General features: G+C 47.2%; 2 protein-coding genes across 2 annotated transcripts; one reads left to right on the top strand and one right to left on the bottom strand.

The window, feature by feature from the left end:
* Window positions 1-28368: 28368 nt before the first annotated feature.
* Window positions 28369-34230, bottom strand: LOC142570328 (uncharacterized). The gene is made up of 4 exons (XM_075678718.1): window positions 34207-34230; window positions 33955-34081; window positions 29397-29782; window positions 28369-29265 (listed from the first exon to the last, which is right to left on the bottom strand). The coding sequence occupies exons 1-4, from the start codon at window positions 34228-34230 to the stop codon at window positions 28369-28371; spliced, it is 1434 nt and encodes a 477-aa protein (XP_075534833.1).
* A 4304-nt stretch (window positions 34231-38534) lies between these two features.
* LOC142571936 (uncharacterized) lies at window positions 38535-83460 on the top strand. Its single transcript, XM_075680667.1, has 5 exons — window positions 38535-38812; window positions 60689-61194; window positions 79777-80091; window positions 81661-81906; window positions 83119-83460. Exons 2-5 carry the CDS (start codon window positions 60691-60693, stop codon window positions 83206-83208), a joined length of 1155 nt encoding a protein of 384 aa, XP_075536782.1. The 5' UTR covers window positions 38535-38812; window positions 60689-60690; the 3' UTR covers window positions 83209-83460.
* The last annotated feature ends 60719 nt before the right edge of the window (window positions 83461-144179 follow it).

Genomic DNA, 144179 nt, shown 5'->3' with positions numbered 1-144179 from the left:
CTGTTCGCCACACAAGCATTGCGGATTAAACAAAGTCTCACTGTTTCGTGCAATGCGTTTGTCATTGGCTGACCACAGAGACGCCGAACAAGTGTACTGGCAGGCATTCAGAGCTATTTCGCATGCAGTTGTAGTGATCTGAGCCCTTGTTTCGCCCACATAGAGCGCCCCGTATATGAGCTAGACATTGTAACAGCCGGGATTATTAACTAGCCAACATCAGTGTTACTGCACAGCTTTCACAAAGGTCTACTGCTATGAAATTGCATGACGACCACTTTTCTTTTGCATACATTTCTTCCGTATTCATCCGCAGGGCGTAGTGTTTTGCCAGTGTGGCTATACAGCTCTCGCAACGATCTACGGCTCAGATTGCATGACGACGCAAGTTTTATACTTACACATACAGAGTACAAGATTTCCATTCCCACGAACCTCCAAGTGTGCTGTATTCTCAGTTACATTAAGAACTAATGCATCGGCACGGCAGTTAATTCATAAACTGTTTCCGTTCCCGCGATTCCCCTGAAGTGTGTGGTATGCTGACCTTGATCAACGACACTAATGAACAATGCATCGGCACGACGTAATGCTTTGCCACTAAAGTCATCCGAGAAGACACCTCACTTCCAAACGTATCCCCTTGCGACTATAAAATTTAATATGCTACCGTCGCAACAAAATAGAAACAAACTCGCCTCGGTCGTGGCTTTTCCCGCCTTGCCGGCCACGCATCCTGTCGATTCTGCGCTGCAAGCTCGGCTAGGGACAAACGGAGCAAACGGTTTTCTTCCCCGTAGTACCTAAACGACGAGAAATCTTGAGCACCAAAAGTCCCCACATTTCTCTCTCGCAGCTACTGCTCCTCGCGCGTGCGCAGAAACAGCGGTGAAATCCATTTTCGATGTGCTCGTCACGAACTCCGTGGCATGAAGAATCCCGGAAGTTGATTTCTTTAAAAGCCGTGTACTTCCGGTAAAGGAAGTAGACGAAAAACTAGCGTAGCATCTTATTGGCATTGACTAATACTCATACTAGGCGTTAAAAATAGCATAAATAGTTTACTACTTTTTGAAGATTATGGTCAGTTACAACAAGCCGAAGTGGCACCATGCATGGCGAGCAGCCAGTCGTAGCATCATCACCATCACAAGCGTATGCGCGCGCAGTTTGAATAGCATAAGTAGCGCCTCGTATAAATTATAAGTTTACAAGATTTTTTGTGGCGCCTACACTATACTTAAAAGTCATTTCTTTCCTTAACTGCCCAGGCTCTACGGCTATACGATGTTGAACTTTCGCAATGTGGTCGGCTGCAGGAATGCTTCTCCCCTGCCATTCATGAAGATGGACGCGACGCGCACAGCGGCTGAACGTTGTCGTTCTCTCTGCGACTAGTGCCCTGACTAGCAGAAGCAGGCACTGCGGATACGTAACCGGTAACCCGAAGACATCGGGCAAGCCAGCGAAGCCCGGCCTTCTACCGGCATTGTGAATGGACAGGCCGGACAGGAATGGATATTTCCCTCGTCTTACGAGCGATTGAGGCACACACGGGGGATGACGACTATCCATGCATAGATACCATAGAAACATAAAATAACATAAAATAACACAGAAACTATTGAGGATATATTTTATTTGCATATCGCAGCACTCAGTCAGATGTAAATGAGGACGAAGTTACTGGGCTTTAAATATATTGTAGAGAAGCTGAATGACTCTGCGGTGGAAAATATTAAAAGATGGATCAAATATTGGTGTCTGGTGGCATAAAGGTAAAGGGCCGGAACACACAGAATTAAAAGACATTACAATTTAGAGCAATAAATTGCCTAATGATTCTATAGTTTCTCAACACGAAAAAAGGTAAATATAACTAGCTTGGTGGCACCCGCCACCACACCATTTCAAACGAGGTACCGGCTCATAAAATCCATTTATCCATCGCATGCAAGAACGCGTATGACTGCATGTTCTTTATTCTGTGCTTATATGTCGTGCTCCGAGAGTGTGCTTGAAAATTAGAGAGACAAAATCTGAAGAAATGCAATTACTTTGTTCAAATAGCTAAGGTAATAAACACTGATTCCTTTGTATGCGAATACGACAATTTCGTGCGTGTACGCTCTTCTTTAGCGCTCGCATGAATGTGGGTTTGTGGCAGGAGTACACACAGTGATGGTTGTAAACTATTACCGTGCCGATTTCCCTCGTCTTACGAGCGATATTGACGAAATCAAGTGTTCAGAGCAAATTTTTGCACAAAATCAATAATAATAATAATACCTGCTTTCAGAGGCCCCCTTCTTCCTAGGTAGGCAGGGGGGGGGGGGGTGAAGGGGTTGACCCGTACGTTGTCGCCTTGGAAAGGGGTAACGTAGGGCTGACAGGACGGGCTCAGACGCTGGCCATCGTGCTTGTGTCTCCCGGCGTCACGTGTCAGCCGCTGACAGTCTCTTCGGGAGAAATGAAGATTATCGAAGTAGTTGACCACCTGGCCAGATCGAAGTTAACCGATGGGAGCTATAGTAAACCGCTGAAGGGAGGTTACGGTTTCGGACTTGCTGTTCTTGCCAATTGCTAGCCAAGAAATGCAGTCAGTAGTGATCCAGAGCAAGCAAACAATGTAAAATGGCTGTGAAGTATTTAAGCAAGGTTTTTTACAAACTTCAGAAAGACTTGCTGATGGATGTATGTAGGTTATATATTAATGAAATACCAGGGCAAGCCCCCCTGAATTCTGCTGCGTGACAAGATTACAGCAATATACATGTCCACAACAAAATGCGGCGGGTAATTGGGGCTGTCTAAGGTTTTCCGGCCCGGAGAGGAGAGGGGGGGAGGAGGCCGGCGATCTCGTGAAATTCTACCAGACATGACACGCTTTATAACCGGGCTGGCGACTTGCTGGTCGCGCGGCATTTTCGGGGGGCTCACGGGCTCTCGGGAGGCAAGGGTAGGCAGTATGAAGAAGGTCCCCTAGGGGAACCTCACACTAACATCACGGTTAATAACAGAAGAAAGGAAGAAGAAAGAAGAGAGCTGGCCGTGCAACAGACTACACAAACATGCAGGACGGTAGAACAAAGGAAAAGTGGTCCGAGATTAAGGATAAGTTAGATAGAGAACAAATAGGTGTGTATGCGGTTACAGAAAAGCACCTTAGAAACTGCGAAGAGCCACCAGTGATGGATAATTACGTTTGGGAAGAGTGCGACAGAACTAAATCGGAAAGGAGGGGGAGTCGGATTGCTTATATATCAGCGAGCCAGATGAGAAAGAGTAAATTCAAAGTGTGAAGAACATCTTTAGTTATATATCAGGCGCAGTGAGTGGAAAGAAAACTTGGCTGAGCGTAACGTATTTGTGGACCGGAAAAATTGCAAAGAGAAGAATCAAGAGTTAGTGGAATGTGTAATTGCTGAAATTAAGGTTTTCGGGAATGATGCCGAAATGATCCTGCTAGGTGGCATGAATGCCTCATACAGGATCTAGATCGTTATGCCGACAACAACGGGGAGTTAATGTTAGATCTCTGGGAGCAACACAACCTCGTTATAACGAACACGGGACCAAGGTGTTATGGCCAGATCACGTGGGAAGTAGTACATAGGCAATCGACCATGGATTACTGTCTGATGACAGAAGGAACTTACGATAAGTTGAGAGAAATGGTCATTGACGAAGAACGGCATAGCAGCATCATAAGTGACAATAAACGCATCACTTCACAATGGGATATGTAGTTGGGAAAGAGAGCGAGGAACGAATAATGGCCAGTAGGAGTTTGAACGCTGAACAAATAACAAATATAGTCTGAAGAGCCGAAAAAGAACTTGGCAAATAGCAAAGCAAGGAGTGGGAATATAGCGAGCTTCTAAGTACAATGACGAGAGAAATAAGGAAAGAGAAGCAACATGCTTGTTGCAAAAAAACAAAAAACAAAAACAAAATGAAACTGAAAAGCTGGTGGAACAGAGAGATACGGGAAGCGATCGATGAACAACAGAAAACATCATGAGAGCATAGGCAGGCAAAAAAGAAAAGAAGAAACGCAGTTGCTGCAAGTTGGAGTAAACAGAACATAGAAAATATACCGGGAAAGAAATATGTGGTTCAAATACTAGTTCAAGCAAAGATGACAGGTGAAAGTGAAATTTGGACGTTAGAAATACGAGTAAGTGAGAAAAGGAAGGCCGCACCTAGGATATTTTGGAACCACGTAGGCTTATTAGCCAGAAATTCTGGAACAATACGACAACATATCCTAGACGAATATGGGAACAAACTGGAAGGGGACGCGGCATTAAAGTACATCTGAATAATAACATCCGAATCATTTGCCAAGACAATGACGAGGTGGTTTTGATAAAAATAGAGAGCTTGAACGAGAACCAGATGGCAAAGAAGCTGGTGATGAGAAACTTCAACTGGAAGAAAGCAGAAGAGAACTCCTAAGCGCACAGCCACAGGGTTAGATCAGGTCCCCGTTAGTCTGATTAATGAATTAGGACCAAGAAAGTAAGGAAGCTCTGTTGAAAGTAGCAGAAAAAATGAAACACCGCCCAAGTACTTTGTACAGATGGTTAACCAGCGACGCTGAAACGTGCGGCCCCAGTGTTTATCATTGGGTCAATCCCGAACGGTTCATTAGACTACGGCTTGGTAGGCTGCCGGATCCTCCGTGCGCAGTTTCTGCTTGCGCTCGGCTGCACGAGCCTGTTCTTGTGCCTGGGCTGCAGCATCGGCACGGCGTAGACGAGCTCGTTCGCGGTTCTGCTCGCGGCGTTGCTGATCGAAAGCTGCCTGCTTTCCAGGAGTACGTGTGACGCGTGGCCTACCCATTTCAGAGCCGGAGAGGAACTGCTGTGCGCACGCTCGGCTGCGACGGAGAGCAACGACGTCACTACTAGCGCAGCCAATCGCGCGCCTCTCTTTTTTTTCCCGCATGCGCATGGGGCTGCGCAGGAGGAGTTTTCGGCGTACAGGCGACAGACTGACGGACGGATCGGCTAGCCATATACAGCTTCGCTGTAAAAGCTTACAAGATAGGCGAATACCAGACAATTGGCGGCAAAGTAGAATGAATTTAATTTACAGAGGTAAAGGGGACAAAGTAGAATTCACTCATATAGACCATTGAACATTACATCAGTAATATACAGGTTAGCAATGCAGGTGATAAAATGAAAGCTGCAAACATGGACAGAGAATAATGGCGTATTTGGAGAACTTCCGAATGGCTTCCGAATCGGTTGGCGTCTGGATGATTACTTTTAACAGCGGAGCTGTTTAAGCTTTTAGTTCCGCCGTGGAGCGTTACCAGAAAGCTCAGCCCAGCTGTGCACCGCCTCGCGTTGCCTAGCAACCACCCGCAAAGGCGTCGAACCACGTAACCTCCTCGCACCCCACGAGCGTAGGGCGGAGTCATGACGTCACAGCCGAGTAAAAGCTCGCAACAGCCGGCGCGGCGACACACCTCTCGAGTCCTCTACTCTGTGCGCACGTGCTGTTGCCATGGGAAGACCGAATAAAGTCCGGACGCCTGAAGAAGAAGCGGCTTACCAGGAAGAGCGCCGTACTGCCAAGCGGGAAGCGATGCGTTGCCGCCGAGCTGATCTGCAAGCTGAAGCTGCGACTGAGAAGAGGCGACGTCGAGTCGAGGATCCCGAGTTTCAGTACAGGGAACGCGAGAGTCGGCGCAGCGCCACACTAATGGCGCAGCGTGAACGGCTAAATACGACACCTCAGCGACGCTCGGTGTTACAGACTTCACTATCCGCTCACACCACAATGTTGCGGCGACGAGACAATACCACTGCCATCTGAAATACGAGAGAGGATCCACGTGACAGCAATCCCCCGTCACATGCACCCAGTCCAACATGCGGCACGGAGACGTGCGTGGGCAGTCAGCTTACTGAGTCGGCGAAGCGATCCGGATACTTACTTTACAGACGCGAGTTCTTATCACAGGAACACAGGCACCCTCAATACATTTGCAGCAGTCGTGACTAGCCAAGGACGAGCAACCACAGGAGCATCCATACACACGAAATCAGTTGCAACGACCGAAGCTGTGGCCATAGCCCTGGCCATACGCACTGTTACGTTTCGCCTACGACGCGCGGTTTAGCCGGCGCGACTGCAACAAAGCGGCAGACATTTTGGCCCGTTCGGCGTCGCCGCTACGCCTCCCCGCCAAACGCGTCCAGGCATGTTCCGATGCCACGTGTCTTCATGTGCGTGTGTGAGTGTATGTGCCATTGTGCCCGACCGGCGGCGACACGACAGTGTGAGCCACCTTCTCCTCCCCATTGTGCCCGACCGGCGGCGACACGACAGTAGGAGTCACCTTCTCCTCCCCATTGTGCCCGACCGGCGGCGACACGACAGTAGGAGTCACCTTCTCCTCCCCATTGTGCCCGACCGGCGGCGACACGACAGTATGCGTCACCTTATCCCATTGTACAGTCACGTGCTCGTCTATAGAGGGGTTCCTTCTTGCCCTCAACTGCGAGAGTATAAAAACAGCTGCCCCCGGACGCCAAAGAGAGGGCTCCGATTTCTTCTGTTGAGTAACGTGCTCTCCCGTCTCTCTACTTCGGTCAACCTGACCGCCAACTCTTTGCGATGTTAGAATAAACAAGTTGTTTTGTTGTTACCAGTCGACTCATGCTTTGCCGGGACCTTCGGATGCTTCCAGTTGTACCCCAGGCCGCCAGGCCAACGCTACCCTTGGGGCTTGCGACCCAGGTGCAACAACGGGCGTCAGCGCCGAGTTCCCAACAACTCGTGCCAGCGGCGCGACCACAACAACTGTCTGCCAGCGGTGGGATCGCGACAACGGAGGCCAGGAGCGAAGATATGCAGTTGACTGTATGCTGAGCAGCTCAACGACGATCCGGGAGCAGTGCAACGAGCCCTGTGTGATGACTGGTTGCCTGCAGCGGAACGACTGCGCTGAACTCTTGGCTGCGAGGTTTGGTGAGTGCGGGACTTTCTTCTTCTGAGCTTTGCCAGGCTTTTGTTAGTGTCAGAAACAGAGCTGGTAATTGTGGTTGTCGTTGCTGCCGGGTTAGTTTGCGGCAAGACAATAGTAGGCAGTAGAGAAAGCAGCATTCAGAGCAGCCATGGATTTGAAGTCGTTGCGCAAACCGAAATTGCTGGAGCTTGCAAGAGAGTTGGGTCTGGATGTCTCGGACAAACTCAGAAAACCAGAACTGCTAAAGGCTATTCTTGAGTTAGAAGCTGAGGATGACGAGCTGTCGGAATGCCTTGAGACCATTGAGGAAAGGGAGACGGCAAAAAGACAGGAGCGCGAAATTAAAGAACAGAAAGAAAAAGAAGAGCGTGAACGTAAAGAACAGAAAGAGCGAGAGCAACAAGAGAAAAAAGAAGAGCGTGACCGTCAACACGCTTTGGAAATGAAGCGTCTCGAGATAGAGATGGAACGCGCTCGTAATGGAAGTCAGGCACACGGTGCAGGAGAACGAGTGTTGTTCAAAATGACTGACCTGATGCGGCCGTTTAAGCTTGGAGAGGACATTGGTTTGTTCCTGGTTAACTTTGAGCGAACGTGCGAGAAGCAGGGGTTCTCTCGGGAAACGTGGCCACAGCGCTTGCTCACTTTGTTACCCGGCGAGGCGGCCGACGTAGTCGCTCGCTTGGATAGAGAGGAGGCAGAGGATTTCGACAAAGTGAAATCGAGTCTGCTAAAAAAGTACAGGCTGTCAGCGGAGGCGTTCCGTCGGAAGTTTCGGGAAAATGAGAAAGGCAAAAGTGAGTCATACACAGAGTTTGCGTACAGGCTAATGTCAAACATGCAGGAGTGGCTCAAAGAAGAGAAAGCGTTCGGTGACCACGATAAAGTTCTGCAGTGTTTCGGGCTAGAACAGTTTTATAGTCGGTTACCTGAGAACGTGCGGTACTGGGTCTTGGATAGGCCAGACGTTTGTACGGTGGCTAAAGCCGCTGAGCTAGCCGAGGAGTTTGTGACGCGTCGGGCTCGCGGAGCTAAGGACGGTCAAAAGGGTGAATTTGGCTCGAAGTTTGAGAGGCCGAAGTTCACACCCATGAGAGCAAAGGGGAACACACGTAGTGCGGATGCGAGTGAAAGCAGTGCGACCGAACCTAAGGAGACGGCGGCAGCCGAAGCCGAACGCAGAAAGCGGTTCGAGATGAGGCAAGCGCGCGTTTGTTATACGTGCCAGAAGCCGGGTCACTTTTCGGCGCAGTGTCCGGAAACAACACCAAAAGTTGTGTTTTTTTTCATTATGCAGCACTGACGAGAACATGAAGCTTCTCGAGCCTTACATGCGAGACCTCCTCGTGAACGGGAAAGAGTGCCGAGTGCTTCGCGATTCCGCAGCTACGATGGATGTAGTTCACCCCTCTTACGTAGAACCCCATATGTTCACGGGCGAGTGCGCATGGATCAAGCAAGCCGTGGAAGCTCATAGCGTGTGTCTGCCGGTAGCAAAAGTGCTTATTGAAGGACCTTTCGGAGCGCTTGAGACGGAGGCGGCAGTGTCATCTATGCTGCCCCCCCAGTACCCGTACCTATTTTCAAACAGGTCCGATCACCTCCTGCGCGAGAAGGGGCTTTTGTTTGGTGAGGCTAGCGTTCAGGCCTTAACCAGATCGAAGGTTCGGGAGCTCGCTGCGAAGGCGGTAGTTGCGGGGCCGACGTTATCAAACAATGAGAAAGGGTCAGAGGCGCAGCAAGCCGATATTCAGAGCACGCCCGAACTGAATAAACTTGAGTCTGTAACGTTAAAGGCACCAGATACCGGAGAGGAAAATCCCGATGCGGGAAAGTTAGAAAAGCTATCTGCAGATTTGCTCATCGCGCCTACGTCAGACGGACTTGATAGGTTGCTAAAAGTCAGCCGGTCGGCTTTGATAGCCGAGCAAAAGAAGGATGGTAGCCTAGAAAACATACGCTGCAATGTCAAGGAAGGTATCGCCAGGAAAAATGCGCGTTTTGTGGAAAGAGGTGGAGTCCTGTACCGGAAGTATCTAGACCGCAGAGGAGTGGAGTTCGATCAGCTGATCGTTCCTCAATGCTATCGTCAGGATCTGTTGCGCTTGACGCATGGGGGTTCGTGGTCCGGACACCTTGGAGTTAAGAAAACTAAGGACCGTCTCTTGCAAGAGTACTATTGGCCAGGGTGTTTTCGGGACGCAGACCATTTCGTGAGGACATGTGACACCTGTCAGCGGGTGGGCAAACCAGGGGACAAATCGAGGGCGCCGTTGAAGTTGGTACCTATCATTACGGAGCCTTTTAGACGGCTCGTTATTGATACAGTGGGACCTCTGCCGGTAACAGCCACGGGGTACAGACACATTTTGACTGTGATCTGCCCAGCGACTAAGTTCCCTGAAGCAGTGCCGCTTAAAGAACTCAGCTCAGTTGAGATAGTCAGTGCACTACTGTCAATATTTGCGCGAGTTGGTTTTCCTGCGGAAATCCAATCAGATCAGGGCACAGTGTTTACTAGCGCTTTGACGACAACTTTTCTCGAAAGGTGTGGGGTAAAGCTGCTACACAGCTCAGTGTACCACCCACAGTCGAATTCCGTTGAGAAGCTCCACTCCGTCATGAAGCGCGTGTTGAGAGCATTGTGTTTTGAACATCGAACTGACTGGGAGCTGTGTCTGCCTGGGGTGATGTTTGCATTAAGGACCGCGCCGCATGCAGCTACGGGGTTTTCGCCAGCTGAGCTGGTGTACGGTCGCTCGCTTCGGTCTCCGCTTCGCATGCTTCGAGAATCGTGGGAAGGCAGGGGCGACGACCCAGTCGTGGTGGAGTACGTGCTTAAACTCCTCGAACGCTTAAGAAGGGCACAGGAGTTGTCAGGTGAAGCAATGGCAAAGGCCCAGCAGAGGGCCAAGGTTTATTATGATCGGACAGCCAGGGCCCGTCGTTTTGAGGTGGGCGATGAGGTCATGATATTGCGCACATCGCTAAACAACAAACTAGACGTGCAGTGGGAGGGCCCAGCACGAATTGTTCAGAAACTGTCGGACGTTAACTACGTGGTAAGTCTGCCAGGAAAGCGGAAAGCACAGCAAGTTTACCACTGTAATCTGCTCAAACCTTATAGACAAAGGGAAGCAGTGGTGTGCATGATGGTAAACGTTCCTGAAGAGCTTCCGGTCGAGCTTCCGGGACTAGGCTCAGTGACGAACAGGGAAGACACCGGTCAAGTCATTAGTGACTTAGTCAGTGGAGCATCGCTGTCGCGTGAGCAGAAAACCGAACTACACCAGCTCTTACAAGAGTTTCAAGGTCTGTTCTCTGAGAGGCCTGGTAGGACTTCTGTCCTTACTCATGACATAGAACTTACCTCCCCAGAGCCAGTACGATCCAAGGCGTACCGGGTGTCACCCCGCCAGAGCGATATTATGGAGGCTGAGGTAAAGAAAATGCTACAGCTCGGTGTTATTGAGGCAGGTGAGAGTGATTATACCTCCCCTTTGATTTAGTTGAGGTACCGGGCAAGGAACCTCGTCCTTGCGTCGACTACCGCAGGCTTAATTCCATCACTAAGGATCAAATTTATCCGATCCCTAACATCGAGGAGCGCCTTGAGAAAGTTAGTAGCGCTCAGTTTATTTCCACCCTAGATCTTGTCAGGGGTTATTGGCAGGTTCCACTTACAGAAGAGGCTAGTAGGTATGCGGCGTTCATTTCACCAATGGGAACATTCCGTCCTAAAGTGTTGAGTTTTGGTTTGAAGAACGCGCCATACTGTTTTTCAAGCCTCATGGATAAAGTGTTGCGGGGACAGCAAGAATTCGCTTTACCGTATCTAGACGACGTAGCGATATTCTCCGCATCCTGGTCTGAGCATATGGCACACTTACGGGCAGTGCTAACCCGCCTGCGCGAAGCGGGCTTGACAGTAAAGGCTCCTAAGTGCCAGTTAGCACAGGCCGAGGTTGTCTACCTCGGTCACGTGATTGGTCAGGGTCGTCGCCGCCCCTCTGAAATAAAGGTGGCCGCTGTGCGAGACTTCCCGCAACCGCGCACGAAGACCGATATTCGGTCGTTCTTAGGTGTCGCCGGCTACTATCAGAGGTACATCCCCAGGTACTCTGATATCGCGGCTCCCCTGACGGATGCTCTAAGAAAAACAGAGCCTCAAACAGTCGTCTGGGACGAGACAAAGGAAAGAGCTTTTAGCGCCCTAAAGAGTGCCCTAACAAGCCAGCCTGTGCTACGATCGCCAGACTATACAAAAGGGTTCGTTGTTCAGTGCGATGCTAGTGAGCGAGGCATGGGCGTTGTACTGTGCCAACGGGAAAATGGAGAAGTAGAACACCCCGTCCTGTATGCTAGTCGTAAGCTGACCAGTCGTGAGCAGGCGTATAGCGCCACCGAGAAAGAGTGTGCATGTCTCGTGTGGGCCGTTCAGAAATTGTCATGCTATCTAGCCGGCTCGAGGTTTATCATTGAGACGGATCACTGCCCTCTCCAATGGCTGCAGACCATCTCTCCCAAAAATGGCCGCCTCCTGCGCTGGAGCCTCGCTTTGCAACAATATTCCTTTGAGGTGCGTTACAAAAAGGGGAGTCTCAACGGTAACGCCGATGGCTTAAGTCGAAGCCCCTAACGTAGGAATCAGCCTCAAAATTGTTTGTTACTGATGTTTTTCTTCCTGAGGCAGGATTTTTAACATATTGCTTTTGTTTAGTGTTTCAAAGTGATGACATGCTTTCTAGTGCAATTTTCCAATTTGTGGACGCGTTCTAAGTGCTGCTAGACTACTGTAAGGAACTAGGCAGTGGTATAGAAGGGGAAAGAGCCTGGCAGGGCTTAGTGAGGGTTGTGCCGTGCTTGCTGACTGAGCGGTTGAGTTTCAGCGTAGTTCTAACGCTTGCCGGGAACGAGAACAAAAATGTGAACTCTCCCGAAGTCACTTTGCAGTGTCCTGTGCGAACCTGAACGAGAGAACGAGGCCTTCTCTGTGCGCTGCGCTCAAGAAACGTCGAGGGACGCCCGACTTCGGTTATGAGCATCATCGAGCGACATCCCTCCGGACAGCGGATGCAGTCCCCTGTCCATCGGGATCTCCTTCCCCCGGCGGGGCGGTCTGTTACGTTTCGCCTACGACGCGCGGTTCAGCCGGCGCGACTGCAACAAAGCGGCAGACATTTTGGCCCGTTCGGCGTCGCCGCTACGCCTCCCCGCCAAGCGCGTCCAGGCATGTTCCGATGCCACGTGTCTTCATGTGCGTGTGTGAGTGTATGTGCCATTGTGCCCGACCGGCAGCGACACGACAGTGTGAGCCACCTTCTCCTCCCCATTGTGCCCGACCGGCGGCGACACGACAGTAGGAGTCACCTTCTCCTCCCCATTGTGCCCGACCGGCGGCGACACGACAGTAGGAGTCACCTTCTCCTCCCCATTGTGCCCGACCGGCGGCGACACGACAGTATGCGTCACCTTATCCCATTGTACAGTCACGTGCTCGTCTATAGAGGGGTTCCTTCTTGCCCTCAACTGCGAGAGTATAAAAACAGCTGCCCCCGGACGCCAAAGAGAGGGCTCCGATTTCTTCTGTTGAGTAACGTGCTCTCCCGTCTCTCTACTTCGGTCAACCTGACCGCCAACTCTTTGCGATGTTAGAATAAACAAGTTGTTTTGTTGTTACCAGTCGACTCATGCTTTGCCGGGACCTTCGGATGCTTCCAGTTGTACCCCAGGCCGCCAGGCCAACGCTACCCTTGGGGCTTGCGACCCAGGTGCAACAACGGGCGTCAGCGCCGAGTTCCCAACAACTCGTGCCAGCGGCGCGACCACAACAGCACCGCGGAAGCTAAGGGCCAATCGGCCTACGTGCTGACGGACTCGCAGGACGCCTGCCGCCTCTTCCTTGAGGAGGCTTTACCGGGCTGAGTCTTTCGCATCCTATAGGAACGGAACTCACTATGAATCATTGCGCGACCTGGGGCCCGGCGCACACAGGGATAGCGGGGAACGGACGGGCGGACTCCTTGGCTCGAGGCACGATAGGCCGAGCCGCGGGCCACACCGCCCAAGAGAAATCCTAGAATTACAGCGACTAAGTAGGCGAACCAAAGCGCCTCCTCACCCAGACCTAAACAGGAGGCAAGCACGGGACTGGGGCCGCCTCCAAACGAACACTTTCCCACATTTATACAGGCTACACAAAATGTACCCAGACAAATACAGCAACAAATGCCCGTGGTGCGAAGGAACGCCGACATTGGAACACATAACATTCCAGTGCACGTTACGCCCGGTGGCTAACATCTCACCACTGCTAGACAACACTCAACATAACTGGTCATGGGAGGCACGACTCGCGGAAGTGGAATTGGGAAGCCAACTGGCGACCCTTGACCAGGCCCAGCGAGCCGCTGTAACCAGTGGAGCCCTGAAAGGGTGGCTCCACCTACCATAACCAAACAACCTCTACTACAATAAACGTTTATTCTTTCTCTCGGCGCCTGAATGCTCGATGCCGCCAATAAAGCGATCCCGGCTAGCGGCAAGCCACCCCAGCCTCTCCGCGAGAAGGGACTCACGAGACGAGAACAGGTAGTACTCCTGCTCCTCAGGACAGGCAGCGTTTGGCCTGCTGCCGGGAAATTCAGCGTAGGGAGAATCGCATCACCTGCCTGTAGGAGATGCGGCTCGCCTGAAATCCTGGAGCACATACTGTGCCACTGTACAGGACTGGCCTGTCAACGACAGGAGACGACAGCCGCATACCACCGCCTCGGCCTTCCAGCCAACACAGTAGAAGACCTTCTCTTCCCCCGCCAACCCCCGGTCGCAGCACTGCAGGCTTTTCTCGAGTTTGTTGCTGCGGCCGGACTAGCCGCCTTGTAGTCGATCCCCCGGCCACCTGCTCCTTGCGGTGTCCTGCCATGACACGTTGCGACAGCTGACCCTTCCCACAACCTACTTTCTTCCCTTCCTAACTTCTCTTTTTGTCCCACTCACCTCCTCCTCCCTGATCCTGAGCCGTGCTCCATCACGGGTAGCCGAAAATAGCATAATTTTTCTCCTTCCTCCAAATCACTACATACATACATACATACATACATACATACATACCCCCCCCCCCCCACACACACACACATATATATATATATATATATATATATATATATATATATATATATATTGCTCGAAAACTTCCAGCACCAAGCCCGCCGAGACAAATTAGCAAAACCTAGCATAACCTTGCACAACCTAGAAACGATTTAGTCAAGCCTACCAACAACTTAGCAAAACCTTGCATAACCTGGCACTTCAGCCTTGCACCACTCTGCAGGCTCCGCTCGTTTTTGTTTTTACTCATTGTATTGAAATATCCAGAGAAAAAAGAAGACCGTTATATGTGTCTTTTCTTAGACATTACTGGAGTTTATGACATCGTAGACCGCAACATGTTGTGGGACATTCGGGAACGAGAAAGCTTAGGCAACTTGTGTAAACAGCTTTTGAGGGAGATTTACCTAGAAAATACCGTTTGCATTGAATGGGGATTGATGAGGAGCAAGGAGAAAGTTCATATCACCAAGGCACTAAGACTTAGGTGCCCTTTATCCCTTATGCTATTTATGATGGACATGGTGAGGATGGAAAGGGCGCTACAAGGATGCCAATATGGGGCTTATCCTCTCATACAAACGGGTGGGCACAATGGCAGATCAGCAGCTTCCAGGTTTGTTTTACGCGGACGACATTGTGTTGCTTGCTGTAGACAGGAAGTCTGTAGACAAGAAGACTTCTGTAGGCAAAAATATTTATGTTAACTCAAAGGGAAGCTCTTTATTTTTCGAGGCGAGATCAGGATGCCTTAGAAAGCTTACTTATAAAGCGAGGTAGACTAAAGAAGACGAAGCATGTGCTTGCTGCGGTAAAGCTAGGGAAACGATGGAACATGTTTTATTCGAATGTGAAGATACCTGCCCAGCAGTCTATTTAGGCAGCTCTGACCTCCTTGAAGCCCTTGGGCTAAGCGAGCGCAGGGGGAAAGTAAACATGTCCGCAATAAAGATTAGTAAGAGGCGATTAGAAGTTTGGCGGCAGAAAAGTAGCGAGACTACAAACAACAGATGCGTACACCAAGTTCCCAATTGTGGTTCAGAAAATTTGGTGCTGGGAATCCTTTGTGTGCGTGTTTTTTCTTCTTCTAAGGATAGGTAGGACATTAGGCAAAATAATAAGAAGAGCTTGGTGGCGCAAACCAACACCCCGTTTCAAACGGGGCTTCCGTCCATCCATCCATCCATCCATCCATCCATCCATCCATCCATCCATCCATCCATCCATCCATCCATCCATCCATCCATCCATCCATCCGTCCGTCCATCCGTCCGTCCGTCCGTCCGTCCGTGCGCTGAAGCTCGAGGGCGCGGGATCAAATCTCGGTCGCGGCAGCATTTCTACGGGGCCGAAGTGCAAAAACGCTTGTGTACCATGCATTGGGTGCTTGTTAAATAATCTCAGCTGGTCAAGATAATCCGGAATCCCCCCTACGTGGTGCCTCATAATCATATTGCGATTTTGATCCATAGAATCCCAGTATTTAATCAATTTAAATTTAATTAATTAACATAAATGATTGTGGAAGCGCGACAAGCAAGTCTTCTGCTTCTGGCCAGATATAGAAACAGCCTCCGCATGCCGGCAGCAAATTTATGACGTATGCATCGGTACCGCTTTCTTTTCCGCATCAACACGTGCCTCAGCACAAACGTCGCTTCAGAAAAGGTGTTGATTGACAGTTACCCAAGCGCTAATAATAATTCGATTCATTATGACGCTTTTCATGATAGCGGAGCTCTACACATTGTGGCGAAGACTTTATTGCATCACTCACTGTCACTTAGTAACGACGGTCACAATGGCTGTGTGGTCGCTATGATATACACTGATTGGCATACTTGCAACTGTAAACGCGTTCTTTGATAATGTCAAATTGATGCACCTACGCCGCTGGGTTGTCGGTTGGGCCGGATTAGTGTCAGGCGATATGTCTGCAACACGAAACGCGAGAACCACTCCCTTTAGGGTCCCAACTCACGCACACTGAGATAACCGACAATACCAGCGCTTCCGGGAGGTGGACGTTTGCTACGGGTCCTGCTCGAAGAATATCTTGGCATTCCATTACGATGGTCTCAGTCGTTTCCGGACTCTTGCTGCAGCAAACACCTGCCTCACCCTGTTGAGATTGTTTGCTGGGCATGTTTCTGTCCTCAGACAGCCACACCGGGACTTAAATAGCAACGCACCACCCTCTGTGTTATCGTACCGATTTTTCCTTCTCATTTCTTTCTTGCTGTTTTTGTAAATCTCCATGGCCTTTTTTCCTTCCCATCATTTGCATCAAATTTACCGTCTCTGTTTCTGTCCCTTTCCTATTCACGACTCCGGGATCTCTGTTTACCCTTTCCGTTACCTTGTATTCGGTTGCAAGCTTTCATGATTTCTTCCTCCTTTCCGTGTCCATGCTTTTGAGGTACAGACATTTTGTTACAGATAATTTTGAGCTCTACAGAATTTTCTGTGGCTGGATCTGCTTGAATCTCGACCGCATTTTCTTGCACTGGCGAAGGCAGCGCTGATAACGCCCTTCGTGCACCGCAGAATGTCGTCTGCCTCAAAGATGTTACTGCCGCAGCATCATGTCGTCGAGTTTGGGCGGAATGCTAAGTGAAATTAGTTAGCTTTTCTTGTGCGGTCGTGGCGGCGTGTTTGTGGGCCAACCAACGGATTAAGCTATAGGGAGCCTCCTTCATACGTGCCTGCCGCGCTTGCCCCGATGGCTCTCCACGGGCTTTTCGCACCTCCTTGCTTCTCGTTGTGGTCTCTCCGCTTCTATGCTTCCCGCGCCTTCGCCACAGCTGCCTCTTCTGCCGTCAGTTCAGTCTTGCTTGCTGGCCTTTTCTTGCTCTTGCATGTAGTCGCCCTTCTACATTTCTCGCTCGTCGTTTCCGCTTCTACGCTTTTGCTCTGCATGCCCACTGCTTTGCTTGTTCTTCTGATGTTCCATTTTCTTCTCGCATTTCTTCCACCGTGTCCTGGCTTGTTCGTGAAGCCTTATTAATTTCCCTTCATCACTCCGCTCTTACAGATTTCCGAAGATGATCAGCTTCACATTTCTTGCGGCGACTTACCTATAGGTAGATAATGTTCATTCAAATAGGGGTGGCTGTTTAGCTTGCTTTGGGCCATTGGCGGAGCCGACGGGAGGAATGACACCAGAAACTATATGAAGACGGTTTCCGACACACTCTCTGGGTCGATGAGGAGGATGAGAAGCAGCAGTAGCAAAATAAACAGCAGCTGAGGGGAAGGGGGCGTGGAGGGGGGTATCTTGCAAGTGTCCGCTAAGTAAACTGTCCATCTAAGCGTGCGCTGAATGGATAGAGCTTGAGAGAGGGCGGTCACGACTGGGGCCTGTCTTACCGGCTTCGAGCTCTATCCAGTCAGTGCACGCTGAAATGGACAGTACACTTAGTGAACGCTTGCAGAATAACCCATCTTCTTGGTCCAATTTATTGCAAACTTATCATCTCCAATGGTAAAAAAGCATGTTTAGAACGTCCAACTTCGCTTTCATCTTTTTTCGTTCTTAGGCGCTTTTCCTTTCTTTTTTTTTACTGCTTGAGCATAAAGATTCTTGTATGTAATGTGACTCAATCTCAGCCAAATTTTGCATGCTCATCCACAAGGATGTGTGGAATGCAACTGCTTAGGTCTTACTTTAATTTTCAACAATTTTGGTTGTGTGCTTTTTAGCAAGCTACTCATTCATGTTTTCAATAATAACAGTGGTGAATAATTGTTTCTTTAAATGTCAAAGCAAAAATAAAATTATCCTTTAGTGAATTTGTCGTTATAGTTGTCCATAAGGAGCAAGATATGCTATATTATAACACTCTTTTACGTCTGATGTGAAGGCCAAAATTTTCACAAGAGTCCGTTATTTTCCTACCTTCAAGGTTCGCAGGAAAATAATCACAAAGGATATAGAAATAGAAAAGACAAATTCAGGTATACGAGACTGCACTCTATATTTTGCGTCAATTTCACTCAGTTAGCCTTAATATTAACGAAAGAGGATCTACGAGGCGCACCTTCATTTGACGGTCAAATGCAGTGAGAAATAGCGAAGAAAAAAAAATAATTCAAATTGTGAAAAAAAAAAAACTCGTGTTGGGTGTATTTATGCTCTTAATACGGCCGAAAGTTAGACCGAAGGAGGAAGGAAAACAAGCGACTTGGGCTTTAAACTATACGGTATGAATATACGTTAACTCCTGCGAGCAGCTTAATTCCCACACGCGCACTGCTAGAGTGAAAGGTCACCAGACGCGCACATTATTTATGTAGCAACGGGGAACACGCTATTGCTGCTGCCTGGATAATGCTACAGTGTTGTTCCAGCTCGAGCAGTGCCAGTGCGCACCGTTCGTTTACTCAGCGACGAACGCCGACCGGCGTGTGCGCGTTGTCATTCTTCCAAGTCTGTCTGGGTAAACAGCTGCTTCTCGGCAATTACGCCGAGCAACATTTTCTTCGCGAAAATAAATGTTGCCTTGTTTGCTGCGACAGGTGCCGAAGAGCGAGTACTAATCCAGTGCACAAATGCAATATGCGAATCGGGGAGAAACAGCGAAGAACGACAGACACACGGCGGCTGCCGTTTGCGCGTATACGAAGTCTCGCGGTCCGATACGGATCGATAGACCACCTTAGTTTTAGTCGACGCGTCTCCGTACGAAACTTTATGGGTTGGTGGATGCCACCGGGTCATAAAATTAACCCTGGGCTGCTAATGGAACAGAACTTTGTTACAAGCTGATCGGTTCACTTTCGACAGTATAACCTGCATTTCTTTATTATTAATTTTTTGCATTTGTTTACAGCCACATGTTTCGCGGTATCAAACATTTGGGCTGCGTTTGCGCAGGACAAGTTGCCAAAAGTTCTTAGCTGAATCCCTGCCTACTTCCGAGTGCAATCTGTTGCATATAAAAATTTATCTTGTGGGGATGCGCGACTCTCACGCGTCTCCTGATGTGTTGTTTTACCGCATAGCTCCCGTCTCCTGTAATCCGGCTTCGCCGCGTGGCTTGGTGCCAGCGGCAGTCGGTCTGCTGCGAGACCGTCTCGCGAAGCCTACTCCGGAATGGACGAACACGATCGTTCGAACGCGCCACCGTTCGCGTGACCGTACGCGCGAACGACCAGGCGTTAGTGTCCAGCATGGGGCGAACCTATTCGCTCGTTATCCGGTCTCGGTGAGTCGGACTTCCGCGATTTGTCGCGCGCCCATCGGCATGTTTTGTGGATAGCAACTCGGCTAGCAGGCATTAGTCTATGAAAGGTGCAATAAATGTCCTTGTGATTGTTTGCACTACTGTGTTGTCGTTCCTTTGTCCCAAGAGCACGGGCGAGAACCCCACAATCTATAGCCAGGAACAGAAGCCCTCAATGTCCGCGACGTTGCTCGGAAATGATGAGAGAATTTCAAGCTATAGCGTTGTCACACGTATTTCGCTTATTTAGCCCTTTCTGGCTTACCAAGCGTCAGCCGAAGGTTATACTGGCCTGCTTGGTCGCTGTCATTGTTGTTGCCATTTGATAATTGCCGATAAATATGATTTTGTACCACATACATGGGATTTACTAATCTCGGTAAACTCGATAATTCTCGTTAGTGATCTGCGACATTTTATCGTTTTTCCTCCAAGCCTGAAAGGAAGAGGTTACATAATTAGGTGCCGGTTCTCGCAGCCGAACACGTGCACCTATTTATTTCGGAATGCACCTACGCGTCAGCTGCGAAGAAACCGAATGTTTCACGGCTATTACGGCCCGTAAACTCGTTCTGGTTATAGTAGTACATACATACAACATACATACACAAGCCATATCTGGTATACTCTCATCCGAATGGGATTCATCCGAACAGCCAGAAGAGAGCGAAAGAGGTTGGCTTCAGTGAAAACTGAAGAGCTCAGCTCGGCTATTTGAAACGCTTGCTACGCCAAATGAAGTATATATGCCGGGTTTCCCAGTTAACTTGGAACAAGATAAAAAAAAAGAAGGAAACCAAGAGCTCTAGAGAAATCGTACCGACTGCATAGTAGCGGCAGTCGTGTGTACTTACAGCCAGTATTTCTTCATTACGTATGATTAATTACTCATTAGTGAACATTTTAATTATTGCTTCAATCGCAAACGTGTCAATTACAAATTTGTAGGGCACCTTAAATAACTTCCGAATCGGACATTTATTTCGTGCTGAAATGTGTCTGGTTGTTTTCTTCAAGAAAAAAAAAAAAAAAGCCCGCGAAATACGCGAAATATGAAATAGATGCGCGCTCGCGCACCGTTACTCAAGCGCCTCCAAGCGACCTTTCAAAGATGCCCTCTTAAGCAAAATTACACCCTTTTGCCACACAACGATAATCGCCATCTGTCTTGTCCGCATTTCCTTTCTTTAACGCGGCGAGCCCAGTACTTCCAAGTCACGAACGGCATGTCCGTCATCAGCATGACAGAGCATTCTAGACAGGAAAGTAGCGAGCGCAGCGTTTTCAAGTAAGGAAACGCAAGCAAGACAGATGACGATTGTCGTTGTGTGGCAAATATACACCCCGAAGGGTGTAGTACACTTGTTTAAGAGTGTATACGGAAGCATCCGTTTATCGCCGCATCGTATAAGGCTTCCTCATGCAGGATGGCTCGAGAGGTTTCGCGACCAAACTAGCGTGGTGCGATAAGCGTCAGCATCTGCGGACGCAGGAATGTTTTGCTTGATCATGAGGCACTCGGGATAGCTTTAACCTTCGCATGTATCATGAAACAAAGCTGCAAAATAAACTCAACTAACGTTAAAAAAGAACAGCGCGCAAAATAACACGAAAAGAAAAGGCAGCTCTCGGAAGAACAGAAAAGAGCTACTCAGGAGTTTATTAAAAAATAAAAAAAGAACCAAAAGCACGTAAGGCGTCTCAGCCGCCCACAAACATCCAATGGTGCTACTGGTTTAGCCCTTTACCCTTTCTGTCTCTTGAACTCCGGAAGAAAAGCAAAACAAAGCAGTTTTTTGCCTATTTCTATCTTTGCCGCAAACTTTATTTATTTAAGGATAGGGTGGCATCATGAAGGTGCGTTAAACAGTCACGTTTTACGCCAGTTTTCAGCGGTTATGTTCCAGTGCCACTTATAGCACGCGCTCAAAGAGGTCACCATCTGAAGCAATACAGTACTTGCTTTGTTCCAACACTTGTACTGTTGCAGCTTTGACCAGCGACGTTGGAATCTCGCGGCAGACTGTTTATGTTTGCCTTAAGGGGCTTCCAGTGTGGTACTTTCGCTGCTATACACGCGATCTTTCACATAGCCCCGCAATAATAAGTCCAGCGGTGTCATGTCCGGCGACCTAGCAGGCCAGGGTACAGGTCCGTGTCGGCCAATACATTGTCCAGGAAAAAGCTTGTCGAGCCACGCTGGAGACTGACTACTACTATGCCCAGGAACACTATCGTGTTGAAACCAGATGTTCCGAAGGTGCGCAAGTGGAATGTTGCGACAGACATCGTGCATGGGGCCCTCGAGGATGCCGTTGATTTAGCGCTGCGTCGTTAGTCTGTTGTCAAAAAAGATGGGCCCGATCACGTTGCCATCAAAAGTACCGCACCACACTTTAAACGACCACTGGTATTGGTGTCGTTTTTGTGCAAGCCAGTGGGGATTCTTATCACTCCCGCAGTGTGATTTGTTGAGATTAACTTGTGCGTTTTTGGAGAAATTAGCTTCATCCGTCCAAAGCACGCGAGTGAGAAAGTCCGGTTCTTCTTCACATTTCGTGAAAATTGAATTGGCAAAGTCTGTTTTCAAAATCTGTCTTCAAGTTTTTGATCAAGATGTACATGGTACGGGTGCATATGCCCTTTTCTTTAAATCCTTCACACTGATGACCTTGAAGTTCCGGCCTACGCACTGGCGTCGCGCACACTACCGTGAGGTTTAGCAGAAAAGAGTGCCAAAGATTCGTTTCCCCTTCTTGAACTGCCGTCGCAGTCCTGTGTCGCTTTCTTGTGGAGCTACCCGTCTCGCAAAGGACTTCGTACGTTCTAGTTGACGAACTAGGGCGTCCTCCACAATGCCACATCCGGAATAGCGTTGCTGCCTTCCTCTTGTCACCGTGCGCCAACCCCAGAGTCAGCATAATTTTAGCCTTCTCATCATTCATGAAGGACATGACTATCTTCTTGAAGAGCAGGTCACTGCCGTGGCACCGTTGATATCTCCCGTTATTATCTACGCACTGACACGTCAAGCACAAATGATTTACGTAATCGACAAGAGCATATGCTGGCCGCACAGATCCGCCAGCACGCATTAGATGGGCATAGCCTGCACAAGGTTTGTTTCTATTGCTAAATGGAACAAAAATGTTCCGGGCGTGCCTATTTACAGAACAAGATGAGTGCGCAAAATTACAGTTCTAAGTGCGCCGTCACGGCTTCCCGGCGTTGAAATCCCCCCTCCCTGCCTACGGCTCCGCTGCGCTTATCAATGCGTCAGCGGCTATTCAGTGGCTATTCAGTGGCTATTCAGTGGCGGGTATCAATGGTTATTCGCTTGGGAGCGCTTGAGTAGCGGCGCGCGTGCGCGTATCTATTTCGTATTTTGGGTGTTTTGCGCGCTTTTGTTTTTTCTAGGAAAAAAATAAACGAGGCAAAGCTGAGCACGAAATAAATGCTCGATTCGGAGGTTATTTAAAGCACCGTACAACTTTTGTAATTGACATGTTTGTGAATCGAACAATAATCAGAAAGTCCACTAACTAAAATTAATTAATTAACTAATGAATACTTCCTTATGAAGGAAGCACTGGCTCTAAGTACGTACGACTGCCGCTACTATGCAGTCGGTATGATTTCTCTAGAGCTCTACCTTGGTCCTAGTTAACTGGGACACCCGTTTTATAATATATATATATATATAGAAATACACGAAACTAACAAAAGGTCGAGCAGTCATCAATACGAGACAAAGAACGTGCAGGAACCCGGAATGCACTAAGGGCAAGAGCAGGGATTCAGCGCCTGCACTATCCTGGTTGCAGAGGAAGACAAAGTCAGGTCGCGCCCATCACATCATTCCCCCATTGTGTGCACGTACGATGTTCTAAAGGCTCATCATCATCTTCATGTCATCGCGCAACAATGAAAACGTGCGGAGACAACGCAGGTCATTCAGAGCGGTCGCATTTTATCCCAGTGATATGAATGCTATCACATAAAGAGCTTGTGCGGCGTTAAAGAAAAAAAAAAGAATGAGGTGCTAACCTGTCCCTTGACAGCTCCGGGTCTTTGATCCGATGTGAGATGACGAGTTAATAAACGGCATCCGCCGACTACGGCGGGGGGTGGGGTGTCTCCGGGGATTTACTCGAAATCAGAATCAACAGCAGTAATGCGCAGCAGCGCATATACTTGGACTCAAAGAAAAGAGAGAGAGAGAGAGAGAGAGAGAGAGAGAGAGAGAGAGAGAGAGAGAGAGAGAGAGAGAGAGAGAGAGAGAGAGAGAGAGAGAGACTGCAGTTTCGCTGGAAAGGCGAAGCAGTTTAGTGATAGTCAAGTATGCGACAATTACACGAAGGAAGTTTACACCACCGAGAGGATGCAGGCTGGGAAATTGAACTGACGCCTATTATGAGGTCTTGTATATACTCATATAGCGCCATATAGCGCTCGTGATCAATTCTTACAGGTCACACGAAGTTTCTTCAAGCGCACGACATATATATATATATATATATATATATATATATATATATATATATATATATATTGTCACGTGGTAGTGACGGTGAAGAAAGCAAAGCAGTGAATTGCGAAACTTGCGTTTCATTGCATTGGGCGAACTTGTGCCCACAAGAGCAAGTTATGCTATGTTCAGACTACGTTCGTAAGGCACCGATTTTTCGTAACATGCGTAAGCGGAAGCCCAACAAGCGTATGCGTCTAGTTCAGGCTGCGAACGTAAAGGTACCAACGTGCGCAATTCAGGCGAAAATCGTGGGTGAGAGTGCTAAAGGGTCGGCAACATTTACGACTGTGATATTACAACCATTGCGACACAGCCAATGACCGATAAGATTTCGGTTTTCAACAACCGGTGACGACACTTCCGTCCTCCCGTCTGCAGACAGCTCCGGGCGCGGGAAGTGCCATTCCGCCATTCCGTGCGCACGATTAGGTTGGATGTGTTCGTGAAAATTTGTGCATTGTGCCTAGCGAGAATGTTTTCAGTTAATGTGGTTTATCCGCCGAGGAAATCGATGGCCGCAGATGCGTGCTCTGAACTTCGATGAATGGTCTCACTAGGTTTTCAAGGAAGCGGAACTGCTGGCGCGACATGCGCATGAAGTTACGAAACATCGCAGCGTCACCAACTCTCTAGAATAGCAGCTTGGGCTTGTTGGTTTTCCATCCTGCTAGTAACAGCGCAAAATGTAGACAAGAGACGAGACAAGAAGACACCACAATCGCTGACTTTCAACAACGTTTATTCCGAAAGAAACACCAACTCGGAGCTTGGCGAAAAGGTTGTGAAAATCGCCGTCCACGGCCCTGTCTAGAAATACTTGCCGCACCCAAACTCTTCTGCCTCGCCTTCGTCGTCTTTGGGCGATTGAATACATGACTATAAGTTTGTTTTGATTGTGAATTTCTTCGATCTCGGCCAGCGCTCGCATGTTGACAGGAGCCATATTGGACCGCTGGTGACGTCGTTTCTTCAGCTCCAAATTTGATTGGCCTGTTGTAAAAGCCGTAATTTACGCAGCAGTAAATGTGAACAAAGGTGCCGCCTTAACTGCCGTAACGTTTTTTACAGCCGTTACGTTCGATACGCCGAAAGAGCTGTTACGCGCGTTACGACCGTAGTGTGAACACAGCTTTACACTAAAAGGACAGCAATAGCGGCGAACACGATCGGCGGTCGTCGAAATCTGATCAGCGGGCCAAGGTCGTCGGCTTTTATACATCAGTCGTAGAATGTTCCAGAGTAATCGCTGGGACCCGCGTGTCTACCACAAAATTCTACACTATTCGCGTCGAGCATACATGCAATCAGATTACACAAGGTTCGGTGACAGAAAGCGGACTGAACCATTGATAACATTCCAGAAACTGCCGTTACATGCAGGCGCGTCCTGCGACACGCGTCTCTCTCTCTCTCTCTCTCTCTCTCTCTCTCTCTCTCTCTCTCTCTCTATATATATATATATATATATATATATATATATATATATATATATATATATATATATATATATATATATATATATATATAAACGGGAAGAAAGGGGGTTAACCGAGGGGCCCGATTTTTATTAGTCATATCATAAGAAGCCAACCAACACCGACACCAAGGACAACATAGGGGAAATTACTTGTGCTTAATAAATGAAATAATGAAACGATAAATTAATGGAAATGAAAGTGGATGAAAAAACAACTTGCCGCGGGTGGGGAACGATCCCACAACCTTCGCATTTCGCGTGCGATGCTCTACCAATTAAGCTACCGCGGCACCGTTTCGCCATCCACTTTCTTGGGTATTCATGTTTCCAAATAGAACCCTGGGAGTGTTAGCCAGCGGCTCCCCCCCCCCCCCCCCCCTTTGGCGGTGGATGTGGAACATCCTTTCTGCCGCAGGCATCACGAGAACGTTATCTTTGTGGGTGAAGCATTCGAGAAGAAAGGGTGAAACCCCCTTATTATTTCTCGTATATATATATATATATATATATATATATATATGGCGCTCGGAAATCTGGTCGCCTCCCAACCCCACCCCCTTCTCGGAAAAATGAAAGCTCTCCGCCTATGCCTGGTGGTGTCACTGGAGGTCGCATATTCTATTACAGATAATGACAGGTGCGTCTGCGTTTGCCTGTACGCGAGACTTAAGTGCACGAGACATGATATTTAGAAAGACTGGGTCCTTACATGGCGGCGCCAATATGATGACAGCGAGAAGCGCGCTGGATGACAGCTGTGCATTACAATTTATGTCGAGTTCATACAAACGTGGCTTACAAGTTTAAGGCTGCAGTGTGTGGGTTAGTGTAATGTTACATTTATTAACCAAATATATATACATAAGTTTAGCAAGATAGATAATTAAATAGAAAGATACGTAGTCAAGTATCTCTGGCTTTTATATAAGACATACATACATACATACATACATACATACATACATACATACATACATACATACATACATACATACATACATACATACATACATACATACATACATACATACATACATGACATGATTATATGCTACGCGAGATGGATATTTGGTAGTATTACTTTAGAAATGAAGATTAGGAACGACTGGCTCAAATAGAGGCTATCTTCTAGAACTTTGATACAGAAGCGATCTGAGTTGAACGGAAGTATCGTTTTTCGCTTTTTTCGTACAAACAGTTATTCGTGTCGAGACGTTCCGTTGGTTATACGGCAAGCTAATCGAACGCGCAGTAAGTGCAGCTGGTAGCACGAGACACCACTCCTAAGTGCAGCGTTCCAAAAGCCCCTTTTATTTCGCAACCTGTCCCCATATTCCTATGAAGGCACCACTGATCATTCATATAATTTCTATGTTGCTTCTACATCTTGGTTTACGTGAATGCGCACTTAGAGCACTGTCATTCATGGATCAGTCAGCAAATGAGAACATCCGTCTACGAGGAGGTTTTTAGACATCTTTCATAACATGGATGTCGAGCACATGGAGACCTAGGAAATCACACATTCTCGTTACGGCTACTGTCCGTCGTAGCTAGACTGGCTAGTTTGTAGCTCAGGGCTGTTGCCACCGAAAACGGGGGTACCAAACAGAAGGCAATAATGTTCAGAAGGAGCTTCCTGCGAATTAGCCAAGTCTCTCGAGTGTTGCATGGGTGAAGGTGTGTTGTGCGGGTCATTCATACATTCAGGAGTAAGTGAAGTTGGTGGGGAATTGGCTCCTGGGACAAGGTGTCGACGATTCATTACAAGGACACTGTTGGGCGCCTAAACCCCATAAAAGCGTGGCCTTTGAGAAGGCCACTCAGAACTGCAATCCACACCTTAGCGTCCTGCCCCATACTACCTCCCCTTCTTCAAGGGCACGAATATATTTTTGGGGCGTGGAGGGTATTGTGGTCCTTTGCCTGAGACTGACGTTGTCTTCAACCACGGCTAGCCCGGAATGAGCTTCGTTGGAGTAACTGAGATTCACGTCCGAAGGGAGCGAATGCTTTGAAATAACAATGCGGCAATCACTTAACAGCTGACATCAATTTCCTTGTTTTCACGCTGTCTGATTACAGAAATAAATATGAACACGCCGCGCGTGGTCTTCGTGCAATTGGTGGTTTATAAAGAAAAAAAGAAAAAAGAGACCTCGACAAAAGACCCTGCTGCAATAAAAACTGGCCCATGTCAGTGCGGAGGCATGCTTACGGCCCTCCGGTTGTCGCGACAGCGACAATTTTTGCTGGAATAAAGCGAAGCAACATTAAGCGACGCGTCTTACCAAACTGCATGCTTCACGCTTATTAAAAAATGGAAACAGACTTCGCTCGTGCTTCTCGATCAGTTTCACTAAGACGCGTCAACGGAAGATATGTGTCAGATGTGTCGCAACCATGTTAAAGTAAGATTAGGAGAAGCCCGCCTACAGAACCGGTGTGAAGTGGCCGTATGCAGATTATTGCGAGGACGAGAAACCGAAGCTGCTGGTTGGCGTCTTATCGTGCGACTTTGCTCGCTTCCAGATCTAGGTTGCAGAGCAAAGGCTAAGATAGCATCCTGTTGAGGCAATTGCTAATTAAATTTTCGGTCGCAATTAAACTCTTCGGTCGCGATCGCGCCCGAAGAGGGCACGATCGCGACCTCTTCGGCAGTGGTGGAGGAGTGTGTGCGCACTGTAGCGGCGCTGATGAGAGTGGTGGTTGACGTCGCTACGCAGGCTACGTATGTGTTAGAGTCGCATTTCGCCGCGTCTACGTACACGGCATGTTCGTCGGCGGAGTAGGTGACGTCTAAGGCTTGTGCCTTCAGTTGGCGGCGCCTATCGTGGCGGCCGGGTAGCATATATCCTTGGCCATGGGTTTGATGACCAGCTGACTGCAGACTCCAGTCGGGAGTGGAGCAGTGGGGTGGATATCACCTAGTAGGGTTGATGTTAAGACGGTTAAGAATGTAACGACCGTGTTCGGTGCGAGAAAGATGGTGTATCTGTACAGTCATGTGTGCCTCTATCAGCTCTGTGTGGGTGTTCTATACTCCAAGCTGGAGGAGACGCTGTGTGCTGGCGGACTGGGGCAGTCCCATTGCCGCCTTGTACGCCGAGTGGATGATGCTATTTACCGCCTCTTTGTCATTGCGGCGGAGGTGGTAATAAGGGCATGTGTAGACAATCCTACTAATGAGGTAGGCTTGTGTGAAGCGGCAGAGGTCGGTCTCCCGCACTGCCCCGCGGCAAGTGGCAATGCGGCGGATTAGGCCGTTGATTTGGTGGGCTGTGGTTCGGAGGCGTTGGATGGCTTCCGAGTTCTGCGTATTGTTCTCCACCAGCACGCCTAACACGCGCATGGTCTGTACGGGGGGTATGGGGTGGGCGGCAATGTTGAGCGTGATCGGTTCTTGAAGGTCGGGGACGGGTCGGTGAACACGTCTGTCTCGTATAACTAACAGTTCAGACTTGGTCGGCAAATAAACGAGACTGTTTGCCTGCACGCAAGTGTGGACGGTGTCGATTGCCTGTTGACGTGAATCTTGTATCTCCCCGTCCGAGCCAGAGTTTGTCCAGAGGGTGATATCGTTGGCGTATATTGAGTGCTTAATGTGGGGTATGGTGTCGAGAAGTGTGGGAAGGCCTCGAATAGTAATGTTGAATAGGAACGGGGACAAAGCTCCCTGTAGTGTTTCCCGGGTGCCCATGGTGACTTTGTCACTGCAGAGGTCTCCAATGTGGAGTTCAGCAGTGCGGTCGTTCAGAAAGTTGGCAATACAGTTGTAGGTGTGAGTGCCTACATCCATCTGCGAGAGGTTGGTCAGTATAGAAGCGTGCGACACGATGTCGAACGCTTTACTGACGTCGAGGCCGATAATGGTGCGTGTCGTCCGGATTGGACCCGGGTCGAGCATGTCGTCTTGTATCTGCCACATGATGTCCTAGGTCTGCGTGAGTGTGGAGTCTGTTTAGAACTACGTGCTCCATAACCTTCCCCAGGCACGACGTGAGCGAGGTGGGCCGGAGGTTGCCCAGATCGAGTCGTTTGCCATGGTTTGGTTATGGAGATTACGTTGGCATGCTTCCAGGAGTCTGGAAGGCGACCTTCATGCCAGTGGTGGTTGAAAATGTCCGCAAGTGCTGCGACCGACTGGTCGTCGAGGTTGCGGAGCATTTTGTTGGTGATACGGTCATCGCCGACGGCCGCGGTAGTCTTGATGCGGTTGAGAACGGCGCGGACTTCCGACGCCATGATGTCTCTTTCCATGTCCATGTCTCTGTCCATGTCCATGTCCACCCCAACTGGGACGCTTTCCGGTACGTACGAGCTCAGAGTCCGCAAAGCCCCATAGACGACCTCGACACATGGACAGATACTCTGCTCCGCGACGCAGCCAACGCCACCTTCACAGTCACCCAGGAGGAGGGTGGCCCCACTCCAGATGCTGGCCCAGGGGCCTGCGTGCCCCGAACACCTTTGTTTGAATAAAGTTTTTAACAACAACATCGAGATGCTAAACTCATGCAAATGTGGGAGGCCCAGCGCAGCCTCCACGCTCGCTGGCTCCGACGCTAACACAACCGCCCTCTCAGCTTCGCCTCGCTCGCCTCGAACGAGAGATCGAAGCCTACTCAACCAAACTTTGTCAGGAACAATGGCATCAGACTTGCGACCGACTAAACGGGCAGTTGCGATGCAAGAACACAAGGTTTCTGCTCAAGCACTTGCTTCATCCGACCCACAGCAAGTCTGCATCACACAAGAATCTCAACCACGTTATACACGCGTTTCCAGGCACGAACCAGGAACTCCTCGTTGCCTTGAAAGACAAATACATCAACACCTCTACAGACATTCCCACACCCTTAAATTACAAAGGCTCTCAGAACCCAGACACTCCGGCTTAGCAGCGCAACGCCAAAGCTAGAACGCCACCATGGCGGGTCATGTAAAAAAGATGGCTCGAGGTTTATTTTGGGATGGGGTTTGATAGAGCTAAGTATGGCTGACTATGCAAGCCTTGCATGCAGATAACCGCAGTGTATTGAATGTAGTTTTAGTGTAAGTCGATAGAGTGAACCAATCAATGCGTCAAAAAAAGAAAAAAAGAAGATGCGAGGGATTGATAGACTGATCGACAAAGAAGATCAAAGCCTCCTGACCGCACGCTAGCTGTCTAGCGCGCGGCTGCATGCATGCGCAGAAGAGAAATAAAGTGTAGTAATGGGCAATAAAATTCCACAATAATGTATCGTCGTGTATTATGAAACACTAGTCAAGAACAACGGCAAGACTTTGTTTTTGGAGCCGCTCATCGATTTCATCAAAGCAGCGAAAAGGCTGATTGCATCGGCGTAGAAAAACAAGCGTTGTGCAGGGGCCGCTATACAAGTTTCACGCGTTCGGCTCATTGGAGCGCGACTATATGGTTTCGAAACAAGCGTAATTCACGTCGCCCCACAATTACGTTCACCTTGGTCGTTCGTGTTTGTAGGGAGGGAGCTTGCACATGAAAGCGGCTTCGCTTACACACGCAATGTTAGTGGATGACCATATCGCAGGTGGGCAATTCTCTGCGCGCGAGAAAAGAGCTCGTTAAGGTGCATGCATGGACCGGTACGCGGACGCATTTGCATATAAATGGGCTCGATGCGAGCAGCGGAATTCAGGTTCGCGCGCAGTGGTTCAAGACAGCCAGGATGCTTCCCCGTGCCCAGATTAGTTTAGCTCGCCGAAGCCGCAAACAGTTTCAGTCAGGTCGGGAGAAGTACTTTCGACGGAATGCCTTAGATTGGGAAGCGGCCGGGTACGTTGTCGACTCGTTTGAGGAGGCCCTTATCATTTGAGGTCGCTGCCCTCTGAACTATCAGCGCTCTTATCGGCGCTCCATAAACTATGACTTCCTCAATCATTTCCTTTAGTGATCAGCCACCTGGAACGCCGGCTCTTCCCAACTGACTCATTAGTTGTTTTTCAGTCTAGGGATTTCTGCCGTTTCCACCGCAACCACGAGAGTGGAGCCTGTGCACTAGCTACTCACGCGGACGCGTTGACGCGCAGATAGCACTGGCACAAGAGTTTCCGCCCGCCCTGGAAGGACCAGCCTGTACGCTATCGCGGGAGCGCTAATCGGGCAAACAGGGACAACAAATACACACGCGCCACCAGGCAGCACAGGAAGCTAGTTTACCCTACGTTTGCATGCGGAGGAACCTGTCGCAGAAATGCAAATATTTTCAGTTAAATAAGCGTTTCCTTTTGCTAAGTAAAGTAAGTGAATAAAGAATGAATGAATGAATGAATGAAGGAAGGAAGGAAGGAAGGAAGGAAGGAAGGAAGGAACGAACGAACGAACGAACGAACGAACGAACGAACGAACGAACGAACGAACGAACGAACGAACGAACGAACGAACGAACGAACGAACGAACGAACGAAGCTGACAGACGGATGGACTCGAGGCTTTTTGATGAGTGAAATTTTGCAGGGGACGACTGGTGAAATATATTTTATGTACGCAACGCTAAGGAGCAAAGCAAGTGTTCCACATAGGGGAGACAGAGAGAGAGAGAGAAAGAGAGAAAAGAAGGAAAGGCGGAAGGTCGAAAAGGGAAACGACGCCAGAAAATGCGTTCTCGTTTCATTATTATTCTCCGGGTTGCGCTGGTACTCCCAGAGTCCGCCCTGTTTACCTCGACACTCGACTCTCGCAGGGCGTGTTTGCGCCGCCACTTTGTTGTCCACACGCGTCGCACATTCGAGAGGCCGTCCTTATTTTCTGTCTGCTCTCTCGTCCGTGGTTTGCCTTTCATTCTTTTTCTCTGCGTTTCCTACCAAGCAGGTAGGCCAAGTGTCCTATCTGTGGATACAGTTGGCGCAACATTGCACAGCGCTATCTATATTTCTAGCTGCGCTGCCAGCTCGCACGTTTCTTGCGCACCCACGGAACCGCGTCCAAGAGCACTCATGCACGTGGAGATCAGCGCCACTTCCTCAATTTGATGCGAAGCCTCTGTCTTGCGATATGTTGAACAGTAGAACATGCAAGCACACTGGCGAATAGTTTTCTCTTAAACGAGCGCACACATGGCGCAAGTAGCCCATGAAGGTGCTATAGGAATTGAGCAATCAAAAGTGTGGCCACATCCTAACCGCCCACGTGACTACGTGCACAGTCTGCGGATATATGACCTATACCGTAAATCCCTGCTTAATTTCATTGAACAGAAGAAATTATTTATGCGAAATTGAAGAAGCTTCACCCTTTTAGTGCCACATGGCACATGGTAAACATATGAATTAAAAGAAATAATTAGGAGCACTCTGAAACATTCCGAAAAAGAACATTGCAGAACGAAGAAATGAGTTGAACATTTCAACATGTGCAAAATAAGTAAAAACAAAAACATTTTCCCATCGTACTTTCGCAAGGGCAAACAGCTGGCAAGAACACAGTAATGTGATTAGTTTAGAATCCAAGCACGTTTAAAGCATAATTGTTAAACGTGCTATAGTACATAGTACTGGCGCCTTTCTTTTTTCCAGATTTTGTCGAATAACGATGTTAGATTCGTCGGTCTTAGTTCCCGATCAGGCTTCTAGAAGAATGTGACTGCACAAAAAATTTAAAACACAGATATTGTATCAACAGAGGAATATAATTTGGTAACAACAGCGTTTTGTGTAAATTAGCGTAATAGTCGGTATTTATATTGTAAACAATATCATTTCAGAAAGAGCGGGAAATCAAGTATACCTTGTGGTTCTTACCCGTGAGCAAAAGTACATGGACCACCGAGTCGCTGAAAAAACTAAATTTCTTTGTAACTAACATGCATAAACTGAAATTGTCGAGCACACTGGAAAGTTCACAATGCCAAGTTTGTACTGCAGTGCTCAATTTGAAGTTGCATTCATAGGCAAAGGAAGAAATTGGCTTTATCGGGCAATCCCTGGTCCATATACTTTTGCTCACGGGTGTATATTGAGGCCTACCGTCAAAGGGAACATTCCTGTATGCATGTTCCCTTTGACGGAAGACCTATGTGCAGGTGGATGCGCAATTACAGCAGACAGCAGCCTTGACATCGGTATACCTTCAAACACAAGGCTTGACTGTGTCGACCGAGTAATGTCCATTGATTGCGTTTACGTGTCAACCAATGACGCCATAACCAGTCTCCATTAATGGACCCGCTATAAACTGGGGAAGACCTATCGATTCTTGGGTGTAATAATAGACCGAAATCTTTGCTGGAGCTCTGATTACGCGCACAGTGAAGGAAAAACTGTGGTTGATTACCCATGTGCCGAGATTCATGCGCGGGAGAACATGGGGCACATCTGTACGCTCCATGCTTCGCTTGTACAGAGCTCTATTTCTAGGATTTCTACGCTACATCCTTCTAGTGTTGTCCAGTACGTGCAAGTCAAATGTTTGCTCATTGGAGAGCTTACAGCTAAGGCCGAGCATTGCGCACATGTTTAGGAGCTCGTCCCTGTGCGTCGACAACTGCAACAATTCTACTCGCCAAAGATAATGCCATCCAAACATATGTTGCTGTTGATCGTCTCAGGGCGCATATTCGTCATCTTTCCCACGTTCCCGATCACCAATTGGCGCTCTTGCCCTCGCACAGGCCCTGTGCCACGCTTTCTGAAGCGCCGATATTGTCTTCCATCAGGATACACACCAGCAGCAAGGCCTTCGTTCCCCTTGTGGAATCTACAACAGCCTCAGGTGCGTCTAAGTATTCCTGGTGTAAAGAAGGAGACCAATCACCCCAAAAATAGCATTGAAACAGATGACGCTGCTATTAATGAATGAGACACACGGGGACCGAATGCACATCTACGTCGATGATCGTTCTGTCTCACCTACCAGCTCTTCACGTGCCGTTGTCATTCCGGCCACGAAAAGCCCAATCAAATTCAAACTCTCACACATGACAGCATCAACGGCGGCAGAGCTTGCTGCCCTGTGCGCTGCTGTAAAATACCTCCTGCAGGAGACACCGCGGAAATGGGTCGTCTTTTGCGACTCTAAGGCAGCACTTCAGAATCTGTATTTGCCCTATATCACAGGACTCATGAGCAGCTGGAATATGAGTTAAGAGGGGGCCATAATCAAGCTGTCGGCAACGGGCACGAAATCAAATTACAATGGCTGCCCGGACATACCAGCATTACCGGCAATGATCTCGCCGACGAAACCTCCCGGTACGCCTATGCAGAAACCCGACCAGTTTCGGTGCACTTTTCCAGAACCGACGCTGCAAGAAAGCTTCCTTTCATGGCAAAAGCCATGAACCATAAACAGTGGTCTTCTCCCAACCTCCTGAAGTGTCATCTTCATACACTTGATTCATTCCTAAAGCTACAAGTGCCTTCAAAAGCTTGTCGTTCTGAGGGAACAGTGTTGCGCCACCTCTGGCTGGAGGTGGCTTCTACGAAGGCCTGCTCGTTCCGTATCGGCATAGGGGATACGCCCATGTGCGGTTCTTGTGGAACCACAGAAACGATTGAACACATCTTATATCTCTGTCCCCGGTATGACGTCGAGCGTGAACCTCTCCGGGCAGCATGAACCGGCTGCGACCATTTTGAGAAATGAAAATCCCTGAACCATGACTGCATGCATCGATGGCACAGAAACCTACGAAATCGTTACTGCAGTACCTTGCAGCGGCACGACTATCGCCTCCAGAGCCGGCGAAGAAGAAAACGGCTCATGTGCATGTATTGCGAGAAAACACGCTGGCGCTCGACTGAGTGACCGTTCTCTAGATCGCGCGGCCCCATGGCTGACAGGCCTCAATAAATCGTGGCTACGGTGGCTAAATCTTCGCGCCGACTCGAAGAAATTGGTGACCCGGACTTGACCCGGACCCGGATCTTAAGCCGACGGGTCTTGGCGACCGTTTGCAGACCCGGTACGTATCTTCAAATGTGCGCAAGACTGTGCTCAATCTCTCTCGCTTTCTTTTAATCACTATATCTGCTTCCCCCATTGTAAGGTAGCAAACCGGACGTACGTTTGGTTAACCCCCCTGCCTTTCCTCTCTCTTTCTCTCCGTACTATGCGCAGCTCACTTTTCTGGCGCGCCACAGACATGCGCTTCAGAGTCATCGATCAAGATCAAATGAAGGCACGATCAAAAAAATATTTCACCCATTTTCTTACACAGCACAGAGGCACTAGTGTTTCAATCGCTGATTAGATTCGCACAGTCTTTCTGGCGCGCTAGCTGCAACTGCCGACTCAAGTTAAGTTGTATGGGGTGGCGTTAGTAGACAAGGACTTAGACACAAAGACACATACGGGAGCGCTCCATGTGCCTCACTCAGTTCTTTTCTTTTAGCACATTTTCGCACAGTGTATTAATTTATTAATTACCAACATGCTCAAGAAGCTGCACTCCTGAATTTACGTCATTGCACGTCACTGCAAAGGGGTATAGAAGAGTCACCAATAATAAAACCCAATTTGTCCGCAGTAAAGCCGGACAATTGCACACTTTCCATAGAAAGCTTTCGCGCATTTTCTCTATACTCATGCGTTCCGTTTAACATTGAGCCCCACTATACACTGGCCGTGCAGAGTTATGCCGTATCTCGCGACATTGTGTAGCTTCGCTCATAATATCCCGCTGCGAGTGCATATGAACCGAGAGGTAACGATAAAACATATACGGCGGTGAGCTTATTTATCAGCGAAAAACAGAATACCGATGGCTTTGCGAGTTTTGTCAGGAATTGACAAATTGTTTTACCAACGGTAATCTCCTGCTTGTCCGATTGGCAACATACATGTCGGAAAGTGCATACATAAATAATGGCGGGCAAGACCGTCCATAAAGTAGCCAATGCGAGAGAACTCGAGAAAGACATGCTCTTCACAGCCGTCGATTCAGATCAAATGAAGGCGCGATCAAAAAATACATCACCTATTTTCTTACACAGCTCAAAAGCTCTAGTATTTCTATGACTGATTAGATTTGCTCAGTATTTATCGAGATCGAAGCGCTACAAGTGCGTTTTGGCATCAGTTGCGCCGTCGCCTCACCATCTACGCGCGGGTGTAATTTTGGTTATAATACTCGATGAGCTCATCCTGTATACCGTAAACGATTTTTCACTTTGCGTTGGTAAGGCTCATTACATTGTCCTATTATGCCTTATCTCCTACGAAGGCATATCAATGTGTGTATATTGCGATCCATAAAAAACTAGCTTTCTGTGGCCCTTTTTACTGACCGGGGGCTGCTCATATCCTGTGACTTTGGTCGTTTCCAAGTACGAGAGTTTGAGTCCACTGGAAATCCTTTAGGTATAGGTCGGCTCAGGGATCAAATCGCTGTCATCCGTCTACGATTAGCACGAAACTATAGAGAAAACCGATATGGGCCTGTCTTCAGGAAGGCTTCACCGTTAAAGAAAATTTTAGCATTTCACCGTTGGTGGATGGGCGAGCTTTCGTTTTCATAGTTCTTTTCGCGGGGTGACACCATCATTTTGGGAGCCGGTTTTCCGACGAGCACACTTACGTTCCGTGTGGCATAGAGACAAATTTTATAGAAATGTTGCAGAAGCGACTTGGAAAATACCTTATCTATAAGAAATGGCTCATAGCCGTCATGAAGGAGCGTGTAGTATGCGCGGGGGAGAGGGGGGGTGTAGAGGAAAAGGAAACGCGCTCAAAGCAGGTGCTACGCACCCATTGCAGTACAGCAGCAGAACACTTCGGACGTTACGCATGGTATTCAGATAACGGACACTAGGTAAAACAGGACAAGAGACAATGGACGGCAGATGGTTGGGGCGTTGCCGTGCGATTTCGAAGTTCTCTCTGCGCACGCCTCTTTCTGCAGGAAGGAATTCACGTTGGCTGTGTGATTTGAATCTCGTGAATTATTGAGCACGTGAAAATAAATATGATACCGGCAAACGAAAACTTAAGGAGAGTATCTTAGATTACAAGCCTCCTCTGCCAAGTTGCGAGGGAAGTAAGAATTTGCGCAAGTACTCTGCGTAAACAACGCGTCTATATTTAGTATACTTTGGCGGCGACTGCAGGACACCAAAGGGGCAACAAGACAGCAAATTGGAACTCGGATTGAACTGTGAGTTGGAGGCTCACCGAGGCCTCCGCCTGCCAGAGGTGTATAAGATCGCCTGTTGTTCTATGCGACCCCGCCCCATAAATGTAGCTGCCGTAGCTGTATGTACGTAAGTTGTCATAGCGGTATACTACTGCTACGGGTACGGTGTTATACGGTATAGCTCCCGTGCGTATCAACGGTGAGGAACACTGTAGCGGTGCGAATAGCGTGAAATAGAACCGTGTCCAGTGTTTTCCATATAATCCAGGTGCGGCGTTTCCAATTTACTGCGGTCGCTTCAATATCGGCACCGAAGCGAACGCACCACCACGACGCGACAACTAATGTGTCAGTGCGCGCTTAAAGCCGCGGTGCAAGATAGCGAGCACCGAGGCCACGTCAGCGGCTTCGTGAATTGTGCACGTAGACTGGGATGCACGAGACCATCGCGCACGTTCTCCGTCGCCTCCTTTTTTTAGCCTTGCGCCAAGGACGACGTGGAGGCAGAGGACGACACGAAGCCTCAAAACATTCCAAAAGTTATTCCTAGACCGAGATAAGAGCGATGGCCGGACGGCTTTATCGTCTCGTTCGCCTCCGAGGCAACTTATCGCTATCGCTCTCGCACTCCATGCCAGACGAAAAATAAAGCAGAAAAGGAAGAGAGCGAAGAGAAAGGTAAAAAGAAAGATGCCATCTGTTTCTTTAATACTGTGCAGCACTGGTGAAGCATCGCGGGGGGGTGGAGTACGTTGCTTGTACTATTTGCTTGCGCGATGCAGAAATTAGGGGTGTTTAGACGGCAGCCATGCGCTTTACATAAAGCATGAACGAAGCAAGTAGCATTACTCGTTTCCGCATGTGGAGGAACGACTTTTTTAAAATTTCGTTTTTATAACCTCAATTAAGCGAATTGTACATAACGTGGCCTCACGACGCTTGTTTCGCAGCGCCCGCTCGCCAGCAGAGGGCGCGGACGCGAATACTTACAATCGGTCCCTAATCACACAGGCGTTTGCGCAATGGACTTCAAACGTTGTTTTTGAAAACGCTGTCCTCTATTAGTGAGGCACCGCGTATGCAAGGCGCAGCAAACCGAGAGCAGACTTAAGCTGCTTCGAGCCACCGCTAGGGGACTCTCGGTGGAGACGCGACGCCGGAGTTCTCCGATAGCAGACCCAGTGCAAACCCAGTGCCGCCCCCTTTCCCTGTGTTCATCATCCCGGTACTCGCAGAGAGGGCATCTCGTGCCTCGCAGCGTGGGCGGCGCTTAGAGCTTGGATTTATACAAGTCTCGCGCCGGTCCGATAAGAGCGCACAAGTTGTTCCCGCGTCTCCGCGTCTGGGAGCTGCTTCTGTTTGTTGGATCAAGCTACGATCTCTGCAGTAAGTGCATTGCTTTAGACGTTTGCATAGTGATGGACCGTCGCGTACGTGCACCGAACTCTTCTCACTGGAGTGTGTCCTGGATAAAAAGACGGAGGGAAAATTGAGCAATATGCACTTTAATATCTCAGCTATGATGTTGCTGGCCGACCCTAAATACAGCACTCAAAAGTAATTGTCAAAAGTTCTTATTATTATTATGATTAGTTTTAATTATTCTTATTAATTTATAATTTTGTTTGATCTAAAGTGTTGTGATAGACTCGGCGTATCTTTCCTTAAAATGTTTTGAACGTCTAAAGGAGGCCCGTATGAGTCTGATTTCTGCCGCGACATCAGCCCCTTGATGGAATAATGCTAAAATGTGTTCTTGAGTTCAGTACGTTTTTTGTGTGTACAGTTAGTTCCAGGAATAGTTGATAGCAGAAATAATTAAGCTCTATTATCACTTGAAATAAAGAGGCCGCGAATTCATCTTTCAGTGGTTGCCTGGCCGACCGGAGTTGTTGAGTGGCAACTCCGGAGTTGGAATGATTCCGTTATGATTCCACATTATCAGTCACTTGGAACAGAATGGGACTGAAATGATAGCATCAGTCTTGTAGATGGAATGGAACTGGCACATATTCTCGGAGCGCTAAATGTTGATTTTAAGAAAGATTAGCAAGAAAGCCGGCAAACTGCCGATTAGAATAATCTATATTTCACCAATTCATGGCATTTCTCGATTTCTCGATGAATTCAGTATCTACCGTTTAGGCAACCCCATGTGGCGTGGTAATTATAAACAACATCGTACCTTGCACATTCTACGCTTCTGAAGACCCGGAAGCCTCTCTTCGTTACAATGTTGAAGTGCATTTAAAGGCGGCAACATTAAGTTGGAGACACCGCCTTCACTTTTAGTGAAGAAGTTTAGTTGGGTAACTCCTTACCTTTACTTAGCTAATTCCTTATCATTTATGCAAGGCATTCAGTTGTCAAGAATTACTTATTTAGCGAGGACGTGGTCGACCTAAAGGGAACGTGCCAAAGATGGCGACATCTCATAAGGTTGCACCCTGCGAGAGTCTATACGGTGATTTGGAACGCGCGCCATATTTTTTCACACACTGCCGACTATCCAGAAGGCGAGGTAACAGGCTGTCAAAGGGATGTGCTGGAATGTGATGCGCATTAATAATTATGCAAAACAACAAAACAATATGAAACAGAAAAAAAGCACTGCAGGCTTCAACCATTCCTTAAGCTATGAACTCATTTACTCCGAGAGGAGGACGATGAAGTGCTTTTTCTGTGGAACACAATCTGCCCGTCTCCATGATTTTTTGGATTTTTCACTGTTGTTGTGGGGTCTGCCGCCCCACAAACCGCGGTGATGGACGTGCAACGTCCCGAGGCTCCATCCGGCTCCTGTTCACCAGCGGGAATCGCCTCGAGGAAGCGAGGAAATACATCTAGCGACAGCGACGACACTGAGCTGTACTCCGCATCAGCTGACGAGTCATCGCAAGACGGTTTTGAAGCCGTCTTGCACCGCAAGGACGAGCGAACGATCGTCAATGCATCCTCGGTGTCACGTTCATTCATCTTAAAAAATTCGACTCAACGATGGCCTCATACCATCCTGTTTGTGCCCCAGAACTCGACTGACAATCTGCGCGTCCTGAACAGGCAAGCACTGTCCTTGTTTCTTGAGAACACCGTTCCAAACGAGAACAAGGACGTGAGGCTAAACGCACGGAAAAGTATCTTGGCCATCGACGTGATGACCCCGACTGCGCTGAGCCCTTTGCACCGTGTAACGCAGCTGGGAAACACAAGGGTTCGATCCATTGTCCCAGCGGATGGCACCAGCATTGCACGAGTCATTTATGACATTGACATTGAGATCCCCATTGCAGACCTTCCAGTGTTCATAAAACAAGCGAGGGAAAACAATGTTATTGTGGGCACCGGTCGTCTTGGTAATAAACGTTGTGTAATATTAACAATCAAGGTGACTGCCTTCCCTCCAACGTGAAGGTTGGAGGGAAGGCAGTCACCTCCAACGTGAAGAGCAACAGCAGGTGCCGCATCTAGTACAGCAAACTGCAATATCGGAGGAGGTACGACATGCAGGTCAGCAAGTGGTATAGCTATTAATGAATGCCATTCGCGTTTTGCTGAACATCATGAACATAACGTCATTCAGAAGTGCACTGCAGGTACTGGACACTAAGTCCGGTGCTGGCAGCCCTTGAATAAACCATGCCTCAGCAACTATCTTTTCGGGAGGAGGTCCGAAAAGCAGCAATTTTTCAGTGGAATGCCCGGGCACTCCAATCGCGCATCGCCGATTTCCGACGATTCGTGTACGCCAACAAGTTTCCCATCATCATCTACGAGCCGAACTTATTGAACTCAATCAGGCCACCCGGTTACGAATCATTTATGTCACCAACTATTGGTGAAAACAGCAAGGTTATGTTGTTTATTCTCCGTGATCTCACTTACATGCTTCACCCTGTACCGCCTCATGACGATAACCAGTACGTGTGCTTAACAGTAAAGAAGAGAAGACTTACCGTTACCGTTGTGGGTACCTGCATACTTATCGCCACCAAGTAGATTTGATTATAAAAGATCACGAGACATCCTGTCAACATCTCCTGCTCCATGGATTATGATCGGGGATTTCAACGCTGATCATACACTCTGGGGAAGTACGAAAATCAACGCGAAAGGCAGAGACTTGTACTCTTTCGCCTGCGACAGCGAACTCTGGTTTTTAAATGACAGCAGTCGTACATTTCTGCGTGGCTCCACATACAGCAGCTGTCTTGACATGGCCTTCGTCTTACGAAGTCTCGTCAGGCGTGCTGTATGGTTTACGGACATTCAAATGCATGGGAGTAACTATATTCCCACGTATGACAAGATCAGAGGACTTTCCTCTTCCAACTCAAATGATACAATGCAAAGAGTGGACTGCTCCAAATTAAAGTCTGTAACGAAAGATCTTTGTTGTCAGGGTAATTTACTACATAATCTGGAAGACACAATCAATAGCATAGTCAAAGACAATACGCGTAATCTAATGGGCTCTTCGAAATTCACTGAATTTTATATAGGATTAGAGCAACTTCGAGCAATCTGGAGACGTTCCGAACCTAGATACCGACGCACGAAGTCAATGGATGATCTACGGGCTGCTAGGCGCCTACAAAAGAAGATCCAGCGCCGGTTAGATAAACTGGAGTCACAACGCTGGACTGCTTTCCGTGAATCGCTAGACTCTCGTAAGCCACTATCGCACTTATGGAGGACGGTGCGAGGACGTAGGACCCCACCCGTACAATGGTCTCCATTCAAGACTGACCCTCTTCCAACAGCGACCAGATATTGATGACGCAGAAGACGTCTGTGCCAGATTATTCGGGCAACTCACAGCTTCAAACAACTTATCACATTACATCAGCTTCCCGCCACTACGTGACCCCCTTATGGATCTACCACTTTCCATCCATGAACTCAAGGCGGCGCTAGCTTTGTGCAGACGTAGGCCTTCACTAGGGCCTGACGGAATTTCTTACAGAGCTCTTTGTCATCTGGGTGAGGGGGTGAGGAGTGTTCTGCTTGAAATGTATAATGAATTCTGACTAACTGGCACACTTCCACCAAGCTGGAAGACAAGTCGCGTAGTTCCACTACTGAAGCCTGGCAAGCCTCCGATGGAGCTTTCATCGTATCGCCCAATTGCATTGGCGAGCTGTGTGGGCAAACTGATAGAGAGGATGATCCTGGGACGCCTGGAGTGGTACTTCGAAAACCACAACGTCTCTCCCGATGTCATGGCAGGTTTCCGACGTGGTCGCTCATTGAATGATAACGTCATTGACCTAGTTACCTACGTTCAGCACCAAAAAGGATGTAAACATTTCTGCGCTTCTTTGTTCCTCGACGTCAAAGGGGCGTACGACAACGTTACACTGAAGCCATCCTCGCCGCTCTCGAAGAGGTAGGCCTCGGTGGTCGTATGTTTAGATGGATATCTAGCTATCTCTTTATGCGATTTTTCTTTGCGAGCACCGAGGACGGCCACACTCCTATACATTACATCTACTGTGGCATTCCCCAGGGCGGCTTGCTGAGCCCCACGTTGTTTAACCTCGCTCTGACTGGTCTCCTTGATCACCTTCCAAACACAGTTAAATTATCAATGTACGCGGACGACATATGCGTTTGGGCGTCCGGAGTGGCACGTTTACAGCTGCTCGCAAGGCTCCAAAAAGCTGCCACTCAGACTATACTCCGCCTTCGCAATCAAGGCCCAGAGATTTCATCGGATAAATGTGCACCATTTACGCGTAAGCCCATGACGTACTGCAGTGTATTAATCAATGGGCAAATGATACCATTTGTGCGGTCTTACAAATTCTTGGATGTCACAGTTGACAGAGATATCTCATGGAACCCCCATATCTTGTACATGAAGAAGCGGTTGACAAGCACCTGTCACCTTCTTAAGTTCTGCACTAGAAAGACCTGGGGAATGTCCACAAGCCCTATGTTGCAACTGCATAGGGTACTTTTTCTCGGTTGTTTGCGGTACAGCTTGCCAGCATTGACTAACGCAAGTAAAACAAGCCTACGTACTATTCAAAGCGTTCAGACTGAGGCGCTTAGGATTTGTCTAGGTCTTCCTTGAAGTGCCTCATTGGCGGCAACTATTGCAATTGCCAGAGGCTTCCTCATCAAGACCCAAATCACAGTTGAAGCACTAAGAGTGAACGTAAGGCACCTTACGCTATGCAAAGGGGGAAGGCAGCTGGGGAGGATCACGTAACAGCATATTTGTTCAGAGATGGTGGACGGATTGTTCTAGAGAAACTGCCCACCCTGTATACGCAATGCCTCATGACCTCGAGCGTACCGTAATCTTGGAAGAACGCTAACATAATCCTAATCCATAAGAAAGGGGACGCCAAAGACTTGAAAAATTATAGACCGATCAGCTTACTGTCCGTTGCATACAAACTATTTACTAAGGTAATCGCAAATAGAATCAGGAACACCTTAGACTTCTGTCAAGCAAAGGACCAGGCAGGATTCTGTAAATGCTACTCAAAGATCGACCATATTCACACTATCAATCAGGGGATAGAAAATGTGCGGAATATAACCAACCCTTATATATAGCTTTCATTGATTACGAGAAAGCGTTTGATTCTGTCGAAACCTCAGCAGTCATGGAGACATTACAGAATCAGGGTGTAGAGCTGTACTTAAGAATACTGAAAGATATCTATAGCGGCTCCACAGCCACCGTAGTCCTCCATAAAGAAAGCAACAAAATCCCAATAAAGGAAGGCGTCAGGCAGGGAGATACGATCTCTCCAATGCTATTCACAGCGTGTTTACAGGAGGTATTCAGAGACCTGGACTGGGAAGAATTGGAGATAAGAGTTAATGGAAAATACCTTAGTAACTTGCGATTCGCGAATCGCAAGTTACTAATCGCAATAATCATAATCGCAATATCGCAATATCGTAATCGCAATATCATCAGCGCGCTGATGATATTGCCTTGCTTAGTAACTCAGGGCACCAATTGCAATGCATGCTAACTGACCTGGAGAGGCAAAGCAGAAGAGTGGGTCTGCAGAAAACTAAAGTGATGTATAACAGTATCGGAAGTGTACAGCAATTTACAATGGGTAGCGAGGCACTGGAAGTGCTAAGGGAATACATCTACTTAGGGCAGGTAGTGACCGCTGATCCGGATCATGAAACGGAAATAATCAGAAGAATAAGAATGGGCTGGGGTGCGTTTGGCAGGCATTCTCAGATGATGAACATCAGGTTGCCATTATCCCTCAAGAGAAAAGTGTATAATAGCTGTGTCTTACCAGTACTCACCTACGGGGCAGAAACCTGGAGGCTTACGAAAAGGGTTGTACTTAAATTGAGGACGACTCAACGAGCTATGGAAAGAAGAATGATGGATGTAACGTTAAGGGATAAGAAAAGAAGAGATTTGGTGAGGGAACAAACGCGAGTTAATGACATCTTTGTTGAAATCAAGAAAAAGAAATGGGCATGGGCAGGACATGCAATGAGGAGGAAAGATAACCGATGGTCATTAAGGGTTACGAACTGGATTCCAAGGGAAGGGAAGCGTAGCAGGGGGCGGCAGAAAGTTAGGTGGGCGGTTGAGATTAAGAAGTTTGTAGGGACGACATGGCCACAATTAGTACATGACCGGGGCAGTTGGAGAAGTATGGGAGAGGCCTTTGCCCTGCGGTGGGCGTAACCAGGATGATGATGAACATGATGAAGGCACCTGCCCGCACTCCTTGCAACCATCTAGCCTCTCTACCTGCGGACAGACCACGTGCCTCGTTCTTCCGAACAGTATCCGCACATCGTGAGCCTATACCATCTTGCTTCACACCTGGCGCGAGATCTTCGACTCCTCCTTGGTGCTTCATTCAACAAAATATCAACCTGACAATACCTGGCGTCCGGAAAAAAACAGATATCTCATCACCTGCTCTTAAACCGCTAACCTTTCTGCTATTAAATGAGAAGTACCGGTGTTGCACCCACATATACACCGACGGCTCCATCCTGCGGAAGTGCTCTACCGCAGCTGTCGCCATTCCAGCAAAAGCCACCACTATCAAGTTGAAAACATCGGACTTGACAACATCGACGGCTGCAGAACTCGCAGCGCTTTGAGTCGCACTACGCTTTATTAATGACGAACCAACACAAAAATGGTCAATTTTCTGCGACTAGAAGACGGCACTACAGTGTTAATTGTCAGCCTTAAAGCGCGATCCGCATGAACAGTTGCTACTTGAAATCACAGAAGACATGCACCACTTGACTGAGGAAGGACATGAGATAATTTTTCAGTGGCTACCAAGTCACTGCCGAGGTAACGCTTACGGAGGAGTACCTGGGTCTCATGGGGCTCAAGTGCTCCACTAAAAAGTCGGAGTTGTTGATCTTCAAATCTAAGAAGCTAGGTCGTAGGCCGAGGGGTTGGGTACCGGAAGTTGAGCCTTGCATTAGAATTCATACTAGGGAAGGGTCGGTGATACCCAAAGTTGAAGCAATCAGGGTCCTGGGTTTTGTACTTGAAGCGAACGGATCGAACATTAGAACCATTCAGCGTATTACCAAGAAAACGGAGGAGGCCATAAGACTTATAAGACGGATCTCTAATAGGCATAGGGGTTTAGGAGAAGAAGGTGCGATGCGCTTAGTTCACGCATTTATTATGTGTCATTTCTCGTATGTGGCAGCTATGCTAAATTGGAATAGGGGGGAGAAAAATAAATTGGAAGCATTAATCAGAAAAGCCATCAAGGCTGCGCTTGGTCTGCCTATGACTACGTCAAACGATATGTTGTTACGACTGGGTTTGCATAATACTTTAGATGAAATTGCTGAGGCTCAACGTACCGCACAGAGGGAGCGGTTGCTAGGTACACCAGCGGGTAGGTATATATTACAGTCAATTGAAGAATCGGTGGCTGTGTCGCACGATAGGGCGCCTCTACACGAGTTGAACGTGAACCTTAGGGCAAATATCATGGTTCGTCCATTTCCGCGGAATGTGCACCCCGTGCACAATGTAGGGAGGCGGGTCGCGAGAGCTAGGGCTTTGTTGCGAGAGGCAAAGGATCAGGAGGAGGAGTCTGCGTTTGTTGACGCCGCATGGATTAATGGTAAAAATGCTTATTCGGTGGTGGTAGTAGATGGCAAAGGGAGCGTTAGAAATGCTGCTTCCATTTATACCAAAGACCCGGGGGTTGCTGAACAGGTGGCTATTGCTCTAGCACTACTTGATTCTAGAAGAGTTTTGGTGTTTAGCGACTCGCGATCTGCGATTACAGCCTTCTCGAGAGGACTTGTTGCGGAACCGGCTAACAGACTGCTGCAGGGTAGGGATATCACTTCGCATACCGTTACTTGGTTCCCGGCGCACATGGGGACAGTGGAGGGAGCCCCGCGTAACCTCAACGAGGTGGCGCACAGGGAGGCACGAGGATTAGTGTGCCGTGTACTCCCTGAAGGGGCTGGATCTCCCGCTCCTGAGTACAGGGACCAACTGTTAACCTACAACGAAATCACCAAGCACTATTACTTAGGGCGCAGGGCATTCCCGTTGCCACATCCTAAATTAAGTAGGCCGCAGGCGGTTACATTAAGGCTTCTGCAGACACGGACGTACCCTAACCCGGTCATCATGAATAAAATTAATCCGGACTGCGGGGTTTCAGTCTATTGTAGTAAGTGTGGGGGTTTGCTCGATTTACAACACATGCTGTGGCGCTGCTTGGCGTTGGCCGGTGATGGTTCTCGAGGTGAACAGTGGTGGCAGCGAATGCTGCACAGTGAAGTGCTAGCGGACCAACTCAGGGCTGTCCAGAGGGCCCGTGTGATGGCAGAGGGGCTCGGCCTCTCTGTACCGACGTGGGAGCGGCCCGCATCAGTCCCAGACTGATCCCTCAGGACCTCAATAAAGTTCTTCATACCATACCATACCAAGTCACTGTGGTATCAGCGGCAATGAACGTGCCGATCAAGGTTCTCGTTCAGCTCATGCAGAAGACAACCGCCTATCGATCCTGCTGTCTAGGACAGATGCTGCAAGGATGCCCCGTCTACTTGCACGCCAATGCACTGCATCAGAGTGGAACGAACCACATTTTATGCACGCCCGTTTATACACCCTGAATCCAATCTTAAGCTTCCGAATTCCACCAAGACTTCCCCGAAGAGACGCGACCCTTTTGTGTAGGCTATGGTTGGGCGTTGCGTTTACGAATGCCTACGCGTTCCACATAGGTATGGCCGACACCGTAGCATGTGGCGATTGCGGCGACGCGGAGACATTCGTCATGTTCTATTGCGGTGCCCGCAGCACAGTGTGCAGAGACAATCGCTTTCCCTCCTGCTTAACCAGTTGGACGACCAGCCTCTGTCGGAAGAAAGTATTTTACAACATCGACGCGACTTAGCATCGCATCAGAAGACCGTGCAAGCGCTACTGCGATTTTTGAGATCGACCGGCCTGTGTGAACGCCTGTGATTGGAGCGCCTTTTCTGTTACCCGGTCTCTTTTTTCCCCTTTCCCCCCCCTTTCTTTTACTATTTGTTTCTTTTTCTTGTTCCTTTTTTTCTTCTCTCGCTTTTTGTCGTCTTAGAACCCCTATATACCCCACCCAAGTGCAGGGTAGCTAACCGGAAACTGACCTCTGGTTAACCTCCCCGCCTTCCCTCTCTCTCTCTCTCTACTGCCTGCCAGAGTAGCATTCTCCTACAGTGAAGACCAGAATCTTAATTTTGCTTGTTTGCTTCTTCTTCAAGTAATTGCGCTCGCCCTCTATGGCGGACGCGGTGTAAGATTACTTCGTACTCTGATTTGCTCTAATGGTATTAGAGAGATACTGGCAGCCACACCATCAAGAGATAAGAGGTGAAAAAATAGTACGTAAAATTTATAGTAATACCGAAAGTATATTACGTAACATGGTATATTACGTTGTTAAGACACCAAAATTTCTTTTTTGACACAGGCATTTTTTGTTACATATGCATTGTTTAATTTACTGGAATCGGGTAAATGGAATGGACCAGCTCAGCCACTCTCGGGAATAGCGCCGCAATGGAATGAAAGGTTTTACTCCGCAACTCTGATGCCCACTGGGGCGTACGTGGCAATGATCGAACGGATCAGGCCACACGAACATCACACGAAGAGAGTCACTGTACCGATGTCCAAATTTCAAAAACTGGGCAATCGGCCACTTTCTGTGCCGGCGCTGCTAGGACACCGCCCCCATCGCTCGTCGACCCATAAAGCGGTGAAGGCGCTTTTGTGCTTCTTAAGGACGACGGGCTTGTGTGAACGTCTGTGACTAGTAATGCAATTTCTATTAGACTTCACGCGTCAGTGAACTCACCGCTAGTTTCCTTCTTTCCTTCCCTCCTCTCTCTCCCTGTCATCTTTGTTTCCCCTTTCCCATTTCCCCTTTGTAGGGTAGCCAACCGCACGTTATTCTGGTTAACCTCCATGCCTTCTACTTTTCTCTTTCCTCCTCCTCCAACGAAGGACGCTGCTAGGCTACTGCGTTGGCTTGCTCATTCGTTAATCTTAGGGGAGTATAAGTACAACAAGCACCAGACAGCCCACACTGAATCCTTCGCTATACCGCCGACCTATAAATAACCGGACTCTCTCGAGGCGAGGCACCTCTCCTATGTTGCTCTGGCAGGCTGCGTTTACGAATGCCTGTACTCCGCCCTTAGTTGAATGTCTGACAGCTGCTGCGGTTGCGCCGAGGCCATCGGTCACTTATTGTGTGATTGTCCTCAACTTGATACACAGAGACAATCGCTCTAAATCACCTGAGCACTTTTCAACGACCGGCATTTTTCTGAGCTCAAGATACTAGAAATTCGCCGTTCGTCGTTCACCGGCTGGCAAGGCGCTGTTGCGTTTTTGGGGATCGACCGGGCCATATGATTCTCTTCAACTACACGACTTTTCCTTGTGTGCGCAGGTGTACAGGAAGCGATATACTTATTGTTTGTCTCTCTCACGTTTATATTCCATGCTCCTCTTTCCTCTCAGTAGGGCTGCCAACCGGAGACGTCTCTGATTAGTCTTCTTATCTTACTACCTTCATATCGTATCTCTGTGGTTTCATAAAGAAAGCGCTATATATGAAGTCGGAACAGATACAAAAAAAAAAAACACTAGTGTGTGCCGCTACCAAATATTAGCAGGGAAGTTGAAGAAAACCATATGCACCCACTATCATTACATTGTTAAAGTAAGGGCACCAAGGTAATTGCAACGTAAACACGTTCGAGACGCATACATAAAACGAGATTAAAAGCAGTAATTCTATCACCCGCCGCCTCGGAGCTCAGAAAACAGAAGGATAATACTGAGAACGCTGTTTTCTCTAGAGACCGCGTGAAAGTAGCGCTTTTTGAACTCATTGTTCGTAAGCAGCACCCGTTTTACAAGCGAAAAAAATTAGAGGACGCTTAAGCTTCGCCTTCAAGAGTGAAACGCGAAAGCGTTATCGCACCCCGTTCGCACCGCCCACTCATTCGCTCGGCATGCTCTGGAGTCACACAAAGACGAAAGGTGCGCCTGGGCAAGCGGAACGAACCAAAGAACTCGGTGTCTCGGAGGGAGAAACGGTCTACGCGAGCCAAACGTCGTGATCGGCACGGACAGCCGGGCCGCGACGCGCTATGAAGGCGGACGCGATCATGGGGCTGACGCCTCGATGGGATCGTCCTCTATCTCGCTTGGGAGCACCACGCAGACGCATGACTCCTCGCCAGCAGCACGGCACATATCGCAGGGATCGTTTTCACACCAGACGCGCTACGGCGCAGCGATCATGTCAGAGGCGTCCCGCATCGGACGCTGCACCTAGGAATCGCGCTGTGAGCGGAAATAGGAGCCGCGTCGCGCTGGCGAGTGGCGCGCCACCTGTCCGAGCAGCGCCGAACATTGCGACGAGGGGGTCTTCTGTGTTTGCCGCAAGATGGCTGTGCGTGTGCGCAGAGCGCAGAAGAAATGTAGTGGAAACGTACTTCGCTACTCGTGTAACTGCAACTTTGGTAATTTACATGCTCATAATTACCGATATACATCGCAGTATAACTTTCTACGGCACGTTCCTAAGGCAACACCGCATTCAATAGAGGCGCTTTTGTCCCGCTTTCACTAGAGGCGCTTATATCGTGACTGAGTGGTAGCTTCTCCGTCTCACACTCCGGAGACCCTGGTTTGATTCCCACCCAGCCCGTCTTGCAAGTTGTTTTTTATTTATGAAGTGCCTTCCGGAAATTATCGCTCACGGCCAACGCCGCCGACGACACCAGCTTTTCTGCGACACGGGCTCCTTAACGCTGTCGCTTTAAAATACGGCAGGTGCGTTTTCAGTTGCCCTGGTTTAGCGTGAGTTAGTCCCACTTTTTACACTATTGCGTTGTTTTCTCGTTATTGCATAGTGCCCGGGATAACAGAGGCTACAGTTTCGTATGAACTCTCCGATGGGCACAAAGAAGGACACGTTTTTAATGTTTTAAGGCGTAAGCTTTTAGTGGCTCATGAGTGTCCGTGCACAGTCCATGGTGGACGCAGGAAAGCGGTGATTAATCACAGCCGGTGACAGCTGTCACAGCGCTTGATGGATGACCCTAGAAGCAACAGAGGCAGTCATAGATAGGCTTTCGCCTATCGCAGTTTAGCTCAGCAAAGTGCCCAGAGTTTTGGAAAATAAAGATAAAGAAATTTAAGTTCTGGTATTTTACGTGTCAAAACAATGATCTGATTATGGGGCACGCTGGAGTGGGAGAGACTCGATTAATTTTGACCACCTGTGGATCTGTAACGGGCACCTAGGCTGACTGACTGTGATTCTGTGTAATACCAGGGTCCTTCAATACTGTTGTTAAGAAGAATACCGGTTATACCGAAAGACTGAACTACAGAAATAGCGGAAAAGGCCATCTTACTAGCGCCTTAAGTCAATCGGGAAAAAAGAAATAAAGCGCTTCTAAACGTTTCACCGGTCTCTTTTCAGACGTCCTCACCTCCAGGCGACTATGCTGTCCCTGCTGTAAAGCGATACAAAACTATTACTTTGTCGAGAATAGGGCTCAAGGGAGTTCCTTTATCGGTGATTCTCGTCCCGGCATTATCGTCGAGAATGAAATTACGTTTGGAGCTTCCAGAAATCTCCTTCGTCTTCCGCTTGTTTACCAATTTGCAGTGTGCTGCTACATTAGATTTGGAGAAACCTAAACGTTGTCGCCTAGAGGAGACGCCTCGATGTATACGTTAAACAAACGTGACAGCGCTTCTACAAACTCTTCCCGCGATCCCTTAAGAAGGAGAGCTCATTGCTGTACACGATAGTGAAAACTGTACTTGAGCGAGCGGCCTTGTCCTCAGTGATCTAAAAAAAAAAAAAACCGAAAGAGTGTAAGTTAAACAACCTCTTCAGCGGTTTCCGAGCAAACGTAAACTTTTGTTGTTCGTTTCTTCCCATATCGGAAATGCCAGCCTTCCAACGTACCTCCCCGCATCCTCCTCTCAATCTCGATATTTTTTAACTTTTGTTCGAAATAGGACCTCGATCAACCTGCGGGTTAGGTTGTCGGGACTCGCAGCTTCATTCTTTAATGCATCGTAGCGGCACTTTCGTGCTGCTAGAGTGTTAGAACGCCAACTCCATTAACTCCAGAAGAAGTAGACAACGGATGAAGGGTTGCCCCAGGTATGGGAGAGCACGCTGTACCTAAAGCAAGATAAAAAAAATGGTTCCTGTGAGCTTGTTAGGAGATCTCATAGAACAGAGGCATCATTACCGCTCACGAAACTATAAATTACACTTTTCGGCAAGAAGCTAACGAAGCTGCAGTGATGGACATCAACGAAACTTGAGCCTGCCCCATGGGAGTGAACCTTCCTTTTTTGTTATTTTTGTCATATATAGGAGATACTGAGTTCCCTAGCTTCCCTTTTTTTTCAGTTCTACATGAAATGGTTAAATATCTTCTTGCGTTGTGCATTAGGTGTCCAGCTGTGGGTCGGCGCAGTGGAAAACGCAAAGGAAATTTCCACTTTTCGAAGCAACAGCGTGGTGATACTGTGAGAAGTGGAGGACAATTGCAAGACTTGTGCTTCAGTGAAAAACAGGGCAAAAAAGTAACAAAAATGCGAGTAAAGAAAAAAGCAGTGTAAACGTTGTCTCGGCGTTCCGGTATCGTCAAGTGGGTCTTGCTGAGGTGCCTCTTGAAAGGCTATTCCAGCTTAACGGGAAATGTTGCTGCAGACTATAGCGGCGATACGAGTTATCGATGGGAGCGCCGATGGCAGTAACACCTTTTAGCTTGAGCAGTGTGCCTCCAAGCCACACTGCTCCGGCTTTTATATTTGAGCGAGCAGTTCTTTTCACAGTGCGTCTTTATTGAGTCAATAGAGTCAGCGCGACAATTTCCGCACTGATATGGTGCCACACGCACTCATGTTTTCGCTCAAGGACACCGCGTTTTATGTCATGCCCCATGTCCCAATGAGCGTTGCGCGCGCTTACATAGCTAGTCGCCTTTCATAGGAGAGAGAGGGGAAAACACAATGATTTGTTCAAGTCGAGGAAGCACCTATAGAACTCAAAGAACAATTCGTTATCGGCTGCCATAGACTGCTAACGAACCGTTTCTAACAGGTTACGGCTGCTTTGTGAATACGGACTGCGGTTCATACAAAGGGGTTTTGACAAATCATGCTAGCGGACATTATTAGCGAAGGCGGTAATCTTGCGGATAAAACATTTATTTTTTAAAATCCTAATCCACTTTCTTATTCGGGAGAATCAGCCCGTACTCGAAAAACAAGTTCTTCCGCCAGAACCGTTCGCAAAGCGTATGTGCGCAGGCCAATGGGGATGTTGGACATATTAGTGGACGCAGCCGGCCAATGGAAAACAGCTGTTAGAACGAACACTGTTGTAAATTTGTCCCTTCTCAGCGTGCAACGTCTCTGGGCATGCATGCTTGTATGTATGAGTGAGTGTGTCCGCATTACCTGTTCTTGCATCTAAGCACCGACTAGACCCTCTAATGAACGTCTTTCTCAATGTATTCTGGTTGGAAGCAACGCTTAGTGTCTGACGTTGGCATGTGCATAAATTTATACATAGTTGTTTTAATAAGAAGAGAGGAACAGAGGCGTTCTGAACAGCGTGTCTCGAGCCTGTTATACTTCTCATCGTGGTAAGGTGGACAGACAGCGAAAGAGAGCGGTAGATGGCAGTTACGCGTGACGATACAGTAATATAGTAGAGTGTGATCACGTTCAAGTTTACGGAATTTTCCAAAATCGCCTGTGACCGAAAGATAGCATAATTCTTGTTCTTGACCTGAATTATTCGAGCAGGCAGACAATACTAGCCCGAGAAATCGAAACACATTTTCAACTAATTAACAAAAAATAACTAATTAACTTCCTTATTAACCACTTTACGCACATATATTGAATTTTACGAATTGTAGCCATTGAGCTTGTAAGACGAATCATCTTGAAATAAAATTCAAAGATGACACCAATTTCGAGGTATTTCCCAAAGTATGAAGCGAAATACATGGACGTTCCAGTTACCTTTGTGCCTCAACGGGGGAAAAAAAAAGAGCGTTTTATTAAAAAAAATTAGTGGAACAACACTGTACTGTTAGGCCAAGCTTGACGGCGCATATCTCCAGGCTGGCGTCATTCTGGAAATTCATTTTAAATTGCTACGCCTTGCGCACTCACCGGCTACAATTCTTAAATGGCAATATGTGCCGTAATGTAATTAATTCAATATATAATTAGTGAATTTTTGTTAATTAGTTGAATATGCGTTAAATTTCTCGTGCATGTCCGTCGCTCTGAACAATCCAGCTCAGGGATTAGAATTGTGTTATCTGCGACAGGCTATTTTTAAAAAAAACCATAAGACCTAAAAATGATCATCCTGTATACTCGTTCAGTACGCCGTATTGGCCCTGTACGCGCATTGTACACAGAAGCAATGCATCTGCACAGAATGTTCTCGGACAAACACATCTTGAACTTCTGTTGTCCATGTGTCTTAGCGCAGTAACCCCGGTATTACAAGATGACATTTTGAACATTCCCCTTCATAGCCGCACATCTTCTAAAAAACAAGCGCATAAGCGAACGTCTCACATAGAAAACCGCAAAGTTATTTTACGCAACGTTGGCCACGGTCAACCTGTCTTCACGCGCCCAATATCACCTGTGCAGAGCAGCGAGAGTCCAGACGGCGCCCCGCAGGGGCGTCTGCGCAAGCAGGCGTTTGGTGTGTTGCGACACCACGGACCCGAGCACACGAGGGTTGGACCCTCCCGCGTGTAGCCGTGCGCGGCTTAGCCGTGTCCGGGGAAAGGGGGATCCTGGGGGTTGAGCCGATGCCGGGTGTTCGGACCTTTAAGGCCCCCCGGCGGAGGCAACACGCCTCTTTGGCCTCTGCTTCACGTAGACGGCACCCCCGGACTGACCCACCCGGGGGAAATCGGTAGTCGCCTTTTCCTGTCTCTCTCTTCTCAAACCTTCGTCTTTATCTCTCACTTTACATCTTTCCTGTCTTCTTCTCTCTTCCATTTACTTCCTTTCTCCACGGCGGCAAGGGTTAACCTTGTGTGGATATCCTACCTTGGGTACACCATATTGGGTTATAGTGATGGCGTACGGCTGGCGTCGTGCAGGCTTGTACACAAGCTCTGCCGCGTCCCCTCGTTGGGCTCCGTGGTGGGCGGTCGGCGCTGTTGCCGAATCTTATATATTCTCATGGAAACTCCCTTCCCCAAACTTCCTGATCGCCCTCCGAAACGAGGGCGCACCGAAGATGTTTTTCAGTTTTTCGGACACCAAATCCAGAATTTTCCCCGGTTCCACGTCATTCACTCTGAAAATCCAAACAAAGCAGTGCGAAACATATCACCATTCCTTGTCTCAAAGTCCTTGACTGATGTTTTTGGACCAGGTTACAAGGTGTCCAGGATGGCAAGCGGTGACCTCCTCTTGGAGCTCCGCGACCAGAAGCAATATGAGCAACTACAGAAACTAGTGTCATTCGGGGAGACCCACATAACAGTAACGCCACACCGTACAATGAACACCACCCGCGGTGTTGTTTCCGATGATGATCTGCTTGAGCTGACTGAGGCGGAGCTCCTGGAGGGCTTCAGTGAGCAAAATGTTATCAATGTTAGAAGAATAAAGATAAGGCGAGATGGTAAAGAGATTCAAACGAAGCACTTAATAATCACCTTTGCTTCAAGTGTGCTGCCCGAGTCAATCGAGGCCGGGTACATCAAGCTCCGCGTTAGGCCGTACGTGCCCAACCCACTCCGCTGTTTCAAGTGCCAGCGCTTCGGCCACAGTTCGCAGAGTTGCCGAGGCCGCCAAACTTGTGCTAAATGTAGTGCCCAAGAACACACCACTGAAACGTGTGAGAACGCTCCCCACTGTGTAAACTGTGATGGGGAGCACGCCGCGTACTCGCGGTCGTGCCCCTCCTGGAAGAAGGAAAAGGAAATAGTAACGATCAAAGTGAAAGAGAATATATCGTTCAAAGAGGCACGAAGGCGGGTAGCATACCTGCCAAACAAAACCTTTGCCGAAGTGGCGCGTCAGGGGGCAGCGTCACAACGGCCTCCGGCGGCTGTCCGACCCACAAACAGTGAGTCGGCAGTTACGCCATCTGCCCCCGCGGCGGTTGCAGCTAGCGCTGCTCCGCCACCCCAGCAGACGGGGCCATCGAACCCGAAGGTGGGCGCAGCCGAGGCTGCCCCAACCTCCGAAGCCCCCTCTAGCGCTGGCAACGGCCGGCGCAGCCAAATCCCTCAGGGAGCCCCATCGACTTCCGGGCTGGGGGGCGCAGGGGTTTTGCCTTCCGGGGCAGGACTCTCGCAGAAAACATCTCGCTCGCAAGAGCGCTTGTCCGGCGTCTCACAGGAGGCAATGGACACTACACCTGTCCTCAAGGCGCACCAAACGCCTAAGGAGCGCCGAGGTTCGCTCGAACGCTTCAGAAAGAGCAAAACCCCTATTACAGGGCCTCGAAAGGGTTCTGTAATCTAAGACATCCCTTCCCTTTCCGTAAACACAGCACTAATTTAATTTAAAATATGGATACACAAATCATTCAATGGAATGTCAGAGGTCTACTTAGGAATCTTGATGATGTTCAAGAACTCATCCATAAACACAATCCAAAAGTGCTGTGTTTACAGGAAACACACTTGAAATCAAAATACACAAACTTTCTTCAACAGTATGTCACATTTCGCAAAGATCGCGATGATGCTGTCGCATCATCGGGTGGTGTTGCAATTATAATTAAAAAAAGCATAGCCTGTCAACGTGTACAGCTACGAACGGCCCTTGAGGCAGTGGCGGTTCGGGCTATTCTGCTGAAGAAACTTATCACTATTTCCTCGCTTTATATTCCCCCACATTATAAACTAAGCAAACATGAATTTCAGTCCTTTATAGATGAATTGCCAGAACCCTATGTTGTTCTTGGCGATTTCAATGCGCATAACTACCTGTGGGGCGACCCTCATATAGATGCGCGAGGACGTCTTGTCGAACAATTCCTTTTTTCTTCTGGTGCGTGTCTGTTGAATAAGAAGCAACACACATATTACTCTCTAGCAAACAGAACCTATTCTTCCATAGGTCTTAGCATAGTCTCCCCGTCTGTACTGCCTGAACTTGAATGGGAAGTTGCCGACAACCCTTACGGCAGCGACCACTTCCCTATACTGCTAAGATCACCTAAAGAAAATGAATATCCACCACACGCTCCTAGGTGGAATATTGACACAGCAGACTGGGAGAGGTTCCGAAACTTAACTAGTATGTCATGGGACGACATGTCTTCTTTAGAAATCGATGCGGCTGTGGAGTACTTCACAGCCTTTATAATAGATGCCGCATCTAAATGCATACGTGAATTAAGCGGCTCGGCATGCAAACGGCATGTCCCGTGGTGGAACAATGAATGCAGAATCGCACGTAGGAATCAGAACAAAGCGTGGGAGATGCTACGCGCTTCGCCCACTGCAGAAAATCTTGTCAACTTTAAAAAAGTAAAATCCCAAGGTAGGAGAACCCGCCGACAGGCCAGAAGAGAAAGCTGGCAAAAGTATCTATCGAGTATAAACTCGTTTAGGGATGAGGCCAAAGCCTGGAACAGAGTTAATAGGATTAGAGGTAGGCAAACATACTCAGTCCCCCTGGTAAACACACAGGGCGATACACTGCAAGACCAGGCCAACTCACTTGGGGAGCACTTTGAGAGTGTATCAAGCTCAAATCATTATTCGCAGTCCTTCCTAAAATATAAACAAATAGAAGAATGCAAGCCACTTATCAATAAATGCCGACAGAATGAACCGTACAATTGCCCTTTTAGTGCTGCCGAGTTGAAAGCTGCCTTGAGCGCATGCAAGAGTTCCGCACCAGGATCTGATAGAATCATGTATGAAATGCTCAAAAACTTACACAATGACACGCAACTTACACTACTCACACTTTTCAACACCATCTGGGATGCAGGGTACCTTCCAACCGCGTGGAAGGAAGCCATTGTAGTCCCTGTTTTGAAACAAGGCAAAGACCCTTCCTCAGTGGCAAGTTACCGCCCGATAGCCCTCACAAGTTGCATTTGTAAGGTGTTCGAAAAAATGATAAATCGGCGACTCATTCATTTCCTTGAACAGAGCAAAATGCTTGATCCTTATCAGTGCGGCTTCCGAGAAGGGCGCTCCACAACCGATCATCTCGTGCGTGTTGAAGGGAATATCCGGGACGCATTTATACATAAACAGTTCTTCCTATCGATATTTCTCGATATGGAAAAGGCGTATGACACAACGTGGCGTTACGGAATCTTAAGAGACCTGTCAGAAATGGGCATCCACGGTAATATGTTTAATATAATAAAAAGCTATCTGTCAAACCGTACCTTCCGGGTAAAAGTCTGCAATGCACTTTCACGTCCCTTTACGCAAGAAACGGGTGTATCCCAAGGAGGCGTGCTCAGCTGCACGCTATTTATCGTGAAGATGAACACGCTTCGTGCTTCACTACCACCCGCCATCTTTTACTCTGTCTACGTGGACGACATTCAAATAGCTTTCAAATCTTGTAACCTCGCAGTCTGCGAGAGACAGGTACAGCATGGCCTGAACAAAGTGTCAATGTGGGCAGACAAGAATGGGTTTAAGATCAATCCTAACAAAAGCTCTTGTGTTCTTTTTACAAGAAAAAGAGGACTTATCCCAGATCCTTGCATAGAACTGCGTGGACAACAGATACCTGTAAACAAAGAACACAAATTTCTAGGTGTCATACTTGACTACAGACTCACCTTCGTCCCCCACATTAAACATCTCAAAGAAAAGTGTATAAAAACAATGAACATAATCAAACTTCTATCCCAGACTACGTGGGGTAGTGACAGGAAGTGCTTAATGAATCTCTATAAAAGCCTCATTCGATCACGACTAGACTATGGCGCCGTGATTTACCACTCTGCCGCCCCGAGCGCACTAAGGATGCTAGACCCAGTCCACCATCTAGGAATCCGACTGGCCACTGGCGCTTTCAGAACGAGTCCCATACAAAGTTTATATGTAGAATCAAATGAGTGGTCACTTCATCTGCAGAGAACATACATCAGCCATACATATTTTCTGAAAGTCCACTCAAACCCCCAACATCCCTGTTTTAGTAGCATTAATGACATGACATGTGCTACACTCTTTCGCAATCGTCCGTCCGTAAGACAGCCTTTCTCGCTGCGTGTGAGGGAGCTTAGCGAAGAAATGCACGTTCCACTCCTCGAGCTTCGCCTAATGCATCCAGCCAAGCTGCTACCTCCTTGGGAGTGGCAGCTCATACAATGTGATATATCGTTCGTGGAAGTCACAAAGCATGCCCCAGAGATTGAAATCAAGATGCATTTCCGGGAACTCCAGCACAAATACTCCTGCACGGAGTTCTACACAGACGCATCAAAGTCACACGACGGGGTATCCTATGCAGCCGTCGGTCCATCCTTCTCGGAATCCGACGTACTGCACCCGGAAACTAGTATCTTTACGGCTGAGGCCTACGCACTGCTGTCGGCTGTAAAGTATATAAAGAAATCAAAACTCGAGAAATCAGTTATATATACGGACTCCCTAAGTGCTGTGAAGGCCTTAATGTCATTTTCTAAGCACAAAAACCCAGTCATCAACGAACTCTATTCCGTCCTATGTAAAACGTATATATGTAACCAGCATGTCATCATATGCTGGGTGCCCGGTCATAGGGGCATCGAAGGCAATGTTCTGGCGGACCAGATGGCCACATCAATTGCATCGTACTCTGTAAATCCTACTGCAGCAGTCCCTGTCACAGATCTGAGGCCCTACTTGCGCAGAAAACTGCGGAACTACTGGCAACGCTCGTGGGACATGGAAACAAATAATAAACTGCATGTAATAAAGCCACAATTAGCTTTCTGGCCTCCTGTAACAAAATCCCGCCGGACAGATGTCCTATTCTGCCGTCTAAGAATAGGACACACTTTTGGCACACATAACTTCTTACTCACGGGAAACGAGCCTCCAACCTGTGGTAAATGCGGGGAGAGGCTGACCGTCCTCCACGTCCTACTGGAGTGTCGGGAAGCCGAACCCGAAAGAAAAAAACATTTTCCCTTAGCATACAGGCACCACATCCCCTTTCATCCTGGTATGTTACTTGGTCCAGAACCACTCTTTGACACCAACGCCATCTTAGCTTTTTTGAAAGATGTTGTGTTGCATGTTATTAGCCCCACACGTTCGTAGCGCTTCCTCTCTTCAGAGGATGCCGCTGCGATAATTATTTTGAATAGCACATGCCTCTAGGCCCTTGTGGTTCAAGGGCTCGGGCGAGGCAGTAGTGCTTTAAGCAATTTAACGTCTCGAATATTTTAAACAATGCATCATTCTTTTACGATGGATTTTAATCTTCACAGTCTTCGTCATTAGTCATTGCCATAATTTTATAGCACGTAGATTTTACGCACTTTACAGCGACTATTTTTAGGCCACTTTACAGCCAAGTCACATCTTCCATACTACATCGTTAACACCACCATTTGTCATGGCGCTCTTTGGCCAAATCTGGCCCTTGCGCCACAAAACACCACACATCATCATCATCCAGACGGCGCCAAATGTATTGTTCCATACTAATAATACCCGCCCCCCCATCCCACCCCCTCCCCATGACTGCAGCCATGCCCGAGACAACGAGCCAGCCGATGATCCGCAGCCACTTCGTGAGCCGCGTGACCAGCCTGCCGGTCGTGTCGACCGCTCTGGACACGGCCAAGCAGTCCTACAACCACGTCAAGGATAGCAGCGGCCTGCTGGGCTACACGCTCAGCACCGCCGAGAAGTCGGCCGCGTACGCCGTGGGCCACTCGCTGCCTCTGCTGGAGAAGTTCGCCCGCCCCATCAACTACGTGGACAGCCTGGCCTGCAAGGGCCTCGACCGCATCGAGCAGAGCTACCCGGCCGTGAAGCAGAACTCGCCGCAGGACATCATCAAGGACGCGGCCACGTTCGGCCTCCAGAAGTACGCGGACGCCCGCGACTACGGCGTCAGCCTCGCCTCGCACGCGATGCACGCCGTGGTCCACCCGCGCGAGACGGTGGCCAGCGCGTACCAGGCCTGGAGCGAGCAGGCCCGCAGGCAGACCGTCGTCGCGCTGGCCGCGGCCGAGGATTCGTTGGACAAGGTATGCGCGGCACGTGACCCCCGAGGGAACAGGGTCACCACATCTCTTTACCAAAGCCGACGCTTCTCTTCGAAGTGTCTGTAACGTCACGTTGTTACGTCATGCTCCTATAGTGCGCACTTTAAACCGTCGTGGGCAGGCTAACAGAGATACGGAGATAGGATTTGACTTAAAATCGAAATACTGGAGGCAAGGTTTGACAAATTACATGTTAGTGAGGTAATCAGTGTAGTCATAATTATGGACGCCGAAAAGAAAAAGAAATAATGTGGAGGACGCTTAAGCTTCGCCTGTAAGAGTGGAACGCGATAGCATTCAAAGACCCCTGAACGGTTTTCACGCTTCCCGGCAATTGCACCTTATGAAACCGTAATGTTTACCGGGAAGCACTGGCGGCGAACGCTATGGACGAAGGCAAGCTTCCTGGTAGAAACGCGGCCTCTGGCGTGGGTCGATCTCCTGGCTACTGTTTCGCACATTTAATATTACGCTATGAGAAGGGCTAACATAAAAGATATGCGCCGTCGGTGTTTTTTCCATTACATTTGTTTGTGGGCTGCCGGTCTCAGAATTTCGAGGAATAACTTCGTAAGGAATGAAATACAAGGTATGAGCACCTTTGGTGGTAGAAGAGTGGATGCGTACGGGTGGTTCGGAATTGCGTTTCAAATTCTTTCTGTCTGAGCGATGTCGGATGCCGGACGTGGGACGCCGACGTAAAATTTTCTGCGACACGGGGCCTCTAACGATATCGCGTAACAAAAAAAAGAAAAAAAAAAAGAAAAAAAAGAACGTGGTGCTGAGCAGCTGGTGGGGCGGAGGCTCTAAAAAAAGGCCGCATGACTTTTTGAGCAGAATGTACATGGTGCTTGCGATGAATGCGCTTTTTACTTTAGTAGAAGTAACTCTCATAGTAACTCTTACAGTAACTCTAATAGGCTAGGCTTTAGTTCAAAATATCTTCGTAGCTTCCTGAAAGAGTTGATGAAGAGCAGGCGTCTTTTCCCCTACATTACTTTTGCTGCCTTCTGCACTCAACTCCCTTGGCACCCATGCAGTCCTTTGCGATACCTGCAGAGTGGCTTGCTCTGGAACGCATTTATGTAGATTTGTCGCTAGGATAGCGACAAATTAAATACTAAGCGCTTCATGTAGTTTCTGTATGCGATATCGAAAAAGAAAAATGAAATAAAGGAAGGGAAAAAATATACGGGCGCACCTTGCCGGTGCGAGCTTCGACGCACCCGCTTGCCTGTCACACAAACCTTCAATTGGGAACCGCCCCTTGAAAACACGTGCTTCGCTGTGTCACGGCATGACAATCTCAGTAGTAATGAAACTGGACACGTGTTTCGATTACGCTTTCATCAAAGCAAAAGATGATGTAACCTACAGCAAATGCCCTTCATGAGGGCTTGGAATCAACCGCTGGCGGCGTGTGATACTTACTATCTTTACGTGATAACGTCCACTATCTTTGTCCTTGCAACGAACGCCATAAATATTCGCCTACAAATCGGCGCGTCGCAAAAGCATTTTCGAGTGTTACTATATCGGTTGCGATAACGAGATGCCAAATTGCCACTTATGATATCTGCGCTTTGTCGTTCGACATGCATACCTAACGCCCCACGTTGTGGCGCCATTCTGCCCACTCGCGTCTCCAAACATACGTCAGACATCACCTCCTTCGTTCACCCTTTCTCTCGCCCCCCCCCCTCTCTCTCTTGTTAGACGAAGTCTGACAGTGCAATGGACTGCAACTTTCCAGTCAAAGGATTTCGGATTCGCAGAAAGGTCACCTTTAATATATCTTTACAGCTGGGCAGCAGTGAATTCACATACGATTGAGCTACAGCTATAGTTTGACACAGGCACGTACCCAAGGGGGGGCCCGGCCCCCCCCCCCCCCCCCCCGAAATTATGACGCGTACCCCCCTCCCCCACTCCCCGCCCACGCCACCACTTCTCACACACATCCCTAAAGCACCGCCAAATCAATGTTGAGATTTGACAGCTATTCGATGGTAAACAATTTGCTGCCTTTTTCACTCCTTTCGGATGGCGGTAGTTATCGGCGTCTCCTGGGATGTGAAGGCCAGTTTTCTCATCAATTCGGTGCCCACGCGATTAACTCGATATGCATTCAGTTGTCACCATCTATTCAATGGTCACGCGCATCGTTGTTGCTTCGTTAGTTCAACCTTCTTCGTTTAGACTGATCCAGGGACACCCGCCGTGATTGCTTAGTGGCTATGGTGTTAGGCTGCTGAGCACGAGGTCACGGGATCTAATCCCGGCCACAGCGGCTGCATTTCGATGGGGGCGAAATGCGAAAACACCCTTGTACTTAGATTTAGGTGCACGTTAAAGAACCCCAGGTGGTCGAAATTTCCGGAGTCCCCTAGTACAGCGTGCCTCATAATCGGAAAGTGGTTTTGGCACGTAAAGCCCTGTAATTTAATTTAATTTTTGATCCAGGGACCAGGAAATGGATTCAGTTCGCGGTCAGGTGGTCTGTACGCAGGTGGAACGAGTTGCGGCCAGAGAACATGCCAACTGCGTTTAACTTTTCTTTTTGTTTCATTATTTCCTCGAGTGACGGCTCGCTGCGACGCTGACAGATCCTCGGAACCATATACCCGTGATATGGGTTAGATAAGGTGGAAAATAAAATAATGCGAGATAGCATTCATCATCAATCCCTGCAATAACCTTGAAACTGATAGGCAATATGACTGTCACCTGTTAACTAGTCTGGTTTTTCCTTAACTGTACAGCTCTCTTCGTGCAAAATTGCCAACTGGAAACAAGAGTCGCAACGATTTGAGAAATTAAGCAATCTATTAAGGGAGAGAGCCAGGACAACAGCCAAACAGGAAGGAAAAGCGAAAATTAACAAATATAACCGTTGTTTAGGGAAATATTTATGGATCAACATTTTTTTATTCAAAAAGAAAGTAGAGAGAACGCCGCCGGAAGTGGAGGACAATTCCTTGTGTTCTGAATGACGCTTCTACAGTTATTACAGCTGCCTAACGTAGCCACTTCTCTGCTGTGCTTATGTAGATGCTTTTCTAACCTGCCGCGGTGGGCGCAGTACGTCTACAATCGCAGCTTCTTGCGCCATACGCGGTTGTACGCGACTGGCGGCCACGCATCGTTACTGAACTTCCCAAATAACAATACGAGTCGGCTGTGGCACTTGTTAGAGCAGTAAACGAGGGACCCAAAGGACTGTGGTTGCCCTGCCAATACATATTTCTGTATAATTCTTCCAGAGTTAGCTAAAAAAACGCTACTATAGGCAGATACAACTTAAGTCTGCAATGAAGCCCCGCCCACGCCCTCATAACCGCAGGCCACTGTTCCTCCGCGAGGCTGCAAATAATTCGTACTTCAGACTTCTTCTGTTACCCAAATAAGACGTTAAGTACAAAAATAAAATTATTAGTGAGTAATTTTATACCTTCTCCCTCGCATATTATAGTGGTATGGCGAATGCTTAATTCTTTATTGAACTGAAATAACATGCTTGCTTCGCTACAACTATTTGTTGTGAACTTTCACTTCAGTTGGCAGTGAAGTTTCATGAGTAAAACGGGTACAACAGTGAAATGAACTGCACCGCAGACTTTTGAAGACTCCATACATTGTGTCCATGTCTGTTGCACACCTCATTGCTTCCGCCGATGAAAAGACTCTTCAAGAACAGCAGACGCTCCGGAGGTATCAAGCACGACGCCATTTTGAAAAGGCCGCATGACGATTTTGTTTGCTTCTGTAATTGGCTGGCGGAGTAACCTATCTCTGCGCGGTCCATGTGCCTTTGTTGCTAACTGCTATTTTTTAAAGTTCTGTTCTACTAAAGTAATCTTTATTTTACACTTTCGCTTCTTTGCTTGTTCTTGGGAGTTCTTTCTGCGCTTCTTTCCTGCGCGAGTCCATTTGACGTCGTTGTTTGTTTGCCGAGTAAAGAAGAGCTGTATCGTACAGACGTAACTGTAAAATACACCTTATTTCATTTCTCTTTTGGGCGTTTACACGTTTTTATGGCGAATGGTGGGCGTTATTCACATTTGCGCTAGTAAATGTAACCCCCCCCCCTCATTTGCATAGAAAAGTTATCCCATATTCTTGCCAAACCAGGTCTCTGAATACCTCCTGTAAACACGCTGTGAATAGCATTGGAGAGATCGTATCTCCCTGCCTGACACCCTTCTCTATTGAGATTTTGTTGCTTTCTTTATGGAGGACTACGGTGGCTGTGGAACCACTATATATATGTTTCAGTATTTTTACATACGGCTCGTCTACACCCTCATTCGGTAATGCCTCCATAACTGCTGAAGTTTCGACTGAATCAAACGTTTTCTCATAATCAATGAAAGCTATATATAAGGGTAGGTTATATTCCGCACATTTCTCTATCACTTGATTGACAGTGTGAATATGGTCTATTGTTGAGTAGCCTTTACGGAATCCTGCCTGGTCCTTTGGTTGACAGAAGTCTAAGGTGTTCCTGATTCTATTTGCGATTACCTTAGTAAATACTTTGTAGGCAACGAACAGTAAGCTGATCGGTCTATAATTTTTTCAAGTTTTTTGGCGTCCCCTTTCTTATGGATTAAGATTATGTTGGCGTTCTTCGAAGATTGCGGTACGCTCGAGATCATGAGGCATTGCGTATACAGGGTGGCAAGTTTTTCTACAACAATCTGCCCACCATGCTTCAAGTCTGCTGTTACCTGATCCTCCCCAGCTGCCTTCTCCCTTTGCATATCTCCAAAGGCTTTCTTTACTTCTTCCAGCGTTACTTATGGGATGTCAAATTCCTCTAGACTATTGCCTCTTCCATTATCGTCTTGGGTACCGCTGGTACTGTATAAATCTGTATAAAACTCTTCAGCCGCTTGAACGATCTTATCCATATTAGTAATGACACTGCCTGCTTTGTCCCTTAACGCATACATCAGATTCTTGCCTATTCCTAGTTTCTTCTTGAATGCTTTTAGGCTTCCTCCGTTTCTGTGAGCATGTTCAATTCTATCCATATTATACTTCCTTATGTCAGCTATCTTACGCTTGTTGATTAACTTGGAAAGTTCTGCCATTTCTATTCTAGCTCTAGGGTTAGAGGCTTGCCTACATTGGCGTATCTTGATCAGATCTTTCGTCTCCTGCGATAGCTTACCGGTATCCTATCTAACGAAGTTACCGCCGACTTCTATTGCATTCTCCTTAATGATACCCATAAGATTGTCGTTCATTGCTTCAACACTAAGGTCCTCTTCCTGAGTTAAAGCCGAATACCTGTTGTGTAGCTTGATCCAGAATTTCTCTATTTTCCCTCTTACCGCTAACTCATTGATCGGCTTCTTATGTACCAGTTTCTTCCGTTCCCTCCTCAAGTCTAGGCTAATTCGAGTTTTTACCATCCTATGGTCACTGCAGCGTACCTTGCCGAGCACGTCCACATCTTGTATGATGCCATGATTAGCGCAAAGTATGAAGTCTATTTCATTTCTAGTCTTGTCATTCGGGCTCTTCCACGTCCACTTTCGATGCCGCTTGCGGAAGAAGGTATTCATTATCCGCAAATTATTCCGTTCTGCAAACTCTACTAATAACTCTCCCCTGCTATTCCTAGAACCTACGCCATATTACCCCACTGACTTGTATCCAGCCTGCTTCTTGCCTACCCTGGCATTGAAGTCGCCCATCAGTATATAGTGTATATTGTTTTGACTTTACCAATCGCCGATTCCACGTCTTCATATAAGCTTTCGACTTCCTGGTCATCATGACTGGATGTAGGGGCGTAGACCTGTACGACCTTCAATTTGTACCTCTGATCAAATTTCACAACAAGACCTGCCACCTTCCCGTTACTGCTATAGAACTCCTGTATGTTACCAGCTACATCCGTATTAATCAGGAATCCGACTCTTAGATCTCCTCTCTCCCCAACTATATATATATATATATATATGCACGTTTACTCGACTCGCGTGTTTTCTGAAACGACAGGTTCTTCACACCATGCATGCGGCCGACCGACGCGTGCTGAGAGACAACGTTCCGGAAAAAACCGGGCGCTCCTCATTTATCGCAAAATTCAACGCGCGCAGCGGCGGCGGCACTCTCGAGAGTTAATCACTCTGCGCGAAGGGAAAGCAGAGCCAGGGTTTTACGATGTCTTAAGCGCCTCGCCTTTCGCCGAGGAGCCATCAATTACGCTGCTCCCATGGGATCAAGGAGTCAGTTAAGGCTGAGCCACCACTTCTCCTTATAGTGCGTAGCACAGCTTTGTCCCGCTGAGTCCCGTCTGTCTCAGCCGCCGCCAGCGCTGTTCCTTCGGTAATACTGCCGTGGGTAATACCATGCAGCGATCTGGAAGCTCTCGAGAAAAAGAAGTTGAGACAGACTGTGTGTTGTCTATAAATTTCGAACAGTTTGCTTTGTTTTCTTGTAAGACTTAATTCGAACACCATATGATATATATATATATATATATATATATATATATATATATATATATATATATGTGTGTGTGTGTGTGTGTGTGTGTGTGTGTGTGTGTGTGTGTGTGTGTGTGTGTGTGTGTGTGTGGAAATCAACCAGGCATGCTTCCGGTTTACTAATCTACACAGGGTTAAGGGATTTAAGGGACGAAAAGAAAGAAAGGCAGAAAGAAAGAAACTCATAGAGGGTGGTTCATCCGGAGGTGCGCATACTATACCCAGCACCTCCACCAGATAGCACGTAGTAGTGACGGTAAAGAACACAGCAGCAACACTGTGAATGACGAAACTAACTTTTATTGAGAGAACCCGTTCCCACAAGAACAGGGGACGCTTTAAGCACAACGATAGCGACGAACACAGTCGGCGATCGTCGAAATCTGATCAGTGGGTCAAGCGCGTCGGCTTTTATACATTAGTCATCGAAGGTTTCAGAGTAATCGCTGGTGCCCGCGTGTCTTCCAGAAAGTTGCTTATAGAATCCTGCATTCGGCTCCCGATTAGCTGATGCTAAATCGCTAGCTTTCACAGCGCTGCGCGTAACAAGTGAGACACGGTGTGGAACCCAGTTGCTGGAGGGCAGCGGCGAGGCCGATCTGCTTATATAGACTGGCATTTTCCTTCGAGCTTTATTAACGAAAAAAAATTATTTTGCGTTAACTGTGTTGGCTTTAGACTCGTGTCCTCACCACTCACCATGCACACACTCTCTTGAGCGAACTCCCTCTTCACGAAGCCGGAAGTTCCTGCCAGCCGAAACTTGATTAATGCGTCCCTTTTCGCGTAATGGAAAGTAGTATTCACACGCAAATTATGCGAGTAAGGAAGGTCATACTGGCTATACTAAGTGATATTTCTATTCGTGCGCTTTCTGCATCGTATAGGCCACACTCATTAATGACCCCGTGCACACGAGCCGTGGGCGATTCACTGCGGCTGCAACGCGCAGTGTTTTTGCAACACGTTCTATTATATTCCAGCTGCCCAGGTGGCGAGAATTCGTGGAGGCAGAGTGCATGGAATGATCGCGTGTGTCATGGGAGTCCATTACGCACTTTTCAACGACGTGTGGTAGTCATTAATGGAGAGGCTTTCGTTGTAGACGATGTATGTTTCAATGCGCGCCGGGTTTCCGAGGGAGCGTGGAAATTAACGTTACTTCCTTTTTTTTTCCTTTTCATTTTCGTTGCTTTGCAATGCGCATACCAATATTTTGCAACAACAATCACGCTTTCGAAAGGTGCATAGCCAATTCTGGAACCGAGAATTCGAGAACCACAGAGTGAAACACGGAGTTCTAGAAATTTCGCGACGCGCTCGTGCATACGCGGTTTGTAATGTCCTGGGTGCTGTTGCAAAAAAACCGGGAACGCTGCCAGAAGGCGCGATTTGCGAGAGTGGGGGCGGCGAGGCAAGCTGACTTGACGGGCAACTCGCAGTGATTTATTGCGTTTGCCCTCGGGCACAATGCCACGTGCTGTAACGCATCTGCAACGTATATCATTCTATACGCAGCCGCGCCGTTTCGGCCGCGTCTGAACGCGTATCGCTTAACGCTTCCCCTAAACAAGTGGAAGCAAGCACAGCCAGTGGCGGAATAAGATTGAGGAGCTGCACGATTGGTAACGCTACCACCATGCGCTGTGTGTGGCAGCGTGCATACATATACCGGGACCGTGCGTGCAAGCCAATTAAGCTAGCGTGGCCTCTCCTCATTTAACCTGACCCACCGAGACAGCGAAGAACGCTGCTTTCGTCATAACGAAAACAAATCGAGGCAATAACTTTAACGAAGACTTGTATACCGGCGAACCTAACGGCAGCTCGCAGTGTAATGAATATTTAATATGGAACCTTTATTAGACTGCTAAAGCTGTGCTTTGCGATTACCCGGAGAAATACAAGAATGCGACCGAGCTTGAAGCAATTACTGCGCTAGTTGATTTTCTGATAATCGAGAGAATTTCTCAGTTTCTTGCACGTTTCGAGCCCATAGGTGTTCCGCGCTTGACTTGAAAAGAAAAAGAAGAATGAAGAAAGAAGGAAAAGAAGACTAATAAGGCACACGGGAGGAACAACCTCGTAATCAGCTGCCGCGAAAAGACAAATAAATTGTATCGGTCGCTTTGCGCGGAAAGAGCCTGCCCTATGATTAGCGTCCTCGTCTCTTCAGGAACGGATGTAGGGCTGGAGTGGAGGCGACACAAAGGACGTCTCAGAGGAACCGGCTCTCTGTGAGACAGGCGCTGCTGCGAGACAAAAGAGAACTGTAATTGGATGGCGTTGTTCATTGTCGGGGTTGAAATTAGCTGGTAGCTGCGTGATATCCTGTGAGCCTCCGTCCTTGTGCAATGGGAATTCGTTGACCAGATTAATCGAGACCGCAGCTATGCGTAGTCGATCGTAGCGCGATACAATACAGCCCGACGCAATCCCGGTGCAACGCGATACGGTAGACAATGCGACTGTAATAGTTCATATTGCAGTACATCGAGGACGGTATTATAGGGAGCGCGTAATTTATATTTAAGGATATAATGGTCGCCATTCGCTTGGCAAAAACGTTGGTCCGCTGCGCACGCTCCTCTGGTGAGAGGATATGAGAGAGCGAGAGACGCGCCCCGTAAAGACGCTGGCCGCTCCAGCATACCGCACATGCGCAGTGGCGTCTACGCTGGCCCGGGGCCATGGAGGAAAAAAAAAGATATAGGAGAGAGCTTTACGTCACGCAGTAAGCCTTGGCAAGCGAATGCTCCGCGAAGCCACAGGGGTGGCCCAACACGTGACCTCTTGCGTCGAGATCACGGAGCAAGAATCGAGATTTGCTGAGGCGTTTGATTCCCAGTAGCTGCGCCAGTAGCTTTTGTTTGTTGCGCACTTGTTCAGCTGCCCTGCCATGGCTCTGCCTGCAGAGCGGGAAGATCACAAAACCAACCGCGCACTTAGACGTGGGATCGCGTGTTGGACCACCAAGGTTGAATTCAATCGCGTTGCTGTGTGCTCCCTCCTATCTTTTTCCTTCCTCCATGCCCGGGGTTCTATCATGAAGAAAGGAAGACGAGGAGGGTAACGAAGTGTTCGCTTGCCAAGGCTGCCTGTGTGACGTAATCCTCCCTCCTATTATTAACGCGATAGCGTTAGAGGGCCCCATGTCGCAGAAAATCCGGCGTCAGCGTCGGCGTCCGTCGTACAGCATCGGGCGTCGTTCCAGCAAAAACAGTTTCGAACCACGCATACCCAACCACGCAAGCCCTCCATGTGGCGCAAGGAAGTTACTGAATTAATTTAATTTCTCAAGGTAATATACATAGAAAAGTAAAGTACGATTTACACACAACCTACAGACGTGATAGCATTTGATTGTAATTTCAATACATGAGAATACATAATTATGTTACAGGAAATTTAAGAAGGAAACTACAAACCCCTTTTCCGGCGTTCATACCATTCATAGAGCGGCCATGGCCTCCCAGATTTGCGCGCGCAAATCTCGAAGGCCATAAGGCGCGCCCGCTTCCTTGCAACAGCTCCAGATGGCGCTCGCCTCCACCGCATCGTGGCCCACGCAAGAGGCCGCGTTTCCAGTAGAAAGCTCGCCTTCGTGCATAGCATTCGCCGCCAGTGTTTCCCGGTAAACATTACGGTTACATAAGCTGAAGTTGCCGGGAAGTATGGGAAGGAGTGAGGGATCTTTGAATGCTATCGCGTCCCACTCTTACAAGCAAAGCTTAAGCGTCCTCCAAAACTTTTTCTCGTCCATGGACTTTATTGCGGACATTTCACCATATTCTTAGAGGCGTGACGCAGGCGTGACGCGTACAAAATGGCGCTTATGCCCCCCCCCCCCCCCGTTTTGCTTTCGTAACGTGACGAATGCTTGACGTTTTGATTTAGAAACTGAAATGAAGGCACTGGCAGTGGTGGTCTAGCCAGTTTCGGCTATGGAGCAGTTTTTGGAGCAGAAAAATTTCATTCTGGAGCAGGTTAGGAGCAGCAACACGAGCATTTTGGAGCAGTTTCGGAGTAGAAAATTGGTAGTAGTACAGCAGTAATCTGTAGCCATTTCGCGAAGCCTGTTATTACTGTGCAGTCAGCAAGTGCTGCTCAACAGTGAAGGAAGACACAAAGACAATAGTAACCAATTAAACTTGTCTTCCCACGGACGGTATACCATGCACACTATGTTGCAAACCTTATTAGGGTGGACAAGGAACTTAATTGGCAAACAATAAAATAAAAGTTTATAGGCTAGCGAGAAGAAAGATATGCACCTAAAGCTTTAAATAGTTCTAAAGGCCCGCCGGTAGACTTATTAGGCGCATAGGTGCTCGTACTGTGATAGGAGATGGCGGGTGCACGCGTGTATAATAAGGGGAACATACCCTGTCCCCTGAAAATTGCACCTTCCGACACCGCAATGCTTTTGTATGCTTCACTGCGTACCATTATTGTATTAAGGCGAAGCTGACTTTTGAGGCCGGTATTATGCAACGCGCCGTACTTGGTATATTGAAGCCATTGGCGAGGATTGCAAAGGCGGCGTCGGCGCCATTGCTAATAGAGGCAAATTGTTTCAATGAAAAATACGGCGCCGAACGGCAAGCTTGGTAGCTAACGTCGAAGTAGCTAGGCCTAGCGTTGCCGCGGTGGTAGCTACGGCTGCAAGTGGATATGCGTGCGAGGGCACCGTTTCGAGGCGGCGAGATAATATGGCCGCGGTGGCGGCTTCGATTAATGCAGTTTCGGACCTGTGGTCATGGCAAAAATTCTGGAAAATCAGACGGCGAAGGTCTTTTGCGTCCAAAATTTCAGACGTTCTTATACATTGACTCGATGGGGTACGTGGCAGTGCCGCGAATGCGTTCGAATTTTAGGACTTGTATGAAAAATTGGGTGTTCAGAAAATAAGTGTGGCTGTATTTAAATGTTCACAAATTGATTCGTATAGTGGAGTAGTTGAATAACCCTACTGAAAACATTGTATTGACGTGAAAACGCGGAAATACCGCACTTTTTCGCAGCGGGCAAGTCGATTTGTAGCAAAGTGGCGCAAGTGGCGTAATTGGACGGCCACTGCACTGAACCTAACATTCTTGATAAAGCAAGACAGTTTTTCTCCTCACTAAAAATAAAGAAGCTAGCTCAAAGCGTACCGTTATTCCGTCGAAAACGCTTCTTGCTTCCGTCGTCTGCTGCGTACATGCCGTCGTCAGCTTCATTAGCTCTGCGCCGTGTCTCCGGGGAACGGAATGACTCATCACATATTGGCGCCAACGGGCCTGTTTTCCACGTTGAGACGACATACGCGACCAATCAGTAGTGATAAGTGCACGTTCTAGGCCGTGTTATCGCTATCTCGTGAAATGCAAGTGACTCAGCCCGGCTTGGCTGGCTGAGAAACGGTCGAATATCACCGAAAGTGTTGCGCGCGCCAGAGGTATCCGCTTGCGCGACGCAAGCGCCGGCGCTGCCGTCTCTTGTTCAGTTCGCCGCTTACCCGCACCGCGTGAGGAATCTTCAAGACGCCACCTTGCGTACATCTTTTTTTTATAAATTAAAGAAACCGCCTTTCTCATAACCTCTGATGATGTGAAAAGTCATTAACCTTGATTACAATACAGACACATCAGTGAAAAGTTCAAAAAGTCGCCGAAGATTTGTAATGTTCAACCAGTATTACTACAAATGAACGCAATTTCTAACAAAAAGAAATGATGGCCCAAAACACCTGAGAGCGATGCAAATACCATTAGCACGCGTTAGGAACAAAATATTTTCATGGCCCTAAACGACGGGGAAAATGCGGCGATACGCATGCCTCTCGAACGCCATTGCACATGGCCGCTCATTAGCATAATTCCCGCGGCTCGCAAGACCACAAATTATGGCGGAAGATACCTGTAATGGCGACCCAGTGCAACGGCACGCAACGTCAAATTGACGTTTACCAAACGGCCATTTCTGTTACACTCCTCGCGGGATACTCCGTCGACCAATCAGCAAGCTGACATGGCGGCTATCATGGAACACCACCACGTATTCGCGAAATTGCAGATAGCAATGCACGGGTTTCTGCACGCTACCGCTCACTTTTTTTAAAGCACTAAACTCGCAATATCGCTGCCAAGAACCAGAAAAAAGTTTTAGTCGATAAAATTTGCAGCTACACGTAACATTTCGTCATCTTGATGAAAACGCATGATTGCATTTTGCAAAACTTCCGCTTCCCGGCACAAATTTCAATACACGTGAGCTCTCGACAGCCAATCAGAAAGCCAGCATGGCGGATAATGGCGGCCGTGCAGCCGCCACACGTGTCGAGAATAGAGCCCCCGCTGGCCCGCTGAGCTTTAACTCTCTATTATCACGCACATATTGTTGAGCGTCCTCGTGGAACAAGTGTCGGTCGGAATTACATTGCGGTAACCTTGCTACTGGAAATTTAGTGGCACGCCTATGACGGGTGGCGCCATGGGTGCTTAAAGTACGCTTAAAATACGCCTGAAATAAGTCCCACATGGTTGTCACTGGGTCGATACCACTGTGCTTAATACGGTATATGTAGTACGGTGATTCTGCGGGCTCAAGCGTTCTAGTGAGGCTTACGTCATGCGTCTCTACCCACGTCACGCCCACGTCAACGGGAAAAAGAAACAACGAAACGTAACTTCGTCTAATAAATGAGCTTCAACAATAAACAAATAGCGTGCGGACTGTTGCAGCACACAAACGATACAGTTAGCGTGCGGTAGAATGATCTTTCCAACTCATGGCTCCGGCGTATATGCTGTTCCATGACGTTCAAAGCCTCGAAATCTCCGTTCGCCATTTCTAACCTTTTTTTTTTCCTTCCAAAGGCGTGCCGTGGGAGTCTTCGTGAGCTATCCTTTTATTGTCCTTCTCTGATCGTCTTGCTTTCATTCCTCCTATCGGGCTCATGATCGGTTCCTTTGAAGCGCTCGCTCGTATTTAGGTCCAATCAGCTGCTTTCTTTCGACGGCAGTGGTTGGGAGTAATTTCCTTTCTTTTCTAAGGGAATCAGACGGTCTTGGCCTCTAATACGAAAGGTTCTACTTTTGCGAGCGCCTCGTCGTCCCCGAAATGCAGACGTTCTAAAGTTAATCGAATCTTATTACGAAGTCAATTAAAACCTCCTGCGCCTCTATTTGTGCATGTCGCGTGGAAAAATAAAACGTTAAAAAAATGCCTGGCACGTGTTCGCACATTTGGTACAACGAAGGAAAATATATAGAATTTCAATCTTGTTCCAGTTTAAGAAATAATGAATTGCGTTGCTTCTGACTCGGTTCATCACACGAGTTCCGATAATTGTGCTCCAATAACGTATGATGCTATCCGATTACAATTTACTTCAGTTATTTAGTTCGGTTTATTAGAAGCTAATTACCAACATAACTAGTCATTCTACTGTTATTATTAGCGTGCTTTCTCAAGTTCTAGTACGCCTTAAAGTCTCCCTTTAGCAGGATTGGGCGAATTCTTTGAAAGCAGTTGTCCCTCTTTTTTTAGAAAGGTCCCTTTCACTTTATGGCAAGGAATTGAAAGCTAGGAATGGAGTGGTACACACACCATTAATGAGAATGCACATATGTGCGCCATCCAATTGCCGCTAACATTGTACAAAGCGCCTTAACGCGTGCCCATACGTTAGTCGTGGATTCTAGTGCGTCGAAGCTAGCTTATCTAGCTTTCCCCTTTTTTTTCGATCAATGTTTCTCCTCCTCCTCCTCCTCCTCCTCCTCCTCCTCCTCCTCCTCCTCCTTCTAAACGCTCGTCGTCCCGGCGACCGGACGGGCGCCTGTTGTGGAATTGGAGTGTGCTACTGATTAGGTGTGTGGGGTCCGGGACCTCTGCCAGGCCTTCGTATCTTTAGTCCCAGTCTCCCCTCGCTCGGACGCGAAATAAAGTAGCTATGATTATGATTATGATTAGGTGGCTTCTGCTTCCTGTATGCCTTCGTCTTCACTGTCGGCGGCTGCGCTAGGCTGGCGTCTCTTACGTTCCCTCCATTCAAATACAGACAAGTAAAGTTTAAAGAATAAACAGTAACAGCATTTTTAAAGAATTTAGTACCGACAGGATGCAGTGGGAGAGGTTGGTGCCCATAGGTGGCACCGCCTGCTCTTCGTCGCTTCGCAAAGAAGAAAAAAAAAAGGATATTGTCACAAAATTTGCACCAAACTGCGGCCACGAAGGTATCACGAAATATTCCGGCAGAACCCATATCTCACAATGAATGCGGACGTTGGTACGATTAGCATTCAGCCACTAGGCGGCGCGCATCACACAACCGCCGCCGAAACGAGTCTTGCATTGGATGTGTACGACGCTTGGCTCCTCTTTCGCGCTACTGTGATGATGGTGATAATGATGATGATGATGATTTAATGGCCTCTCCTCAGAAACGGGGCGGTGACAAATAGTCACATAGACTGCTTGGTTTATTCGGGTATACTGCACATGTTCTTTATCTAGCATTTTTCTGTACATCTTAATCTTTCTTCTCCCTTCAAAACATACCTTGTACCGCTAGCTATGACTGGAAGAGATCCGGTCGTACCATAGTCTTCCCTGCTTTCTTTCCACCAATAGTTTAAACCTCTCTTGCTCACCGGTTCACGCTTCCGTCCACATTAAGCCTAAGCGCTTCTGAAAGGTTCGACGTAGTAGTTCTGCGGAAACCCGCAAGGTGGAGAGAAGTAATTAATAAAGGGAAAATAAGACATCCACCCGTTCGTAGCAAGTGCTACAAAGGAAACCCATACGGGCTCCTCGAAAGAAAAGCCTCAGAGTTGAAGAAAAATTCATCCTGGTCCGGGACTCGAACCCGGGACCACCGCCTTTCCGGGGCAGCCGCTCTACCATCTGAGCTAACTAGGCGGCTAGCAGATGGCAGGGCGAAGTCGAATTTGTCGACAACACACGAAGCAAAGGCAAGTGTTTGACGTAGTAGTTCTGCGGAAACCCGCGTGGATGTCTGATTTTCCCTTTATTCATTACTTCTCCCCACCTTGCGGGTTTCCGCAGAACTACTACGTCAAACACTTGCCTTTGCTTCGTGTGTTGTCGACAAATTCGACTTCGCCCTGCCATCTGCTAGCCGCCTGGTTAGCTCAGATGGTAGAGCGGCTGCCCCGGAAAGGCCGTGGCCCCGAGTTCGAGTCCCGGACCAGGACGAATTTTTTCTTCAACTCTGAGGCTTTTCTTTCGATGAAACCGTATGGGTTTCCTTTGTAGCACTTGCTACGAACGGGTGGATGTCTGATTTTCCCTTTATTAATAGCTTCTGAAAGGTGTACGTTACCTACGGTTCTCACTGGGGGCATCCCTTCGCTTTCCTTTAGGAGGTGCTGAGTAATCTCCGCATTTTCGCTGCAGCCATGCACATGCCTCATCTAGTTGCCAATATTTGCTCCGGTACGTTTTTGTCCTTAGGCAACCGCCTCGAGCCTCAAATAGCAATGCGCTGCCCTTCGTGCTATCGTAAAGATTTTCCCTTCTGATTTCTTCCTTCTCATCCTTGTAAATCTCTATGGTCCTTTTCGTTTCCATATTATTGCATCCAATTAACTGTCTCTGTTTTTCTGCTTTTCTTTCTGATGACTCCTGGTTGTCTATTTACAGTTTCAATTACCCTGTACTCGGTCGCCAACTCTCTTGAGCTCTTCCTCCATTCTGTGTCCGCGCTTTTCATGTACAGATACTTGTGCACTTTAGCTGCCCATTTATTTTCATCCACACTCTTAGGCAAAGTTACACCCTTTGGCTTGCCCCTTCTGCCACACAACAATAATCGTTATCTGCCTTGATGCGTTTCCTTTCTTTAACGCTGCGAGCCCGGTACTTTCCAGTAAAGAACGGCACGCGTGTTATCAGCATAGAACAGTTTACACCCTTTGGAGTGCCCCTTCTGATAACGCGCGTGCCGCTCGTTACTGGAAAGTTCCGGGCTCGCAGCGTTAAAGAAAGGAAACGCATCAAGGCAGATAACGATTATTGTTGTGGGGCAGAAGGGGCAAGCCAAAGGGTGTAACGTTGCCTAAGAGTGCATGTTCCTGAGACTTTATTCAAAAATAATTTCGCTCTGCGCTTCTCTGACTTCAAGAAAGGCCCAATCCATGTCACACTGCACTGCCTCATTTCTGGTTTTACCACGGGCTCCCAAATCCAACGGCCTAACGATCTCTCGTTGACAGATTTTTAAGATATTCAATTTGAAACATAGAATGGCATTTGCGAACGTTAGCGCTGGCACCATAATTCCTTGCTAGATTTCACGCACCACCTCGTACCTACTCTCTGGACAGGCTGCGCCATCTGGTGGCACCGCCACGAAGCCTGCATGAGGTGCGTGTGTGAACGTATATCCAGAGAAGGTTGAAGAATATATATGACGCAGGTTCGCTTCCGCCCAACAGCCAAGAAACCTTCTCTTAATCTTTCCCTCCCTTTTTTTCTTTCTCCAGCGCAGGGTAGCCAACAGTGCTCAGTCCTTGTTAACCTCCCTGTCTTTCATTTATCCTTTCCCCCTATCTCTCTTTCTCTCATAGTCTTCTCTTTGTGCATGTCGTGTCGAAAAATAAAATGTTAACATGTTAACTCGAATGGCCACGTAAATAAGAAAGACTTTGCTGGTGTTAGCATATTTGCTACAAGAAAAATATATAGAATTTAAAAGTTGTTGGAGTTTAAGAACTAATGATTTGCGTTACTTCTGATTCAGTCCTTTACAGGAGTCGGGATAGTTTTGCTCCGACAGCGTATGTAAAGGCTATCCGATTACAATTTATTCTAGTTATATAGTTCGGGGAAGCAGGAAGATGATCTTTCACTTGTTAACGACTGACTACGACTACAACTGAACGTAGCCACTCTATTGTTATCATCGACGTGCTTTCTAAAGTCCTATTGCGCCTCAAATTCTCGCTTTACCAGGAGGGCACGAATGCTTCGAAATAATATTTTTTTAAAGAAAATGTCCTTTTCGCTTTATGGCTGTGACATAAGATCTAGGAATTCAGCGGCACACACACGCCGTTCATCAGAATGCACATAAGCGCGCACGCCTACTACTGTTCACATTGCGCCAAGCTCCTCAACGCCGCTATACATAGTCATGAATTCGAACGCGTCGACGCTAAACGCTCGTCATCCCGGTGGTAAGGACGACGAAGAATTACAACTTTTTTTTTTGTCATGGTAGAGCGGCACGCACCCAACGTCGCACACCGAGTGACCCAAGTTGAGAAGAGAGGGGCTCATTCAGTTAGGCGCATGCCCAGTTGCACATTGTTGCCAGTTACCAGGCTGGAATCAAGGGTGTTCACAGAATAGGGGCACATACCCAGTGCCACGTAGCCAGTTTTACATGCTCAATGACCCAAGTTGCTTTGACGGTTGGCTTCAAATCTTGTTCCCTCAGCACAGCAGCATGATGAGTACCCATTATTAGTTAATTAGCTATTTGGTTAGTTAATTAGACAGACAGACAGACAGACAGACAGACAGACAGACAGACAGACAGACAGACAGATTAGATAGATAGATAGATAGATAGATTAGATAGATAAATATATAGATAGATAGATAGATAGATAGATAGATAGATAGATAGATAGATAGATAGATAGATAGATAGATAGATAGATAGATAGATAGATAGATAGATAGACAGACAGACAGACAGACAGACAGACAGACAGACAGACAGACAGACAGACAGACAGACAGACAGACAGACAGACAGACAGACAGACAGACAGACAGACAGACAGACAGACAGACAGATAGATAGATAGATAGATAGATAGATAGATAGATAGATAGATAGATAGATAGATAGATAGATAGATAGATAGTCAGCCCCCGGAAACTGCATGAGGTACCGTAAGAATGCTAATCGCATTAGATACACTCAGTCCGCATTAACACAAAGTTCTGTACATGTGTCCAGCAACCCAAAGAAGCCAAACGTGTACACAGTCGCATATGTCGCGACAGGAAATCTGCATTGTCTGTACCCTCTTGCCTATCGCAGGAACTGGCGTCCTTGGGCGTCTCCGTTCAGCAGAGCCGCTACGAACAGGACGGTGAGGTGGCGCGTCGCGTGGCCAGCGTGGTGCAAAAGTCTCGCCAGTACGTGTCGCTCAAGGGCCAGCAGCAGTACGAGCTGTTCCAGCAGCGTGCCTCGCAGATAGCCGGCCAGCTGCAGCAGGCGCTCGGCCTTCTGTCAAAGATAAAGGACGGCCTCCTAGACGGAAACAAAAGCTTCAAGGACATCCTCGACGAACTCCACTCGGACGCCGGTTGGCTCAAGGCATTACTCAACGACCCAAATCCGGAGACAATCAAGGTACTCTACGTGAAGACAATTTTGATTAAATCATTTCACAAGAACCGGCATCTGCCAGTCGTGGGAGGGAGAATATAATGTTAGCCAAGAAAGACGACGAAGGACAAACAGTTGTTACGAACAGAACCTTAGGAAACTCCGCCCTTGATCCCGGGATGATGAGAAAACTCACATGGTGGAGCAGACCCTAAGAACAAGCTTTCGCCATTCATGACAGTGAATGATATTGTAGCGAAGAGAGCCTGTACTTACGAACGAAACGCTTTAGGAGCTATAAAGCTTTCCATTCGAAAGAATTTTGTGTCATTGGTGGGCCGCTATTAGTGGTTACTCGCCGTCATCATTGGTTGGTTCATGCTTTTACGAACTGTCAGAGAGTATACAAACAGCATTGCGAGTACAGGACGTATATTTGTGGGCCCGCAATGACAAAAATTTTTCTTACGCTAGAACGTACAAGGCTACATACCAACCAATCGTCATGTCGGCCAACAGAACTTGCGAACGAAAAGCTTTGTAAATTCATGATTTTGGGAAGTTACCGCAAGGAACACACGAGACTTGAAGAAAGGGGCAACAAGAAGCGGTTGTCGTGTTGTCCATTTCTTCAAGTCTCAGGTGTTCCTTGCGCTAACTTCCAAAAAGTCATGAATCATCAACTGGCATACACCCACTCTCTACTTTATGGAGTCTGTCGCTATTCTACGAGGGAGATCTCTGCACGTATTAGTGAAGTGTTTCGGTCGTACGAACAACTTATGATTGGTTGGCCGCCCTGACTAATATGTGAGACAGTAAAAAAAATTGTCAGTTTTACCCGAAGGCGAAGTATTGAAAGTGATAGCATGGTTTAGAGTTGCACTGAAGGCGTCTCAGGAGGCTGGCGGGATGAGCATGTCAGTAGAGTTGCAGCAGATGGAATTAACGGAAAACACGCAGACGCTGCTCCACGCCGTCGGCGCTTTGAGCGTTCCAGTTTGACTTGGCTTAGTTTGAAGGTCAAATTTACGGAACCAGACGTTTTCCAAGTTTGTACCTGGAGTAGGAAGGCTATCGCTCTAATAGACTGGCCTTCAGTAATCTTACTGTACCCGCGGACAACTTTATGTGGATGCGAAGGGAAAGCTATGGAGGCAAAGCGCGCGCAAGCTTCTGAAAAGAGCACCGTGTTCTAGTACACGTTAATTTAGGCTGGGTAAGACAAAACATAAACGCCTAAGCAACAGTCAATGTAGAACAAAGGTTTACTTATTTTGCGCCTTTGCCCTTCCGCGTCTGGAGGAACGCGAAACCGTTGCACCTGGAAACTGCGTCGATTCAGCGTCTGTTCCGAGCAACCAAAAGCACCGTCAAACGCTGACGGACTAATTGGCGCGGTAGCACACGTGCAGCAGCGACGCTCCCGTAGCTTTCCCTTCAACACTACAGAAAATTGTCCACGAGTACAACCGTGACAACGTACGAAATGCTTTATGAATAGGGGTGCTTCACTTCTACACGTGAGCAACCGTGACGCTGAGCTTGCTTGTTGACTCGAACGCCACGTCTTCTCCCGTTCTTCCATCGCAGACCTTGCCCGGCAAAGTCCTGCTAGTGTCTCAAAACGCCGTGCATCAAGCCGTCACCGCTGTCACCGAACGCTCAAAGTTGGCCCGCGGTGTCCAGGAAACGTACGCCAAGATCTCACCCGAACTGAACAAACGACTCGCCCCCATCGGTCACCTCGTCACCGAATCTGTCGCTAAGGTGTACGCTCAACTTGACCGCATCACGGACAGCTTGCGCCAGACCATCGAAGCCCTGCTCGGCCGCCTTGTAAGTGAACGCAGAGAAAACCAGGGGGTGTTGTGATATGGAGGCTGGCAGCAAAACCTTTGAAAGTTGTATCGCGCTTTCTTACGTTGTGACGTATCTGTATAGTCACAGCGTGACGTTGTGAGGCAAGCCACATGAAAGGGAGAAGAGAAACGAAAGAAAGAAGAAAGACAGGGAGCCTAACCAGAAGTGAAACTCCGGTTCGCTACCTACACTGGGGCACGGCGATGTCGCGCAATGTGGTTTTTGTCATGTAGCACTGACCCCTTTCTTCGCTCCTCTGTAAACCTCAAGATCGACCGCCAACAGGGCCCGCTCCTATACGCAGTATACACGTGACATCACATCCACTGCTGTCGTCTGCTTCCGCTACCTTCCGCCACCTTGGGGAACGTTATCAACATGCGCGCGCATATAGGTTCCCCAACATGGCGCCGCCGTAAACCGGAAGTCGCGGAGTATCTTTGAATGACGTACGTGCATACTATGTATAGCGCGCTTGCGCCTCAAGGTAGCCTGCATGCTCCAACCACGTGTAAAAAAAATAAAAAGAAATAAAAGACATAATTTAAGTGCCCGCACTCTAGCACAGCGGACCCTTACGTTGAGCATTGAGTGTCCGCGACATGACCAAAAGCGAGAGACCTTTCGCAGTCGTCTGGACACTTTAGATCGAGGCACACACTACGTGCAAGAAATTCTTGGACCCTAGCTAAATTTTCTACCTTTAGAAACAATTCAATTTTAAATTTCCATGAATAATTTCTGAAATAACTACGCGTTGGATATTGTCCTATTCTGTGACGTCACGGGTAACTATCTAGTGCGGTCGCTTCAACGTGGGGACGTCACCCTACTCTAATATTTTACGTTGTTTTCTGGCTACATTTTTCGCTGTCGCCAAAACGTCTCCTATTTGCTATTATAAAGCATAATCTACGAACTTGGTTGACATCATAACGCTCGTTGGAGCTTCTTTATCGCGTGACAATGAACACGCACTGGGGAAGTCACGGCACTTAACGCCCCATATGTTGACGCCGCTGAGCGGTGAGCCGAGAGGTACGAAAGCGTGAACGAAAATTTAATGTGGCAAAACTTCTTTGACCACCTGTTGCAATGCAAAAAAAACAACAACTTTTCATTGAGAATTCGCGACGAAGTTAAACATTATCTTTCTTCTTCTTTTACTCCTTTCCTTTTTTTTTTCAGCCTGCCCTGCCTTTTGTCGAAAAGCCTGCTCAAGAGGATAAGAACACGGAAGCGGATGACGACGACAGCTCGACGGATTCGGAGGATTAGTGGATCTAGTCTTGCTTTTTTTGTATGAGTGCTTGTATGAAAGCAAACATGTATGTCTGTGTGCACGTCACTCTTGAACGTTGCTGATATTTCCGCCGGATCTGTAAGCCCCGATGGAGATATACCAGCAACAATTTAATGCCACTGGTAGTGATGTTTGTGTTGCGCATGAAAAGAAAAGACACCTTATCTTAGCGCAGGAGCAATGGTAAAAACGAGTAAATGAATAATAAAACGATTGTACTACAGAAATGGAACGTTCTCTTAGTGTTTGTCTTTCAAGATATATATAAACGAGAAGAAAGGGGGTTACCCGGGGGTCCCGATTTTTATTAGTGACATCATAAGAAGCCAACAAACACTGACACCAAGGACAACATCTGGGAAATTACTTGTGCTTAATAAATGAAATAAAGAAACGATAAATTAATGAAAATTAAAGCTGATGAAAAAACAACTTGCCGCAGGTGGGAACCGAACCCACAACCTTCGCATTTCGTGTATATATATATATATATATATATATATATATAGTTGTATCGATGTGTTACTGTACATTTTTTTTGCGGCGCCCTTACCTGCGTTTCGTGAAGTCACACTTTCTTCTGTAAGTAGGTTATAAGTATGTGGATTGAATAGCTAGGGAAATCTAATTTCCGAGAGCGACACCGCGGGTATACGAGTATCATGTTTAAAAAAAACGGAATTCGAATTAATTTCGACCATCCAAGATTCTTTACCGTGCACGCAAAGCCGTAGCGTACGGGCGTTTTCGTATTCCACACCCGTCGGAACGCGAAAGCTGTCTCGAAACTTGAGCCCATGATCTAGTTCTCCGCGTTAGAAAGCTATATCCACTGGGTCACCGCGTAAATGTGTCCTCGAATGTTTGCCATAGTACCGCATGCCACACTGTAGTCGTAGTGTCAGAAGCTAAACAAAAACATAAAACTCACTACGGGGACAAATCGGCAAGCATGCATGACACATTTCTCCTCAAGGGGTACCCTGCAAAATGCTTGGGACAAGAACGTTTAAACAGTTTCATCGGGGGAGGGTTTCTTAAGTGAAAGGGCCAGAAGGTAAATATCCAAGAGCTTGGCCAATCAGCCTTGTACTGTATGCTCCTGAGCTACAGGAACACGAAGAAAGCACATAACTGGAGCGTAAGCAGCGTAAACATTTGATCCGAAATTTCATGGGCAGCGTTCACATTATTTTGAAAGACTGCAGTAAGCGCGCCTCTTAGCCCATAAATGCGCCATGGAGAGCAGTCGTATACGACGAGATCCTTGTCGGATTGCGTCCATATTTCGCAGCCTCGTCGACAAACAGGTGCGCTCGCGTTGAAGAAGAAACTAAGCACGTCATTGTGCTGAGCAGGTATCGGATCTAAAATTGAATACATTGTGGGGTTTTAAAGTGGCAATACCAAGATATATTTGTGAGTGGGGGACTCGGGAATAAGTTTGACCACCTGGTGTTCTTTAACGTGCACCCACTGTTCACTTTTTCATTTCGCCCGCATCGAAATGCTGTCGTCGCAGCCTGGATTTGATCCCGCACCCTCGTACTTAGCTGCGCGAATCCATAGCCACTAAGCCACCACGGCGAGTAGGTATCAACTCCCGAACCTTTTGATGCCGAGACGCACGGTCCACCGATTATGCTACAAAGGTGCCGGTTATATGCGTACATACGACACGCGCTTCTTGGAGCTGGTGTACGGTATGATCACGCGTGCTTGATTCCCGGCGTTGATGACTCCGGCTCAACGGCCACAACGGCACTTGGACGGTGCGCGGTATGCGAACGCATAGCCGTGACGTCATGCTACTGTGCCGGAGTCCCACTTATTTCGACAGCTACGACTTGCGGAAACAAGACAGCAGCAGCGAGGCTCATCGTTTCTATACTTCCATGACTTCGAGCTTTTCAGCACAAAAACTGCCTCATTAGTGTCGCATCACGGCGGCTCCGATCTTCTGGACCTCTTGTTATTCTGGGAGGCTTTCAAAGTTTGTAAAAGGTGCGTTTGTTTGTGAGCTGCGCCAAATTAAAGAAAAAGATAATGCCTGCGACAGGAGCACAGTTCTAAGCTTTCATCTAAATTGCTCGATGACGTGGCCATTACTTCTACGAGAAATCAAAATGCTTAAGAAAATAATTAACATAATTCCGCTAATTAATTGTTAATTAATTAGTTCACGGCCAACAATTTAAGTTACGAATTATAGCCGGTGCGGTCGCTAGGGGTATCCACTCGGAACGAATTCTCAGGACGGCACCAGTTTCTTGGTAATAGTTTTGAAATTGTCTGACGGAATGCAATGGCGTTCCAGTTACGTTTTTGAAGAAAACGCTGTTTTATTTATTTATTTATTTATTTACACAATGCTGCAGGCAGCAATGCTGCCCAAGCAGGAGAGGGTTTACAAAAGATGCTTTGTCAACATATCTTCAAATGAAACATAAGAAGTGCATGCAACAACATTGAAGCATTGAAGCACAAAAATTAACTGGAACACCAATGCATTTTGTCGGACCACATTGAAAATAAATATCCCTAGGGGGGCCGAGCCGGCAAGATGTGTTTCACATGGACTCCGAAAAATTTCTTTGATTGTAGCGAGAAAAGGCAGTTCTCGACTTTAGAACTACCACACCTAACAGCGGAAGGCCGACGGACTACGCTGACAATCCAGGAGCGGATTAAGGCTCACGAACGCCGTATAGTAAAGCCAACAGACACCCAGACCCCGACGAACGATCCAAGAACATTGGAGACTCGCCGATTTCAACGGCGTGGAAAACCGCAAGCGCTTGAATACTACACCGACAAATGACATCGAGGCAACCGCAGCTACCGCAGGATGACTACAAGATTGCGATCCGCCCGAGAGGCGGGCTCGACATGGCGCAACAACGCACTGCGTACATAAAGGATGGCGTTCTGCTAGCAGCCGCACTAGCACCAGAAAATTCTGGAGAAGAAGCACTTCGAATCAATCCAAGCCAAAGCCCCATGCTCATGAACACACCGAAATTGGAGAATGCGAAACGCTACAGCCAGATACGGGAAATCCAACTCGGATCCAACACCTACAGAACGACCGCTTACATTATGGCACCGGGTAGCCTAGTAAAAAAGCCTAGTGAACTGCAGAAACACGACTATACTACCCGCGAGACGCATGGGACGCACCGATTGGGGTGGTGATAGTGTTTGAAGGTACATACTATTAGGGTTGGCGTCTGACACCACGTGGCGACAGGTCATTCACCCTACCCCCTGAGCCGGAGCTCACGGGCGACCTCCTCCCCTTCCCCTCCTCTCATGGTCGTGGCATCGTGTGTGCTTACCTCATCTCCTTCACCTTCTCTTGGCCGTACCCGACGGCGCCGGAGAGGTCATTCACCCGACCTTCTCCCCGGATTCGTCGAAAAGAGGATCGACTTCTCCTCCCCGTGCTCGGTATTGCAGGAGGAGGGGCCCTCTCTCCGTGCCTGTCACGTGTCATCGGCGGAAGCAAGATCCCGCCCACACTTGTAGAGAGCCTATTTAAGGGGCTCCGAAATGTACTTTGAGAGACTTCAGACTCGAGACTTCATACTTCATACTTTTATGCTTTTCTTATTTTCTTTCAACTACTTTTGAATAAACCGTGCAAGTTTCGCACTAGCAAATCGTCTCGCCCCTGCTTGGTCGCCATGATCTACCGGATGCCTGCAGCCCGCCGACAACGCCACGCTACCCAATAAGTAATGTCGGTTGAGCTTCGATAGGCAGGCGGCGCTACTTCTCGGCAGCAGTACGGTACGCTACCCTGGAGTACGCAACAATACGTACCACACTACGTGTACTACCACGGAGCTAAATGCCGATGCCTACTATATCGTAAACAGTACGAAATATATGCCACCTGTGGCCATATCGACAACCGAGCGGTTGTCTGCGCGGCGCCGAACAACAAGAAATGTCGCGGGTGTGGAACTCTCACTCCGCTCAAAGACCATCACTGCGAACCAAGATGCTTCATGTGTGGGAAGGGACACCTCCCGGGAGACAAAAAGTGCCGTGAGAGATTAAAGAACACATGTGTTCTTAAAAATAGGCAGTGGAAACGACAACAACAACGGTATGAACACCAACCACAGAAAGCTACGACAGAAAATCGCTCCAGTCGCTGCAGGGAGTGGTCGGGCAGCACCGATTCGCTCAAAGGATCGACACACACCAACAGCCACGGCAGCGGACGCCGCAACAGGAGTCGCTCTACTTTCTTCTCGAGACTTCCCGGTGAAGGCAGTGGGGGCAGGTCCAACTTCAAATCCTGGTGCAGGTCCCGGGCCAGGTTCGAATCCAAATCGAGAGGACCCCCATACACGGAACTCCCGAGCGCTCTGGCGGGGACGACCGCAACAAAACGCAGGTGAGCTGGGCATACGCGGTCTGTGGCGCTGCTTCTCCGTCTAAAATAACACCTAAAATAGAAGGGTCCGTCCTCGAGCAGGAAATGATCCGAATTAGAAAATTGGGACGGTAAAAGCGACTACCAAACCATATATAATCGATTCGTAGTGACAGAAACCAGTAAAGTCACCGGGGAGAATTAAACAATTAAACATGGCTGCGCGTAATAAATGCACAATCTGGCAATGGAGCTGTCGCAGGCATCGCCGGAAACGAGGACACCTATAGCAGTTCATAAGTAGCAAGGAGGCCCCAGACGTCATCACCCTGCAAGAAACGACCGGACCGGCTAAATTATCTGGTTACAAAGCATACGGTGCTTCCGACGACAAGGCGTCCTTTACAAATCTCGTGCATGGAAACCTTACAGTCATAGAACACAACACTGGCGTGACGGACGTAGACCACGCCCTGATTGAAATCATTCCCGCGCGCAAGGGAGAAGGAAGCCTTTTCACCTTAAATGTATACAGTATCCCTCGACACATGCTGAGATTCAGCCCGCTATTTCGGAAATCCTTCAATTTAGCAGAAGGACATGCAATAGTAATTGTAGGGGACTTTGACGCGGCTTGGGGATACCGTATGGAGAACATCAAGGGTCGTACTCTATGGTTAGACTCTCAGCAGGAGGGCCTTACTCTCGTAACGGATCCACTGGCGCCCACTAGAATGGGTAACAGCGTGAGCAATGACACGACATCAGACCTAACTTTTACAAAGAACACAACTGATGCACAATGAATAAACACACAAGAAAACCTCGGCAATGATTACTTCATTGTAGCAACAACTGTACACGCAGGCCCATCAAGAAAGAAAGGCAAGAAGATAACTCTTGTCGAATAGGACTCCTTCCGCAATATCCGGGAGGATGAGGTTGATGAAGTCATAAATGGCATAGACATTTGGACTAAAAAACTTCATCAAAGTGTGAAACAAGCCACCAAGGCTACTCCGGAAAAAGCGGGGAGAGAAGAGGCGGACAGCAAGAACTACTACATATGTGGGAGGCAAAAAGCAGCATGCAGAAAGGCTGGAAGCAGCAAAAGGTTAATCGGAACCTGAGAAGGAAAATCAACACGCTAGGCCGTCAAAATTGAGAGGCCACATGTAACGCCATAGATAGACAGATAGGGTTACCTAAAACCTTCCACGTTATCTTCTGCGTTATCTTTTAGACCCGGAAAACAGCAAGTCCACACAATGACACTGCTTGCACAAAATAGTTCACAGATACACAAGCACGGAGGAAGAACTTTGACAAAAACTACAAAGGCGACACGTAAGAAATACAACCAATGAACAACATCAGTATGCTGATAAGGAAAACCCGGATCTTGACAGCCCCATAATCGAGGCTGAAGTTCGAGCGGAGCTCATCAGGCTCAACACGAACTCCGCGCCAGGCCCGGATGGAATCGCGAACAAGATCTTGAGAAATCTTGATGATGAATCTATCTTGGCTCTCACCAAGTATATTAACAACTGTTAGGAACAGCGCAATATTCCACGTGAATGAAAAACCGCCCACGTTATAATGATTCCAAACCTGGGAAAGAAACTTCAACTTAAGAATCTCAGGCCTATCTCGTTAACATCGTGTGCTGGCAAGCTCATGGAGCACGTCATCGTCACACGTCTAACAATACGGACGAGTTAGACCAAAACTGTCTACGCAAGACATTATGTTGCAAATCAAACACCAAGTAATAGACGCGGGACCTCAAACACTAGATACCAAAGCTATCCTTCGTCTTGATCTTACGAAGCCCTTTGACATCACCTACAGGGATATTTTAGAAAACCTACAATGCCTAGGAGTGGGGCGATGAACCCATGCGTGTGTTAGACTTCCTCTCTGACCGTATTAAACAAATTACAATCGGTGAAGTGAAATCCAAAGAATCCAAACTCGCAAGCCAGGGCACAACACAAGGATCAGTCTTATCTCCCTTTCTATTTAATGTATCTATGATTGGCCTGCCAGCAAGAGTAGAAAATATAGAAGGATTACAGCATAGCCTGTAGGCTGCTGATATCACCCTTTGGGTAACAGGTGGAAGTAATGGGCAGATAGATGAAACTCTCCAAAAAGCCATACACACGGTCGAGAAATATGCCATGGATAAAGGACTGAGATGCTCGCCGGAAATATGAGAATTACTTCTATACCGACCGACACATAGGGGGGGGGGGGGCGTAAGACTACTACGGATAAACCAAACATCACGTTTTTTGCAGATGACAACCATATACCCATTGTCAACAGCATTAGAGCCCTCGGACTCCGCGTATCAGTGAACGGTCACGACGGGGAAACAATCAGAATACTAGAAAACAGCGCACAAAAACAATGAGACTAATTAAGAGAATGGCTTATCGATATTATGGGATGAAAGAGAACAATCTGGTACGACTAGTCTAGGCTTTTGTCATCAGCCGTATATATATGTAACCCCCTACCTAAATCTCCAAGTAGCAGGAAATACAGAAATCGAAGACATCATTAGACGGTCATACAAATAAGCCATAGGATTGCCGATAAACACGTCGAATGACAGGCTCCTAGCCTTAGGTGTCCACAACACGCTCGAAGAACTCATAGAAGCCCATACGATAGCGCATCCAAATCATAAAAGCCAATACTGGCAGACACATACTTAACAAGCTCGGAATAACATACTCATCCCAGTATGGCCCTAAAGAAGACAGTCCTCACGACATAAGGAAGCAGCTTATTATTCTATCAGGGCTCCGCGGCTGGGGCTGACAGGTGACCGGACGGTTAGCTACAGGGATATAACTAACCATTACACATTGGGTAAGGTGTGTTTTCTCCCCACACATCCATCGCTTAATAAGCAGCAGGCGGTGCCATGGCGCTTGCTTCAAACCAATACGTATCCAAATCCGGTGACTTATAATCACTATCATCCAGAACAATATTCCGCCAAATGTAACTTTTGTCAAGAAAGGGCGGATATGGGTCACATTATCTGGGCCTGCCCTCGGGCGCCCCGACAGGGCCAAAAAATTAAGGATGGGAAGCAGTGGAAGACGGTGCTGCGAAGCTCGGCCACGAAGACCAACTTTTGGCTGTCCATCAGGCCGAGAATGCCGCCAGAGCCCGAGGACTTCTGGCCCCCATCTAGGCGCGGTTGGCCTCCCCTCCCACCAATCTGCCGGCTGCATAAATAAATGTTATTTCTCTCTCTCTCTCTCTCTCTCTCTCTCTCTCTCTCTCTCTCTCGAAACTGCTGCAGTCCAGAGAACGCCTTCCAAGTGAATACGCCATGCGAGCTCAGTAGCTACAATTCGTAGATTAAAATATGTGCCGTAAAATAATTCAATAAACAATTAATTATCGTAATGATCTTAATATTTCAATTAAGCATTTTCATTTCTCGTAGAAGTAACGGACGCCTCACAGAGTAATTTAGATCAAGGATTAGAACTGTGCTGTCTGCCACAGGCGATCTTTAAAAAAAAATGATGCAGGTAAAGAGAGAGAGAGAGAGCGAGAGAGAGAGAGAAAATAGACACCCTGTATATCCTCGCGCCACCGAAGTGGATCGTGGATTTTGCCGCCACGTGTAAAGGAAAAAAGCGGTTGTTGCTTTCGCTTGCGAGCTGGAGAAACAAAAGAATAAAAAAAAAGAGCGTTCTAAAGCAGCGCTCTTGAACAAGAAAAGAAGTAACAGATGTGAACGCGTGATCCAGGACGATGAAGAGATAAGAAACTGCGGGCCATCACTCATGACAGATAGATGCGCATTGTGATGTTTATAAACGTGACTAAACACGAAACCGCGGAATGCGCGTATGTTTCTTTTACTTCAGGTGCATGATCAGGGCGATAAGAGTAATTCGTTTACGCGAGCTACGCGTGGGGAGAGTGCGGATAGAAATTATCGCTGAATCTTTCGCGGATGGGAAAACGAAACAACAGAAAATAGGAGGGACCGGAACACACACACACACACATATATATATATATATATATATATATATATATATATATATATATATATATATATATATATATATATATATATATATATATATATATATTATGAACATGTGGAGCAGTTATACATACTGTGGGCAGAACGCATTTCTTTTCATCGGTTCGATCAGAACGGAACCATTTACCCGCTGTGGTGACCGATTGTGGCGTTCTGCTGCTAAATATGGGGGGTGCCGGGTTCGATTCCTTGCAGCCTGTTACGTCACCGCGACTAAAATCCGTGCTCGCCGTTAGTTAGTGTTCCCTGCATTTGTCGCGGTGTGCTTCAGACATTTATCGCACTTGATGAGCGGCGCTCGGGCAGAGGAAGTGCCAGCAGCTAGCAACGTTCCTGCTCCGGCCACGTCAGCCGCATTTCGAGGGAGGAGAAATACAAGAACGCTCGGGCGCATAGATTTAGGTGAATGTTTCAGTAATCCCACGTGACCAAAATGTTTCCGGATCCCTCCTCTGTACGGCGTCCCTTGTAGATCCAGTGCTGCTTTGGAACGTTCAAGCGGCACCAAAGAACGCGGAGCCGGTCATCGGCTTTATTCCAAAGCATGTTTGGCACTGCAGGAAAGCCAGCTAGCTCTAGAGGGCAGCTTGCCGTCAATGCCGCCGAAAAGTACCCCTCAAGTAAATTCAGCTGCGTCAATACGTCGACGTTTACTTTATTATCGCACTTATCAATAAACAGCCAAACTGTCAGCGACATGGTGGGAAGTTAAAAGCGAAGTGAATAGGCATAACGTCGAAGAATGAATGAATGAAAAACTTTATTTTCACAAAGGAGCTATCCCGGTGAAGGTGGAGCCTTCAGTGTAGGGCCCCTGTGGCCTTTGCCATCTTGCTAGCTCTGTCGATCAGCTTGAGTTGTTCTTCAGGCTTCGAGCAGGACAGGGCAGCCTCCCACTGCTCCGGTGTTGGTGTTTTGTGTACTGGCGCTACCTTTGGTTTTTGGCAGGCCCGTGTAACGTGGTGAAGCATTGCGCGTTTCCTGCATAGCGGGCATTTATTGTCATATGTTTCCGGATAGATTTTGCTGAGTAGACTTAGATTAGGGTATGTATTAGTCAGCAGTTATCTCCAGGCAACCAAGTGCTCTCTACTAAGGTCGTTGCGGGGAGAAGGGTAGATCCCCCTTAGTAACGACGAGAACGTGAACTCAGAACGGCACGTAGATGGACCCGTTACGCTCTTGAAGTGCTGACTTCATGAAGCATAACCACCGCTCGCACAATGGGGGGGGGGGGGGGAAGAAGAAAAAAAACAAGTCAGGGTGGGTGGTGTTTTTGCTTTTCAATCTAATGTTTGGGCTCTTGGGTGCCTCGTCTTGCAATGTTTCCAGTCAATATAGCGCGGAAGCTGCACAAAAGAAAAAGAAAGAAGCTAAGTCACGGAAACAACGTAGTCTCAAAGCACCGAAAACACGGTAAGGAGGGTGCGTGCAGCATAAAATGGCCTTTCATCACCTTCTTACCAGAGTGAGTGTATAGAAGACTGCTGAACAGACATCAAATCTGCAGACGCCGGAGGCCTCGCAAACCTCTTTGTTGTTTTCTTTTTGTTTCCTGTCGGTTCAGCGCAGCGCAAGTAGTCTGAACACGCACAATATCTTTTTCGCATGAATGGGCAGGCGTTTAAGGCAGCGTCAAACGAATGAAACAAGAGGAGTAAGCAAGCATTATGATTCCTTTTATGTCGAAACTATCGCACTTCCCTTGGTTTACGCAAGAAATCAATATTTCCTTTTCTTTCATTTTTTGTTCTTTTTCGTCTTGGTAAGCCGCAACCTACGCTTAGTGCATGCTCCGTGGCAGACGCTGCTGCTGCCGCATATGTGTAAGCAGTTGTGCCAACGATTATGCTAGAACAAAATATACGCAAAGCACTGCCATAGAAAAAAAGAACAATGGCCATTGCGCACTAAGCTTACACCGTCGCAGAAGCGTTAATGCACACACTATTCATTATGCACCAGCTTTTAGTGTAGTTTATTCGCTTTCGTGCCTGGACAAACGAAGGAACTTCAGGTGCCGAAGCGTTGCCAGTGCTCCATGGTAACACAGCATCAAATGACTCGGTGGAGTGTCATCGAATTGCTATTGGTGGCATCACAAAGAAATTTTATTAGCAAATGAACACTTTGCGAAAGTGTTCGTGAAAAGCAAGTGGTTGTCAGTGTTCCTTCCTGTGTCTGTGCGCTGCGGTCGTACGCTTCGCGCTGCATTTCATGTACTAAATAGCAATACACTAAGTTATAAAGTTTGCCAGAAAAATATACTAGAGGCAATTCTAGTGCTAGAGTATGCAAATGTGAAAGCAGGGTGGTTCGGCCAGCATGAGAATGATAGGCAGTACAAGGGTTCGCCTAAACGTCGTCATTCTCGTTTCAAACGGCCGTCATCGTCAACAATACACTGCGTTATAAGCGGTAGCAATTCGCAACCATTACTCGTGTGCGTAGACTGGCATTGCCTTTCTGTGCTTAAAGGACTCTATGAGTGCTCGAAATTTTAGTAATGTAAAGCGTAATAAATGTCACAGGAATGTTTGGAGCCACAAATATACGAATATTAGACAAATTCATGCATCAACTATCATTCCTACATGGTGGCTGAGCGATTTCAAAGCCAGAGTTTCCTCTGGCGGTTTTTTCTAGGAAACTGTATTCTCTAATTATAGACCGACTAGAAGTCATCCATCGCCGTGGCTCAGCGGCTACGTCATTGTGCCACGAGGTTGCCAATTTAATTTACAGCGGCGGCAGGCGGGATATTCCGATGGGTGCAGTTGCTAGCTAAACAACCACAAGGGGTCAAAATTAATCTGGTTGTTGAATTTGTGTCCTAACACCTACAGCACGGCAAGTTTGGCTATTGAAGTGCTTTTTAACCCAAAATCGTAGCAACAAACAAACAAACAAACAAACAAACAAACAAACAAACAAACAAACAAACAAACAAACAAACAAACAAACAAACAAACAAACAAACAAACAAACAAACGAACGAACAAACGAACGGACGAACAAACAAACAAACAAACAAGCAAGAAAATATAGAAAATAAATAATAATAATAAAATATATTACATAATAATAGCTTCACATAAAGTTGCAAATATGAACATTTCACGTGAAATGTAGTCAGCGCATATTCTTTTATTAGGGGATACTGATGCTGAAACGTAAAAACACATGAAATATCGCTGTAACTGACACCAGAATGTCAGTGTGAAAGTGAAAGAATAAACTTTAATAAATAATTTAAGCCAGCTTCTCATCGTCCAATGAAAAAAAAAAGAATGCGGTCACACAAGTTATACCACCACTATTCACAAATAACTAATAACGTCACTGTACACAGGAAAATTGTGCGGCCCTTTCACAATTATCTCTGTTTATAGAGACAAGGCCAAGATTGAAGCAATCTTTTTGTCGATAATGGACGCTTATCATGAAATGCCACGAAATGAGAAGACAACCACGAAATGCCTACCGATCATAGTCACACTGTGAGCGTTTTGTGAGGATTCTTCTCTAAAAGCGTTCGAGAGGCCGATCCAGAGCCCTCTCATGGAACGTTTCTTACAGATCAATCAATCAATCAATCAATCAATCAATCAATCAATCAATCAATCAATCAATCAATCAATCAATCAATCAATCAATCAATCAATCAATCAATCAATCAATCAATCAATCTCAGCAGCAGAAACCTATTTACGTCCATTGCAGGACGAAAGCCTCGCCCAGCGATCTCGAATTACCCCTGTGTTGGCCAGCTAATTCCATCTTATGCATGCAAATTTAAAAATTTTATCACTCCCACCTAATTGTCTGCAGTCCTCGAGTGCGCTTTCCTTCCATTGGCACGCATTCTGTAAATCTGACAGATCAGCGGTTATCTGACCTGCAAATTCTATAGCGTGCCCAGCTCCACTACTTCCTCTTAATATCAACTGCAATATCAGCCATCCTAGTTTGCTCTCTGATCCACACCGCTGTCTTCCTGTCTCTTAACATTACGCCTAACATTCTTCTTTCCATCGCTCTTTGCGCGGTCCTTAAATTGTTTTCGAGCTTCTTTGTCAACTTTTAACTTTCTGCCCCATATGTTAGCATTGGTAGAATGCAGTGATTGTAGACTTTTCTTTTCAAAGAGTAGTGGAAAACTTCTTGTCAGGATCTTAAAAAGTCGGCCGTATGCACTCCAACCCTCTTCTATTCTTCTGTAAGTTTCCTTCTCATGACTTCTCGACTGACCTAAGTAAACGTATTTCATCACAGACTCTAGAGGTTGACTGGCGATCCTGAACTCTTGTACCCTTGCCAGGCTATAGATAATTATCTTTGTCTTTTGCATATTAGTCTTCAACCCCACTCTTACACTTTCTCTGTTAAGGTCCTCAATAATTTGTTGAAAGTCGTCCCCAGTGTTGCTGAATAGGACAATGTCATCTGCAAACCGAAGGTTGTTGAGATATTCGCCGTCGATCCTCACTCCTAAGCCTTTCCAGTTTAATAGCTTGAATACTTCTTCCAAGCATGCAGTGATTAGCATTGGGGAGATTGTGTCGCCTTGACTGACCCCTTTCTTTATAGGAATCTTTCTACTTTGCTTGTGGAGAATCAAGGTAGCTGGGGAACCTTTGTACGTATTTTCCAAGATATTCAAGCAAGCCTCCTGTATTCCTTGATTACATAATGCCTCTGTGTCTGCTGGTATCTCTACTGAATGAAATGCCTTTTCATAATCTATGAAACCCATCTAGAAAGGTTGATTGTACTCTGCAGATTTCTTGATTACCTGCTTGATGACATGGACGTGATCCATTGCAGAGTATTCTTTCCTGAAGCCAACCTGCTCTCTTGGTTGACTGAGGTCAAGTGTTGCCCTCATTCTATTGGAAATTATCTTGGTGAATATTTTACACAATACTAGCAGTAAGCAAATGGGTCTATAATTTTTCAATTCTTCAACCTTTTCCTTCTTGTGGATTAGTATAATGTTGGCATTCTTGCACTTCTCTGGGACCCTTGAAGTTAAAAATTAATTAAATTATGGGGTTTTACGTGCCAAAACCACTTTTTGATTGTGAGGCACGCCGTAGTGGAGGACTCCGGAAATTTCTACCACCTGGGGTTCCTTAACGTGCACCTAAATCTAAGTACAGGGGTGTTTTCGCATTACGCCTCTATCGAAATGCGGCCGCCGTGGCCGGGATTCGATCCCACGACCTCGTGCTCAGCAGGCTAACACCATAGCCATTCAGCAACCACGGCGGGTGACCCTTGAAGTCGTGATATATTTCGTATAAAGGACCGCAAGGCTTTCTAAGCACGATATATGCTCCATCTTTGATTATATCGTTTGTTATTCCATCTTTTTCGGCCGCTTTTACCCGTTTCATGTCTTTCAAGCCCCTTCTAACTTCATCACTAGTTGCAGAAGAAGCCTTTGTAACCTGATCATGACTATTTCGAATGGAGGTATCGTTGCTGCTCTGGGTACTGTACAGGTCAGTATAGAATTATTCTGCTGCCTGTACTATATCTACGAAATTGCTCATATTACCCTGCTTACCTTTCAGGGTATACATCTTGGCTTGTCCCATGCCAAGTTTTCTTCTCACTGATTTCATGCTGCGTCCATTTTTTACTGCTTCCATGTAACCGTAACGTTTACCGCGAGAAGATGGCGGCGAACGCTATGCACAAAGGCAATCTTTATGTTAGAAATGCGGCCTCTTGCGTGCGCCGATCCTATCATTTTCAGCTTTGTATTATTGTTTCGCACTTTCAATATTTAAGACTGAGAATATTTAACATTAAAGGCATGCGCAGCCGGTGTTTTGTTTGGTGACATTTGTTTGTGGGGGCTGTCATTCTCGAAATTCCAAGAAATAACTTTAACAAGAATGTAACACAAGGTATGAGTCACTCAGAGTATCAGAATGGTGTGACAATATAATACGCATATACCGCATCTCAAACAGCAAAGCCTGGCATATACATATACCTAATTATATACGCGAATTTCCGCTCACGGACAACTCCACCAAAGCCGGCGCCGGCTTCGACAGGCGGCCTTCAACGCTGTCGCGCTAATGTATGCTGATACCCTCCGGTAAGGGGCCACGAAAATGATGCAATATCGCGAGCAGAGGAAGAGGTGCGCCTGTATTAAGGCTAGATAACGCCCGGTGCGTCCGGCCAATCTCTGTTAGCAATGCACGTTCCGAAGAGTGCGTGCGTTGTAAGTTCTAGCATGCCGGTGCGCAGTCAGGGCAGTCTCTGAACTCATGGCCTCAAGATCAACGATGGATTTGCTGACGCGAAATCTAAGCATATCCCACTAAAAACGCTTTTAAATTTATTTGTCGTAGGGAGCTAGTGATCATGTCTCACAGTGAACAATGCGAAATATGTGGATTCGGCTCCCAACAACTTGCAAGTTGTTTTTTAGCCCACCTTTCATTTTCCTTTTCTTTATCATTTCTTCATTTCAATTAAAACAAAATGTAATTCTCCATGTGCTTTCTTCGGTTTAATTATTGTTGGTCTCCTACGGTTGTTAAAGAGAATCGGGTCAACAGCTGGTGACACCCCCTCGATCTAAACTCACAAGAGGCTTAGGCGGAACAATTGCCGGCTATGTGTGCCAAGCTAACCCAGCCCGCTGCAACGTCCCCACCACCAGCACCACCACCCTTCTTCTCGTTTATTGCATAGGGAAGGTCTCGACTCTTCAGCAAGTTTGATCCGTTCAGGTATCATACGAGGGTTTATTGGTCAGCTGCCTGCTTTAAAGTTGACGTACTACGCGTGCGCCGGTGGTCAAATGGAAGTTCCGCGTCCGCCGCTGTGGTCATGAGTGGTGCTGTCTAACACTACCAGGGAGTGAACTCGTAGACGTACATGAATACAGTGTATGCGTACATGAATACCCACACGCGTATACTATGGAGATTGTCGGTTCGCCCCCACCGGCAACAAATCGGTTTCCTTTTTTCTTTTTTTTTATGTAGCGTAATCTGTTGTGGTCTCATTCCACCAGCTGGTTCGGGTGGCGATGGTGTCCGGCGTCCGTAGCAGCTATCGCCGGGAAGGAGGAAAAGAAAAAGAAGAGACGCAATTACAGTCGGGTTCGAAACCGGGCCCGCTGCGTGGGGGAGTCAGCTACTCTACCGCTGAAACACGCCAGCACTTCTTAGCATGCAGCGGGAAAATGCCCCATAAACGCGTCCTAGCGCGCGACGGGACACACGATGTGACATGTGCACTCCGTGTCGTCGATACTTGTCCATTTTGCATTGCACTTGCATAATATTGCACCAGGTAGAACCGTCATGTAGGAGAACTAAAGGTAGTGGTACAAATCAGTTAAAAGAAGGTTTGGAAAAGAAAAAGAAGCGTAGGAATGCTAGAAAATTATACATTGTGTACCTGATTAAATCAAGCTGGCTAGGTGATTACGTCGCCGCCGCGTTTCAAAGGGGGTGTCAATAAATCATCATCGTCATTAGCATCGTATCGTGCCACTTGCATTGCAAGTTGGGATTGACGCCGCGGTGCATATATACGTGCGCCTTCTGCATTGTAGTCGCATGATATTAGAACAGGTGACACGCCATGTAGCAGGTGCATAGGTAGCGATGCAAGGGAGGTAGAGAAGTCTTGAGAAAGGAAAAGTAGGTAATGGAGATGTATAAATATTGATGGAATTAAATACATGTATGACATACGTGATTAATTCAAGCAGGCTAGGTGACTGTCTGTCACCGTCCCGCTTAATAATAATAATAATAATAATAATAATAATAATAATAATAATAATAATAATAATAATAATAATAATAATAATAATAATACATTGTAATTCCATTTGACATGCGCGCCGCGTAGCGTCGATACGCACAAACTTTGCATTGCAATTCCGTTATATTCCACAACGACTCCCGACATGTAGTAGTTACATAGATTTCAAAGACTCAATAAATGTTTTATTCTCTCTCCGTAGCAGTTGCACGCACCACGTAGCTGACCCTGGATGTAGCAGGCGAACTGACTATTTGTCACCATCCCGTTTCGAACCGGGTGCCATCATTATCATCACCATCATCAACAGCAACGTGCCGGGGCACCGGTCAAGGGATGTGACATGCGCATCGCGTACTCTGTATAGCTGTGTTTATGCACTTCAGTGCGCGTTGTGGCGCCTCTTCGCGAGGGACGAACCCGAAGAAGCGATTCGCAGAGCTACGTGCTGTTGGAATCGCACCGCTGGCACGAGTTGTTGTAATCGCGCCGCTGGCACGAGTTGTTGGGAACTCGGCGCTGACGCCCGTTGTTGCACCTGGGTCGCAAGCCCCAAGGGTAGCGTTGGCCTGGCGGCCTGGGGTACAACTGGAAGCATCCGAAGGTCCCGGCAAAGCATGAGTCGACTGGTAACAACAAAACAACTTGTTTATTCTAACATCGCAAAGAGTTGGCGGTCAGGTTGACCGAAGTAGAGAGACGGGAGTGCACTTTACTCAACAGAAGAAATCGGAGCCCCTTTTGGTGTCCGGGGGCAGCTGCTTTTATACTCTCGCAGTTGAGGGCAAGAAGGAACCCCTCTATAGACGAGCACGTGACTGTGCCGCTCGGGCACAATGGGATAAGGTGGCGCAGCGTCGTGTCGGCGCCACTCGGGCACAATGGGAAGAGAAGGTGGAGCAGCCGTCGTGTCGGCGCCTGTCAGACCCCCTCGCTTCACAGTTGTTGGGAGCTCCTCTCCCCGGCTGCCGCGCTTCGACAAGCGTGGGCACCAATATGCACATACACTCACACACGCACATGAAGACACGTGGCATTGAAACATGCCTGGACGCGCTTGGCAGGGAGGCGTAGCGGCGGCGCCGAACGGGCCAAAATGTCTGCCGCTTTGAACGAAGCCCCGGCGTCCGTTGCATCCGCGCCGGCTATACCGCGCGTCGTAGGCGAAACGTAACAGACCGCCCCGCCGGGGGAAGGAGATCCCGATGGTCAGGGGACTGCATCCGCTGTCCGGAGGGATGTCGCTCGATGATGCTCATAACCGAAGTCGGGCGTCCCTCGACGTTTCTTGAGCGCAGCGCACAGAGAAGGCCTCGTTCTCTCGTTCAGGTTCGCACGGGACACTGCAAAGTGACTTCGGGAGAGTTCACATTTTTGTTCTCGCTCCCGGCAAGCGTTAGAACTACGCTGAAAACTCAACCGCTCAGTCAGCAAGCACGGCACAACCCTCACTAAGCCCTGCCAGGCTCTTTCCCCTTTTATACCACTGCCTAGTTCCTTACAGTAGTCTAGCAGCACTCAGAACGCATCCACAAATTGGAAAATTGCACTAGAAAGCATGACATCACTTTGAAACACTAAACAAAAGCAATATGTTAAAAATCCTGCCTCAGGAAGAAAAACATCAGTAACAAACAATTTTGAGGCTGATTCCTACGTTAGGGGCTTCGACTTAAGCCATCGGCGTTACCGTTGAGACTCCCCTTTTTGTAACGCACCTCAAAGGAATATTGTTGCAAAGCGAGGCTCCAGCGCAGGAGGCGGCCATTTTTGGGAGAGATGGTCTGCAGCCATTGGAGAGGGCAGTGATCCGTCTCAATGATAAACCTCGAGCCGGCTAGATAGCATGACAATTTCTGAACGGCCCACACGAGACACGCACACTCTTTCTCGGTGGCGCTGTACGCCTGCTCACGACTGGTCAGCTTACGACTAGCATACAGGACGGGGTGTTCTACTTCTCCATTTTCCCGTTGGCACAGTACAACGCCCATGCCTCGCTCACTAGCATCGCACTGAACTACGAACCCTTTTGTGTAGTCTGGCGATCGTAGCACAGGCTGGCTTGTTAGGGCGCTCTTTAGAGCGCTAAAAGCTCTTTCCTTTGTCTCGTTCCAGACGACTGTTTGGGGCTCTGTTTTTCTTAGAGCATCCGTCAGGGGAGCCGCGATATCAGAGTACCTGGGGATGTACCTCTGATAGTAGCCGGCGACACCTAAGAACGACCGAATATCGGTCTTCGTGCGCGGTTGCGGGAAGTCTCGCACAGCGGCCACCTTTATTTCAGAGGGGCGGCGACGACCCTGACCAATCACGTGACCGAGGTAGACAACCTCGGCCTGTGCTAACTGGCACTTGGGAGCCTTGACTGTCAAGCCCGCTTCGCGCAGGCGGGTTAGCACTGCCCGCAAGTGTGCCATATGCTCAGACCAGGATGCGGAGAATATCGCTACGTCGTCTAGATACGGTAAAGCGAATTCTTGCTGTCCCCGCAACACTTTATCCATGAGGCTTGAAAAGCAGTATGGCGCGTTCTTCAAACCAAAACTCAACACTTTAGGACGGAATGTTCCCATTGGTGAAATGAACGCCGCATACCTACTAGCCTCTTCTGTAAGTGGAACCTGCCAATAACCCCTGACAAGATCTAGGGTGGAAATAAACTGAGCGCTACTAACTTTCTCAAGGCGCTCCTCGATGTTAGGGATCGGATAAATTTGATCCTTAGTGATGGAATTAAGCCTGCGGTAGTCGACGCAAGGACGAGGTTCCTTGCCCGGTACCTCAACTAAAATCAAAGGGGAGGTATAATCACTCTCACCTGCCTCAATAACACCGAGCTGTAGCATTTTCTTTACCTCAGCCTCCATAATATCGCTCTGGCGGGGTGACACCCGATACGCCTTGGATCGTACTGGCTCTGGAGAGGTAAGTTCTATATCATGAGTAAGGACAGAAGTCCTACCAGGCCTCTCAGAGAACAGACCTTGAAACTCTTGTAAGAGCTGGTGTAGTTCGGTTTTCTGCTCAGGCGACAGCGGTGCTTTACTGATAAGGTCACTAATGACTTGACCGGTGTCTTCCCTGTTCGTCACTGAGCCTAGTCCCGGAAGCTCGACCGGAAGCTCTTCAGGAACGTTTACCATCATGCACACCACTGCTTCCCTTTGTCTATAAGGTTTGAGCAGATTACAGTGGTAAACTTGCTGTGCTTTCCGCTTTCCTGGCAGACTCACCACGTAGTTAACGTCCGACAGTTTCTGAACAATTCGTGCTGGGCCCTCCCACTGCACGTCTAGTTTGTTGTTTAGCGATGTGCGCAATATCATGACCTCATCGCCCACCTCAAAACGACGGGCCCTGGCTGTCCGATCATAATAAACCTTGGCCCTCTGCAGGGCCTTTGCCATTGCTTCGCCTGACAACTCCTGTGCCCTTCTTAAGCGTTCGAGGAGCTTAAGCACGTACTCCACCACGACTGGGTCGTCGCCCCTGCCTTCCCACGATTCTCGAAGCATGCGAAGCGGAGATCGCAGCGAGCGACCGTACACCAGCTCAGCTGGCGAAAACCCCGTAGCCGCATGCGGCGCGGTCCGTAATGCAAACATCACCCCAGGCAGACACAGCTCCCAGTCAGTTTGATGTTCAAAACACAATGCTCTCAACACGCGCTTCATGACGGAGTGGAGCTTCTCAACGGAATTCGACTGTGGGTGGTACACTGAGCTGTGTAACAGCTTTACCCCACACCTTTCGAGAAAAGTTGTCGTCAAAGCGCTAGTAAACACTGTGCCCTGATCTGATTGGATTTCCGCAGGAAAACCAACTCGCGCAAATATGGACAGTAGTGCATTGACTATCTCAACTGAGCTGAGTTCTTTAAGCGGCACTGCTTCAGGGAACTTTGTCGCTGGGCAGATCACAGTCAAAATGTGTCTGTACCCCGTGGCTGTTACCGGCAGAGGTCCCACTGTATCAATAACGAGCCGTCTAAAAGGCTCCGTAATGATAGGTACCAATCTCAACGGCGCCCTCGATTTGTCCCCTGGTTTGCCCACCCGCTGACAGGTGTCACATGTCCTCACGAAATGGTCTGCGTCCCGAAAACACCCTGGCCAATAGTACTCTTGCAAGAGACGGCCCTTAGTTTTCTTAACTCCTAGGTGTCCGGACCACGAACCCCCGTGCGACAAGCGCAACAGATCCTGACGATAGCATTGAGGCACGATCAGCTGATCGAACTCCACTCCTCTGCGGTCTAGATACTTCCGGTACAGGACTCCACCTCTTTCCACAAAACGCGCATTTTTCCTGGTGATACCTTCCTTGACAATGCAGCGTATGTTTTCTAGGCTGCCATCCTTTTTTTTGCTCGGCTATCAAAGCCGACCGGCTGACTTTTAGCAACCTATCAAGTCCGTCTGACGTAGGCGCGATGAGCAAATCTGCAGATAGCTCTTCTAACTTTCCCGCATCGGCAATTTCCTCTCCGGTATCTGGTGCCTTTAACGTTACAGACTCAAGTTTATTCAGTTCGGGCGTGCTCTGAATATCAGCTTGCTGCGCCTCTGACCCTTTCTCATTGTTCGATAACGTCGGCCCCGCAACTACCGCCTTTGCAGCGAGCTCCCGAACCTTCGATCTGGTTAAGGCCTGAACGCTAGCCTCACCAAACAAAAGCCCCTTCTCGCGCAGGAGGTGATCGGACCTGTTCGAAAATAGGTACGGGTACTGGGGGGGCAGCATAGATGACACTGCCGCCTCCGTCTCAAGCGCTCCGAAAGGTCCTTCAATAAGCACTTTTGCTACGGGCAGACACACGCTATGAGCTTCCACGGCTTGCTTGATCCATGCGCACTCGCCTGTGAACATATCGGGTTCTACGTAGGACGGGTGAACTACATCCATCGTAGCTGCGGAATCGCGAAGCACTCGGCACTCTTTCCCGTTCACGAGGAGGTCTCGCATGTAAGGCTCGAGAAGCTTCATGTTCTCGTCAGTGCTGCATAATGACAAAAACACGACTTTTGGTTTTGTTTCCGGACACTGCGCCGAAAAGTGACCCGGCTTCTGGCACGTATAACACAAGCGCGCTTGCCTCATCTCGAACCGCTTTCTGCGTTTGGCTTCGGCTGCCGCCGTCTCCTTACGTTTTGTCGGACTGCTTTTATTTATTTATTTATTTATTTTCAATACCCTAAAGGCCCCGAGAGGCATTACATAGGGGGGGATACAATTCACACATGATATTGTAATAAAAAATGACTGAAGGCAAGAAGCACAGATTTCAGTAGAAGAAACACTTTGTAAAAGAAAGATAAAAAAAAGGGAAAAAACGAAAAGTAATTTGGGCGAGAGTACATGGTACAATTCATATTTGCTGTACATGGCACTTTTCAACTAGGCACAAGTGGCAGGTGGGTGCGGGTAAATGGAAATTTAGAAATTATACATATATGTAACACAGGCCAGTCAAGAAGTGGCAGCTGAACATTTTATACATTTAAAAATGTGCGCAGGGCTGATTGGAAGGCAGACGGGTCAGTGATTGTTACAATATCTTCAGGTAGGGCGTTCCATTCGTTCACTGATAACACGAAAGGGGAATTTTGGAATTTTTTGGTCCTAGCAAATATGGGAGCCACTTTGCATACATGGTCATTGCGGGTGGACAGATAATGGGCGGGTAAGATGGGAGCAGATGAAAAAGATGAACCACTATAGTAAAGGGAGTGAAAAAAAGACAGACGGAAATATTTCCGTCGTGTGTCAAGATCCGGAAGATTAAGGGTCTGTTTTAATGCTGACACACTTTGATATGGAGAGTAGGAGCGCAAAATAAAGCGGGCGGCCTTATTTTGAATTGATTCGATGCAATCAGAAAGGTTAGCTGTGTGAGGGTTCCAAATAATTGAGGCGTAATCGAGGGTTGTTCTGACAAGGGAGATGTATGCACGAAGTCTTGTGTCACTGTTTGCAAGGTACAGACGGCGTTTTAAAAAGCCAAATTTTTTTATTGCCTTGTTAGTAATATGCTCAACATGCATGGCCCAGCTTAAGTCAGATGTAAGAATAACGCCCAGATATTTAAAGGAAGAGGTTCGTTCGAGTATGCAATTGCATAGAGTGTATACGTTAGATGGAAAGGTTAGCTTGGAAGAAAATGTCATGACCTTAGTTCTCTCTGCATTAATTTCCATCTTCCATACGCGACACCATTCAGCTAATGTGGTTAAATCTTTTTGTAATATGGCAACGTCATCAGGGGTGGTTATCTGTCTATAAATTACACAATCATCGGCAAACAGCCGTATTGTTGAAGTTATATTCGTAGCTATGTCATTAATATATATTAGGAATAATAATGGGCCTAACACTGACCCTTGAGGTACCCCTGACCTAACGCGGCAGAAAGTAGATTGGTTGTTATTAATAGTTACCGACTGAGAGCGACCAGATAAAAACTCGTTAATCCACTGGGTAGTTTTCTCATCTAACTTAAGGCTGTTTATTTTCATGATTAGCCGTTTATGGGGAACACGATCGAAGGCTTTCGAGAAGTCAATAAATATTGCGTCAGTATAAAGCAAATTGTGCAAAGAGTCATGTAGGTCAGTGGTTAGTTCGAACAACTGTGTTTGGCAAGACCGTTTGTATCTGAAGCCATGCTGATTTTTGAATAACAGATTATTTGCATTAAGATGACTCATAATGTGGGAGTAAATTATATGCTCAAGGAGTTTACAGCAAACTGATGTCAGTGAAATCGGGCGGTAATTGCTTGGACATGAGGGATCACCAGATTTGAATATAGGTATGATATGGCCAGACTTCCAATCATCTGGAACACAGCCGGTATCCAGTGATTGTTGGAAAATTAAACACTGTATAAATGCTGATACGTGGGAAGTTAGTTTTAGTAGTTTAGAACTGATGCCATCCGGTCCAGGACTGGAGCTAAGCGGGAGCCTGTCGATAGCCCGTGATACACCTGTTGCAGTAACGGTGATGGGCTCGCTTGGATGAGTTATTGTAGAAAGAGAGACGGTAGAAAACTGGTCGAGTGGCGGTTCGTCGGTAAAAGCTTGACTGAAAGTGTTGTTCAAGAGGTCACCACATGCTTCATTGGGCACCATGCAGCCATCTGCGTCCTTTAGGGTTATTGCAGTGTCCGTATCTTTAGGGTTAATTACACGCCAAAACTTTTTTGGATCAGACGTTAACAAAGTGGGCAGGGTATAATTGAAATAATGATCCTTAGCTTCTTCAATTGTTTTTTGTGATTCACGAGCTAATTCTTTATATTTTTTCCACGCATAATCAGTTTTGGTTCGCGAGGCTTTATTATACGCTCTTTTCTTTTTATTCAGGCAATGTTTGACTTTTTTTTGTAAACCAGGGAGCATTTGTTCTTGACGTGAATGAAATCTCTGGGATGCACGTATTTTCGATTTTATTAAGGAAGTCACGGAACACTATCCAATTGTCATTAGTTGAACAATTAATGAATTCGTTTGAAAAGGAGCTTGCAAACTCGGTTAGCATGCTATTCATTTTTCCAAAATCTGCCTTTCTGTAATTAAGTATGCGTTTTAGCTTTGTTGGTTTATTAGGAAGTGGGAGTGGGTGCTTTGACTCGCATCCGCACTACGTGTGTCCCCCTTTAATCTCATGGGCGTGAACTTCGGCCTCTCAAACTTCGAGCCAAATTCCCCTTTTTGACCGTCCTTAGCTCCGCGAGCCCGACGCGTCACAAACTCCTCGGCTAGCTCAGCGGCTTTAGCCACCGTACAAACGTCTGGCCTATCCAAGACCCAGTACCGCACGTTCTCAGGTAACCGACTATAAAACTGTTCTAGCCCGAAACACTGCAGAACTTTCTCGTGGTCACCAAACGCTTTCTCTTCTTTGAGCCACTCCTGCATGTTTGACATAAGCCTGTACGCAAACTCTGTATATGACTCACTTTTGCCTTTCTCATTTTCCCGAAACTTCCGACGGAACGCCTCTGCTGACAGCCTGTACTTTTTTAGCAGACTCGATTTCACTTTGTCGAAATCCTCTGCCTCCTCTCTATCCAAGCGAGCGACTACGTCGGCCGCCTCGCCGGGTAACAAAGTGAGCAAGCGCTGTGGCCACGTTTCCCGAGAGAACCCCTGCTTCTCGCACGTTCGCTCAAAGTTAACCAGGAACAAACCAATGTCCTCTCCAAGCTTAAACGGCCGCATCAGGTCAGTCATTTTGAACAATACGCGTTCTCCTGCACCGTGTGCCTGACTTCCATTACGAGCGCGTTCCATCTCTACCTCAAGACGCTTCATTTCCAAAGCGTGTTGACGGTCGCGCTCTTGTTGCTCTCGCTCTTTCTGTTCTTTACGTTCACGCTCTTCTTTTTCTTTCTGTTCTTTTCGTTCACGCTCATCTTTCTCTTTCTGTTCTTTAATTTCGCGCTCCTGTCTTTTTGACCTCTCCTCAATAGTCTCAAGGCATTCCGACAGCTCGTCATCCTCAGCTTCTAACTCAAGAATAGCCCTTAGCAGTTCTGGTTTTCTGAGTTTGTCTGAGACATCCAGACCCAACTCTCTTGCAAGCTCCAGCAATTTCGGTTTGCGCAACGACTTCAAATCCATGGCTGCTCTGAATGCTGCTTTCTCTACTGCCTACTATTGTCTTGCCGCAATCTAACCCGGCAGCAACGACAACCACAATTACCAGCTCTGTTTCTGACACTAACAAAAGCCTGGCAAAGCTCAGAAGAAGAAAGTCCCGCACTCACCAAACTTCGCAGCCAAGAATTCAGCGCAGTCGTTCCGCTGCAGGCAACCAGTCATCACACAGGGCTCGTTGCACTGCTCCCGGATCGTCAATGAGCTGCTCAGCATACAGTCAACCGCATATCTTCGCTGCTGGCCTCCGTTGTCGCGATCTCACCGCTGGCAGACAGTTGTTGGAATCGCACCGCTGGCACGAGTTGTAATCGCGCCGCTGGCACGAGTTGTTGGGAACTCGGCGCTGACGCCCGTTGTTGCACCTGGGTCGCAAGCCCCAAGGGTAGCGTTGGCCTGGCGGCCTGGGGTACAACTGGAAGCATCCGAAGGTCCCGGCAAAGCATGAGTCGACTGGTAACAACAAAACAACTTGTTTATTCTAACATCGCAAAGAGTTGGCGGTCAGGTTGACCGAAGTAGAGAGACGGGAGTGCACTTTACTCAACAGAAGAAATCGGAGCCCCTTTTGGTGTCCGGGGGCAGCTGCTTTTATACTCTCGCAGTTGAGGGCAAGAAGGAACCCCTCTATAGACGAGCACGTGACTGTGCCGCTCGGGAACAATGGGATAAGGTGGTGCAGCGTCGTGTCGGCGCCACTCGGGCACAATGGGAAGAGAAGGTGGAGCAGCCGTCGTGTCGGCGCCTGTCAGACCCCCTCGCTTCACAGTTGTTGGGAGCTCCTCTCCCCGGCTGCCGCGCTTCGACAAGCGTGGGCACCAATATGCACATACACTCACACACGCACATGAAGACACGTGGCATTGGAACATGCCTGGACGCGCTTGGCAGGGAGGCGTAGCGGCGGCGCCGAACGGGCCAAAATGTCTGCCGCTTTGAACGAAGCCCCGGCGTCCGTTGCATCCGCGCCGGCTATACCGCGCGTCGTAGGCGAAACGTAACAGTGCGCGGCTGCAACCACGCAACGTCGGACTCGTAAGACCGCTGTGCAGAGAGCGGGACAAGCCGCAGCTCGTCGTTGACGCCGGGCGGACAGTTCAGATCGTTCTCGCGAAAACGACGAGAAGAGACTTCGCGGCGAAGACCCTGCAGTGTGTGGTGCCGAAAATGGAGCTCCTGTGGAGCTACTCCTAAAGTTTGCGCTGTGACTGTGCTGCGTGTGCCGTGCAAGCGTGCGACTTCTTTTTTTTCATTTTTCGTTTATCGTTACCTTATGATTTCTATATTTCAAATAAAACAACCAATAATGTTCCATTTGCTTTCCTAGACCTTATTATTTGTTGGCCTCATATCAGTGTGACCAACAGACATCGTGCCCCTTGGTTTCTCACCTTCTTCAATGTTCATATCGTCGTTTGTTGGAATAAGCTTTTCTAAACACACCAACCGATATGTGAGGTTAGGTTCAATGCAGCGATATATTTATTTGTTCATTAATGAATACACCGAAGAGCCCTCAGATGAGGATATTAGATAAAGAAACGGGGGGGGGGGGACAGGAATACGCCTTATCACTGAGGTACACAATTATACAATATTAGCATTATATTACCTACAATAGCTTGAACAGAACACTAACATTAAAGGAATTACAAAGTGCGACATACAATTTGCAATTAAAGAAACAAGCACTATAATTACACTTCGAGATAGATTGGCGCACTAACGAAAAAAACGTACTGGTTATGGTATGAATGGAAAGATTGATTGTCACATAATGTGACATGGAAAAGTGTAACAAAACATGGCGTATAAGCGAATAAATGTAACGCATCAGTAAATAATACAGGTAAGTCCTGAGCGACGGTGAATTAATGTCTCAAAGACATCAGCAGTGGCAAAAATTAAATTGTGCTCGCACTCGTCTTTTCACTTTATTTTACGACGGCAGTTAGAGAGATAGAGAGAGAGAGAAACATTTAGTTTGCAGTAACTATCAGTAAAGCGCCCTGCCGGCGTCCACTTTTATGCGTCGTTACTTACTTTTTTTTTTTGCAGCACCACTTCATGTTATAGCCGCATTATTTATGCATGCATTTTTCTTTTTCTGAAAGATCGAAAGTCCCCCCTCGTGTTATAATTATGGTAGCGCATTCACATGCAAATATGGTAACGCTCCCGATAACGCTACGGCGTGCTCCTGTGTCGCTTCGGTTTGCACCTATTGGGGCCGAGGACTTACGGAGTCGCCATCTGTCGGAAGCGCCTCCCTTGCGTAGTATCAGCGATCACGCGGCGCGCTCCTCATAGGTTTCGCTTACGGCGCTCTATAAAAACACCACGCGGCAGCCCTCCTGGACATTTATGTAAGTACTCTCAAAACGAGGGAAGTTTTGGCTGTCGATATAGTAATCTTGGGCAAACCGAAAAAGCACAGAACCGTTTACAGACGCTATCTCATTACCGAATACGTACAGTGAACGCCACTGCGCGCGGTCGCCGCGATGGAGTCTCCCGAATCAGCTTCTTGCGTAAAATGTAGGCAAACGCTGAGAGCAAACTATGTGAAATATGTTCTTCTAGTGGGCTGTCTGTATAACTAAATGGAGCATAACAGAATCAAGCTTCAATGCAGCGATCGCACGGGTTCGCAGTGACCGAATGCGCGTCTGCATGCATGTTCGCGCACAATGTTTTTTGCTTTCGTGTGAGCGCGTTCTCGCACTGTGCCGTGAGCTTTAGGCCGCAGCATATGAGCATTTCACAGTACACTAGCAACCATTGTTGCGTGGACGCTATCATAACTGTTCAAAAATAATATCGCAATAGAGACTTAGACGCCTACGGCAACTGTATGATTCAATCCTTTTTTGTCTTCTAAATTCTTGGACATTTCAATATTATTTCTCAAGTTGCGTCGCACTTTGTGTTTATCGGTCTTCTCAGCGTGTGATTTCCCCTCTGCTTCTTTTTCGTAATCCAGTGCATTAATTCATAAGACAAACATGACCATATGCCATGCCTCGCTCCCTTTCCGTTCCAGGGAACTTGCCAGTATCTAGCATCAACAAGTTCATATGTAGATCAAACCGTCATGACATTTGCCGGGTAGTGGGCGCGGGCGAGCGTCTCAGTGCACGTTTTCCGCTACTCACAAAACATCGCAGTCCCGGCGCCGTAGCAGAAATCTTCCTCGCGTCTGGGCTTGCTGCGTGCCCGAGTTGTAGCCGATGGCTGTCTGCCGGTTCTAAGTTTCGCTAGCCAAGCTTCACGCAGCTCCATGTCCTGCGGCTACTTGTGAATTAGGCTGACACCGGGCTCCGTTGCGTACGTCCGGCACTGCGGCACCGAGCAGTAACCTACCATGCTGCACGCCTCCAAAGGAAGCCACCATCTATTATAGTACCTCCAAATGTTGTCAAGCAGACACCCAAGGCGGTAAAGCCTCACCACTTAATCAGAGCTGCAGCGCAGCTGGGACTTTAAACTTTCGTTTTCAGCTCGCTTCGGCGCTTCCGAAGCAGCCGACGCGGCCGCTGTGTCAACGTGATTCCTCATGACACGTCACGCCGACGGTGGCGCCAGCTTTTCCGGTGGTGGAGCTCGCCCCCAATAGGCGGCCTCGCGAAGCTCTTGCAGTAAGCATTACCCATGCATCGGTGCGCCTAAATCAACGCCTTCGCATTGAAAGGTACGGACAGCACATGGCGATGGATCACCATGGATGTGATCACATTGATTGATTGATTGATTGATTGATTGATCAATTGACAACTCTTCAGCAGACTCTTCACAACAATAATTTGTTTGAATGGAAGATAGAGAGAGGTCTAGTTCGATGAAGCCATTACAGCAATAAAGCAATTCTCTGGCCCGCAAGCCACAGTTATCAGTATAAAAAGCGAGAAAAGGGACAATAAGGTGAGGATTTGGCACGTTTCGTTGCAGTCACCTCCTTGGCCACGGAAGAACGAAAAGAAGGTAGAAAAAAAATTCCTATCGCTGCAGCTTTTTTGTGTCGTTCCTTCACTTTACATTCTCCAATATGCGCCAAAAGTATCTCTCCCCATTCTCTCACTTTGTTTCCCGCTCATTTGGGGCCGACTGAGGGCTCTCCCTCTAACCCTAACGAGGGCGCGCACGAGGCCGTGCGAGGACTCACTGACCGCGCTGCCTCCACCGTCCCCCTGCCTCGCGGCGAACCCTTCCTCACGTTCAATGAGATCACCACACACTACTATCTGTCAAGATGGGTATTCTTCGTCCTGCACCCTGACTTATGCAGAGTGGGGACGGTGACCCTTCGACTTTTACCAGCCCGTGCGTATCCTAACCTTGCAGTTCTTCATGCAATATACCATGAAAGGTATCCCAATATGGACTGCCCTGCCTGTGGACTAACGGCAACATTGGATGATGTGTTGTGGGAGTGTGAAGCCATCGGCTCCTCCTTCAGCGAGGATAGGTGAGCTGCGCTCTTGGGCAGCTCTGAACTCAACGACCAAAATCTGGCCTTGCAGAGTGCCCACGATCGGGCTGTCAAGATCGGTTTGGCGGTCCCTACGTGAGACTAGCCGGGTGTCGCAGGGTCTCCTGCGTCGTCTCTTGACCGAGTAAAGTTCACTCACTCACTCACTCACTCACTCACTCACTCACTCACTCACTCACTCACTCACTCACTCACTCACTCACTCACTCACTCACTCACTCACTCACTCACTCACTCACTCACTCACTCACTCTCACTCACTCACTCATTCACACACTCACTCACTCACTCACTCACTCACTCACTCACTCACTCACTCACTCACTCACTCACTCACTCACTCACTCACTCACTCACTCACTCACTCACTCACTCACTCACTCACTCACTCACTCACTCACTCACTCACTCTTTCTATTCAACCTTTTCTTTTTCCTTTCTCCCTTTTTTTGCTATTTACCAGTAAAGTTCGACGGTGCATGGTTCATTGACTCGGGCGTAGAAACGTCACGTGCAGCTGTTACGAATTGTCCTTGATTGGTTTGTGTCGTGCCTGGAGGATTTCAATCGATCTTGGTTCTATAAGGGCCTTGGTAGAGAAAGAAAAATATACTGGCGAATTCAAGTGGATGACACTCTGACCTTTACAAATGCCTTTGAAACACACAGAAACGCGTTGAAGGGCTTGCTATGAGTTCTACTTGCAGACATGTCAGTTTCGTCAGTAACCGCATCGACTTCGACGTTGTAGTGGGAACTATGTTCTAAAAGTGGCAAGGCAGAGCCAGCTTCTTCAGCGCGGTGTCGATACGGCGCCCTGAAATAGACATCGTATTAGCAAAGGCTTCGATTAAACACGAGCACGGCTTTCCCGAGGTAATGTCGCAGTATTGAAATTCGCAGTACAAAATGTCGCAGTACAGGTCTACGCCCCTACATCCAGTCATGATGACCAGGAAGTCGAAAGCTTCTATGAAGACGTGGAATCGGCGGTGGGGAGAGTGAAAACTAAATACACTATACTAATGGGCGACTTTAATGCCAAGGTAGGCAAGAAGCAGGCTGGAGACAAGGCAGTGGGGGAATATGGCATAGGCACTAGGAATAGCAGGGGAGAGTTATTAGTAGAGTTTGCGGAACAGAATAATATGAGGATAATGAATACCTTCTTCCGCAAGCGGGATAGCCGAAAGTGGACGTGGAGGAGCCCGAACGGCGAGACTAGAAATGAAATAGGCTTCATACTCTGCGCTAACCCTGGCATCATACAAGATGTGGACGTGCTCGGCAAGGTGCGCTGCAGTGACCACAGGATGGTAAGAACTCGAATTAGCCTAGACCTGAGGAGGGAACGGAAGAAACTGGTACATAAGAAGCCGATCAATGAGTTAGCGTTAAGAGGGAAAATAGAGGAATTCCAGATCAAGCTACAGAACAGGTATTCAGCTTTAACTCAGGAAGAGGACCTTAGTGTTGAAGCAATGAACGACAATCTTGTGGGCATCATTAAGGCGTGTGCAATGGAAGTCGGTGGTAACTCCGTTAGGCATGATACCAGCAAACTATCGCAGGAGACGAAAGATCTGATCAAGAAACGCCAATGTATGAAAGCATCCAACCCTACAGCTAGAATAGAACTGGCAGAACTTTCGAAGTTAATCAACAAGCGTAAGACAGCTGACATAAGGAAGTATAATATGGATAGAATTGAACATGCTCTCAGGAGCGGAGGAAGCCTAAAAACAGTGAAGAAGAAACTAGGAATTGGCAAGAATCAGATGTATGCGCTAAGAGACAAAGCCGGCAATATCATTACTAATATGGATGAGATAGTTCAAGTGGCTGAGGAGTTCTATAGAGATTTATACAGTACCAGTGACACCCACGATGATAATGGAAGAGAAAATAGTCTAGAGGAATTCGAAATCCCGAAGGTAACGCCGGAAGAAGTAAAGAAAGCCTTAGGAGATATGCAAAGGGGGAAGGCAGCTGGGGAGGATCAGGTAACAGCAGATTTGTTGAAGGATGGTGGACAGATTGTTCTAGAGAAACTGGCCACCCTGTATACGCAATGCCTCATGACCTCGAGCGTACCGGAATCTTGGAAGAACGCTAACATAATCCTAATCCATAAGAAAGGGGACGCCAAAGACTTGAAAAATTATAGACCGATCAGCTTACTGTCCGTTGCCTACAAAGTATTTACTAAGGTAATTGCAAATAGAATCAGGAACACCTTAGACTTCTGTCAACCAAAGGACCAGGCAGGATTCCGTAAAGGCTACTCAACAATAGACCATATTCACACTATCAATCAAGTGATAGAGAAATGTGCAGAATATAACCAACCCTTATATATAGCTTTCATTGATTACGAGAAAGCGTTTGATTCAGTCGAAACCTCAGCAGTCATGGAGGCATTACGGAATCAGGGTGTAGATGAGCCATATCTAAAAATACTGGAAGATATCTATAGCGGCTCCACAGCCACCGTAGTCCTCCATAAAGCAAGCAACAAAATCTCAATAAAGAAAGGCGTCAGGCAGGGAGATACGATATCTCCAATGCTATTCACAGCGTGTTTACAGGAGGTATTCAGAGACCTGGATTGGGAAGAATTGGGGATAAAAGTTAATGGAGAATACCTTAGTAACTTGCGATTCGCTGATGGTATTGCCTTGCTTAGTAACTCAGGGGACCAATTGCAATGCATGCTCACTGACCTGGAGAGGCAAAGCAGAAGAGTGGGTCTAAAAATTAATATGCAGAAAACTAAAGTAATGCTTAACAGTCTCGGGAGAGAACAGCAATTTACAATAGGCAGCGAGGCACTGGAAGTCGTAAGGGAATACATCTACTTAGGGCAGGTAGTGACTGCGGATCCGGATCATGAGACGGAAATAATCAGAAGAATAAGAATGGGCTGGAGTGCGTTTGGCAGGCATTCCCAAATCATGAACAGCAGGTTGCCGTTATCCCTCAAGAGAAAAGTATATAATAGCTGTGTCTTACCAGTACTCACCTACGGGGCAGAAACCTGGAGGCTTACGAAAAGGGTTCTACTCAAATTGAGGACGACACAACGAGCTATGGAAAGAAGAATGATAGGTGTAACGTTAAGGGATAAGAAAAGAGCAGATTGGGTGAGGGAACAAACGCGAGTTAAAGACATCTTAGTTGAAATCAAGAAAAAGAAATGGGCATGGGCAGGACATGTAATGAGGAGGGAAGATAACCGATGGTCATTAAGGGTCACGGACTGGATCCCAAGGGAAGGGAAGCGTAGCAGGGGGCGGCAGAAAGTTAGGTGGGCGGATGAGATTAAGAAGTTTGCAGGGACGGCATGGCCACAATTAGTACATGACCGGGGTTGTTGGAGAAGTATGGGAGAGGCCTTTGCCCTGCAGTGGGCGTGACCAGGCTGATGATGATGATGATGACGATCGGAGACTCTATAGGCCTTGAGAAAACTAAGCCCTACCAACCATAGCATATTGTCAGACAGCATTGCTACGCTGAAATTATTACACCATGTTGCCCCTATCGTCACCATGTTGCCCCTGTCGTGTTGCATCGTCTACCGTCGCCGTCATAGCATCATCTCTCCAGCACCATCATTCTGCTATTGTCACGCCATCTTGCCGTCGTCATTCTTTTGTCGACATAGAGCCGTCATTCCATCGTCCTGAAGCCATCGTTGTCACACTGTCGGCGTCATGCCGTCGAGGTGATCCCATCACCGTCATTCTGTTGTAGTGATTCTAGTGAAGTCATCCCGCTGTCCTCAGGTAATCGTCGTCATATCAACGTCGTCATTGTCCCGTCATCATTGCGCCGTAGCCATGGCGTCCTGGCCGTTCAATCGTCGTCACTTCTCAAATGTCATTCGTGGGATGCAGAGGGTCGAGCCTCACAACTTTAGGTTGAGTGAGGCGGTTCCCCGTGAAACTATGGGGTGATTATTTTAAAGTTTTCCGGAAGAACTCCCTCCGAGCGGCCGCTGCTTCTTCGGTGAGATATTGTTTTCTGTTTTCTTCAAGAATCAGTGCAGTGTTGAGACTTTGCTGTTGTCCAGAGAGAATGGACATCCCATGGTATACCTGTGTGCCGGAGATCGCGCACAGTATCGCGTGGTTTTGCTGCGCTCCACAGTGCATCTACGCCTGCCACGGCGGTGGGCAGCAAAGAGCACCGGCACGAGCCATATGTCCGACAGCGCGTTCCTAGGCGCATGAGTGCCGCAGAATCGGCGCCGCACTCGGAAGTGCCACAACACGCGCCTAATTTCATCAAGCCGGCGACGCTAGTTTTCAACGCTGCCCTACCTTCTAGCGCACCTTCAGTGAGTATGGCTGAGACAAGCGAAAGTGAAGCCAAGAAACCACGGGTTGACGACGACAAGACATCTAACTATGAGCTAAGTGAAGATGAGGACCTAGACTGCGATGAAACGCCGTTCTCCTTGGTATCGTATAAAAAGAAGCGGCCTGAGGGAATTCCAGTTGTTTTTCGACCCTCACAGGAAGGGCGCAGCTTCTGGCAATTGAATCCAAACCGCGCTGCGTCGGAAATTGTCTCCGCGGCAAAGGAAAAAAAGTACAGTCATTCCGCGTAAACAGAGATGGAAGTTTCTCTGTCAACGTTACTTCAGTCTCATCTGCAAGACATCTACTGTCGATGAGCGAAGTGGCTGGTTTGGGAGTCAAGCCATTCATTCCTGCATCTTATACTAAGAATGTCGGCAAGATACGCCATGTGCCAGTTGAGTATACAGAAGAACAACTGGTTGACTTCCTGAAGGACTTTGGCGTGACATCTGCCCGTCGTCAGGCACGGTACAATTGCCAAGAAGATGGAGCGGTAGAATCACGCCCTCTGAGAACTGTCATTCTCCATTTCATAGAAGGCAAACCAATGCCGCAACGAGTGCATCTAGGTTTCACGAGTTACCCCGTAGAAGAATATCACGGCCCTGCTCTGAGATGCTACAACTGCCAGAGATTTGGACATTTATCGAAGAACTGCCGCAGTCCACGTCGCTGCAAGGTATGCTCAGAAGACCACGACCATTCAGAGTACAAGTCTGTGTGTCAGCCAAAATGTGCCAACTGTGGCGGAAACCATACAGCTTCCTTCTCCGGGTGCCCTCAGAGCAGAGCTGCCTCAAGGTTGCGCAGACATGAGTTGAAATACGGAAGGCTGCCTCCTCGTAATGCGCCCCCACACAACCTTGATGCTGTAAGATGCGCGCCTCTAACTGCCAACAAAGACAAAGAGCAAGTGGTCAATATGAACTATTCTGCAGCTCTAAAGCACTCAGGTCGACAACGTTGACAGCGAGTGACACGATCCACCTCCAGAGAACACTACTTATCTTGCCCAGGCTTCGAGTGAACTTCGCCGACCTTCTAAACAACGCCCTGTGCCATTGACACAGCAACCTCACCTAACAGCTGAGCGACTACCTCAACGTTCGCCTCAGCCACATCTGTCATCCCGGAGACCATCTCAGGTAGCTCTTCAGCGACCTGCTTCGAGCACACATGGAGCTTCAGCGTCGTTTGGTGATTACGCGTCTTTACCCGTGGCACCGATGATCCTGCCCATGCTATTCACAGCTCTGCGTGCAATTCTCAGTGCCATTCCACACGCAAACAACCTTCCAGAGGTAAAAGCACTGCTTTCTATGGAATCGTTGGTGCTTCCACAACCACCAACAGCTCCACTGCAGGCTTACAATGAATAATCGTTATAACAATGTTTTCATATTTCAGTGGAATGCTAATAGCCTTCGAAATAAGTCAGCTGATTTTCGCAAACTACTAGCTCAACATAACTTTCCTGTTTTATGTATACAGGAGGCAGGCGTACGAGATGACTTTCGTCTTTCTAACTATGTTATATATAAATCATCGCGCATTGCTGGAAGTAGCAGAGCGATGTTATGCGTGAGAAAAGGCCTGCCTCCCTATTTAATACAGTCGAGCGATCTAAATATACCGGAGTTCGTACTATGCAAGATATCGTTTAGAAATACAATCGTCACAGTGATCTGTCTTTATCTACAATGTTCTAGCAAAATATCAGTAGACAGCTTGGTGAATGTGTTTGGTATCGCAAACTCACATGTGCTGGTTTGTGGAGACTTCAACGCACATAACGTCATCTGGGGCAGTGAATATAATGATTCCCGTGGAAGCATTATAGAGTCTGCCGCAGAAAAAAGTAATCTGATTGTGTTAAATGACAGCTCTCCAACGTTCTTGCGGGGGTTTCGTTACTCAAGCTGTATAGATATTACGCTGTGCTCCCAAGAGCTTATTGATGGCATTGAATGGTCAACGGATATAGAAACGCACGGTAGTGATCTTTTTCCGATCCTGGTAAAACATCGCCTCATACGGGGTGAGGGGACCCGCCGCTACTCAAAATATACTAAATGGCAAAGTTTTCGGCACCATTTAAGTAATTCATTGGGCGAAAATCCGAACTTTCAAAGTTTTGCAAAGATATTGTGTGAGTCTTACAAGATCTGCACAAAGCAAGTCATTGTTCCAAATGAATACGCTGCAGTCGACGGCGAATATGAATGCCTAAGAGCAATTAGAAGGCGCGCAGAACGGGCTTACCGCCGCAGTGGAAAGCTCGATGACTACAAGATGGCACAGAAAGTTCAGTCAACTTCGCGCAGACGCTTACAAAAATTAGGTACAAGAAAATGGCGACAATACTGCGCGTCGTTGTCTCCATTTACTCTAGTTCCCAGAATATGGTCCGTTGTCCGATCTTTTAGTGGTCCAGTTACCCAGAGCCATCCCTTTCGAGCCCTTGCCATAGCTCGTAGCACTCCGGAAACATCTGTTGCTGACGAATTTTGTCAACTTATATCCAGACCAGGAATTCCGTTTTCTTGCCTACAATTTGCAAGTTCGACAACTCTAGCAGAACAGAAGCTTCGTGCGTGCTTTATGTCACAACATCCACAACTTGATTGTGAGCTTAGATTAAATGAATTGAAAAGTGCTCTTTCATCATGCCGTACAAAGACAACCGCAGGCCCAGATGGTGTTACGTATGTGATGTTAAAGAACCTAGGTCCAGTAGGAAGAATGACTCTTTTGGAGATATTTAACGATATCTGGATAAGAGAGACTCTACCGGATTCATGGAAATTAGCTCGGGTAATTCCAGTGCTAGAACCAGTAAAAACTCCACTTTGTCTTGACTCCTACCGACCCGTCAGTCTCACAAGCTGTTTTTCCAAACTAATGGAGAAGATGATAGACAGTCGACTGCAATGGTGGTGCGAACACACAAATGTGTTTTCCGACCACATGACTGGTTTTCGACAAAATCGTTGTACAATGGATGCAGTATTAGATCTTGCCACATACGTCGAACATGAACGAAGCTGCGGAAATGTGACAGTAGCAGTATTTTTAGACATTCAAAGAGCATTCGACACTGTAAGTCACATACACGTCCTTGCTGGTATGTTAGAGCTTGGCCTACACGGTCGAACGCTCCGATGGGTATCAAATTTCTTGAAAGATAGAAAAATATTTATTGAAACAATTGAAGGAGAAAGTAACTATCACAGCATCACGCAGGGCGTTCCGCAGGGCAGTGTTCTCAGTCCGTTTTTATTCAACTGTGTCATGGCAGCCTTGCCACAAAAACTCCCGTCTAGTCTACGGTATTCTCTGTACGCAGATGACATCTGCATATGGGCCTCTGGTTCTAATATACAAGACATTCAAACAACGCTGCAAGAGGGTCTTGATAGTATCGACACTTTTTCAAAAGAAAGAGGCATGAGTCTTTCATATGCAGACAGCCGTACTTCCTTTCACTAGACGACAGTTGATTAATTTCCATCTTAGGCTTAACGGACAAACTTTTATGTTTGTGAAAGAGCACAAATTTCTTGGAGTTATTCTTGACCGCCAACTTATATGGGCTTCACACATCCGCGCCATTGAAAAACAGACCAATGCAGTAATAAACGTACTTCGACGACTCGCAGGCACAACGTGGGGGGGATCAATCTCTTCGCTACTACAAGTTCATAACGCACTCATAAAACAAAAAAATTGCTTACTCGGCACCTATTCTCCATCGTTTATCGCAAACTTCTGAGGAACGTCTGCAACGTTTACCAGCAAGGGGGCTGCGAGTGTGTCTTGGGGTTCCGCAGGTTACCTCGAGTTCTTTAGTAATTGCAGAAGCTCGTCACCCCTCCATTTCCAGTCATACGAACGGTTGAAACATGCCGACATATTTATCGCATCTTAACCCAACACGAGAAGCATCCATTAAACCTCGCGCTCACCGAAAGAAACAAAAGCAAAATTCACGATGTTGTTCGAGAACATAAAGCATTATTACCAAGATTTGAATTATGCAAAGTGGATGTTAGTTATTCTCCCTGGAAGTTAACATACCCTAAAATAGAATTATCGGTTGACGGGATTATATCTAAGAGAGACATGTTCATAGTAGCCGCACAGCAACTGGCACTCTTCCAAATTTACTCATTATACCCCCAGTACATCCACGTTTATACAGATGGTTCGTGTCATAAAAATTCCTCGACTTCAGCATTCGTCATTCCACATTTAGCGCTAGAGCAAACATTTAAATTAACCCGGGAGACATCTTCCACCATGGCAGAGCTATTTGCAATCCTGTGTGCTTTGCGTTTCATAACATTAGAAAAACATTCGCGAAAATGGGTTATCTTTAGCGATTCGCAAGCCGCTCTCATGTTACTACAGAGCAATAAGAAAAATTCTTTGAACATTTCGATATTGTATGAGACGCTCAAAGAACTTACAAAAGCAAGCGCAATGAACCACGTAATTACATTTCAGTGGATTCCTGGGCACTGCAATATTCCTGGTAATACTGCAGCGGACGCAGCTGCGAATCGAGTGCACAATAACCCAGAGACAACCAATCTTCCCCTATTGCGTAGTGAAGTCCGTCTGATCCTGAGACAGATTTCTTGTCGTCTCAGCAAAACTACCTGGTTTGACCAGCAAACTAAAAACTCGGAGTTATACTCTATGGACCCATGTATAAGCTTATCAATGCCGGGAGCTCTAAGAGACAACAGAAAATGTGAAACTTTGGTACACGGGCTGCGTCTTGGTACTGCATTTACGAAACACTTCTTGTACAGAATAAAACGTGTCTCTAGTCCGCAGTTTTCTTGTGGCCATCCAGACGAAGATGTGCAATATCTTCTTCTCGAGTGCTCGAAATACGATACACAAAGAACGGTACTGCAAGCTAATTTGTTTATATTAGACAGAAGACCATTCACTCTAAAAAAGATACTTGGCCCATGGCCAACTGCGGGCCTTCAAAAAAGAGCGCTTCTTGCTCTGAAAAAGTTTTTAGAGGATACCAACATTTTGAGAAAATATTAGGTATTGGATGATGCGAATACGCTAAATGAGTTACATAAACGTTGTTCGTGGTTAATAGTTGGTTTATGGGGTGATCGCAACTTTTACGCAATATGTATAACTCTGTCCTGTACTTGGAGTGTATTACAAGTGTCATGTGTTTTGGCTGTTGAAAACATCGTACTTTATGTATGCGTACGTGGACTGAATTAATGCACAGAATTTTGCGACTCATATACTGTTGGACTGTATATCTTTTATTGATCCGGTGTTCTACTGAGTGTTATATTTAGTGTCGCTATTCTCCCTTATTGCTCAAATTTCTTTCGTCTGCCAAGTGACAAGGAGTAGCCGGTGCCACCACATAAAGGCACCAACCTCTCCTAACATTCACTTCAATAAAAAAAAATCACCTGTGGCAGATAGCATAATTCTTGCCCTTGAACTAGATAATTCGAAAAGACGGACATTACAAGCACGATAAATCGAAACACATATTGAATTAGTTGATTAAAATTCACTTATTCATTTCTTAATTATTTATTGTAGCCGGTGTGTTTGCAAGAAATATACACTTGAAATGAAACTCCAGGATGACACCAATTTCGATATAATATTTCTCTAAGTGCGGAACGAAATATATTAGCATTCCAGTTACTTTTATGCTTCAATGCACAAGACACCATTTTGTTAAAAATTGAAGTGGCATAATAGGGGATTTTTACTGCGAGTTTCATGGCGCATATCTCCGAACTGGTGTCATTCTGGAAATTCATTGCAAGTCGATACGCCCTGCCAACTCATCGGCTACAATTCGTAAATTGCAATAGGTGCCATAAAGTACGTAATTAAGAAGTCAATTATCGAAAATTTTAAAATTAGTTGAATATGTGTTTTTATTTCTCGTGGAAGTAACGTCTGCCTCTCTGAATAATCCAGGTAAGGACTACTAGAACTAAGTTATCTGCAACAGGCGGCAACAGGCGATTTTTAAAAATTCCGGGAAGCTTAAAGAAAAAATGTCACCCGGTATACTTGCAAATTGGCCACTCAACAAGAACAGTGTTCTTCGAAAACCGCAGTGAAAGCTTCGCTTAAGCCGATTACCTCGAAACGTGGGATCCATAGATATATATATATTTTCTCTCGCTGTGACAAAGGAAACCACACTGACAAAGAAATGTAGCTGTAAGCGTCCCGTCAGGAATAAGCTCTCTATTGTAGTTGAATGTGAGCTTCTATGAAACCCCGAGCTCATCCAGGTAACCAATACTAGGAGAAAACGAGTGCCATGGACGCAGAAATTTCCATGCTATGCCAACCAATAGACGTTCGAATCCGCCTCGTTGCTAAGCCAGCAGCAGAAGCAGCAGTAAAATCACAAAAGAGGAAAGTTATGCAGAAGACTGGCATTGTAGGTACGGGCAAAGAAAATGCATGCGGGTTTTCTCAGCGAGCGCGTATTGACGTCAGCGGCCGCTATACGTGCTCGGCTCAGTGCTTCTCAGCACAATACTACGCGGCTCGTGCATGAGGTGCGAAAGTATAGGTCATAAATTGAGTTCAGAGTTTTTGAATTTCAATAATAATAATAATAATAATAATAATAATAATAATAATAATAATAATAATAATAATAATAATAATAATAATAATAATAATAATAATAATAATAATAATAATAATAATAATAATAATAATAATAATCATAATAATAATAATAATAATAATAATAATAGCCACCATAAATGCAAAACAACACGAACAGGCCAGTCTAAACCTCAGCTGGCTTGTAGGACGGTGCCTATGAATACTATACGTATGGTGAAAAAGATGCATAAACTGATGAGACATGTAGAACAAGTAAAAATGAATGATAAGTAATGGAAAAGAAAGATAAGAAAACATTTGGTTATTCTACTTAAAACACAGGAACTAGAAGAAGTAAATATTACGATGCCAAAATGTTCTGGAAGTCAATTGCAACATAGCGCCTTCAATAATTCTTTCAGCGTGTTTTTGAAAGTCGCGTTAAAGATTTCATCCGGCAACTTGCTAAATATGTTCAGCACTGTGCACAGTGTCTGGCTGCCCCACACCTTGTGGCTGGCTGAACGAGGAACTACAAAACGGACGTGTTTTTGAAGTTCCCTATATGCGTCCTTTTTTGTTTCAATGCGCAATTATGATAGTGCTTGACGACAACTGTTTCGAAAAGTAATGATCTAAAATTCGGTAGACCGAGTTCACGGAATATATTTGTAGCTGTCACTATTGGGAAATTGTAGGCAACATTTTTAAGAATATTTTTTTATAATCCTGTCTACCATGCTTCTTCAACGATCCAAACAGAAGCCGAAAATTGTAATGCCGTATCTCAATGCAATATAAACCAATGCGTCTACAATAATTTTTTCATAGACCGGGGTGCAAAAACTTTTGATATTAAATAACAGCCAAGTGACTGACCACAGTTTTGAAAAATTATGTGAAAGTGATGTTTCCAGGATAACTTACTACCGAAAGATATTCCAAAATATATAACACAGCCCACGTATGGAATAGGCGCACATTTACAAGAAATACAGTTCGACCTATCTAAGTAGACAGGCATGTTAATTATGGTAGTCTCTAGTAGAGAGCGAAAACAAACAAGTTGTGTTTGTTGGGCATTGACAACAATTCAATTGTCAGTGAACCAAAGCATTGCATGGTACACGTCATTTTGCAACATTTCAGTGAATATTTTCTAAGAAAGATGTTTTGCCAATAACACAGTGTTGTCAGTATACTGGAACACCGAACATTTAGCAGTTGCCAAAGGAGGGTCATTAACGATGATGTTGAACAACATGGCGATAAAATTGACCCCTAAGGAACTCGAGCATTCAGGCGACAGCTTAGAACTAAAAGCGCCTTTATCATCGGTAGCGACCACTTGAAATCGGTTGCTCAAGTAATTTTCGAGAATGTTGTAGAAAGGCCCATTAAACACCCAGAAAATGCAGCTTACTTAACAAGATTTTATGATTCAGGGTATCAAACGCTTTCACTACATCTAAGGACAGACAACACGTGAAAATATTGCGATCGAATGCGGAGAACACTTCATCTCAAAATTCACCAAGCAGTGCCACAGTACAATGCCCAGAAACAAAGCCAAACTGTCGATCAGTCAGCATAGAAAATTTTTAAGAAAAGAAGACATAGTGTGGAAAATAACTTTTTCTAAGTTGACCTGAGCAATAACTGGCAATATAGAAATTGGCCGATAGTTTTCAATATTATCTTTGTTCCCTCACTTGTGTACTGGTAAAACAACTGCAGTTTTTAGGTATTCCTGTATTTCGTCACCTTCCAAAAAACCATTCACTAGATGCAGGATAATATCTGACACAGCATTGAAATTCATTCTGATGGTGTGCAGTGATATTCCATCATATGCAGGGGACTTGTTAGGACGGAAATTGAAAAGAATTCCTTGCAAATCACACTTAGAAATCCTCGGAATAAAAGCTGACGCGGATATGGATTGCCTTAACGACCGAGTAGTCGTGGATAGAGAGAGAGAGCTCTTTGGGGTGCTGCTACAAACCGCCTGTTGAAGGCATCAGACACTGCTGTGGGAGGTTGCTGAAAAGAACTGAAAACAGACCGCTTACTGGAACTCCCCCCTCTGAGATGATTTACCAAAGACCAAGTTTTGCTTACATTATTTGAAGATTGTTGGAATTTATATTGAAAAAAAAATTTTTTTTCAGCGTCTGGCACCACGTAGTGGAGAAGAATCGCAGTGCTTGGTTTCTTGGATTTCTTTTGCAGCGTTTCCACAAGGTATCTAGATACGAAATAGCAGCAAGGACTTCCGTGTTCATCCAGTAGTGACCCTTTCTTATCGGCTTAGCTACCAGCCATGGGCAATGTGATTCAATTTTTTTCAGCTGCGTACAGAAACTTTCATACACTTTGCCATACGAAATATCTTTGGTTTACGATTCCCAGTCAAACGAAACGATGATTATCAAGCCAGGATTGGTTAACTATAGGAACAAGGCATTCGTGCTGCCCAGATGCAGTTTCAACCGACGGTGTTCTAGACGAATCTGGAAATACAAGACGGCATGCTACAAAGTGGCGGTCAGCCAACCTTTGTAGAATAGTACATGACCTAAATGAACACTTGGGGGCTCTGACCACTATGGGATCTAAACAGGATTGCCCTAGACTATTTTTAACCAATTCTTCCCTAGTAGGAGCTCCAAATGTACATTCCAGACCACAGGTGGTCAACGTCGATAGGTAATCACGAACAGATACTTTTTCAGGGCATAAAATGTTGATATTAAAGTCTCCGATCAAACAGAATTGGTCCACTGAGCTTCAGTGCCACAGAGTTTCATCAAGCTCTACAAGAAGTCATGAGAGGCTACATGTGGGTGCACGATATATCGATAATATATGCACAGAAAATGACACGTTGCAAACTTTGACCATCATAGATTCAGCATGTACGAAAGAAACATCAGCAGAAGAAACTTCGCAGTTGGCGTTTCCAAGAAGACCACTACCTCGGCCACGACGCCCGCTTTGTGTAATAAAATCTGTGAATGTACCAAGGCAAAACGGAGAAACATTGAGTTCTGTTATCACAAAAACGTCTACAAAGCCAGCTGCAGACTCAGCCAGAAACTTAAATTTGTCCCAGTATTTACGTAGACTTCCAATATTAACGCTTACAACGGTAAAATCTTTATCAAAATTGCATCGAAATTCTGTTTTAAATCAAGCCCGGTAGGTCGCTGAAAGAAAAAGGCATGCTGGCTAAGCAATATTTTCCACGGTCTACTTGTTTACCGATTTCAACAAGAGACGGTGTTTCATTCTTTTTCACGAAGGTATTGCTTCCCTTTGTCCAACAAAACCAGTGACCCTCCTCATTTGCCTTCGTTCTGACTTTCCAGAGGAGATCACGGTTAACGTTTGTCAAGTTGTCATTGAAGAAGATCTTTGGAAATTATACACGTCTACGTAGTTGCTTCAGCTTTCTCCGCGCTTCAAATCATTTTTCCTTCGAAATTACAGATTCAAAGCGCAGCAGAACCACAGCTGTACCGCCGATGTTGACTTTCAAGCGGCGTATATACGGCGGCAATGTCGCCAGATGAAAACCCAGACAGTTCCAGTTTTGCTGTCATTTGCATGGCTATTTGAGTTAAGCTTTCGCTATGGTTCTTTGGCAAACCGTGAACTCAAGATACTTCCGTCTGCTGTACTGCTCACATTCATTTTGTTTTTCCTCTAGTTTTTGTATTACTGCTGTCTGAGTTACCATAGTTGTCATAGCTTCCAGTTCAGCACCATAAGACGTTTGACGTTCATGAAAAGCTTTTGCTGTTTCAAAACAGAATCGTACATGACACCGATCCTTTAAACTCACTAACGGGTGACGACGACGACGACGACGACGACGACGACGACGACGACAACGACAACGACAACAACAACAACAACAACAACAACAACAACAACAATAATAATAATAATAATAACTACAACAAAAGTAGATATCTGACGCCTCATTGTTCTTCCATGTGCTTTTACACCAGCGAGAAGGACGGCATCCAATAAAGTGTAAGACAAATAACCACACTAACAACAGACCTTGAAAATTGTGTTTCATTTCTCGCGCATGCGGTGTGTGTGTATTTAGCACGCAAATGCTTCATGTTAACATAGAAAGCACGGGAAAAAGAAACATACAGATCCCACGGACCGCGGGCCAATCGGTCTAAGTGGAGCTTTGACTGGTGTTTGCAAAGAACGCTGTTTTCGTTTAACCACAATTTGCAATTATATAACACAGAACGCAAAATGGACATATTTTTTTATCGGGAAACGGCTCGCTCAACGTGAACTTGTGGAGCACTAACATGCGCGTCCCATGCATGACAATATGTACAACCCGCGCCAAAACCACGATATGATTTCGAGGCACGCCGTAGTTGCAGACTCCGGAACTATTTTTACCACGTGGGTTTTTTCAACGTGCACTTAAATCTAAGTACATGAGCGCTTTGCATTTCATGAGCGCCGAAATCCGGAAGCCGCGGTCGGGATCTATGCCGCGACCTCAATAACACCACGCCAGAGTCACTGTAGGCTATCACGGCAGGTGGCATTACGACAGCGGGATGACAATGCTGGGGCGATGACGATGTTGTGGCGACGGCGGCACGAAGACTGCGGGTTGACGACACTGAAATCACCAAGACAGAATGACGACGACGCAGTGATGACGATGGCACGAATACGATGGACTGACAAGGATGAAATGATGACGACGGCGGCGACGACAATGATTTATTGGCATCCTCTTCAAAAGCAGGCGGTGACAGATAGTCACCCATCTTGCTTCTGCAAATCAAGTAATCGACGTTGTGACGACGACGGTGGCATGAAAACAACGAAACGACAAGGCAGGCGAAGACAGGATGACGATGACGGAACTAAGACGACGGTGTGACAACGATGGAACGATCACAGCGGAATGAAGACGATGAAACGACGACAGAATGACAAGGCCGAGATGACGACGACGGCGTGTTCGTGTTGGAGAGCCCATACTTTTCTACGTGCATCACCTGCGTCCCACGCCGCCTTTGTTAGTAATGTATGTGTCCGGTACCGGCGAACCGTGCGAGACAGTATCCAGTAGCCAGCTTTAGAACAGTGTGGAGAAGAGGCAAAGAAAGCTCCGCTCTAAAGAACAGGCTGAATGTTTCGTCCGATTATGACGTAGTTCGTATGCGTTGAAAATAAGAATTACGTTAAACTAAAGGTTTCTTGCGGGCTAGGCTGAGTGAACGATTGACAATGCAGTATACGGAATTCAGTTCTTGTGAAACTGATATTATGCATAACATCGCCTCTACCCCGCCAAAATGGAAAAAGAAAGAAAGAAGAAATCTGAATGCATGAACATGGGCGTAATAAAATTAGTCTAGGATGTCGATCGGCCTCCGGGATAATGCATGACGGACTGACATACCTTAATGTCCCAGAGCAGCACCTAATTGGGCCAACGAGAGGCACCATAATGGGAGTAATGTAATGTAAGATAGATTTGTGGCATTTAGTATATTAAAGCAAAACTGCGACTATGAGGCACACCGTATAGTGGTGGGCTCTGGATTAATTTTTGACCACCTAGGGTTCCTTAACGTGCACAAAATTAAGGCACACGGGAATGTTTTGCGTTTTGCTGCGGTCGAAAGGTGCGACGTGGTGTCAGCAGCTAAACTAGACAATGAACTGAGTCAGGTCACGTAAATAAATTTCCACAACAAACAAACAAACAAACAATTCTCCTTTTAATACAAATACATGTACTAAATGTACTTAGAGGCCAAATTCTGTAAAGCATGCAACTAACATAAGCACTGAACCCAGGTTACATAATAAACAGAAGCAAGCATACAATCCGCGACGAGCGATATGTCGGAGCAGCGCAGGTAGGTATAACACTGCTGCTTTCCCTACGCAGAGAGGCGCAAGGTGCCCAGTTATCCTTTTCTACCCTCACCCTTCCCTCAGGCACCCTCCCGGGTCCCCGCTGCAAAGCAAGGCGCGCGCAATCGATTCCCCTCTCCACCCATGAAGCGTCCCGCAATCGCGTCCTCGGCACCCTCCTCCGCCTCGTCGCAAACCGCGCGCGCCCCAGGTTCATCCCGGCGCGCTTAGAAACCACCACCAGTCTCGTCTCAAGCCCGGTGCCGAGCGCTCAGCTGTGCGCGGCGCGCTCTTCGACTTTGCGTCCCTGGGACTGCGCCCGGCGTTTCCGGCTGCGCATCTCACTATGGATTACGACGAGGCCAACGACATGTGCTGTGTCACCGCGCCACGAGCTCGCAAGAACCGCACCGTGAGCGTCGACTCGGCCAATCCCTGTTGGGGAATCGCTTTCAGGAATACAGGAGCGTGTCTGGGAAAGTTGTGCCGTAACTCGAGTTAGTGGGTGGGCAGCAAACTTACCTTCACGCGGCATGATCACTGGAGGTGCAACTTCTTTTTAGTAGATTGTCGAATGGGCTTCAGGGAAGGTTGAGACTTCAAGTTGCGTGAGGTTATCATTCGGACGGCCACGCAATAAATACAATAAAATAAACTAAAGGTAACGCCAGAAACGGAACAGCCCGAGCTTCGCAGCAACTGCTTGGATCCAAGAAAGGATAGCAGCAATGCTACCTTCAGTGGAAGCTTAGAATGTACAATTGAGCAGTGACTTCCAGTTCCAGGGAGGTTCGGTGGAGATGGTTGTGGCAAAATTCGTTGAGGCTAATGAGAAATGAGTGATTGTGAACATCGGGTGGTGATTACCTCGTCGACGTCGTCTCGTCTCAAAAACGTCGTCCCGTATTGCAATCGCAACCCGAGGAGCGGTGCTGTGCGATGGCCATGAATCTCCAGGTGCCACAGGTCGGAGGAGTGACCAGGAGTGTGCGATACAGCATCGCTGGAGCCATGGGAGGAGACGGAAGGCAGAGTGTGTGCCTCATACCATTCGCGGCTGACAGAAAAGTGAGTATACGTTTTGTTTGCTGTCGGCGGTCACTACGGGGGCTCGCTTAAGTGACTCTTGAGAACTGCTGAGGGGCATCAATGGCGGTTCTTATTGTATTACACCACGCCAAAGATTAGGTTGTCGGTAAGTCAGCTATAGGCTGCTTAGAACTGTAGTATGATTCATAAGCGACACCTTTGGTACGTGCATTCCGTGAAAAATGCTTTAAGAGCACCGGAGATTTGTAGAAATCACATTTTCTCACGGTTTATATTCACGGCACATCACCTGTATGTGACGGTTGCGGAGTAGTTGCGCGTTGCTTCTTGCAATTCTAAGACGGGTATGACGACTGCGGGAAAATAGGAGCAAAATTATTTCGGATTCTACCTCGAACTTAAGAATTTCCGCGGCATGGAAGCCTTAAACAGCGCTCCCTTGCTTGCACTCGCGTATGTGAGACCAAATTGTTGGGGCAAAAAGCTACAAACAGTCTTTCGTACCTCGTAGCGGTCAAAGTAGATTAAAAATTCGTACGCCGACGATCGAATTTTCCGTCAAAGATGCGAGTGCTTTTCGCTTCCTACGATTCTCAAGGAAGTATTTGTTCGAAAACGGCTGAAAGTCCTTTGACTACAGCAAATATTGTAAAAGTTGGATGCTTGCTGCTCGGCGAAGGAGGATGTATAGCAACTTTCGACTAAATTTCTGATCACCGAATGCATCAATAATAATATTTTAGTGGAGTTTGTGGGTTAGTGCGTTGAATACGTGCAGCTGTACTTGGCGTCTCATCGTCGAGAACACAATTAGCCGCATAGCGAACTAGCCATGGATGTGGTTGATAATTGTGGAGGCTGTTCGACGCGGCGTCACTTTATTTCCGGCTGCAGAGTTCTACTTTAGTCTTTAGATTTGTCCTGTTGCAGTGTTCTACTTTAGTCTTTAGATTTGTCCTGTTGCTCTTCCTTTCCTCTTTCCTTTTTCTTCCCCTCCTTCCGATCTTCCATTTCTGTGTTGCTGTCACCTCCCTTCAGAAGAGTAGGCAGGCGTTGTGCCCCTTCCGGTGGCAATTGCCAGCCTGCTCCTCGCTTTCCCTTTCCTGTTAACTGTGTATATGTGTTCAAAACAAATAATAATAATAATAATATTAATAATAATAATTGGGTCAGGCCAGCCCCGGAGTGTATGCGATGTGTCGCGAAAATCCTCAGAGGTGTTGTTCTTTCTCCAGTGATGAGTAGGTAGGCATTGAGTCGGGACCCCCCTGACACCGTATGACCATCTTCCTTTTTAAAGTTTTAGGAAAAGTTTATTTCGACAAAGGACGATATGAACACTGAGTCAGAATGACGGCACAATTCCACGAGGACCATAACATATACAAAGTACGAAGCATTGCATACATGGCCCGCGATAACGTTAAGGGCCCCGTGTCGCAAAAAATCCGATGTCGGCGTCGTACGTTACTTGGCGAACAATCATTCCGAGCCACAACCACGCAGGCCCTCCACGTGGCGAGGGTGCGTTACTGAACTAATTGAGGCGTTCAAAGCGAAATACGTCAGAAACCTCGTAAGGTACGACCTAAACACAGCTTGCAGGTATGAAAGCGTCGGACTTTAACATAATTCTGTTACGCGGGAGCTCAAGCGCAAGCCCCTTTTCCGAGCGGCGACGCCCGCTCGATTCCTTGCAACAACACCCTCGCGCTCGGCTCAGCGCATCCGCAAGAAAGCGGCGGTTGCCGGGAAGCGTGACAAGAAGTCGGGGACCTTTGAAGTCTATAAGCGTCCTCCAATTTTTGCTGCCGTTTGTGGATGTGCTGGGATTGTAATGGGTTGCTCGTGCCAAACTTCAAGCCGTGTTGCCACTGTAGTTTTTGTGTTGGTTATGTTATGATGACACGAATGTGACAAGATGACACAGCCAAGCACCATCCTTCACTTAGGATCTCAACCTGTACAGTTGGAGCAAGGTTTAGCGTACGTAGATTTTTATTGCCATTTTTATTGACGGCTCGCTCTGTGAAATGGAGTAATGGCGAAAGTCCATGAATGCGTCTGTCTACTTATAAACGCTGTATATGTTGTCAGAAAGAAAGAGTTAAGAGGCCGTCCTTTCGAGCGTATCCTGTTCACTAAGACTTCCTATTTGTCCCTTGCGTTGCTCATCTCCTGCCCTGCCTCTGCACTTGATCCTCACAATATATATATATATATATATATATATATATATATATATATATATATATATATATATATATATATACGTCAGTAAACTTACACCAGTGGCCTATACTATAAACGATAATTACTGAAGCAGAAACATTTAATAAAACAATATGTCAACTTTGTGGATACATATATTACGTGTACGTTAATGGTGGTAAGGATACATGGGGCTGAAAGTAAACGATACTTCATCATAGGCTCGCCAAAACGAAAGAAAAGTGTGAGATCTGTAACCCTTGTCTTTAACTGCTTAGAGTGCGCATTTGAATTTGTCCATGAGTGAAACAGTGAGATCCACCTTACTTAAACCGAACTCCACTCCCATCACCATCTTATTTACCACTGACCTAAGCTGTTTCAAAGCATTAGCTTTGGTTTGCTCGTTACTTAGTTGCGCGCCGTCGTCCTCGCAATCCGCAGCGCAGACATCGACAGCGCGCTAGATCGTTGGATGTCGGGGCGAGTATAGAAGGGTGCTTCCATTGGCGCAAGTGCACTTGATGCCGCCCGCACTTGCACCAATGAGAAAGAGAGAGCAGAGTTAGGTCATCGTGACGCAAAGCTCAGTTCCTTGCAACACCATCAGATGGCGTTGCCCTCCGCTCATCGCTAGAGTTACTGTATATGCTACCGCAGGTAGCAGAGTTGCGCGTCTGTTTTATCACGCCGCTAGCGCCCCTATTGGCAGAGCGTCATCACGTGGTAGTCAAGCAACCGTGCATTGCGGAGAAGCAGATGCCCGGGCCAATTTTTGTATTTCCCGACGCCGCCGCTGCAGCGAACTGGATTGACACAAGTTATCGCCTGTCAAATTCAAAGCGAATCCGGCCGATCTTGGCGTTCGCTGTTCGCGTGCGCACTAGCTGCGGAGAAACAACACAACGTGCGCAGCGCATTTCACAGTTGGTTCATCGCAGTGTCCGCGCAGTCCCATCGGAATGATATAATGACCGGGTGCTCTGCTCCCGTCTGCACGAATCGCTCTGAAAGCGAAAGAGCTTTTTATTCGATCCCATTCAAACCCATGCACCACACTGCTTTCACAGAACTGTCATAAAAAATCCAGCTCACATTTTCAGGATAATGCACTGCTTTGGTTGCTGTTTCTGAACATAAAAAGGTTACACAACTAAGTAAAGATATTTCATCTACTACTGCTTATGTGAAGCAGGATGCAAGAGGAATTAATGTCGTTATTTACCATACGGTAAGGGCCTTTACTGTGTTTTGCATTATTACCCATATTGTAGCTATGTCAATCCTGTGAGAGAAAAACTTTCACTACACTCCCACAGAAGGTTACTTTTCGAATCCCTGCAGTGAAAAGGCACATAATGAAGTGGCACTTGAAGGTGCGGCTGATATCCAGTGCCTGCTAGTAGGTGGGTACGTTTCTACAGCAAATTTAATGGGGTACCAGAGTCGAAATACTAATGGTTGGTCATTTATTCACCAGTAATATTTAAGACTGCCTACACGTTGAGAGCTTTGGCTCATAAGCAGGTATGCCTATTGCAAAACCCAGTATCCAGTGTCCAGTGCAGCGCCGGATTATGGGCCCAGTGCCGCGCGCTGGATGCTGGGGTGCTGGGCAGGCGCGGCGTACTGGGAGGCACTGGGTACTGGTGCGCAAAACAGCTCTAGCGCGTTAAATACGCGGTGCCTGGACACCGTATATATATTTTTTGAGAACAGAAAGAGAGAGCATTTTGGCGCAATAAAAAAACCCAAAAAGCTCCGACCAGGATTCGAACGTCGGACCTGCAAATACCAAGCCCGGTACTTTACCACTACGCCACGCCAGAAGCCGAGCATCGGCGCATGATTTTCTACGTCAATGACCAAGAAGCAGTTTTAGTTTCACAGAGAGAAGTCTCGCTCAGTCATGGTAGATGCGCTATCGCCCAGCAACTAAAGCTCACGCCTGTACCACAAAGAAAATTTAGCTGTCCATATTCAGTAGCTTGCTCAGAAGTGCCACAACACATATTTTCACTTGCGATTGGCATTTTAACTTCGAAAAAAGTCCTAAATGAACCACTGACCCGGGACGCTGTATGGGCTGTTACTACCGATTTGGATAGCCGTTTGTTGTTCTTCACGCGAAGGATATGCAACGTTTTCTTAGTTCAGTGATGCCTTTCAGTCGACACGTCTGTCTATTCATATATCTTCGTCAGAGAAGCGCAGGCTAGGACTGTGATCCTTCGGCGACAGCACATATATACCTGTGTTCATGACGCGTCACATCGGCGCTCATCGCTACTTGTGCTGTTTGTGCGCTCATGCTACTTGTGTTTATTTAAGGACACTGATGCGAAAGCTGAAATATGGTGATTTATCCTTGTTAGACTTCTTGATTCCTGAGCCTAGACGCGCCGAGAGCGTGCAGATGGACTCGGCGGATACGCTTGGCATAAGCTTCGGTGGGGACCGATCACGGCGCCTTTTCTTGACGATCTTATTCAGTCAGCTGTTTCGATGCACTTTGTTTGCGATTAGGCGGAAAAGCAGTCCACAAGCGATGCAAAAGCGCCCACGGTCGATCGACAATACGGTACGCAAGTCGCCTGCAAAAACAGAGTGCGGCTTCGCCGCATAGATTTGGTTGCTTGCCAGGCAAGATGGCGGACCTACGCGCAACTCTGCTACCTGTGGTAGCATATACAGTAACTCTACTCATCGCGGGCGACGGGTGCCCCCACCAATTGCGACTGCATTATTCTGGATACGTTGCCGCCGCGAGGTCACGGCTCGCTTTTCCATTCGTGAGCCGGTGACGGCGTGGGCATTCGACTCCGCGTCTTGTTAACCCGATGGCGCTCAACATCACGAAGTGTTTTATCTTCTGACGGGAGCGCAGGCGGTGGTGGCTCACTCGGCGCGCTGCTGCGAGTCCAGCTGCGCGCCAGTGTGTGCTTAGAAAGCCGGCAAGCACTTGAACATCGAAGAGGGGCGTGGTAGTGTAAAGCGCAACGCTACAAAACATCCTTTACACTGAAATGTTACGGAGGAAGCGGGACCTTCAGACACCCAAGCGAATCGGCGAGCTAGAGATTGGGAGCGAAAACGCCCAGCCCTTACCGCAGCTAACGCACAAACAGTCACGTTACGCACTCGCAGGCTTCGCGCTAGTTTGGTCGTTCCGTTTCCGAATCACATTTCTTTTCCACTTTTCATTTATAAATACCAACAAGTATATCCTAAATGATACCATAATTAGCATTTGATCACGCTGCCAAATACCAGGACTGCATGGTGGCAGTGCCGCCTACGTCGCGAATGTACCTCGAGTGTCCGTATAATTTCTGTTGCAATAAATAGTTCACTTCTATAGGGTTTTTCTTGACTTCATGCAGTCGTTCGTAAATATTGATATCGTCGGTTTTCCCTTAGTCCTATCGCTCATGGCCTAAGTTATGAAGAAAGCAGTGGTAGTAGGGGAGCTTCTCAAACGTGAACATATTTAAAGCATGGATTACTGTGATGGCTGCACTGGGCTTTAACTATTCCAAGGGATGTTCAAGGATACATTAACTATTCCAAGACGATGTTCGAAAGCTGTCAGCCGTATGATGCGCAGTCAGCTACATCCACCGCCAGATTATCTACCCGGATAAGTAATTTACTTCCGGGAGGGAACGAACACTTAATGGGTTTACGCATCTAATTACCTTCTTTTATCCGGCATTGTCTGGAAACTTCTATGTTGTAGAAATATTTTGCACGTCATACTCGGCCCGTCTCTTATGTATGCTGTTAAAAAAAATTACATAAAATGTACATACATTTGAGCGTGCAAACATTGTCCATTTCTGTGCGTTCGCAGCACTGCACTTGTAAGGTTCAAAACGGTGCGCTAGGGGACCTTGCGTAGCTCGATTACATCGCGTCTCTTCATTGAGAGGTCGCCTCAGGCCACTGTCATGCGTCCTCGAAACCTTCTCTTTCAGCAACCATGCACGGGATATCAAAGACCAAGTTCAGACGTCGCATTTATTTGATTTTGCCTTTACTCGTCTAATGACGCAGGTCAGCGCTAGGTATTGCAATTAGAAGCCTCAGTATCGGCTGCCATTGCCATCACACTTCCACACGACACCACCGATAAGTTTTCGTTTTTTGTTTGCGACGTTTTATGGTGAGTTCAAAATATCGAATCCCCTAGAAGGAGAACCTTATCACGGCAGAACTGTAAATAGAGAGAGAGAGAGAGAGAGAGAGAGAGAGAGAGAGAGAGACTATGATATCAAAGACAGAGTGGCTAACCATATTAACGATCATATGGCTACTCTGCATACTGTCGAAAAGTGGAAAGGGCAGCAAAAAGGGTGAAAACAGGATATTGCCACAGGGCAGCAACAGTTAAGCGAAAGTGTATTTACAGGTATTTACAAATTGCAGCAACGCTGCATACACAAGATGGATGCCCGAAACAGCCGCACGCTCGCTTCGCCGAATCATTGTCTTTGTTGTAGTCCCACTATTGTATTGTTGTAGTCACACTATGTAGCCCCACTGCTCCGCGACAATATAAAGATAATCTCTGCACACAAGCATGAGGAAGGCGACTGGCAACGACTGTAGTACTGTAGTAGAAAGAGAAAAAAGGAAAGAAAAGAAGGAAAGACGAAAAAAAACCCCGCTCTAGCGCTTTTAGAGCAACTAGGGCTTAAAAGTATTATCCAGAACGGCCGCATTGCCGGCGATATTTTCAAACAATTCCCTTTTACACTCACTGGAATCGTCAAATTATTATATGTGAAATCCCGAGCAAACGTCCTTACTCGAATGAGCGTGGTGGAAGGGATGGACCAGAGACGCAGAATACAATGGGACATTGTAAATCTTGGACTGGCTGACGAATACTCAGAGTTCTTCAGTGAGAGCCGTTCAGCAGTTCCAGTTCGGCCTCTTCCCATGTTCTGGATAATTTGCGTGCAGGGTTAACCGACTGACGCGCCACTAGTTCGTGATCAACTGAAGCTCGTCGTCACCTGTCAACTGCTACAAAGAGCCAAAAATGGCTGATGTGGCGGACAAAGGAAAATACTGATTGAATATATTTTTTTAGTCACGTGGTTATTTACAACCGCTTGAAGCCAAGAGGCGGTTAAGCCATGGAAAACATAAGGAAGGCTAACTATTCGTTTTAAATTGAAATATACAAATCGTAAGAGAGAAATGAAAGTGGTCGAAAAAGACAAGTCGCAGTGAATGGGAGCCGAACCCATGCTTCCGCATTACGCTTATACAATGCTCTACCATTGAGCTACCGCGGCAGTCATTCATGTTTACATTGAAAAGGATAAGTTACCTTTCCATAAGCTTTTGTTGCCTTCATTGTCTGTTGGCTTCATACAGACCGTATTCTTATATTTAACAATGGGAAGTAGCGTTTCGTAGTTAATTTTGTTGTTTATAGCTTGAGCGACCATCAGCAGCCTTCTGCATTGTTTGCCAGTAGCTGTATTTCAGCTTTCAAAATGTTCTGACAGTGGTATGAATAAACAATTGTGCGGCTACTGAACGTTGACGTCATTGAACTTCCATTTCGACTATAGCGCGGCCCACGCTAGCAGCGCGGGCCGCGGAGAAAAGGGAAAGGATACGGGGGCACCTGCTCGGATTCTACAGTGTAGCTGTGAGAGCGACATAGTCGGGCTCTCGGAGCGTTCTTTGTAACATTTGGGGGGCATAAATGTGTCTATACAAAGCGATAAGGCCGACTTGTAAATCAAGATGTTTTACAGCGAAGCTGTCTGTGTGGACCTTGTGCCGTCGTTGTCGGAGGTTGCTTAGACTATCATCATCAGCAATGGCTCGAACGTCGTCATCTTCTTCCACAGCTGGCTCGTCGGCGCCCCTCGGTGCTACCGCGCGAATGGGCTCGTGCCACTGCTCCCGCGTTCGTCTTCGTCGTCGTCTTCTTCCCCACCTGGCTCCGTTGCCGCGTTTACGGGTGTATGAGCCATAACTTAAGGGGGTATGAACCATTGATTGTCTTACGTGACGGGCAGATGTGATTTTGAAAAATCGCAAGCGGCAATGACAGGCGGATGCTACTAACCGCGCCACCAAGCAAACTCGAGACATCGAACGCAAGCGACAACGGAGGATTGCGGGCATACCGTCATTGACGTCGTTCTCTCCGTCGCAGCCGAACGTGTGTGTAACCTCATTAAGAAACGCAGAGACGTCAATTGTCAAACCAATCCAAGCAATCCTAAAAACGACTGCACTGCCCGCATCTCCAGTAGTGGGCCTTGCGCCCGATATACGGAGCTTTGTATTAATGGTTCTGCACATTCCATCACAGCTAGAACTATGGGACGCCTGCGGGGAGGAGAAAATTGCAGGCGAAAAAAAAAAGCACAGCAAAACAGACACAAATCTCACGCGAAAAAAAATAAAGACTGGGAGAACGTCAAGAAAAAGCATTCCTAAAGCATGCTCACCATGCGAAGCACGCGAAAGCGAAAATGAGGTGAAAGAATGGCAAAACAAAATATTTACAATATAAACTGCTTGCAAAGTTTGGCTTGCCTGGTGTAACACTCGGTGCAACTAACTCAGCTTCGCTGTTTGACCATCGTCACGGACTGGAAGGGGCAGTGATGTCTTTCTTTAATTATACTAACTCGTTTGTATACATGCCTATTTTAGCGGGCCTGTTTGCTATGCAGTGTTTCCGTCTTGACTGATCGTTTGTTTGTTCGAGCCGGTCTATCTCTGCTATGTACACACACACCTAATAATAATAATAATAATAATAATAATAATAATAATAATAATAATAATAATAATAATAATAATAATAATAATAATAATAATAATAATAATAATAATAATAATAATAATAATAATAATAATAAAGAAGTGTTAGACATGTCGTGGTCTGATGGTAAAAATGGGATCAGCCGAGCACTGTTCGCCGGCGTCAACCTGCGCCCGAATCAGCTTCTTCGGACTGATATAGGACATGTTTGTGCACGCCGCGCGGTGTACCACTTTTTGAAAGTTCCAGTGCCCTCTACTTTCACTTAATTTCATTTCCAGTTCCCTTACATCGCCGTTAGTTTGGAAATTTACATAACGGGAAGCGAGATGCAGCATAGTATAGTAGACAGTGAACACAATGTGACAGAATTAGTACATTTAAATTAGTAGAAAGAGTGCAGAGAGAGAGAGAGTAGAAAACATTGTAATAGTAATATTTGGGGTTTTACGTGCCAAAACCACTTTCTGATTATGAGGCACGCCGTAGTGGAGGACTCCGGAAATTTTGACCACCTGGGGTTCTTTAACGTGCACCTAAATCTAAGCACACGGGTGTTTTCGCATTTCGCCCCCATCGAAATGCGGCCGCCGTGGCCGGGATTCGATCCCGCGACCTCGTGCTCAGCAGCCCAACACCATAGCCACTGAGCAACCACGGCGGGTGAAAACATTGTAGAAATAGTGAAAAGTTAATAAGTAGAATAGGAAACTACATTGAGCGCAAAACAAATTAGCCGACACCTCATTTCTTTTCCCTCCTCACATCGTATTCTTTTTAACAAAAAAATCTTGACGCATTTCCTTGTTGACCTGTTTTGTGGCTTAGTAAATAATTTTCTGAACAAAACTTACACGTGCAAATGCAATTCAATCTTTTATTCTTCTAGGCACGTCACTCCGTTTCTTAGTTTCTTGCATCCATGCAGAAAATATCTGTACGGCTTTTGCTGCACAACGTTAATTATTTTGGATCAGTTCTGTACTTGCCCAAAACGAGTCCGGTAAACTTGGTCTACGTGAAACCGTAGTCCCAACGGAACAAATGGCGACGGGTGACGGAGATAGTAGGGAAGCGCCTTCTGCGCAACAGCTGAGAAAGTGGATGTGAATCGAACGGACACTGAATTTTCACTTCATTCTTGCGATGTCGCCTTGTGCGTACTCAAGAGGAACCGGTAGAACGGGGAATAGCTTTTCATTGATGATTTCCTAAGCGAGTTGTTGTTTCCTTATATTTTTCGCGAACTGGGGTCTGGAGAGCGTTGCTGGTTCTTATTTGAGTTTCTGTTATCACAAGAAAAAAAGAAAGTCATGCCTTTTTTACGCTTTCGTATACAAATAGCACTACCTCGTATATTTTTTTATTCAAGCCCCTAAATACTGCGCACGTCTAAGGCTTCATATTCTTTCGTACTTAAAATCTTTACGCAGGTTGTCTTTTTTTTTTCTTTTTTTGCCAGTTGAAGGCTGATTTTTCCAAATACCTCGACCGACTTACCTCTATCATGTTTAACAAACGCAGGCGCGCGCGCTTGTCTTGTGTCTGCCGTCTTTTGTGACGTCTGAAGCGTGCGCTCGGTAAAAAAAAAAAAAAAAAGAAATTCAGGTATGGAACAACTAGTCCAGCAACACGCTCAATTAAGGCTTACTACTGCCGACTCGCAGAAGGTGTTCACTCCTCCGTGGTATTTGTGTGCACTTATCGCCCTAACGAGAAAATCCGGAAGCTCTCCTTAAACCAAAGCAGTCGTACTAGCAGAGTGCATGTTAGCCGGTGGTGTGCACGCAGGCCTACTCTTAACGCTGAACATGTATATGCAATTTGGCTCAATGTGTAAGCTGAGTATTAGACGTGTCTCTGTAGGAAAAGAAGCACACATGCTCCATTTTTTCTTGTTCGCGAACCTGAATTTCAGAGCCAACTCCGAGGATTAGCTAAAGCGGATTTTTCTTTCGGACAGCAGAGATTACACTACGACTGTGCTGGAAGAATATAATCGCATTACGTTGTGATGTGTGAGGCTGGGCGTCATGAACTCCACGAAGGTGGTCCCGTATACAGCGCGCGACGGGAGCGGCTTAAATGTATACACTCTGAGATGAGTATGAGCTTCCACGCCTATACATCATCAGAGCCTCGCAGTGGCACAGTGCAGGTAACTTGCCCTGTGCGAGCGTGCAAGTTACCTGCTATTATTAGGATACAGTGACGCTGCTTTTCTCCTCTAACTCCACCGAAGTTCTGGCCACTACACGCACGGTCCACATCATCCTGATATCTTCGTGAGAGCCAGTCCAGCTGCGCAGGCTTTAACGTAGGACTGTGGGTAGGGTGCCGCATGGTGATGAAATGCTGCAAGAAGATAGATGAAACACTGACCCGAAGGCTCATGGAGATTTCAGAAGCTCTTTGAAAAGGAAAAAAAAAACGCAATCGCATGCACGCACGCAGATAGAGAGAAAGGAAGAGAGAGAGATAGAGACAGAGAAAGAATCGCCAGCACGTGGACCTTTACTCCCAAAAGACCACGTGGAGCTGGACCAGAAGAAACGAGAACATTATTTCGGGTTCCGACGTGAAGCAAAAGTGTTTAGCGACACAGAAGTCAATGCCCTTACAAACCATATAAGAGTAGGTCCCAGGCTTACGCTGCTACAACACGCGCGCCACGGGGCCGGACGTGAAGAACGACGCGGACCAGAAACCTGCGCAGCTCGCGAGAAACGCGCGAAATATAGGGCGATGCAACAGCGTACAACTGCGTGCGCCCGATGAAGCACGCTGGTTGGGTCGATGCATCTTGCAGTGCTGATGGGGCCGCGAAGGGAACCAAAAGGCTGGCAAGGAATGCGAGCCTAATGGGGCGGTTTAGTCGGGAACCAGCGCCTCCCATCCCTAAGGAGGTCCCCATGAGGGCCGCGGCGCGCAGATTGAAGGCGCACTCGACCGGCAAGGGGCCTCAGCGTGAGGCGAAGTTGCAGCCAACAGGCGCTGATTAATGGCGGTCCATCGCTCACGCCCATATAGGGCGAGGCGGCGCTGCACTTCTTTCTTTCTCTCTCTCTCTCTCTCTCTCTCTCTCTCTCTCTTGGTTTGCGCCAGTGCGTGTGTGGAAAACCAGTGAGCGCGCCATCGAAGACTCATAGCTCGAGCTGCCCGGTCCGCTCTCGGCTTCAGACCGGCGTGCGAATTGGATTCTAATTGTCTCGGTGCAGAAAGGGGTTCGAGTCTCTGGTCCCTGTCCTTCTCCCTGGCTGGTCGAACAAAGCCGCAAGTCGTCTGCTACAGACGTCGCGAACGAATTGCCTTTCCTGCTGAGCCTCCTGACATGTTAAGATAATGACCTCTTGTTTGTTTCGTTACCGAATTTCAAGTCGCGAGGCAAACTGTTACAAATAAAAATAAAAATAAAAAATAAATATGAGTGAATGCGCAGTGGCATCGATACTTTGATTATAAGGAACCCGCAGCAGAGAAACTGTGGTTCAGATGAAAGCAACGCTATCTGACCGAATGAAATGAGTTAAGGGAAGGAGGAAATAAGGGCAAGGTTACCTGGGGTCTCTATTTGCCCGCGAGTAGTTTGCAGAGTTCCCGAAAGAAGCCCGACGCGCAGCGAATCGATTTGCGTTAGAAGAATGCAGTAGTTTCTGTAGGATGGAACAGTGATTGCAGTATGTGATTGCTGCCTGCTGGTCGATTGGTCGTGTACTGCCTTTTTTTGTCAATTGAATATTGGCGTAAACTGAAATATATATATATATATACATATATATATATATATATATATATATACATATATATATACATATATATATATATATATATATATATATATATATATATATATATATATATATATATATAGAGAGAGAGAGAGAGAGAGAGAGAGAGAGAGAGAGACGCCATTTCCATTTCCATATATATCAGAGTCGCCATTTCCCCGAAGACAACAAGCACAGTGCATAAATTGCAGCAAAGAAGTGTTCAAACGCACCGTGCATATCCAAGAGAGAGACTAAAATTGTATCTTTTCATTGTTTGCAAAACACGTGGTTGCTTAGTCGCTTTGGCGTTGCGCTGCGAAGCACCAGGTCGCGGGATCGAATCCCGGCTGCGGCGGCCGCATTTCGATGGGGGCGAAGTGCAAAAACGCCCGTGTACTGTGCACGCATTGGGGTGTATGTGAAAGCATCCCAGCTGGTCAAAATTAATACGGCATGCCTCATAATCATATTATGGTCTTGGCACGCAAAAGCCCAGAATTTAATTTCAATTTATTTTAACAAAATGCGTTGGTGTACAAGTTGGCATATGTGTTGGTGTATGTAGCACCCAAACTATACATTTCATTGTTAGGGTGAATTAATATAAGCGTGGCACTTTTGCGGTGCGCGAGGCGCCCACGCACCTCAACAGCCTCTTTCCCTTTGCGGGCGTGTGTGCGACGAGAATGATCCCCTGTAAAATATGCTCAAATACATTTACGTTGGCAGAAATGACCTGTTAAAAGATGCTTG

Source organism: Dermacentor variabilis, chromosome 2 (assembly GCF_050947875.1).
Source record: "Dermacentor variabilis isolate Ectoservices chromosome 2, ASM5094787v1, whole genome shotgun sequence".
Lineage (NCBI taxonomy): Eukaryota > Metazoa > Arthropoda > Arachnida > Ixodida > Ixodidae > Dermacentor > Dermacentor variabilis.
This window is presented reverse-complemented; position numbering and strand designations above follow the sequence as displayed.

Bases quoted from the DNA above. Each gene is read 5' to 3' on its own strand.
- LOC142570328 (XM_075678718.1), bottom strand. From the start codon at position 34,230: ATGACAACGGCACGTGAAGAGCTG. The intron at 34,082-34,206 runs GTAGGTGAGACA...TCTTTACACCAG, and splicing joins CAACGGCACGTGAAGAGCTG to GAATACTTAGACGCACCTGA. The intron at 29,783-33,954 runs GCAAGAGCGCCA...CGGGGCACGCAG, and splicing joins GGCACAGGGCCTGTGCGAGG to GCCCCTGGGCCAGCATCTGG.
- LOC142571936 (XM_075680667.1), top strand. From the start codon at position 60,691: ATGCCCGAGACAACGAGCCAGCCGATGATCCGCAGCCACTTCGTGAGC. The intron at 61,195-79,776 runs GTATGCGCGGCA...TGCCTATCGCAG, and splicing joins CCGAGGATTCGTTGGACAAG to GAACTGGCGTCCTTGGGCGT. The intron at 80,092-81,660 runs GTACTCTACGTG...CTTCCATCGCAG, and splicing joins CAAATCCGGAGACAATCAAG to ACCTTGCCCGGCAAAGTCCT.